Source organism: Nyctereutes procyonoides, unplaced genomic scaffold (assembly GCF_905146905.1).
Source record: "Nyctereutes procyonoides isolate TBG_1078 unplaced genomic scaffold, NYPRO_anot_genome, whole genome shotgun sequence".
In the NCBI taxonomy this organism is placed as follows: Eukaryota; Metazoa; Chordata; class Mammalia; order Carnivora; family Canidae; genus Nyctereutes; species Nyctereutes procyonoides.
Genome location: NW_026575020.1, coordinates 46,655,873 through 46,772,462, shown reverse-complemented (window position 1 = coordinate 46,772,462; position 116,590 = coordinate 46,655,873). Strand labels below are relative to the sequence as shown.

Here is a 116,590-nt window from a genome sequence, read left to right as displayed (position 1 = left end):
GGCCCATACTTTTTTGCCTTCCACCCTTTGCCTGTCCTCTGCCAACTAACAAGCCATATACACAAATTCTTATCTTCCAGCCACCAGATGAAAAATCTACACACGTCTACACAGTATCTTACATGTTTAACCTCAGTCCCCACCTCTGATGACAAGCCCACGCTCCTAGTGCTTTTCTGAATTAGAGATTTTTATTGTTTTTACTGAACTATAGCAATAGGCTTGTTAATTACTTTAGTGCAACTATGACTAATGAAAAACGTGTGCCTTCAGTCCCCCTTTTAAGTCATAAATCCAAAATGGTATTCTTTAAAAAAATGATTTTTATTTTAAAAATTTCATAAAGTATTGGAATTAATATATAAGTAAGGCATTTAGAAAGGAGTCTCCTGATTTAGATTATTTACTGGCTCAGTTCTAGCTCTAGTCCTCTCAGAAACTTCACTTATAAAATCTGGCCTTACGGGAAAGGATTTTTACTGTACTGAAAAGAAGCCATATGAAGCCGAGATCTGAAGCGCTCAGCTTCCAATTCCCGGAAGAAAGCATCGTCGTCATTCTGGGTTATCATGTGCTGCAGCTGCTGAATTTCCTTCTCCATCTTCAATCTCAGCTCCCTCTTCACCTTATACAATGTCTAAAAGAGAATTCACATCATCCTGTGATTCACATTTGTCCGGCCCTTGCCTATTTTTGCTCCCCCTCCCTCTTTCAGCTCCTCAAGCTTCTGTAATTTTACGAGCTCTTACAGAGACTTAACAGATAAAATTAACAGGATAAATCCTGTGTATAGGGTTAACCATAGGATAAGTGTTTTGAATTGCAGTACAGTTGTTTTCTACTTCTTAAATACGTAAATTGATTATTTCTCTCCTGTTAATTATTACCTGGGCCTGGGATTTCTCTCTGGCTTTGAGTTCTTGGCGTTCTTGTGATATGGCTTCTGCCAGCAATGAAAACTGTACAGAGAGGAAAACAAATGTTTATCTGTAGCCCAAATTTAGTAATTCTTATATATAATGTTCACAGACTTAAAAATATATATATATATTTTTTAAGATTTTATTTATTTATTCATGAGAGACACAGAGAGAGTGAGACAGAGGGAAAAACAGGCTCCATGCAGGAAGCCTGAGGTGGGACACGCAATCCCAGAACTCCGGGATCACACCCTGAGCCAAAGGCAGACACTCAACTGCTGAACCACCCAGGCGTCCCAAAAACCTTTAATAGAAATAGGGCAATATAACTGTGCTGCTAGCTTACTGTGAATCATCAGGCTAACCTATATAGTGACAGGTTCTGAGTTAATAACAGACTAAGCTGCTGGTGGTCAGGATTAAGCACATTAGAATGTGAACCAGCAACAGTGAGCCTACCTGGTCTTTATAGTAGTTCTCCATTGAATCCAGTTCATTCTGGTGCTGTCTCTTTTGTTCAGCTCGCTTTTCTTTGGCATAGTTTCTTAAGTCTCGTAATCTCTGCTTCTGAATCTGTAAACCTTCTTCAAACAATTTCTTAAATATCTGTTTAGTTAGAAAAATAAAGTTATGCTGAACTTTCATGGAAGAATATAAACATTTTGTCCAACTATACTGATTCTATTTCACAAAGTCTTTAGTATCAGCCTGAGATATAATCCACATACCATAAAATTCACCCCTTTAAGAGGTATAATTCAATAGATTTTTGTATATTCAGAGTTGTGCAACCATCATCATTTCAGAAAGAAACCCCTATACTCATTAGCAGCCACTCTCCCATCCTCCTCATCCCACCTACTGCAACCACTAATATACTAGGTCTGTAAATTTGCCTATTCTGTATATTTCATGTAATCATAAAATATGTGGCCTTTTGTATTTGGTTTCTTTCACTTAGCATGTTTTCAAGTTTCATCTATATTGTAGCAAGTATCAATACTTCATTCCTTCTTATTGCCAGGTAATATTCCACTGTATGGGTATATCACATTTTGTTTATCCATTCATCAGTTGATAGGCCTTTGGGTTTTTTCCTCTTTTTATGTATTATAAATAATGCTGCTATAGATAATTGTACATAGGTTGTGTGGATATATACCTAGCAGTGAAATTACGGAATCATAGGGTAGCGATGGTAACCTTTTGACGAACTGCCAGACTGTGATCTAAAGTGGTTGCATCATTTTGCCAGCCCTGCATGAGGGTTGTAACTTCTCCGTATCTTTGCCAACACCTGTCTTTTATTTCAGCAATTTTAGTGAGTGGTTTCCCACTGTGGTTTTGATTTGTACTTCCTTAATGACCAGTGGCATTCAGCATCCTTTCCTGTATCCTCAAATTCTCTAACGCTTTCAGAAAACAGTTCTCAAGGAGCCACGTATATAGAGGAAGAACCGCGGCCAGAGAAGAAACAAATGGTGCATTTATACATGTGCACAACTAAGGGTGAGGTGGTGGTTATCATCGAACTGGGCCAGAGGAAAACAAATTATTCAAAGGATTTGGATATGCTGATTTTCCTTAGAGCCATGCATTCATCAGTATTACCTTAGTCAAGTAACTCCACCTCACAAAGCCTCAGTAGTATGGTCTAGAAATGAGGATGGTGATAGCAGTGGCCCAATTAACTAATTACCTTAATGTTTTATTCTAGAGATGAAATTTACTGCCAGTTTGGAATCCCAAAAGATTAAGCATTTCAGCCTGATTAGGATGAAACAACAAATACCTTGGAGAAATACTTCACAGTGCATCTGTCCCACACTCCTTTCTCAATTTTATGTGGAATCCAGGTCATCCAGTCACATCTTAAGTCCCTGTCCCTTCTAACAAACTCCCAAACCCCTTGAAGCAGTTGTACTGGGGAACAAGTGCAGGAGGTCAGAGGAATAAGGCCTCACATTCAGATGAGAGCACTGGAGACAGAGTAGACTGAATACCATGCAGACAATAAAATGAGGCACGGACAAGTCAAAACTCTCATAGGATGCATCTTAGGATTTGGATTTTGGATTCAAATTGGGAAGGAATTGCAAGGTAGTCCTGAAAGCTAACAGATAAAATTCATCCATCTGACAGGATTGGATAAAAAGCTGTATTTACCATTTCTTCCCGGGTCCTCATTCTCATCATTTTTGCACGCAACTGAACTCTGTAATCATCGTAGTATTTCCGGGCACGGACAATCTGCTGCCGATTTTCTTTTATCTTTGACTGTGTCAGCTTTTGCCTATGAATGCGGTCCTTGAAGTCTTGCTGGGAAAGGGAAAAAGAGGTAAGAACAAGACAGATTTTGGCATTCTTAGCTGCGCCAGTCACCATCACAAGATCTTCAAGGAGTAGGCCAGGCATGCAGGGCCAGTGGCCTATCACCTGGGCATAGAATCTATAAAACTGTCGGCTAGAAGCCTTCTAGCCTTTGGTAGGTTCATCGCCAGTCCAAAGGGCTGCCCCAACAAGCCCCCACTGCTACAGGTGATCTTGGTGGAATTTGAAGATCTCATCTTCACATGTCCCCGAAGGGGTCACCAAAGCCACACCCAGATGCCAGCTTAACAGGAGTAGAAAAAAAGGCATTCCGACTTTCAAGCAAAGCTTTAGTTCCACCAAGGGTATTTATGTCAAAACGAAGGAAATTAGACAATATCTTAATAAAGTACTGAGGGTGAAATCTGGTCATGTACATAAAGCCCTCAACAAGGTGTTCAGACTGATACTTTTCTTTTCCCTAATAGTTTTCAAATGGCTTCCTCCTCTTTCTCTGGAACTGCTTAGGAATATAGTTCTTACTGCTTATCTCAACCAAGAGTCTTAAAATCTCTTCTAACATCGTCTTTGACTTATGTCCTCTTCATTATACTGAGGAGAAGATGTGCTATGTACAATTCTCAATCCAAATTAGAAGGGATGATGATAAACTAGCTCAGCTCTATACTTATGATCTAAGAAGATCAGAGCAGACAAAAAGCATTAGCTTACAACCACTTGGTACCTTGAAGTTGCTGTGTAAGTAGAGACAGACCTGAATTAAAATCTCAACCCTGCCTCTTGCTGATGACAGTGGGACCAACCATAAGTTAGCCTCTCAAAGAAAACATTTCCCATTATGTTACTCGACCAAATGAAGCTGTATATGTAAGCACCTCTGCCCCTCAACAGTTTTGGTTACAGCTCTAGATGCTTCCATAGGCACTTGTTAAAGGCAAAAGTCTCTGGGACTGTTACCCAGCTATATAAATACAAGTCATTAACACAACTTACAAATTCAAAATTATTAACACAACTTGCTCTTAACATACCAATCTCTTGTTGTGTTCATATTCTTTCTTGACAAGTGCAGTAAGGAGGTCATGCCTTTTTAAGGCTGCTTCTATCTTTAAAAGGGACAGAAAGGAAGGACGTTAATAATGCTATTTAATAGATTCTGAAGGATAAGCTCCTCTCCTGATTTATATTCCTAAGCTTGTAATTGACAGTTAACTTACTTCATCCTGGAGTTTCTTCTTTGATCTATTTTCTCTATATGCATCTTTTCTGAGCTGTTCAATCTGTGTAATTTGCTCTTTCCACATTTTGCTTAGTGTTTGGCCAGAAACATAGAGAAATGGAAACTGCTCCAGCATAAGGGGCAGGAGACTGTGTTCATTCACTTTCACTGTAAGGTCAAAACAAAAAAAACAAAAAAACCTCCTCAATCTGAGACAGTTTCTGATGGCGTTTAATAAGAACTCTCATTCTATCTTCCTGATAGAGCAAAGCTTATCTAAGTGATGCAGTTCTGGTCCTGAAAAGAATAAATCTAAAAGTACATCATTAACTTTTGCACTCCTTCTTTGATCCGAGTACTACCAGTAAGGATGAAAATAACACTCAACAGTTCTGACTGATGACATGCTGTTCTTGTGAAGTCCATCCTAACGACTCAGCTGACTCAGCGACTGAGGTGGACGCTGTGTGTGTGTGGTCAAACACACTTCTCAGCCCCACCAGGAGGCAAACTCTCTCTGATGGGATGTAATTAGAAGGCCAGCAGTGTTTGAAATGGAACCCTGGTATTTCACATGATCTCGTTTTCCTTGTAACTGGACTCTAACACTCACTGGCACCAACTGTCAACATAACAGGAGCTGGACAGGACATCTGCTTGCTTTGGAGCATCCCTTGGGTTCTACCAACTTCCCAGAAACAAAGAAAAGGCAACTAGTGTGAGTGAGCAGATTGAAGCAAAAGCTGGAGTAGCAGGTAGTACCTTATTGTGCCTCTGGTACCAATATACATGCCTCCTGAAGGTATTTAGAGTTTTAAATAAATGTCTTAACAGTTTTATCTCTCTTTATAGAAATCTAGCATATGGCAGTGATAAAAGGGGAACTTTCTCCAGCTCACTGGTGGATGTTAAGTTTTCAGTGCTGTGTCCTTGGAATGTAGCACACACTTTCAAAGTATGCCAGTTTTCCATAAAGTACAATTTTGTGGTTCTTACTTGGAACTGCTTTATTTGGCTTTGGCAAGCCACCTCTTGGACTTGGAGTTGTGGTTTTTCTGGAGTAGGTCTTCCAGGGCTGACTGTGTTTTGGAGTTCCTTTATGAACAGCTTCTCTGTATATTTTTTCCTTAGTAGCAGACAGACATAAGAACAGAAATGAGAGAAATCTAATAATTCTTTAATACATTGTCTTAAATATTACATATTGACAAAAATAGCTAACTAATCCCCAACCAAACACCTTACTTCAAATTTCTAAAATCTGGTTAGTGTTTATCTACTCTAAGTTAAAAGCATCTTTTGGTTTCTGGCACCCCTTGGAATTTGAAAAAGCACTGAATCTTTTTTGAGTTTCAGAGTCACCATAGTCCCACATCCTCAATACAACCACTAATAATGTTTTGATGTACTGGCTTCTTTGACAACTTTTTCCATGCAGATTAAAAAAATTCTTAAATCATGTTTAGTTGTAGCCATACTGTATTTTATATCCTGTTTTGTTCATGAACATTCCAGCACAAGCATTTTTGCTGTTTTCACTTACTTTCTGTAACCATCCTTTTAAAAGGCAATAGACATGTCTGCTTTGGGCTGCTTCTACCCAGGCACAGAACAGATAAGATTTCTCCTCATTCCCCTTTAACCTGTCAGCCTCAACTATCTTTTAAACCTCTGGTCAATTGCTAAACAGAACCCCTTAAAAACCGAGGAAGTCTTGGATAAGAAGGAAAAGTGCTGGTGTCCTTTGGTACCATGTCTTGCCACATTTTAGCAACGTTGCTACTCTATAAAATAAGAGAAACTCCTGCATCATGAGATGAAATACTAAGGAGATAATGATTAAGGCCTGTTGATTCCTTTTTCCTTTTAAAAAGATCATCTCTGTACTTTCCACTGATCTGATCGAATTGCATTTATTACAGTAGAGACTTTTACCCACTGTTTCCTTCTCCTCATTTATTCCTAGAGATCCAATATTCTCCTGAACTTTATTTCTTCTTAGTTCCCTTTCAAATGCTTCGGTTATTGCCTAGAAGCAGAAAAAGCCATATGACATTATAGTTATCAAAAACATATACGAAATGAAAATGTAGGGAAAAAAATTAACCTAAAATTCTGCCATTTGAGTCATTTTTTTTTTAAGGTCCTTTCAGGCCCCACTATCATAAATATACATTATTTAACAGACATGTAATTGGAGCATAAAATTTTACAAAATGCATTTCTTTATTTTCAAGTTTTGTTAATTATTTTGACAGTCCCTTAAATGAAAGTTACATACTGAATTGAAGTTACATGTTATTATAAAACATCTGAATTTCAGTTTTTCACTATCACAAACTATACTGTAGCAAACAATTAGTGTTCTAAATTTATGCTGTGTATCAAAATCCCTATTCCACAGCAGAAAGCCTTCCTTGGTAATCATACATTCTCCATGTTGAATCCTAACCACCTCTGCTCATTTCTGTCTTGGGCACTTTAATCCTATCTGTAACTCAACTGGCCTATCACTTTTAATCCACCTCAAATTCTCATCCTCTCTGAAATATCAACCCATACGGATCTACTTCTAAACCCACTAGAGTACTGGGTTATATTTAACATGGTTAGTTTTCTTAGAATATCCCAAGTTTCATGTTCCCTAAAGGCAGGGGTGGAGGAGGGGGAGGCACATAAAAGCTGTGTCACATAATTTCCTATCATCCACTCAGTTCAAGAATATTAAACGCATTTTAGGGCTTTAATGACCTAAATGCACAGTCACTATAATATTTGGTTGAGGGTAAACTGTATTGCCTGTACCCAATTGTAGTCAAAGATGGAATGTACCTTTGCTTGGAATTGGCGGATATCTGTTTCTTTTGGCTTTCGCTGCCGTTTTTTCTCCATATGGAATTGTGTGTTTTTGTTAACTGGAGAAGGAGAGAGTGAATGAGATCTGTAGGGTGGTGTTCTACGCGTGGGAATTCCTACAACATAGAAGAAACATGTACCATTAGTTCCTATACAGCCAAAAATATTAAGTTGGAAATCAAATGGTTTTTACCTAATCCAAAAAGAATGACTGTGAATGTGCTAAACATGTTCTCTCCTATAACTAATTTGTGTTTATTTCTATGTTTAGTGAGACCAAGTAAACAAATACACACAAATGTATAGAGTCTCAAAAAAGTACTTAGGTTCTATTTTCAACTTTGGGTTGAAAAGAAAGCAACATGTGGAATTAAGTGGAAGGAAGCGGTGGTAGAGAAAGAAAATGTTAAGTATATATATACATCTTACCCTTATAAAGCAGCATGCTTAGAAGAAAAAGTTAATGTAGTTCATCATTTTCTAAGTAGTCCCAATTTTTCCTTATGTAGTTAAGTTAGCCCTAACTCCACAATACTTAAGAAATCTAACAAATCACAAATGTTTTTATGTTACAGTGTTTTTAGTTTTACTTGGGCATCTGCTAGTTGTAGAGGTAGACTCCATGCCTTTTCAGAAAAATGAGAAAGTCTAAGGTTAAGGAAATTAGTTTGACATGTTTATAAATAAACCTTCCAGGGAATTCAAATTTCACTCAGCTTTTTTTTTTTTAACTCTTTTAATTCAAATCTTTCAAATGCAGTTTAAATGTAATAAGATATTAAGGGGGTACCTGACAGGCTCAGTTGGAGGAGCATGCAACTCCTGATTTCAGGGTCATGAATTTGAGCTGCGACTCTTGGTTTTGGCTCAAGTCAGAATCTCAGGATTGTGATATAGGCCTATTGATAGAGGGAGGAGTCTGCTTGAGAGTCTCTCTTCCTCCTCTTGCTTACTCTCTTAAAATAAATAAATCTTAAAAAAAAAGATATTAAGAAAAACTGACCTGCACCATTTACATGATGTTTTTATGACATCTTACCATGTTCATAATGTACTCTTTTCATCAAAGAGCCAATGAAAAGAACATTTTAACTTAAAATGAATTTTCAAAATTGGGTACGGTATGTATGTGTATCTTAAGGGAAACATGTAGGTAACGAGGTGAGGCTTACTTTGAGATTACCTGGGAAAGTTTAAGGGGAGAAAGATGAAATGATCAAGAGAAAAGAGTATTTTTGGAGTAAAAAGCAATTCTACTAGATATAGATCCTCGGGAAACTTTTTTTTTTTTAAAGTAAACGCTACCCTCTACATGAGGCTTGAACTCACAATGCTAAGATCAAGGGTCCTGTGCTCTATAACTAAGCCCCAAGATTCTAGAGAAATTTTTACACGTTACAGGTTTCTACTTTTCATAACTACGATTTTGCAATCTATAGTCCATCCATGCAATGGATTCCATTTATACAAATGGAGTATATTGCATAAACTCAGATTTTCAAAACAATACTAACAGAAAAAAGTTGTAAAATAACAGAGTAAGAAAGAGCTGTTACCAGTATAAAAACAGGAATGAGAAGGTTCCAGTTTAACATGGCAATATAAAGGCACCTGAATGTACCTCCTCCCATAGATGCTCTGAATCTACAGCTACATATTGAATAATTCCCTCAGAAGGGAATCTGGAAACTAGCTGAATGACTCCTATACCTCAGGTGAATGAGAAAAAACCTACATTGAAAGGGGCCTTGGCACACCCTCATCTCCTGGGAGCCATTAAGAACAAACAAGGTAGTTAGGATAATCACAAAGGTTTGAGACACCCAAGAGCTAGGAACATGCTTTAATGTTAAGACTGATCTCCTACATAAGACTCCTTCAAGACTGGGAGAGGCAACTGTTTTACCTGGTGCACAGAGACCAACACAGACAGGAAAATGAAGAAAAAAGAAGAGTATGTTCTTAAAAAAAAAAAAAATGAGATAACCTCAAATAAATCTTAGTGAAACAGAAAGAAGGGCTTTAGACCTGATGGAGACTTAAAAACAGTGGTCATAAAGATGCTCACCAAGATCAGGAAAACAACGTGTGTACAAAGTGAGAATTTCAACAAAGAGAAAATAAACAAAAGTACCAGACAGAAGTTATATAATTTAAAAACATACTAACTAAATTGAAAAATTCAATACAGGGGTTCAGCAGCAGACTAGCTAAAGCAGAAGAAAGGATTAGCAAACTTAATGACAGGACAGTGGAACTTACCCAAACAGAGGAGCAGAAAGAAAAATGAATAAAAAAGATTGAAGATAGCTTAAGGGATTTGTGGGACACAATCAAGTAAGACCAATATTCACACTATAGGGGTCCCAGTAGAAAGAGAAAAAGAGAAAGCCAATTCAAAGTAATGGCTGGAAACTCCCCTAACCTGGACAAAGGAAAGAGACATCCAAACCCAGGAAGCCCAGAAACTTTCAAATAAGATAAATCCAAAGACCTCATACTAAGACACATTATAACTAAACTGCCAAATTTAATTTGAGAGAATCTTTAAAGCAACAAGAGAAAACTTGTTATATACAAGGGAACCTCCATACCACTCCTGAGATTTTCCAGAAGAAGCTTTGCAGGCCTGAAGGGAGTAATATCTATTCAAAGTGCTGAAAGAGGGCAGCCCTGGTGGCTCAGCGGCTCAGCGGTTCAGCGCCGCCTTCAGCCCAGGGCCTGATCCTGGAGTCCCGGGATCTAGTCCCACGTTGGGCTCCCTGAATGGAGCCTGCTTCTTTCTCCCTCTGCCTGTGTCTCTGCCTCCCTCTCTCTCTCTCTGTATCTCTCATACATACATACATACAAATCTTTTTTTTAAAAAAGTGCTGAAAGAGAAAAACTGCCAACCAAAACTTACTCAGCAAAATTGTCCTTTGGAACTGGAGAAATAGTTTTCCACACAAGCAAAAGTTGAAGCAGTTCATTAACACTAGAACAGCCTTACAAGAAATTTTAAAGAGGCTCCTTTAAATAAAAGGGTGGTATTTAGTAATAGGAAAGCATATGAAAATATAAATCTCACTGGTAAAGGTAAATATATAGTTAAATTCAGAAAAGTCTAATGTAACAGTGGTGGGTAAATCACATATAAATCTAGCATGAAGGTTAAAAGACAAAAGTAGCAAAAATAACTACAATAATTTGTTAATGAATACACAAAAATATGTAAATTATGACATCAAGAACAAAGTATGGGAGCAGGAAAAGTAAAAACACAGAACTTTAGTATGTGTTCTAATTTAAGTTGTTATCAACTTAAAATTGAGTACTACAAGATGTCTTATATAGGCTTTAGGTAACCATAATATGAAAACCTATAATAGATACACTACAGATAAAGAAGTCTAGAGCAAAATCATCAAATCACAAAGAGAGCAAAAGAACAGAAATACAAAACAGCCATAGAACAAAATGGCAACACTAAGTCGACACCTAGCAATAAATACTTCTAATGTAAATGGACTAAATTTTCCAATCAAAAGACACAGCGTGGCTGAATGGATAACAAAGCAAAACAGACACAGCTACATGCTGACTATACAGGACTCACTTAAGCCTTAAGGACACACACAAAGTGAAAGAAGATATTTCACACAAATGGAAACCAAAAGAAAGCTGTAGTAGCTATGCTTCTATCAGATAAAACAGACTTCAAGACAGACTGTAACAAAAGACAAAATCATTATATAACAATAAGGGGATGAATTCATAGAGAGTATAAACATTTCTAAGTATTTATGCACCAAACACAGGAGCATGTAAATATGTAAAGTGAATATTAACAAACCTAAAATACAAAGGAGAAATAGCAATACAACATTTAACAGACATTTATAGACATTTACAGAACACTCCATCCCAAAGTACCAGAATATACATTCTTCTCAAGCATACAGAAACATTCTACAGGACCAAGCATATGCTAGGCCACCAAACAAGTCATAATAAAGTTAAGATTGAAATCATATCAAGCATCTTTTCTGACACTTGATATGTTATGAAATTAGAAAGCAATTACAAGAAAACTGGAAAATTCACAAATATATGGAGATTAAACAATATGCTATGGAACAACTAGCAGGTCAAAGAAGAAATCAAATGAGAAATTTAAAAAATCTTCAGATGGAAATATATCAAAACTATGTGATGTCTTAGTTAAGCATCCAACTCTTGATTTCAGCTCAGGTCATGATCTCAGGATCTCGGGATCAAGCCCCGCCTAGAGCTCTGTGCTGGCTGTGAAGCCTACATGGGATTCTCCCTCTCCCACTGCCCCTCCCCCCATCCACCACTGCACAAGCTTGCTCTCTAAAATAAACAAAACCCGTTTAAAACAAACAAAAACCACCTATGGGATATAGCAAGAGCAGTTCTAAGATGGAAGCTCAAAGTGATAAATGAATATATGAGAAAACAAAAAAGATACATGACACCTAAATAAAAAACAGTTAAGTGGGATTATATCAAAGTGAAAAGCTTCTGGAATGAGAAAAAAATATTTGCAAATTAGAGATCTGACAAAGGGTTAATATCCAAACTATATAAAGAACTGCAACTTGATAGCAAAGAAACAAACAAATTTAAAAATGGGCATGGAAACTGAACATTTTTCCAAAGAAGTTCTACAAATGGCCAAACAGGAACATGAGAAAGTGCTCAATATCACTAATCATTACAGAAATGCAAATTAAAACTATAATGAAATATCATTTTGTGTCTGTTAGAATGGCTACCATCAAAAGACAACAAGTATTGGAGAGGATACGGAATAAAGGGAACCCTTGTGCACTGTTGGAGGAAATGTAAATTGGTACAACCACCACAGAAAACACTATGGAAGTTCCTCAAAAAATTAAAAACAGAATTTACCATATGATGCAGCAATTTCATCTGTTGGAATATATCCACAGAAAACAAAAAACTGTGGAACAGATTATCTGCTACCCCATGTTCATAGCAATATCTACAGTAGCCAAGACATGGAAATGTAAAGTGTCCAATGATGGATGAATTATTTAGCCCTAAAAAGTAAGAAAATCTTGTCATTTATGAAAACATGGATGGACCCTGAATTACTGTATGACCTCACTTATATGTAGATCTACAAGGAAAAAAAGAAACCACTTACATGTGGAATCTTTAAAAAAGGTGTGTGTGGGGGTGCAAACTCATAGGAAAAAAGATCAGATTTCTGGTTAACAGAGGCAAGAGGCGGGGGGAGGAATTTGATTAAAGTGGTCAAAAGGTATAAACTTTCAGTTATGAGATAAATTAGTACTGGTAATATAACGTACAACACAATAACAAGTTAGGTCCACTGTATGGTATATATGAAAGTTATAGAGTTCTCAACACAAAGGCAAAAAAACCCTTTTTTTTTTCTTGATCTATAGGAGATGATGGGTGTCAACTAATTGTCATAATCATTTCACAAGATATGTCAATCCAGTCATCGTACAGTACATATACACAGTGCTGTATGTCAACATATCTCAATAAAATTGGGAGAAAAAAAAGAGAAAAAAGATCTCAAACCACCTAATCTTATTCCTTGAGGGAACCAGGAAAAAAAGAACAAAAGGCCAAAATTAGGAGAGAGAGGGGATCCCTGGGTGGTGCAGCGGTTTAGCGCCTGCCTTTGGCCCGGGGCGCGATCCTGGAGACCCGGGATCGAGTCCCACGTCGGGCTCCCGGTGCATGGAGCCTGCTTCTCCCTCTGCCTGTGTCTCTGCCTCTCTCTCTCTGTGTGACTATCATAATTTAAAAAATTAAAAAATAAATTTAAAAAAAAAAAAGGAGAGAGAATCTTAAGCATTGTGGGTATGGGGCTTGATCTCAAAACCCTGAGATCATGACCTGAGCCAAAACCAAGAGTCAGATATTTAACCAACTGAGCCACTTAAGCTCTCCTGAATCCAATCGTATAGTAAAAGGATCACACACCATAATGAAGTGAGATTACAGGAATGTAAAGATGCCCATTTTTTAATTGGAATTTTTTTTTTGCTATTGCGTTGTAGGAATTCTTTATATATTTTGGATATTAATTCTATATCAGATATCTGATTTGTGAGTATTTTCTCCCATTTGGTACACAGCCTTTTCATTAAATCAAAATTAAAAATACCACATGACCCAGCAATTATACCCAGAAGTAAAGAAATCACTACCTCAAAAAGATACATGTACCCTCCATGTTGACTGCAGCATTATTTACAATAGCAAAGATACAGAAACAACTTAAGTGCCCACCTATGTATAGATAAATGGATAAAGAAAAAAACATAAAAGAATATGATTCAGCCATAGAGGAAAAAAAAAAAAAAAAAGGAAATCCTGCCATCTGTAACAACATGGATGGGCCTTGAGGGCATTATGCTAAGTGAAATAATTCAGACAGAGAAAGACAAATAATGTACGACCTCATATATGTGCGGAATCTAAAAACAAACTAAAAAATACAGAGAACACATTGGTGGTTGCCAGAGGTGGGTGTGAAGGTGGTCAAAAGGTACAAACTTCCAGTTATAAGATAAGTAAGTTCTGAGAATATAACATCCAATATGGTGACTTTAGCTACCTGAAAGTTGCAAAAAATCCCATTTTACAAGTTTTAAGAAAAAAAATGTGGACCTATGTGAAGTGATAAATGTTAACTTAAACTTACTGTGATAATCATTTTGCAATATATACCAAATCATTATACTGTACACCTTCAATGAACACAATGTTTTATGTCAATTCTATCTTAATAAAAAATAAATAAAAACAAGGATATGAAGATACAAACTTTGAGAGTTGTTTCTTTGAAGGAGGGGAAAAATGGACTGTGGCGAGGAAAGAGGAGACTTCAACTCTTATTTTTAAACGCAAAAAGTGTAAAGTATGTATAATTATTAGCATATGCTTTTAGATGGTGAAGATGCAGGTATTATTATTTTTGATCCTTCTATATATCTTTGAAATATTTAAAATGAGAAATCCAGTCATAGCAATGGAAGTCCTAAGGGTCCCTGGAACATCCTTATCCTGGCTTCTCTGGGGAGGTACCTGGTCTTCGCTTCTTTGACCCACACTCCATGATGCTGTCACTGTGCTGAGACAGTGTCTCATCCTTCCCACTCTCCATCTCTTCATTTCCAATATCATCTTCTTTATAGTCAGTCTTTTCTTTAATTGGATCACCCAGGGCACTTTTTAACATCTATTGAGAAAATACAACACCTTTCATTGATTTTAGCAGAATGCACGTTGGAAACAGCAGACAGAATCTTCAGAAAGCTTCTTCTTCTAATTAGGCACTAAGAACATTTGGATGCTTATGTATGTTTAGTTTCTGAAGGGTGTGTATCACTGCTATTGGAATATTCAGTTTCAATAGACTTTAGAGTAAATCACATAAGGACTTAATACATTTATTTAATGATACCCCTCAACTGTTAATACTGGATTCTGGGAGTTGAAATCAAGAGATCAAATTCATACCAAATCTGTCTTAGATGTATCTAAAAATAAAAGTTTTAATGTAATCAAGTAGAATGATTATTTTCATCAGAATTCAATAAAAATCAGGATAAACCTGTACCAAATTTGGTTATACCATGAAAGGCCAAGAGATGACTTCTCATCTTGTGTCCTACCTGCCTGATATACGGAACATTTTCACAGTAAATAAGACACAACTAATTTTAGTACATTAGCTTACTTAGCTTTTATCTTTAATTGGAAGATCACTTAAATACTCACCAACTATGGCAGTCTCGATATAGATATAAAAAACAAGACTTGCCCAATCTAGTTCAGAGAGCCGTTGAGAGAGTTTCTCAGAAACTGCATATAACTCTTGTTCTGTTAACCTCTTTCCTGGCCTCTGGGAGAAGGTTGAATCCCAGGATGAGACTGTAGGTCTGCTGTCATATCTGTAATAAAATGACCACATGACATTTAAGTAGCCAAATGTGCTGTGTAATGCATGCTATAACAAAGATTTCATACTGGCCTTCATAGCTCAGTTTGGAGAATATACTCCTTTCTTCAAATCCCTTTGCAAACAGACTGAAAACACTGCAATAAGTAAGGTTACCTTTTTCCTTTGGGAAGCTTCCTTGTCCGAGGGCCTTGGATCTGAGCTGAACAAATTTCCTGTTTGCTATCTTTAGGCGACTTAGAGGTTAGGACAACTCTATTATCTGATTCCTATTAAAACCAAAAGAGAATTGATTTGAAAAAGCTACAAAGATGGCACATAAAAACATTTTGGATGGGAGGAAAGGGGAGAACCTGTGGGACAAAGTTCAGTCCTTTTATTCACCATGTTTTACTTTTTTTTAAGTTTTTAATTTATTTAAGTCATCTCTAGACCCAATGTGGGCTCAAACTCATGCCCCCAAGATCAAGAGTCACAGGCTCTTCTGAGCCAGCTGAGCACCCGTTTGACTTTTTAAAAAACACATCTGTCAGGGTACCTGGGTGGCTCAGTCGGTTAAGAGTCTAGTCTGACTCTTGATTTTTGCTCAGATCATGATGATCTCAGGGTCATGAGATTGAGCCCTGCATCAAGCTCCACATTGGGCATGGAGTCTGCTTATCACGCTTTCTCCTTCTCCCTCTGTCCCCACACATGCTCTCTCTCCCTTTATGTCAAATAAATAAATAAAATCTTACCGAAAAAAGAGTCAATAGAAACTGTCTGTAATTGAAATACTTAAATAAAGATAATGCCTTCCAAAATATGAATATATACTCTCAATGTTTTTAACAATTGATTTCTTTTTTAAAGGTTTATTTCTTTCAGAGAGAGCAAGCAAGCATGTGCGTGTGCTTGCAAGTACAGAGGAGAGGGGGAGGGAAAGGAGAGGGAGAGAAGTCCCCAAGCAGACTCCCCACTGAGTGTAGAGCCCCATGTAGGGCTTGATCCCAGGACTCCAAGATGACCTGAGATGAACTCAAGAGTTGGACACCCAACTGAGTAAGCCACCCAGGTGCCTCATTAAACAATTTATTTCTTAATCTCAGAGTTAATCTTATGAAGAAACATTTGACATTTAAGAATCTCTTCAATTTCACTTATCTTTTTCTTCTACCAAAGTAAAATTAAACACTTTTTAGTAAAAACAACAATACAATTGCATTTTTAAAAACTTTTTATTGAAGTGTCCTGCTCAAGAATTATTTCAAAATGAGCATTCACACTTAAATGCCACTCAGGTTAGGAAATAGAGTATTATCAACAACTCAGAAGCCCTTCTACCATCCTCCCCTAATACTCCTCCAAATGTAACCATTATCTTATGATCCCTTTTATCTATCCACCCACTCTATCTGAACAGGTGTACAGAATGTTTAGAAAAATGATGGCCACCTAATGCTAATGATGCTTATTTCATCCTTGCACTTTTTATGCACTGTTTGAATTTTTAATAATGAGAATGTATCATTGTTTAAAAATTCACCTTTTGCATATATCCCTAGCTGTTCATTTCTAGGCAGATAGGGACAGGATAACTTTACAAAAAGGTTTTTTTTTTTTTTTTTCCCCAAAGAGTGGAAGCAAATAGGCCAAGGTATTAACAGCAGTTCACACTGGATAATAGGAATATGGGTGTATGGTTCTTCATACTTTCTTATAAAAGTTTAAGTGATTTAACTAAGGACACAGAATATGGGTTCTGAAACCAGAATACTGAGTTTAAATCCTGACTCTACAGTTGCTGTGTACCTGAACTTAGATATTTAATCTCTTTTTAACAGCTTTACCATGGGAAATAAAAATCATACCTGTTCCATAGCTGTTGTGAGGAGTATATTATTCAATACCTGCAAAAACCTAGAACTATGCATGACACAAAATAAACACCTAATACTATTTTCCTTTTTACACATTTATCCCTACTGTCTTAAAATAAGAACATGTAGGTATATGCAGAGGTAAGGCTTGAGAAATACAGTGCTCATTAGCGGAGTATCCTTGATTACTATTCTAGTAGACCTCTTTAAATTTATGGACTTCTACCTACTCAAAAGCAAGCTTTTCCACTTACCACAGAAAATGCTGTGTTCTCTCCAGTAGAATTCATGGCAGGGGAGATGTGACTTGAACGCAAGTATTCTTTTCCTATGGGACAGGGTGCTCTAGGCTCTGAAGGGTGGTAGGGTGGATGCAAAGGAATAGCTGATCGAATAGGCTCCCCGAGCTTCCTAGCATTTGGAATCACATCCACAGAAGGAATTTCCACTAGTTATCAAAAATAAAGTGGACATTAAGGTGAAACTCTAAAAAATATATCATTTATTATGTATACATACCTATAGATACTACAAACCTAAATGACTGGAGGATAGCTACATAAAAATGATGGTTTATCCACAGGTTATAAAACTAGGTAGCCATAACAATGATTTATATAATACTAAGTAAAATCCCAGAGAGAACAGTAAGAAATGAGAGTATTTTTCAAATGACTATATTTTATCATTCCCTAATAATTTGAAGACCATCAACTGATAATACTAGTATGTATATTAGAGATTCTAATTATACTAAAGTCTTTAAGAGAAGAATATGGATGCAAAACATATGACCAAAAGCCATTTTATGAAATCAGAGCTCATAATTCATTACCAAACATTTACAAATATGATCATGTAAAACCAAAAAGAATCACAGCAAGTATAGAGCAACAAAAGTAAAAAGGCTAATAGCAACAGAAACTATCTCAGGAACTATTGTCTCTAACTCATAGCAATAGTCTAACAACGCATTACTACTCACTGTCTTCAGTAAAGGATGTCCTGCTCTTGGACAAAAATCTAGATGAGGGAGGGTGCATTTCTTCACGTGACATGGTTAAGGCTTTTTTGGACTGCATTTCACTGGGGCCATCGGCACCTAGAGAAGAAAGTATTACGTGTAGAATTTTTTTTTTATTTGCTGAATATTATACTAAAAACCAAGAATTTTTTTACCCAGAGGCTAAAAATCCCAGGAATGACATGATCATTGAACTATGTTGGTCTGATTGCCCAAACTTCCCATTACTATTAATAATGATCAGAGAGGAAGCTCTAGTTCTATAGTCCAGAACCAATTATACAAATTTTTTCCACTTATTCAAATTAAAAGCAAAGTTTTACATCATATTACTTTGCTTTAGAAAAAGAAGTGCCACAGAAATAGATACACAGATCAAAATAACAGAATAGAGAGCCCAGAAAAAAAAACTAGTTTATATGGTCAATTAATTAATCTCCAACAAAGAGGTAAGAATATAAGGAAAAACTGGTCCCTTCAATAAATGGTGGTAGGAAAAGTGGACAGCTACATTGCAAAAGAATGAAACTGGAGTACCTGACACCATACACAAAAATTACCTAAAAATGGATTAAATAACTAAATGTGAGACATGAAACCATAAAACTTTTAGAAGAAAACACAGGCAGTAATCTACGACATTAGCCTTAGCAACATTTTTCTGGTATGTCTCCTCAGGCAAGGGAAACAAAAGCAAAAATAAACTATTAGGACTACAAGAATCTTCTTCTGCACAGAGAAGGAAACTATCAACAAAATAATTTGGTGAGTCATTTGGATCTTGTGCCATAGTTTGCCAACCTCTGACCTAAAGAAACCACCATTTTAATTTCTTTCCTTACAGATATGCCAATGTGCATCTTATGTGATCTTATTTATAACGTGTAATCAAACTAAGTAATTTTTAATTGAGGTACAGTTGACACACAATATTATACTTGTTTCAAGTGTACAACATAGTAATTTGGCAACTCTGTATGTTATGCTATGCTCATCATAAGCATAGCTACCATCTGTCATTGTATGTTGTTTTAATACTGTTGACTATATTTCTTATACCTTTCATTCCTGTGACTTACTCATTCCATAACTGGAAGGCTATATACCTCCCACTCTACTTTGCCCATTTTACCTATTCCCCCCACTTTCTCCTGTATGGAAACCATCAGTTCTCTGTATCTATTTCTTTTTTACCTATTCCCCCCACCTTCTCCAGTATGGAAACCATCAGTTCTCTGGTCTACTTCTTTTTGTTTTCATTTGCTTTATTTTTTGGATTCCATATTTAAGTGGCCTTTCTCTTAGCTAGGAATCTTGGCTGATACCATAATAAAAAAGCTTACAGATCAAATTGTTTTGTCTAATTTTTAAATGCTTATTATTTTAAATCAGCTTTATAAGATTACATAGAAAGCTACAGTAAATTTTTCTGAAATTGAGGGATATCCACTTTGCTCCCTTAGAAATCTACAGTACACAAACTTCCCACAAACAGAATGGACTTAAGAACCCCCTCTCCAAATGACTATTTACTTTTCTCCAATTTAATGAAAAACTTCACCATAAATGTATTCCTTACTTGGAAGGTCTGAGAATGCACCCCGAAAACCCACTGTTACCAAATGGTCAACTGATAATCACTACAAACAGAAAAATTCACGTTGCACAGACCCCAAACTCCACGCAATTTATTCCAAGATACTTGTGTATTTCAACATTTCTGACGCTGATTTGATGTCTTCTTAAAACCAGCAAATACATCTTTTTGTGCTTTCTTTTTCTATAATCCAGTGCACTATGGCCATTTTCATATCAAAATGTTTAAAATATGTGAATCTCCCTGTATAACTTCCTAATTACATGAAGAGCATCTAAGATCTAATGTTCAAAATTCATAATATGGCCCATCCACAATTTCTCTACTACCCAAACTGAATTTGTCATCAGTTTGACTCGAGGCTAATTCAGTTTTACCTGGCTTATTTTTTCTTGGATGATCAAGTAACTCATATGCTCTTCATTTTTTATGAAATTTCTCTTAAAATCTCATGCTTAGTTACCATATGGAAGTTCTGTCAGACTGAAAGAGATACACTCAAATCTTACCTTATAATTTCGAGATTGTTTTAGGACATATTGCTAAATATGTCCTAAAACTTGTCTACTGTAAGCGTTAATAAAATTCACTAAATATCTATATAATAAATGTATGTAACATTTCATTAAGAAAAGGGGGTGGCCCTGGGTAGAAAAAATGGATGAAGATGGTCAAATGGCACAAATTTCCAGTTAAATAAGTCATGGGACTATAAATATACAAAGAGGATAGATCTTAAAAGTTATCACAAGGAAAAAAAAATTTCAACTATAAATGGTGACAAACATTAACTAGACTTCTGCGATGATCATTTCACAATATATGTAAACATAAAATCCTCAGGTTGTACATCTCAAACTAACAATGTTACATGTCAATTATCTCAACAGCCCAGGAATCAAAGCCTAAATTAGATGCCCGTAAATGTATATGATGACAGTTAATCTGTAGACTTAAATCCAAATATAAAAGGAAGTTACCATAGTCCTTTATGACATTAAACCCAAAGACCTTAGCCTAGCTTTTCTCTTAATCTTTTTTCTTTTGCCTTAATTGTATTATAATCTGAATAGTTAAAATCTGAAAACAATTCACTTTTTACAGAAGCAACCTTTCTACATGGCAATTGCTATCACAGGACACCATCTCTAAAATCACCATTTCTTCCACCTTCTGTTAATCCTACTCTCTTTCCTTCAAGAAACAGTATTACCTACACTTGACTTTGGTCATCACATTACTTTGCTCCTCCCAGTAGCAAGTACATGTCTTTGGTCTACTGTCTAACCTGCCAGACTTAGGTTCTTTGAACACTGGAATTCAGTGTCTATTCTTTGCAATCAAAGTATTAATGCTGAGAGAGTGATTTCAGAGATGGTTTTGTGGAATTCTCTGATTTCACACATTAAGAAACTGAGGCTCAGGAAAGATAAGGGCCCTGACAAAGTCACACAGGTAGTAGCAGAGTCTGGATAAGAACTTGGTCACTGGATTCCCAATTTAATACACTTAATTCCTCTCTAGCATTCCTGTTCTTCCATTAAAAAACCCCCACAACTTATTGCGGGCCTGGTGTTTTGCAAAGCTTTGGAATACTAAGATGAATATGAATAATTTTACTATATATTTCACTTATTTGTCTTATTGGCTGCCTCCACAAGTAGAATGTAAGCTCTACAAGGGAAGGAATTTGTGTCTATTGTGTTTACCACTGTAACACCACTGCTTGGCACAGGGAAAACATTAAACATGTGCTGAATGAGTACGGTGGCTACTGTCCCTGAAACTCATGACATACTCAAAATTTCTATGCAATGTGAGAATGCTATTACCAAAATAAGGTGAGAGGGCCACACTGTAGAAATACAGAGCCTTAGAGCCTGAGGCACATGGGGGAGGCTGGGCTTTGTAGTGTAAATTTGCCAGGAATAGAAAGGAGGGAAGAATACCCCAGCAGAAGAAACAATAGGATGCCAGAAAAGAGCATGGCAACCAAGGTAGGGAGGACAGGGAGTGAGATGTTGGAGGACAGCAAGATGGGATGCTCAAAATGGGTCTGAAAGATACTTAGGCTTACTGTATATAAGCAGGAGACTATTAGAAATGTGGCCTGACACCTGGCAGAAAAATTGCCACTGGATGATATACAGGCTTCTTGGTTGAAACCACGAAAAGAGTAAGTCACCCAGTTAAGGAAGCTACACTTAGGGAGTAACCTGAGTGTAAGTGGATGATTAAGTTGCATCCAGAATTCTCTTCCCAGAGTATCAAGTCCCATATATTACAAGACAAACTTGCATCTACCTGCTTGCATTGTGCCTGTGACTCCTCCTTGACTGATTTCAGGTTAACTGCTCATATTTAGGATAATGGTGGTATACTCTTACAAATTCAATTCTAATGTCAAGTTATAGCTTTCTATGTTCTTCTCAACTATAAAACATTCCTAAGTATATTTTTATAGTTAGATGTTGAATAACTAACTGGTATCTAACTACTTACCGTTACTTCTTAGAGAAAAAGTGTGTGCGGTATCTCCAAGTCGAATTATTTCACCGGTGGATTCTGTTTCATCTCCATCCCAAGAGGGGCCCAAAGCCTCTGATGACAAGGAGCACCTGAAAGAGTTCCCTTACTTATTTAGGACCTGGCCTAACCACAGAGGGCCCCTACCAAGAAAGACCCCAAGAGTTGCTTCAAACAGCCTACCTATGGGTAATGAGACTAATAGCAATATGCAGAAAAAGGGCAAGACACTCCACTCCCTTCTGTTGCTTTTCACTTGCTGCTTATCTGTTTTGACTGATGTATGTATGGTGGAAATAACTGTGTGGAAAGTGTCAGGGATTAAATGCATTGGAAAATACACAAAGAACAATAAACACTGGATACTCTAGGGATGTAGGAGTAGAGTCTGGTATTAATTTTGCATTAATATTCTTGTGTTGTTTTACTTTTGCACTTTAAAAAAAAAAATCTAATAAAAAAAAATAAAGTCAAGAAAGTCATCATATGGTGCTCTCTCTTAAAACATGTTTTCCATGATGTACTATACCTGAATAGGAATGCACTGCCTGGGTTTTTCAAATCATGACAAACTCCATAAAAAAATGGAGAATCAGACATTTAAAACAAACCCATAGCATCATATTCAACCTCTAGTTAGAACTACCATCAAATGTAGGATGTTTAAAAAACAACAACAACAAAAAAAAAACAGGAATAGCCACCTCCACCTTAGAGGAGTGGTTTAGCCAATTATAAAGCACACATATGAATGGTCTGCTATACAGTAATTAAAAATTACTACAAAGAGTTTAACAACTTGAAGGCTACTGATGTGTAAAATTTTAAAATGCAGAAAACAAAATTACATAAATATGACTAAATCTAAAAAAACCCCAAAAGAATAAAAAAGACTAACGTATAACAAAACATCAAATAAGTACTTATTTAGTCAAAATGATAGAGCTCATTTTTTTCTACTGGTTTCTATTCTCTGTACTTTCAAGTTTTCTGTAAGGAATACAAACTATTTTGATAACCAAGGGAAAAAATTTAAAAGTAGGTGCTTAATACTGAAAATTAAATTATTACATATAGCTCAAGGCTCTTAAACCTCCCTCAGGGGGTTTAAAATATGAGAAAATATTAAAGTTTTCACACTAGTTTTTGCTTCCATTCTGGTATACTGTGTGCCATTTCAATTCTTGGTAGAAGAAAATAGCATAATCTGCTTCAATTAAATTCATAGACATTGAGCACTACCTCCCAAAAGAAACCTTTTTCCATGATGACTTGGATTCCTTAGCACTTTCTGGCTCTTCCAAAGGTTCTCTTAGATGGGATTCTTTAAAACTCTGTCCAGTTTCACCTGTTTAGAATAAACACAATACCAAAAAACCCCAAAATTAATAATGCTATTTTGATACAGGGGTAGGTAGAAGGAAGAATAGTAAGGCACCTCATCCTCTCCTGGTAAACTGGGCTCTTGTGAACTTGAAAGTAGAAAGAACCAAATCATCACTTATGATGAGCACGTATTGGGTAACAAACAAAAACAAAACTGTTGCTTGAAAAGCAGTGTCTACTTGTATTAGCAATGTTTTATTTTTTAAGCTAAGTGGTAGGTCCTTTTCTGTTGTTTAGAACCTCCCTACCTGTAAAGGATGTCTGAGGCAAGAGGATGAGGCTGTGGTTTCAGCCTCACATGACTGTGTCAGCCTACCTCAAGTTCCAAGACCATCACTCTCCTAGCCTACCTAAGAATCAGACTACATCAAGGCTTGGATGGAATTTTCCTTCAGATGATCACATTCTACCCCACATATCAGAGGAATATAGTTTCACTAGTGACAGCACCTCGCTAGCAAAGTGACTTCAGGAGGTATGGGTGAACCTTCTATGATTCGTATTTATACCTCTGGATATTCCCATTCCCATTTCTAGAGATTCCCTGTTCAAACATCCACCTTCATTTTTTTTCTATTTCTGTATTCAACAAACATTTTAATAACATGAGTTAACATTCACTGTGCGTTTACTCTCAGCTAGGCTTGGTGCTAAGCTGTTTATGCATACCTAATTTGACCTTCACTACAGCCATGAAAGAATTTCAGATGAGAAAACTGAGGCTTCAAGAGCTTCAAACAATGAGGGGCAGAACGCAGCACTGACTCAAGTTCTGCTTTCAAATCTCTTGTCCTTCAGTTTAACTAAATGACAATGCTAGCTCAGGTACCAGGAAAGAGCTGCAATACATACCTGATGTGTCTAACGATAATAAATATTTACTTCCCGTTATTAACTGGCATTTTGAAGAATCTGCTCAGCTCTAGGTAATTTTGCCATAGCAACTTGGAGAATCAGACTTTAGAATATACTGTCCACCTCAGGTACTACCACACAGGGAGATCCCATCTGTGCAACTCCCTTATAGCAGCCCTAAACTCACCACATTCTACTGACCTCCCCTCGAAAGATCCCTCCTTACCCCCTACCTCAGCATTTCACTATTACCAGACTCACATATAAGTACTTCTCAGTTCTGTGTTCCTCTCTCCATCCCCACAGCCCTATCCATGGCCAAACCACTATGGTCCCTGCAATAGTAAAAACTGCTGCTGTCAGTGTAAAATTTCAAATTAATCAATCTCCACCTAATGGTAATTTTCTACCTCTTAATCTTGCTGCTAAAATGACTAAAGAGCTACAGAGCATCAAAATACCTACTGGTAGCCTTGAATTAGGTTTCACATGTCTCACTCTCCCTTAATTCTATAATGTTTTTATTGTACAATAGTCCCCACTTATCCAAGGAGGATATTCCAAGGCTCACAAAGAATGCCTGAAACCACAGATAGTACCGAACACTATACACTTTTTCCTGTACATACATACCTACGATAAAGTTTAGCTTCTAAGGTATATTAAGATCAAAAACAGCTAATAATAAAATAAAGCTGTTATAATAAATTGGCACAGAAGTTATCAAAATGTGGTCTGTCAAAATATCTTATTGTCTTATACTCACCCTTCTCATGATGATGTGGGAAGATAAAATACCTATGTGATGAGATGAAGTGAGGTAAATGAAATGGGCTACTGCAACACAGCATTAGGTTATTATGACCTTCTGACAAAACGTCAGAAGGATCATCTGCTTCTGGATAGAAGCTGACTGTGAGTAACTCGAACTACAGAAAGTAAAACTGCACATCTGGGGGGACTACTGTATGTATTTACAGCTGTCTTCCTGACTTGAGTATAGGCTTCCTTGAGAGCAATAAACATGGCATGCAATTTTGAAATCCTCCCAATTTTGATTCTATTTTCAGCATATATTTAACATATATTAAACACTCAAAATACTTCACATTCCAAACACTCAAGTTTTTATTTTTTATTTATTTTTTTTCTTTAAAGATTTCACTTATTTATTCATTAGAGACAGACAGAGACACAGGCAGAGGGAGAAGCAGGCTCCATGCAGGGAACCCAATGTGAGACTCGATCCCTCTACAGGATCACTCCCTGAGCTGGAAGGCAGACGCTCAACCACTGAGCCACCCAGGCATCCCACCACTCAAGTTTTTAAAATAAAAAATACCTTGTGTGGCAATTTTTCCTTCCAGGTCATACTTACATATTTTTAAATCCTTTCAACAACAATGATAAAAGGTAGAAAACTATCACTAAAGAGTTTAGAGTTAATTTCAAATGTTATAATCACAGCATACATTTCACCATCAACAGGGAGAGAAATAGGAAGAGTAAACCTACCGAAATTTTTCTCTTCATTCATATTAGAATTTGTTACTGCTGCTGAAAATTTGTTGGATAACCTTAAAATAGTAAAACCATTCTTATAAAAAAATTAAAAAAAAATTCTTATACGGGCCATATACTACTCCAATCATAACACGCAGCACTATTTATTTACTCAACCCATCTCAAATCTCTAAGACAGGTTTTTCTTCTTTGCAATAACACTGCAATGAAGACTTTTAAGCACCTTCCTTTTATATTACCTTCCTTAGGATAAATCCCTAGAAATGAGATAAACTGAGTCAAAGATTATAAATAGCTCTTAAATACTGCTGATCCACTTAAATAACCATAAACCTTTCATAAAATATGGCGATATTATATTTATAATTATGAAAAACCATAAAATAAAACTTCTACACAATGAATTGTTACAATTTGGGAAACTGGGTTACTCAAAGACAAAAATAAAATGTTCAAGCTGTCACAAACCTAAATGTAGGTTGAAGATAAAAAACACACCAATTCTTCCTGCTAATGTTTTAGCAATATCCAAATTATAACAAAAATGGCAGTTCTGACAGAGGAAAATTATAGAGTAAGTAATTTCATGCAATAATAGGACAACAGACAAATTTTAGCCAGAATTTAGCTATTCTAGATTAGCTTTTTTTTTTTTTTGATTAGCTTTAAAATAATTTATAAGCAACATCCAAGTTGACAAAGGACATGGTAACAGTCTAGGATAGTTTTCAACCACTTAGAACAGTAAGAATTGTGATTTAATTTATGATTAAATTTACCAGGAATATGCATTAGTGATTCTAATTCCCATGAACAAAAACAGGCAAAAAGGGACATGATATAAAATATAAACCAAATTTTTTAACAAAATCAAATTTCTATTTTCAAACTTACTTTTCTCAAGAGATGTCTCACTGATATTTTCTGTAAGATACTCCAGCAATCCATCAAATATTTCTAGCAGATTCTTAATAGATTCACTATCTCCTTTCACTATATTTTCTCCTAAACACAAAATAAAGAGTTAAAAATATTAACCAAGAAATTGAGAGCCTCATAATTTTGAAATGAAGATATCACCATGTAAATACTGTTCAAGATAAAAGAATTATAAACTACCTCAGAAAAAACAATATTATAAATACTAAAAACATGAATTTTCTGATGCCTGATTATGTCTGAATAATCAAAGGAAGCAGCCTTGAATATAATGTTTGATAATTAATTGGCACATTCGATCCTTTATCAAGAAACAAAGTAAATGGACTTAAGGAAACACACCCTAGGTAAAATTTATACCAAAATATAAAGCATCTAAAGCAGAACTTTATTAGGCTACTGAAAAAAATGGCAGTGGAGAACACAGTGGGATACTACTTCTAGACGGTGGCTTGTTCTAAAGATAATAGCAGTAGCATAATAAAACAAAAACTAAGGCGCCTGAGTGGCTCAGTCAGTTAAGGGTCTGCCTTTGGCTCAGTCATGATCCTGGGGTTTGAGCCCTGTGTCAGGCTCCCTGTTCAAGGAGGAGTCTGTTTCTCCTTCTGCCCCTTACTCTCCTCGTGCTCTCTTACTTGCTCTTTCTCTCAAATAAATAAAATCTTAAAAAAACAAAAAACAAAAAACTTGTTACTTTCATCAGGAGTTCTTCATTTTTTTCTGTTAACTCCTATTCATTTTGTTTGGATCACGCCATTTTCTTAATTAAAAACTGTCCATGAGGGGGATCGCTGGGTGGCTCAGCGGTTTAGCACCTGCCTTTGGCCCAGGGCACGATCCTGGAGTCCCAGGATTGAGTCCCGCGTCAGGTTCCCGGCATGGAGCCTGCTTCTCCCTCTGCCTGTGTCTCTGCGCCTCTCTCTCTATCATGAATAAATAAATAAATATTAAAAAAAAAAAAACAACTGTCCATGAATACAAACTTTCAATTTGTATAACTTCCAATTATAAAATAAATCAGATATAAAAAAATAAGGCATAAGGAATGTCAGTAATATTGTAATAAGCATTGAATGGTGACAGATGATAACTACACTAATCACAGTGAGCACCGTACAATATACAGAACTGTGGAATCACTATGTTGTGCACCTGAAACCAATATAACTTTGTATTTCAACTATACTTCAGTAAAATTTTCTTTAAAAAACTGTCCATGTATATACCCCCCCCTTTTTTAAAGATTTTATTTATTTACTCATGAGACACACACACAGAGAGAAGCAGACTCCATGCAGGGAGCCTGACGTGGGTAGGACTCTATCCTGGAACTCCAGGATCAAGCCCTGGGCCAAACAGAGGCGCTCAACCGCTGAGCTACCCTACCCAGGCATTCCTATAAAACCCTTTTTAGTCTCACCTTACCCCCAACTTCTCCAGTCCAATTTCCCACCACATCCACTTTATACAATCCCTAGCACAATACCTGGCCCATAATAAATTTTCTTTCAAGGTTTTATTTAAGTATTTGAGAGAGAGAGAGAAAGCATGAACAGTGGGGAGGGGCAGAGGGAGAGAGACAAGCAGACTTCCCACTGAGCAGAGAGCCCCCTGGGGGCTGCCTGATTCGGGGTTGATCCCAGGACCAAGACCTGAGCCGAACACAGAGACTTCAACCAACTGAGCCACCCAAGTGCACCCCATAATAAGTTTTTAATAAATGCTAAATTGAAATATTGACAAGAAATGGGTTAGTAAAAGCCTGGAAACTTGGCACGCTTACTGTCACGTAAAATGGACTCTAATCAACATCAGTTATGGACAGAATTTAACTCAAGACACCTACACCTGGGTTGTCCTCTGGGAGATCATGCTTGTATTCTTGTAAGTTCAAATCGGTAAGGGAGAGGCAAGATGGAAATATGATATTTGACAGAATCTAGCCATTCACAACTTCATTCATGATGCAAAACAAGCCTAAACCAAAAATGTGATGTTCTACACTACTAGTACAGATGGACAACATTTGTCAATTTTTTTCTGTTTAAAGCAAACAGAAATCTTGTTCTTAAGCCTTATGTTTTTCTGGCTTAACAAGATACACAAGTATACCCCAAGGGCATACTCAGAACTTCTCAGTTGCCAGGATGGGGAGCATCCTCTGCCAACCCAGCAACTAAGACCGCCCGCCAGAATGCAGTGCTTCATGATTGCTTTAAACAGAAAACAAGAACTAAAAAGCTGCTTTGCAGTATACCAGAAGAGGTAAGCAGTTTTGCAGCTTTTCATGGGGTTGGTGTGAGTTGTCAGGAGTAGCTCTTCATTAAAAAGTTGTATACGTAGATACAACCTTGCTATAGATTTAAAAAGCACAAATGCCAAAACTTGCCGTATTCGAGTGATAAAGCAATTCTAAGTTGAAGAACAGGGAGTTCCTGGGATCACCTTTAAAATGAATTATCTCCAAACTAATTTACCACATTTACTCACCCAGAACTCCACTCAAAAACTTAAGACAATTTTCAGTAAAATTTGTCATCAATAAAAAAAAAAAAAAAAAAAAAAAATTGTCATCAATATTAAATTGAGAGACACAAATGACTTATCCTGATTAATATTTTTCTGTCTTAACTGCCAAAGAACAAACCAATAGTGTAGTGTAAGCCTTCTCTTAGTGATGCAAATGTAGTTTCAAGTGCACAGATTCCCTGTCTTCCTTACTTGAAATTAATTTACTGGAATAATCCTCATTTTCTTGCTATCTAAAATATAGGGATTTATAAATATATTTGGTAAGTTGGCTTTAGGATACAAGCATGAGGGATCCCTGGGTGGCGCAGCGGTTTGGCGCCTGCCTTTGGCCCAGGGCGCGATCCTGGAGATCCGGGATCGAATCCCACGTCGGGCTCCCGGTGCATGGAGCCTGCTTCTCCCTCTGCCTGTGTCTCTGCCTCTCTCTCTCTCTCTCTGTGACTATCATAAATAAATAAAAAAAAAATTTAAAAAAATAGAATACAAGCACGATATAGTTTATTTTGGGAAAAAGGTGCACAATTTCACTTTATTAATTTTGAATAGACAATATATTCATGAGGTTTAAAATTCATCAAGGGTGGGGCACCTGGGTGGCTCAGTCAGTTAAGCATCTGACTCTTGATTTTGGCCCAGGTCATGATCTCAGGGTTTTGAGATTGAGCCCTACACCCACAATGCTTAAGATTCTCTCCTCTCTCTGCCTCTTCCTCACATTTGCACACACACATTCTCTCTCAAAAATGAAATAAAATAAAATTCGAAAGTGCAAAAGGCATATAATGAAATCTTATCCCATCTTCATCCTGCAGCCCTGAAGTTCCTCTTATTGGAGGCAATCAGCATTACAGGTTTCTTGCACATGCTTTGAAAGAGTCCTTCTGCAAGCAATCAACTATCTATTTATTCTCCTCACCTTCGTTTTCTACAAGTAGCACCACACTGCATATTATTATCAAGTGCACATTTTTCTGACATTATATATATTGGAGACTGTTGCACTAACATGGAACATTGTACATAATGAGCATTATCAAAAATCTACAGTGGCAAATACCCTGTAGGGAGTTATCATAATTTTTTGTTTTGTTTTTGCTATCATAATTTATTTATTTTTCTTTATTTTTCTTTTTTTTTAATAATTTATTTAACCTGTCCCTATTCAGTAGACATTTAGATGTTGCTAATTTTTAGCTGTCACAAACAAGCAGCATGTTAGCTTTAAAATAACTAAATAACAGGGCACCTGGATGGCTCAGTTGCTTGAGCATCTGACTCTGGATCTCAGGGTCATGAGTTCAAGCCAAACATTAGGTGTGGAGCCTACTTAAAAAAACAACAAAACAAAAAACATACTTCAAACTACCAGCTAGGATACTTATATCTCAGACCCAAGTCCATCAAAAACTCAATGTCTGACTTGCTAAAAAAGCTCTCAAGGATGGCTGCCCTAATTCTACTGGTCAATTGTCTTGGCTCAGTGTTGTCATTTGGTTTATTTCAAAAGCTTACTCATCTGGTTACCTATACAATCTATAGGATTCTACCTAACAAATTATTTTAGTAAAATACAAAATTATCTGATGGTTAAGTATATACCAACCTGTTATGTGAGACAAGCTGACTTGCAGGTAATCCAAGGCCAGTGAATCAATTACCGCTTGTACATTGTGAGCTTCATCCTCTTGACTCCTAGGAATAGCTATGAGGTCTGTAGGGAAGAAAAAAAAAAAAAAAAGCTACATAATTTTTCATCCGGGGGTCCAAATTATAATGGTCTCTGACCAGGCTTCTGAGTCGAGTTAACTGCTACAAAAGCAAGCTCTACCCAAACAGAACAGGCTATAAAGTACGGATAAAGCTAACAGAGCCTGAATCCTACAGAGCATCTTTATTGGCTGAATACTTAACAAATATATGTACCATAAGCACTATACCATAGAAAAAGAGACCCCTAAATTCAAGGGGATGCTAATACTCTAATAACAGAGCGTCTTTATTGGCTGAATACTTAACATATATATGTACCATAAGCACTATACCATAGAAAAAGAGACCCCTAAATTCAAGGGGATGCTAATACTCTAATAAGGGAAACAATACATAAAGTGAGACTCTAACCCATAATCATGGGGAGCTTTCCATGACAGGAAAAAAACCCACAAAAGGTACAAAAGGAGAGTTCTTGTAAGTCTTGTCAAAGCAGCCTAGTAGGAATTATTGATATAATGATTTAAAAGGTCAGTATAGACCAGAGTGAGGAAAGATTTTAACATCAACTTTGAGAGTTTCTCCTCTGGTATTGAGAGAGATGAATTTTGGGGGGAAGGATGAAAGAAGTATTTTAAAAGACTGCTCTGATAACTATATGCCCTTGCAGTCAAAATAAGGTTAAGACTAGCAACAAAGATACCAGCTAGAGGCCATCTCCATTATTCCAAGTGATGAGGGCACTAACTCATGGTAACAATGGGAAAAGAAGAGAGACTACACAGTTTTAGTACTTAATGGTTATGAGCTACATAAACAAACAGAGATAGTTGAGGAATCTTAAAGACTCTGAGCTACTCAACCAGGGATGCAGTACAAACATCAACTTATATTTGTAATATTGGTTAAGTAACAGGACCCAAAAGTTTTCCAAGTTCCACTCAATTTTAGGTACATTTACAGAAAAGGTGTGACTTTCTGTAGGTAAGGTATTAGGCATAATTAAACAGTAATGACCAAGACCACTCAACCCGATTTGACCAAGGTTGTTACTATGTGTGGGTCTCAGGAAGGTATTAAGGTAACAAATGTAACAGTTAGAAATAAGATATAAACAAAGAAAAAAATTTAAGATTTTATAAATACTATAGGATCTAACTGAAAGCACTCAAAACTCCTGGCCTAAGATATAGTCACTATTACTCCCGCTTCTTAGTACCCTTACCTGGTACCTTTTCTCCCAAAATAGATTGGTAAAGAGCAATAAAAACATTAGAATCACAATCTTCTAGTTCTCGTATCCTCAGGTGTATATGACATTTCAAAAGAAGGTTATTGGCAATGGTTATCCACTCTGTCAGGAAAGGAAAAGATCAGCCTTAAATAACACTAGAAACAGTCAATCCCCACAAAGATAGACACCAAATGATGTAGAAGATAAAATATCTGATTATAGAAGTTCAAAGACCCTCTGAGGCATGATTTTTGAAAACATATTTAATTTCTTGGGATGACTTCCAGAGTGCTGGAATTTCAATGTAGTCAAACCTATGATGCAAATCCAATTTTTACTGTTGCAAACTAAAATCTTGTTATTTTACCTTTTCTTATTTTTACAAGCCATACATAGCTGTTTTTAACATACTTAAAAGTAAACAGGAATAGATGTCATAAAGGAGACAGTTTGTTAACGATTGTCTGAGATTAGCAGAAACTAATTAATGGATGCTGCTTCAAATTCCCAATAGCATTAGTCATGTTTCTACCCAATTATTTTGTGCAAGTGAGAATTTCTCTGGTGCCCCAATAGGTGGTGATTAATTCAGGCTGTTAAAAAACTGAAGTAATGACCCCAACACTGCAACATTTGTTTTAGTTCTTTAAAAAAATTACATTTAATGGAGGCGCCTGGGTGGCTCGGTCGGTTTAAGCCTTTGCCTTCAGCTCAGGTCATGATCCCGGCAGGATGGAGCCCCCAAGTCTGGCTCCCTGCTCACCAGGGAGTCTGCTTTTCCCCTTGCTCATGCTCTCACTCAAATAAATAAATAAAATCTTTAAAAAAAAAATAAAGTCAATGAATAAGAAGTAAAACACAGGCAATACACAAAGACATCCCTAAATTCAGAACTAGCACATTACCAACACTGTTGGAAGTTTCCTGTGTGCCACCGCACCCCACCCCCAGATACGGTCGGAATTAGCAAGATTATTTCACGACTTTCTCCAACAAAGGTAATTTCTAAAGCCTGACCTATTTGCTCCCTGATATAATTTATGGTGGTTAAGGAGAAGTCCTCCGACTCCGTATTTGACGAATTGAGCGCGTTCAAGGCACGTTATCTCCCTGTCCCCGTGCCCACTTCTCACAGCGGACCAAACCACGAGCTGGTTTGAACGCTGTCCTGAGGAAAGGATGAAAAGCGTCCCGGACAACCCAACCCACTCGGTTTTCAAAAGCGGTTGCTAGACAATGCCGGTAACTCCAGAGGGCACTGAAGAGAGAAATCCGCCACTATCCTCCTGCGGCAGGAGCATCCGCAGATCCTTAGAGTGCCGTTCCCCTCAAAACTTCAATGCACATGGGGGTCACGGCCTCAGTCCCCACAATCCAAGAGGCAGAGAGCGCGCTGACAGTGGCTGGATTCCCCAGAGAAACGCGAGTCCCGGGAAGCAGCTTTCTGACTGCCCTTTTTGCAGCCAGGTTGCGGGCGTGCTGCGGGCCTCGCCACGGGGTTCTTCTCTCCACACCCCAAGATCTCGCTAGATGGCCTCTGGGAGGAGGACCCAGAGCGGGGCCAAGAAACCCACGGAACCGCCGACTACGACTGGGTGTCTGTCACCAGCCCCGCCGGCAGCCCAGACCCAGGGAGTCCAGCCGGAGGATTCGAGATAAAAGGCCTAGGAGCGTCCGGCGGACGTAAAGGGTTTCAGTCCACACACACCCGGGCTCCGGGCCGAGACTCACCAGCCTCTGAGCCGGCCATGTCACGGAGGCAGGTCGCTGCCGGACTTCCAGCTGGGCGCGAGGTGGACGGCGTCCGGGAAGGGCCGCACAGCGCAGACGCAACGCCGAGGTGGGGGGAGAACGAAACGAAAGGGCAGGGGGTGAAAGAGGGAGGGACGTTAAAACGGCTTCTTGCTGCTGATTGGTCATCACGGGAGGACTTCCTTTCGCAGCACGCGCCCAGGCGGCGGTTTGTGGGCTCTAGGTACCATCCTCCGCGGGCAAGATCCCGCTGAGGGATTCTCAGGTGGGTGGGTTTGACAGGCCGGGTCACCCAGCGGCCCTGGCCGGTCTCCCGGGGGCATTAGTGCGGCACTTCCGGTGAGCTATTTCGTTTCGTATTCCTCCGCCGACGCCAAGTGGAGAAGTAGTGCGGCCCGCTTACCCGATGGGCGGGAGCAGTCACGTGACAATGTCAGGCTCCGCCTTCCCGTCTCACTTGGTTAGGGGCGTGAAGGCTCTTTGGAGACGTAAACATCTCCAAGTGGGCTGAGTGGGTTGGTCTGTGCTGGCCATTTTGTCGGCAGGGCTAGACCTGGAAAAGGGCGGGGTGGCTTCCTTGAGGTGTGGAAAGACGAGAAAAAGGTGAAGAACAAAGAGTAGGCTAAGGCGTCTCAGTGCGGGTGGGCCCAGCCGTGAAAGGGGCCCCAAACCGGCGACTCTGAGGGAAGCGGGGGGTGGGGGTGGGGCGAGAACATGGCGGATCCCGGAACGCCGGCGGGCGTTGCGCCCTCTGCGCAGGGGCGGGGTGATTAGGTCATAGAGCGGCTCCCAGCATTCTCTGCGGCGGAGGAGGCGGTCCAGGCTATAAAACCGGCTGCCGGGACGCGGCCGGCACCTCATTCATTTCCACCGGTCTCTTGTCGAGCAGCTCCGGCCCCTGTCATCGCCGCCCCGCTGCCGCTGCCGCCCCCGCAAGGCTTTGCCATCGCCAAAGCCACCTGCAGCGACTCGTCGCACCCGATTCTCTTTACTTCGTTCCCCGCCAACCGCAACCATTGACGCCATGTCGGGTTATTCGAGTGACCGAGACCGCGGCCGGGATCGAGGGTGAGTGTGGGAACGGACTTGTCAGGCCCGGCAGTGGGGGATGGGAGGCCGATGAAGGAGGCGGCGGGCGGGGGCGACGGACAGTCGGCTTTTTCCGCCTATATTTAGCCTTTACGAATCGAAGGCTTGCGCCATTTTGATATTTGTCCGGAACTGACAGAGGGATGTTTCCCTGTTAACGGTCCTCAAGCTCGCCTTTTGTTGGTGGGGGGGATGGGGGAGGCGCCGAAGCCCCCACCCCCGCCCCCGGCGACTGAGCAGCTGTTGGGGAGAATTCGGGGGAGTGTATTTCAATGGTTGGAAAGCGCGACGCTTTCAGGAGAACGAAGTCGCCGCTGTTCGGTGCATCTTTTCGGGAAGTGTTGTAGGGGCCCCGGGAGTTCTGTGGTAGTCGAAGGGGTCGCCTCACGAGCCATTGATGGCGCGGGAGCAGGAGGGCGGCCGGCACCGCGGGAATCGGCCATGTGGCTGAGCCGCGGGTACAAAATGCCGGCGTCGGACATGGCGGCGGCGCCTTTGTTACCCCGCCCGGCGGAGGAGCTCAAAATGGCAGCGTCGAGAAAATGTGGCGCAGAGAGAAATGCGAGACAAAGGGGGAAGCGCCGCCCCAGCGGGAACGCCGCCCGGTCCGGGACTCCTCCCCCGGTAGTTGCCAGCTCCTCCTCCTCTTTTTCTTTGCGTTATATAATTTTGCTATCTTGATGTGGAGCCCTCCGGGGGGATCCCCCCAATTCGATGGGCTTGCATAAATGTCTCGGAGACCACCGTCCTTGTTCTGTTCTCGTGGGTGCTGTCCCATTATTCCTTAAAACCAAAGCTGCTTGGCTTGGAAAGAGCTGATAATAACATTGCTGTTAAGCACCTCCCTTGTATTGTCTCTCTCCCAGACATTTAATGCCTAAGCTCACGGGAAAGACTAGGAGCCACAAGCTGTTGTCTATCCTTGTAATCTGAACTTGGGGCGTTTGGGCAGCCAATTTCCGACCTGATAAATCCCGGGCTGTTGATTTGGCTTCAGTACTCTGTATTTGGGACAACGGAAAGTGAGAGAGATGGTGCTAATTGTGGCTTTTGAGAGCATGACCCATCACTAAGGACAGTGCTAAGTCTTAAACCTCAAAGTATCTGTACTGTGTGTCAAGGGACAATAAATAGTCTGTATGTAAACGTCTTCGTAGGTAGTTGAAAATATAACTTGCTTGTTTTAATTTCAGGTTTGGTGCACCTCGATTTGGGGGAAGTAGGGCAGGGCCCCTATCTGGAAAGAAGTTTGGAAACCCTGGGGAGAAACTAGTCAAAAAGAAGTGGAATCTTGATGAGCTGCCCAAATTTGAGAAGAATTTTTATCAAGAACACCCTGATTTGGCTAGGCGCACAGCAGTGAGTAATTTCACAGGGCTTCCTTGGGCTGTAACTCAACAGTGACTTTTAGTAAACAGAAATTTGAACAGAGGCCTTGGAAATAACTGAACTTAGGGAAACTCATATTTTCTGATAGTCGAGGAAGAGGATGTGCTTTGGCAAGTGGTATCTTTGAATTTTTCTATTTAGAGTGGTTAAATATAACTACAATCGTTGGATCTTGTGCTCTGTAGGTTTTCTATATGTGGTTATAGATTTTAAATGGCCCGTTAAAGTTGCTAATCCTTGATAAACTTAAGGCCTCTGTCTGCATATTAGTGAAGGTTGTTATGGTACTTAGTAGGTTATTACAATTTGTTTTATAGCAAGAGGTGGAGACATACAGAAGGAGTAAGGAAATTACGGTTAGAGGTCACAACTGCCCAAAGCCAGTTCTGAATTTTTATGAAGCAAACTTCCCTGGTAAGTGCTAGTTTAGAGCACTCACCCCCCCCCCTTTATTAATTTCACCCTTTTTCTTAGCTTCACTAAATTTACTGAATTACTGTTGCTAATTACAGCAAATGTAATGGATGTGATTGCAAGACAGAATTTTACTGAACCCACTGCAATTCAAGCTCAGGGATGGCCCGTTGCTCTAAGTGGATTGGATATGGTTGGAGTAGCACAGACTGGATCCGGGAAAACATTGTCTGTAAGTGTGAGAGAATTTTTGGAGTTTTAATATGTGATTATGTTAGAGAAAATGGATTAGTGATATAAGGAAATTAGAAGCTTTTTAATTTAACTTTTGTTTTGTTCCCCCACCCCAAATAGTATTTGCTGCCTGCTATCGTCCATATCAATCATCAGCCATTCCTAGAGAGAGGTGATGGGCCTATTGTAAGTATATATGTGTGTATTTTTTCTTAATTTTTGTGTGAGTACAATAAAGAGAGTTACAGAATATATAGCAAAACCAATTCTGGTGGTTTCACATAGAGACATCAGTTGTGTTATGTAATTTAACTGGAGACAAAGTTGCCTTGATCATCCTGGAATATTGGATAGCAAAATCCATTACCTGCTGAAGTAATGGCAGCCCCAGTGGCGCAGCGGTTTAGCGCAGCCTGCAGCCCAGGGCAAGATCCTGGAGACCCTGGATCGAGTCCCATGTCAGGCTCCCTGCATGGAGCCTGCTTCTCCCTCCGCCTCTCTCTTTCTGTGTCTCTATGGATAAATAAATAAAAATCTTAAAAAAAAAAAAAAAAAGAGATACCTGTTGAAGTAATGCCAGTAAATGCCCGTAAGTTTAAACTAGGATCCAGGACTCTGCAAAAACCTATTCCACTTTGTTTCTTTTAGTGCTTGGTGCTGGCACCAACTCGGGAACTGGCCCAACAGGTACAGCAAGTCGCTGCTGAATACTGTAGAGCATGTCGATTGAAGTCCACTTGCATCTATGGTGGTGCTCCCAAGGGACCACAGATTCGTGATTTGGAGAGAGGCACGTAACAAAAAATCCTTTTTCTTGTTTTTGTTGGTGTTAGAAATTCTAGATGTTACGGTTATATTTATATTTATATTTTTAACTGAAGGTGTGGAAATCTGTATTGCAACACCTGGAAGACTGATTGATTTTTTAGAGTGTGGGAAAACCAATCTGAGAAGAACCACCTACCTTGTCCTTGATGAAGCAGATAGAATGCTTGATATGGGCTTTGAACCCCAAATAAGGAAGATTGTGGATCAGATAAGAGTAAGTACCCCTAAAAATGTTTTATTTTGAAACATGGCTCTAAACTTATTTAGAATGCAATGCTTTTTTAAAATCCAACATTCTTTAGCCTGATAGGCAAACCCTAATGTGGAGTGCAACTTGGCCAAAAGAAGTAAGACAGCTTGCTGAAGATTTCCTGAAAGACTACATTCATATAAACATTGGTGCACTGGAACTGAGTGCAAATCACAACATTCTTCAGATTGTGGATGTATGTCATGACGTAGAAAAAGATGAAAAGTAAGTTTTTTATAGAACTAAAAGTTCAGTGTACAAATTTAGAAGTTAAGAAACTTACATAGGGTAGAATGTGAACGTGTTCTTTTAAAATCCTGTCAATCTTAGCAATGTTTCCTTCATTCACAAAATTGGTTATCTGGTAACATTTCTTTTAGGAGAGGAACCTGTTTTGTGGTTTAAGGACCAAAGGTAGAATTGCTTGATAAGTGTTCAAGCAGGTGTTTTTTTATTCACAGCCATGTAAATTGAAGATAGTTCTTGAGTGACCATAAATGTGTGGCTATAATCACGGACTTCTTTTAAAATTCACTGTTTTTTTCCCTGCAAGACTTATTCGTCTAATGGAAGAGATCATGAGTGAGAAGGAGAATAAAACCATTGTTTTTGTTGAAACCAAAAGAAGATGTGATGAGCTTACTAGAAAAATGAGGAGAGACGGGTATGTGAGTTTTTTCCATTAAAGCAAGTATATGAGAGCTGAATTTAAGGGAAGGGGCAAGTGGATTTGAATGTCATAGATAAGTTTACCTGGTGTAAATAAAACTGCATGGGTTAGGTGAAGTTAAAGAAATTAGTGACTAGATAGGCAGTAAAGTAAAACCTATCAGGCTTTAAATGCAAAGCCTACTGACAAAATTTTTCTTGAATGTAGGTGGCCCGCCATGGGTATCCATGGTGACAAGAGTCAACAGGAACGTGACTGGGTTCTAAATGGTAAGTCAGATGAAAATTTTTTTCACTCAGAACCTGGAGTTCTCAGATTATTGATGATCATTTCTTTTTCACAGAATTCAAACATGGAAAAGCTCCTATTCTGATTGCTACAGATGTGGCCTCCAGAGGGCTAGGTTAGTAAAAACTCGAATTCGTGGCTTGGTTTCCCAGAAGATCTCCATATAATTTTTTTAAAGAAAGTTTATTGCTTTCTTTAACCTCTGCATTTTTTCTAAGTTTTTTTCATATAAAGGTGCAGTCTTTGTGGCAAGGCCTAGGCATGACAATCGGAGGACTCGAGGGGGATGGAGGACTAGTGATCGGCTGGCTGCTTCCAGTCGATTAGAGAGGTGAAAAGCTGAAAGTGTGCCAGTAATCTTCAAAAGGCAGAACATACCACCTCTGCCCCGTAAACTGTTCTCTCCGGGGGAAAAAAATGGAAGTTATCCTCACAGTTCACTGCCGTGGTATTTCTTCTGTCCCATGCTTTGCATGACTGCCATGGTACAGCATTGTTTCAAACTGTTTACTGTGATCTGTGGGTCTTTGAGTTTCAGTGAGTTTGCTGAAATGTTGAAGAAATATTTCCAAACTTCAATGTTCAATGAAATTTTTGTTCAAGTTTGAAATGGAGAGAGCAGCTTTAAAAGGTACTAAGCCTTTTACAAATTGGTGAGTACTGGCACATGAGATCTAGAGCAGGAGCAACTTCTCACACTTATTAGTCAGTGGGAAAAGAAAGCAGTGCTTTGAAAGTTCCTCCCTCACCTACACAGTAGTCGTCATGTCGAGACCTGCCAGAGAGAGACACATTCTCAAGTGAATCCTGGCTTCTTGGAAGCGCTTGCCTAGACGAGACACAGTGCATAAAAACAACTTTTGGGGGACAGGTATGTTTTTCTTGCAGCTGCGGTTGTAAGGTCTTGGCAAGACAAGCAGTGTGGCCAGAATTTTGAACTTCTGATGAGTGTGTAATGTAAAGGACCATGTACATTTTTGTTTAAAGGTCCTCAAAATGAGCACATGAAGAGGTTGCTGTGAACCTTTAAGTGGCCCTACTGCGCAGAAGCATTCAGATGTCACTTGATGATCTGTAAGGGGACTTGCTGGTTTGGGAGTATGTTAGAGAATACACGTCCTTTTGATAGGTTCTCTGTCATTGGGTGGGCAATGAGACAGGTAGATGGTGTGTGCTTTTTTTTTTTTTCCTTCCAACCTCAATGGTATTCCTACAGGGAATGGATAACCATTTTAACTGTATTTTTTGCAGCCCGTACCTTCTTGGGAATACAATTGTCTAACTTTTTATTTTTGGTCTGGCTGTTGTGGTGTGCAAAACTCCGTACATTGCTATTTTGCCACACTGCAACACCTTACAGATGTGGAAGATGTGAAATTTGTCATCAATTATGACTACCCTAACTCCTCAGAGGATTATATTCATCGAATTGGAAGAACTGCTCGCAGTACCAAAACAGGCACAGCATACACTTTCTTTACACCTAATAACATAAAGCAAGTGAGCGACCTTATCTCTGTGCTTCGTGAAGCTAATCAAGCAATTAATCCCAAGTTGCTTCAGTTGGTCGAAGACAGAGGTTCAGGTAAGACTAACCTTCATTAAGAAATGTTGGTGATTTGGGGTCACATGATTGTCTGCAAATCCATTAAATGGGATTGGCGGGTGAGTAAAATCTTCATATGAAACTGAGAAAACACTTTAAACTTTGAATAGAGCTTCTTCCTAATTTCTTCTGTACTAGTAATGATTTGTGCTGTGGAAATAATCAGCTTGCAATTCTTTTTTTTTTGACAGGTCGTTCCAGGGGTAGAGGAGGCATGAAGGATGACCGTCGGGACAGATACTCTGCGGGCAAAAGGGGTGGTTTTAATACCTTTAGAGACAGGGAAAATTATGACAGAGGTTACTCTAGTCTGCTTAAGAGAGATTTTGGGGCAAAAACTCAGAATGGTGTTTACAGTGCTGCAAATTACACCAATGGGAGCTTTGGAAGTAATTTTGTGTCTGCTGGTATACAGACCAGTTTTAGGACTGGTAATCCAACAGGGACTTACCAGAATGGTTATGATAGCACTCAGCAATATGGAAGTAATGTTCCCAATATGCACAATGGTATGAACCAACAGGCATATGCATATCCTGCTACTGCAGCTGCGCCTATGATTGGTTATCCAATGCCAACAGGATATTCTCAATAAGACTTTAGAAGTATATGTAAATGTCTGTTTTTCATAATTGCTCTTTATATTGTGTGTTATCAGACAAGATAGTTATTTAAGAAACATGGGAAATGCAGAAATGACTGCAGTGCAGCAGTAATTATGGTGCACTTTTTCGCTATTTAAGTTGGATATTTCTCTACATTCCTGAAACAATTTTTAGGTTTTTTTTGTACTAGAAAATGCAGGCAGTGTTTTCACAAAAGTAAATGTACAGTGATTTGAAATACAATAAATGAAGGCAACGCATGGCCTTCCAATAAAAAATATTTGAAGACTGAATTAAGTGGAAATTGTACTTTATTTTACATCTATAATGTCATGTAAAACTTTGCTTAGATGGTCTGGTTTGTTTTTTTTTTTTTTTTTTTTTTTAAAACCATAAAAACTAAATTGACTGCTCCTTTCTATGATTTAGGTTTGGGAAGTGGGGAGAACAGAAGGCCCTTCTTAAAAATGATCTATTTATATTGCAAGAATTAAATGAGATTAAGTAAATTTACAATTGTAGGCTAAGTTGTATTAAGGCTTTCTGCCAGTACCTCATCAGGTGAGTCATTTTAATAGCCTATTTATTAGCAGAATGGGGAAGTGAGATTAAAATAGGACATAATCAACTGTATAGCCCCACCCTCAAACTGCTTAGTGTGAGAACAACGTGGATGACTATTTCTTTGCAAAATTTTATTTGAAAAGCTCCAAATAACTTGATTTTTCAGAATAGTTTATAGTCTTGCTCTTGGCTCTAATGTGAATTAGCAAAATGGTGAACAAAGCTAAGACTTTAAATTTATATAGATTGTAGTCTTCAGGCTCTTGGGACATTTAACTGTAGTTGACACTGGGAATCATGAATGTCTTTACCATAATTCAGGGAACTCTAGAGGAGTTTAAAAACTGGAGGGTCTATTCATATTCAAACAAAACCCCGTGAAAGTAAATGAATGATGAACCAAGAGGAAGCAACATAACCAAAAGCACAGTGACTTGTACAAGTCGTCTTAGGTCAACATGGGTTTTTATTGCTAGAAAGGTCAGGGGACGATGGATTATTTTAGATTTAACTTTGGCTCACCGATCTTTCTAACACTTCATTTCAATAATGACTAGAAATAGGTCTGAATGTCTTCCCAGAGAGTCTGGTATATATGTTCCTTTTTGTCAGGAGAGGAGAGGTCTTTATGAGACTTCATTTAAATTCTGATTACTAAACAGGCTTTAATTGGTGTCAATGCCTTATCTCTAAAATGTAAAATCTTACTAGAGTTTGCTTGGGGTTGGGGGACAGGGGAAGTGGTATTTTTAGGACTAATACATTGAAAACTGATTCAGCCTCTAGTGACTGAAAAGTTTTCAATAGCATGGTTAGTCAAATTCATGACTTATAAGAAGTTTTTGGGGTAGGTTGGAGTATTTATTACATATTTTACTGTTTAATGTCTAACGGCCTTTTAATTTGTAAACACTTATTGAAATGATTGTGGGGCTGTGGAAAACATTTACCTATTTACCTTTGAAGTAAGTTTTAAGACAGTCCACTTTTTAGCATGTGTGTTGTGTCCAGCCTGTGGTTGTCTGAACTAATAAATGTGATTTTTCTCCCCATTCTCGCTTTTATTTATTTGTGTATAGGCCTCTTCCCTGGTGTGTTTCCTGATTGGAAAACACGATGATAGAGTCCAGCTTTTAATAGAATTTAAGTAGAGCTTTAAATAGAAATTTTTAACAAAATTGTTTCCCAGCAATACTGAATTTTTAAAAAAAGTTTCTGCACGTGTGCTTTTTCTGAGCCTGTCTTGTAACATACACGTGTAATGATAAATTTTAACTATGTCTGCTAGGCTGCATCTTCCTTTCTTTAACTGCCCTTTGTTACTTTAGTAGAATCCAGTAGCTTGTTTTCTCATCTGTGATAATCTTTAATGGTTACCCTAACTACACTTTAAGGGAAGCTAGAAGTAAGAATCCTGGGCTTTGGGAGCAACCGTTTTCTCTTGTGGGCTGTGCCACTTTTGGGCTATTTGGGCAATTCCTGAGGGCTCCAAGTGTGGGAAGGCAAAGAGATCGTAAGTGTGCCTGTTGAGGTAATCCTGGATCTGTCTTAATCACGTTCTGAATGTTTTAAAGGACTTGTAGAAAGGTTCTCTGGTAGAAGAGCTTGTCTTTAGAGCTGTCAGTCGGCCTCCACGTTCACCTGGAGGGCTGGGTTCCTCTATTCCGGGCGGGGGGTCGGGGGGTGGGTGCAGGCAGCACTGACCGGACTACCCCGCCACTACGGAAAGCCCATCCCCGTTTGCGGCCACACCTCCATCGGCGCTCCTGTGAGCCGACACCACAGCTGCAGCGTTTACAGAGAACTAAGGCCTGGGTCTCTAAACCATCATGAAGGGTGGAGATCGCCGAAGTGTGAAGCAAAAGTGACTCCTAGTACACAGCGTGATGATGAAAAGTAGGGGAGAATGACCTCTGCGGGTGCTAAAGACGGGAGGGGCCGGGCTTAAGGGAGGCAAGAAACGGTAGGGGGTCTGCGTCGGCCCCAGCGACTCGGCCGGCCCCCGGCGGCTTCAGCCGGAGCGCCGTGACGCGCTTCCGTGGGTGTGGCCGGCTGCGCTCACGCTCACTTCCGTCGCGCCTGCGCCGTTGGCCGCCGGCCTCACGTTTGCGGCGGTTTGCCGGGATGAACCAGCTAAGAGGAGGCCGCTGTTGAAGCCCGCGGACGATGCGTTCTGGTGCGGCGGTCAGGGCCTGCCGGAAAGTCTGCAGGTGCCTGTTGTCTGGGTTTGGGGGTCGAGTGGGCGGAGGGCCGCCCGAGCTGTCGGTGGAAGGGAGCCGCTCCCTCGGAGCGCCCCTGAGGTCGCACGCAGAGCCGCCCGGGGGGAGCGAGCCGCCCGAAGCCCCCGAGTCCGGTGAGGGGAGCCAGGAGCTGGTAGAGATCTGTCGGAGAAGGCATTTCTTCAGCGGCAGCAAGCGGCAGCTTAGCCAACATTCTCTTCTGAACGGGTGCCACTCCGGCTTGGGCCCCTTGGGCCTGGAGTTGCGGAAGAACTTGGCAGCAGAATGGTGGTCCTCGGTGGTGGTGGTCAGGGAGCAGGTCTTCCCGGTGGATGCCCTCCATCACGAGCTTGGCCCTACGCTGCCCGGGGACAGTGCCTTCAGGTTAGTTTCAGCAGAAACTCTACGCGAAATCTTGCAAGACAAAGAGCTGAGTAAGGAACAGCTAGTAGCATTTCTTGAGAACTTATTAAAAACTTCTGGGAAACTACGGGAGAACCTTCTTCACGGTATGCTACAAAATTCATGCTTTTCATGCTTCAAAATTGATGGGGTGGAAAGGCAGTCTTGGAGATTTCGCGATTTGCAACTGGCCCTCTATTCACGTGGAAAGGCAATTATCGGGTCTCCTCTTTGAAGTAGTTGTGTATATTGATAGTGTTTCTCCCGGGGAGAAAACTGGCCTATGGAATAGCTACAGTTTCTTAAACTATCTGGCTGAAAGACCAGGTGATGGTCTCAATTTTATGGGGCAACCCTAGAGTTCAATTGAGCAGCCCTAGAATTAGCGGTAAATTAAGTCCCTTGAATCATTTGTTCGTCATTACCAAAGTGTTTGTAAATACTTCCACAGTTATTCTTTAATTTTACACACAACAGACTTATCAAGAGCTCGTTTTTCTAGAGCAAAATAAATCAGCCTTTCCCAGTTTTTTCCTACAGAAAACCGATTTACACTCTGTTTGAAGAGCCCTTTGAGTGGTATTTGAGTTGACTAAAATAATAGGACTAATCAAGCTTTGTAACTGATTCTTGAGTAAATACACAGAAATTTGTGGGGTACCATTTGCCTCTAAAGTTTATTTTGTAATCTCTGCCCTCAGCGTGGGCCTGGAACTCACAACCCTGAGATCAAGAGCTGCTTGCTGTACCTGACTGAGCCAGCCAGGCGCCCCCACCATTTATTTGCCTTTAGTCAAATAGAACATGATTGCAGAGATTTGGCGCGAGGGGGGTGGGCGGCGGTGGAGATTCAAGTTCTTTACAAGACAGACTTGCTGCCACAGCATCTCATCTTTGCAAAATGCTATCCTTACTATATTTTAACTAAGTGGCACTACCAAGTAATTTATCCAATGTCCATGGTTCTCTGAAAATTAGTACCCACATTATAGCTTTTTAAAGACTTCCTTAATAAGATACAGCAAACTAAAGCAAACTGGTGAATATTTGTGAGTTTTGATTTGTACTACTTCAATTATTCCATAATGTCTGTATTTTGGGCAAGTTAAGTCACTGCTTGTTACCATGTCTAAAGCAAATCAATCTTTTCCCTATTAGGAAGATGAAATTTAGCTTGCTTAGATATCCATTCATCAAAACATCTATTGATAACACCAGACGTTTTCTTTCCTTTCAGAAATGTTAAAACCACTTATTTTGCAGAATTCTTTAGTTGACTATAGTGTTTTTAGCTTAGAGTTACCCAATTTGCCACTTTTTCCTATTCCCAGACTCCTTGCTCTTTTTATTTCATGCCTGAACTACTTTGGTAGCCTCTACTTATGAATAGTTGTTTAAAAATCTTAGTCATTATATTTCCAGATATTGTTATTGCTCCATTCTCTCCTGTCCTTCTGTGACAAATTACATGTTAGACCTTTCACTCATCTTGTCAACTTTTTTTTAAATTTTTTAACTTTTTTAATTTTTATTTATTATTTTTTGTCATCAACTTTCCTGAACACAATCACATTTTTCCTAAAGTCTGCATCTAATAACTCAGATATTTCTGTTTCTACTGTTTGTTTTTCTCTGGACCTTTGGTCCTTTGGACTTTTCTCCTGATAGTCTGTGTAATTTGTGTATAAATTGTAGAGGTAAATTGAGCTTCTAGGTGATGTTTCCTTCTTTCTGGGAGGAATTACTTTGCTTTTAGCAGGCAGCCAGAGTGGGAGCATATCTTTTTTTAAAAATATATTTATTTTTTTGAGAACGCACACACAAACGGGGAGGGGCAGAAGGAAAAAGACAAGCAAACTCCCTGATGATCTGGGAGCCAGATTCAGGATTTGATCCCAGGACTCTGAGATTGTGACCTGAGCTGAAGTCAGACACTTAACCGACTGAGCCACCCAGGTGCCCCATAGAGTGTGAGCATATTTTATTAATACAATCTGGGATTAAATTTATTGGAGATTAGTCTTCAGTGTTTTCATCGCTTCTACAAGTGTAGCCCTTGAGTGTCCCTAGTGAAAGACTGGGGTGTTTACCAGAGCCACCCCTCCTTGAGGAGCTAGGAACTACAGTTTTTGTACTTCCCAGTCCCCTAAGATGTCAGGAAGCTTTGCTCAGCATTTTCAACTTCTCAGCTCTGGTACTTGAGAATTAGAAAAACACTAAATGTTGGGTTCACCTCTCTGCTCCTCCCTTCTCTCCATGTTTTGGACCTTCAAGTCCTCACTGCCTTGATAGCTTAGTCTCTAAGCAGGTGTTTTTTTTTTTTTTTGTTTTTTTTTTTTAAGTTTCTTGACCAGCTTTTCTTATCTTTCTGATCTATACTTATTACCAGAAGTGGAAATCTCAAGTAACTTAAACACAGTGCTGTCATTTAGTGGGATATAATTCAAGTTCATAAAGAACTAAGATTTAAATTTAAGATTAAAGAACTTAGATTTATTCCAAATAGAAATGTTGGAATTATAATTCTGAAGCTATTTCCTATGTTATAGGATAAAGCAAATAGATGAATAATGTTATTAGGAACCAAGATTTTTCACTGTAAGAAAAAAAGAGATATAAAAATAAGATAAGGATAAACTTTGTAATGTTAAATTTCAATCAGCAATATCAGTATGACCTCATATTTTAAAAAATATTATTTCTTAACTTTCTTCATTGAAAGGGCCTAGAAGTAATGACACTCAATAGAAGTGAACACACTTAGTACACAGTTTTTGATTTCTAAAATGAACCAGTGCTTGGAGAAATGTCTCATCCCAGGTCTGGGGCATGGAAGTACAAGGTGAGTTTGGGACATTTTATGGTGCTAGAAAGCAAAGAATTACTTGAAGACTAGCTGGGTCATGTCAAAAGGACGCAGATGCTGGCTTGAAGAAGACTCCCACTGGCTAAATTTGAGACAGACTGAATATTAAATATTAATGGTAATGGATCTTAACACATTAAAAAAAATTATAGTGTCAAAAAAATAATTAGTTGAGCTTCTGGTAGGGGAAGGAGGTGGAGAAAGTTTATATTTTTACAGAAGCTACATAATAAATGTAGAAGGAACACAGAAAAATCACCGTTTTATGATTTTGTAATGTCCAGTATAATAATTGATTCAAGCAGGAACATCAGTGGATTCTAAAATGTTTGATGGAAGATTGTTGAGCAGGATATTGTTGGGGAATGGATATTTGCTACCTAACCAGGTAATCAAATTTGATTTCATTAATATGGGATAATTTGATATTAGATTCTTCCTGTTAAAATACAAGAAGACATGTACATCAACTATGTAGCATTTATTTCTGCTAAAAATGATTTACCCAAATCAATGAAACAATCAGCTAAATCTTGACTATGACTGGTCTGGACTCAAAAGTCCATTTCAGGGACGCCTGGGTGGCTCATCGGTTGAGCATCTGCCTTTGGCTCAGGGCATGATCTGGGTTGGGGGATTGAGTCCTGCATCAGGCTCCCTGCGAGGAGCCTGCTTCTCCATCTGTCTGTCTCTCTACCTCTCTCTGTGTCTCTCATGAGTAAATAAATAAATAAAATCTTCTTAGGGCATGATCTGGGTTGGGGGATTGAGTCCTGCATCAGGCTCCCTGCGAGGAGCCTGCTTCTCCATCTGTCTGTCTCTCTACTTATCTCTGTGTCTCTCATGAGTAAATAAATAAATAAAATCTTTTTAAAAAGCCAACATTTCATTAAAAACAAAGTTAGAAAAGGAAGGAGTAAGGGAAAATGTTCCAGGTTAAAAGAGATTAAAAAGGCCCAATCAAAATGCAGAGCAGGAGGCTTAATTAGGGAAAAAGAGAATAGCAATAAACGGCATTTTGAGTGACAATTGGAGAAAATAGAATATTGACCATATGGTAGATGAAATTATGGTATTATGATTAGTTTTATGGTGTAATAATGATATACAGAGAATAACTTTAGACATACTGAAATGTTTTGGGATAAACAAGAAAATGTGGCAGAGTGTTGACAATTGGTGAATCTAGCTGAAGAGTTTATTGTGTTTATTTACACTGTTGTACTATCAACTTTCTCATAGATTTGAAAAATTAAGAAGTTGGAGGAAGGGCAGCCTGGGTGGCTCAGCGGTTTAGTGCTGCCTTCAGCCCAGGGCATGATCCTGGAGACCTGGGATCAAGTCCCATGTTGAGCTCCCTTCATGGAGCCTGCTTCTCCCTCTGCATGTGTCTCTGCCTGCCTCTCTCTTTCTCTCTCTCTCTCTCTCTCTCTCTCTGTCTCTTATAAATAAATAAATAAAATCTTAAAAAAAAAAGAAGTTGGGGGGAAACTCAGTAGTAATCAATATCTGCCTTAATAGTTCCATGCTACTTGTACTGCTGTGTTAGTGTTATTATTAATTTGTTTATAAACTGACCCTTATGACTTGGGTATATAGAATAGATTTATACAATAACAAATTTATCTTTTGACAGGTGCTTTGGAGCACTATGTTAGTTGCCTGGATCTGGTAAACAAGAGGCTACCTTACGGCCTTGCTCAGATTGGAGTATGTTTTCATCCTGTTTCTGATACTAAGCAGACACCTGATGGTGTTAAAAGGTACAAAAATTGGCAGATAACTTGATCTTGTATTTAAGTAATCAAGAACCAGTCACTTTCACTTTGGGATAGGTTATATAATCTTCAAGTAAGTAACAGTCTGATCTTTCTGATATCCAAAGAATCGGTGAGAAGACTGAGGCTTCACTGGTTTGGTTTACTTCAGCAAGAACTGCAGGCCAGTGGCTTGATTTCTGGTTACGTCATCGACTCCTGTGGTGGAGAAAGGTACCTTTAATTTAATAATTAATAGGTAAAATGTCTTAGTGTGACAGAGATAATACTTTCTATAATAAAATGAAATTTTATTTGATGTCATTATTTTTTTGTAAGAGGCAGTTCTAACAAATCAGTTAACACACATAAAAGCCTCTTTGTAATAATTTTCATTGTTTCATATAAAAAGTTACTTTAGTAAAGATAATCTGTTGATGTCACTCTGCTCAGAAGCTTTTGTTGATAAGCCTTTGCATTTGAGATACCCTCACCTGGCATTCCTGGCTGGTGTGGAGTTTGACCCTTGCACACCCTTACAGCTTCAGCTTTTGCTCCCTGCCTCCACGAACTCTGTATATTCATCAAAATGGTTCTGTGATTTATCATCAAGTGTTAGTACATGCTGAAGAGGAAAGAGTAGGCATTTGTGGCTCACCATTGTCTTACCTTTCTCCAATTCTTAAAATCCCCAAATGCCCACTTCAACTAAGTGGAATAATTACAAATAATCACACTCTTCACAGAGGACAATAATGATGAGTATACACTTTCCTCTCTGTCCATTTAGTTTATGGTCACCTTCCACTCTTATTAACTGACCACAAAAAGGCTAAATCACACCAACAGTTTTTCTCTGTAGGTCTTTCAGACTAAAAACAGTATTTTTAGCAATGTATTCACTCATATTTAACTGAACTTCATAATTTTTATTTGGGACCTAACCGGTTTCATTGAGTTGCCGCATAAAAAGTCTTTGGCAACTTTTTAACTTTTATTTTAATAAACTAATAAACTTTCTTTTCCAGTTTGCTGTGAGTCCATCTAACTTCAGCAGCAGCGATTGTCAGGATGAAGAGGGACGAAAAGGAAACCAGCTTTACTACAATTTCCCCTGGGGAAAGGAGCCAATAGAGACCCTATGGAATCTAGGAGACCATGAACTTTTACACATGTATCCTGGAAATGAGTCTCAATTACACGTATGTTTTGCCTTGAGCTCCTGCATATCCTTTACCCAGATTCTCTGATCATTTATGAAACCATTTGAGAACAAGTTGCAAACACGGAGCCCCATGACCTCCCCATGACCTCTTAAAAGTGCAGTATGTATTTTTGAGGTGCAAGGACACTCACCTACATAACCACAACACAGCCGTCAAAATCGAGAATGTACTAATAATCCATTATTATCATCTAATCATGTAATTCTTTAGATGTGACCAATTATCCTAATAAGGCCCTTTGATAGGTCCAGTATCCAATTTAGGATTTCATGCAGTTGTCATGTCTCTTTAGTCTCCTTCAACTGAACAATTCCTTTAATCTTGGTCTTTCATGACTTTGGCATTTTTTTAATAAAATTTTATTTGTAACTAATCTCTACACCCAATATGAAGCTCAGACTTATAACCCTGAATTCAAGAGTCACATGCTCTACAGACTGACCCAGCCAGACATCCTATATGACCTTGACATTTTTAAAGGATAGAGGCTTTTGTAGTTACTTTGTAGAGTGTCCCTCAGTTTGAGTTTCTGCCGTATTTCCTTGTGATTTATGTATTTTTTCCCAAGAATACCACAGAAAGGTGCTGTTGTCTTCTCAGTGCATCATATCACAAGGCATATGATACTAAATTTGTTACTGGTGATGTTAACTTTTATCTTCTGGTTATGATAGTGCTGCCAGGTTTCTCCAACATAAAGCTGACAGTTTTGTACTTATTAATTAGTGAGTAATTAATAAGTCTCTTGTGGGCAGATACATTTTGACCTACCAGTTGCAGCATACATTGCTGATTCTTGTGCAAATCAGTGATTATTATGAGAGTTGCCAAATGATGTCATTTTTTAAATTATTATTAATTTTATTTTATTTTTTTAAGATGTATTTATTTATTCATGGAGACAGAGAAAGAAAGGCAGAGACATAGGCAGAGGGAGAAGCAGGCTCTTTGCAGGAGCCCAATGCGGGACTCGATCCTGGATCCTGGATCCTGGATCCTGGGATCGCGACCTGAGCTGAAGGCAGCCACCCAACCGCTGAGCCCCAGGCAGGTGTCCCACTTCATTATTTCTTTTGGATTTATTTATCAACAAATAAATATGGAATACTATGGGGTCAAGTTTTTTCCTCCTCTCTTTCTGTGTGCCCACAGATTCCTGTTTTTCTCAAAAGGTTATAATCTGTTACTAGCATTCTTTATTTTGATGCTAAAATTGTCCTGGACTTGGCCAGTGTCCTTTTGACATATCCTTCATTGTCTGAGTACTTCCTTACTTTTTGTAGCAACAAACTGTCCCAGGATCATCTTGTTTCTTGGCCCAGCTGTGGAATCAGCCATTTCTCTAAGGAACCTTAGTTGTTATTGGAGGAAAATGTATTTAAGATCTTAGATTTGAGGGGGATCCCTGGGTGGCTCAGCGGTTTAGCGCCAGCCTTCAACCCAGGATGTGATCCTGGAGTCCCAGGTTCCAATCCCCACATCAGGCTCCCTGCTTGGAGCCTGCTTCTCTCTCTGCACGTGTGTGTGTGTGTGTGTGTGTGTGTGTGTGTGTGTGTGTGTGTGTGTGTGTGTGTTTCCCATGAATAAATAAATAAAATCTTTAAAAAAAAAAAATCTTAGATTTTGGGACACCTGGGTGGCTCAGTGGTTGAGCATCTGCCTTTCACTTAGACCATGATCCTGGGGTCCTGGGATCAAGTTCCTCATCAGACTCCTCGCAGGGAGCCTACTTCTCCCCCTGCCTGTGTCTCTGCCTCTCTTTCTCTCTCTCTCTCTCTCTCTCTCTCTCTCTCTCTCTGTCTCTCATGAATAAATAAATTAAAAAAAAAAATCTTGAGATTTTGCTACTAGGTGTTCTTGTACATGGGTATCACTGCTTCTGAGCCCTAACTGTGGACACAGCTAGGAAATCTTTGGAGGCAATTATGTTACATATATGTTTACATACTGACTTCTGTATTTGTGTTTATATTTACCTATTATTAAAAACTAGGAGTTCATACCATTCTTCAAGTTCTAGTCTACTGCCACAGGGTTTATTCTAGCTTTTTATCTTTCCAAATTTACAATTCTTTCCTGTGACAGTGAGAAACCTGGCTCCCAGTATCCTCAGTGTATGTAACCAAACTCCCTACCATTCTTACACAAAGATCAGCCCTGATACACCCTTTGTCCCACCCACCAGACACTCTGGATAAGTGTTTGAACCAGGGGGAGGAAGGAAGAAAGACTAATTAGAGAACTTGACTTGGACATTCTGCTGCCCCCTCTCTTTATAGCCCCCCTCACTAGGTGCTCTGACCAGATCATAGAGAAGGGGGAATGTTAGAAAGCCTGGTCTTGAACCTCAGTATCCCCTTTACCAGTCCCACTGACCAAAAGTTTGGCTTTGGATCCACCCAGGTTGGATGTACTAGCCAGCTAACCAAAAACTCAGGCCTGACTAAAGGGAAGAAGTGCTTCATTTACTTCCTAAATAGAGTTTTCAAAAATTTAAATAGGTGATATAATTTTTTTAGAGGAGGAAGCTTGCCTTTTCATCCCACAGAGTACTGTGTAAATGGCTGTAATGTTTCTCAGGGTACCCCGTGGATGCAAAGTTTTAGAAACCATGTGGATGTATAGAATTGTGGCTGAGTCCTCTTTACTGACCCATTCTTGAGCAATTCCAGATTTGAATGTTTAGAGTTTCTGACTGGCCACAGGTGGAGTTTTATGTGCTACTTTGTGACTAATAGAGCCTTAGTGAAAAAAGGCACTTGAAACTTGAAAATGTAATAATGAAAACATAGTAGTTCTCACATAATTAGATTAATTTTAAATATAAATAAGACCATGAAAAATTTTAAAGTTATTTATGACTATTTTCCCATAACCCCAACACCATCACATTTCATTTTGGGTTATTCAGCTCATATGAAACTTGGTTATCTAGTCATTTTAGTTAAATAATCATCATAGTTAAAAGCCAATCAATCTTGTGACTAAGAATTTATTTTTTAAGCTCATTTATTTATTTTTAGTACTCTCTGCACCCAGTGTGGAGCTTGAACTCAGGATGCAGCAATGAAGAATCCCACACTCTTCTCACTGAGTCAGCCAGGCACCCTAATCTTATGAGTAGGAATTTAAAGATGATCTCTTTGTCCTGACTGTTATTAGTCTCTTATTTTGTTCATTATTGTGCTAACTTTCACTATCTCAATGAAAAGCTTTATTTTGCAGTTTTACTCCATTTAGTTGTTGCTTTTCCATTTCCATAGTTCTCAAAATTGTTCATTAGTTGACCAGGTTATAAAATAATAGAATTTCTGCCATTTAGTATACTTTTTTGAAAGGCTTCTTAGGCTGTTTTGTATTAGTTTTTAGTAAGTTTTACAGTTAATATCTAAATATATTCTTTATTTTTAGAGAATGGTGAAGCAGATCTGTAAAGTCTAAAGAACAGAGTTAGGATAGAAAGAAATTCATTCTGGATGGTATGAGAAATCAGATATTCTAGCTAAGAGGATTTGCCATTGGATACCTCGGCATCCTTGGATATCCAACATTCAAAGAATTAGAAAACAGTAGGGACACCTGGCTGGCTCAGTCTGTAGAGCATGCAACTCTTGATCTCAGAGTTGTGAGTTCAAGCCCCATGTTGGGTGTAGCTATTACTTAAAAATAAAATCTTAAAAATAAAAAACAAACGCCTGAATGGCTCAGTGGTTGAGCACCTGCCTTCAGCTAGGGTCATGATCCTGGGGTCCTGGAATTGAGTCCCACATCAGGCTCCATGCAGGGAGCCTGCTTCTCCCTCTGCCTGTGTCTCTGCCTCTCTCTCTCTCTCTCTCTCTCTCTCTCTGTGACTATCATAAATAAATTTTAAAAAAAAAAAGTAAAGTCTTCTTAATATTTCAATATTATTCAGGGTTTTTTTTTTTTTTTTATTCAGATGGCACCACAGAAGCTTGCAGTGCCTCAGTGTTATATTAAATATCAGTTCTATAGGGAAGCCTGGGTGGCTCAGGAGTTTAGCGCCTGCCTTCAGCCCAGGGCATGATCCCGGAGTCCTGGGATCAAGTCCCACATCAGGCTTCCTGCATAGAGCCTGCTTCTCCCTCTGCCTGTGTCTCTGTCTCTTTCTCTGTGTCTCTCATGAATTAAAAAAAAAAAAAAATCAGTTCTATAAATGTGTGAAAGACATCAAGTAATAAAGTTAGATAGAATCCCAGATTTCAGGAAATGTACTGCCTTTTTTAAAATTTAAAATTAGTTAATTAACTTACAGTGTATTATTAGTTTCAGAGGTAGAGTTTAGTGATTCATCAATTACACATAACACCCAGTGCTCATTACATCAAGTGCCATCCTTAATGCCCATCACCCAGTTACCGCCCCCCCATCCACCTCTCCTCCAGCAACCCTCAGTTTGTTTCTTATAGTTAAGAATCTCTCATGGTTTGTCTCCCTCTCTGATAGTGTCTTGTTTTAGGTGTACTGCCTTTTGAGGACAAATTTACATTAATCTATAGTACTATAGGTCATTAAAATGGGTTTAAAATGCCAATACATCTGTATTAATGAAGACTGTGGCTAATTAGTAGAAGCTGAGGATTAACATTTTTTTTAAGTATTAGAGAATTACAGATGGCAGTGATAATGGTAAAAGAAAAATGAAAGTAGAACTGTTTATATGCAAAACCTGTTAAATTTTTAGAATTGACATTGAAAAAAAATTCAACATGATTCTTCAGTTTAAAAGTCTCTATCAATCCCTGATTTATATCACGCATTATGGTATATTTTATATTCTTAATTATAACCTTAAAGTAAATACTCCAGATCTTTTTTTTTTTTTTTTTTTAGATTTTATTTATTTATTCATGAGAAACACAGAGAAGAGGCAGATACATAGGCAGAGGGAGGAGAAGCAGGCTACATGCAGGGAGCCCAACGCAGGACTCAATCTCAGAATTCCGGGATCCTGCCCTGAGCCGAAGGTAGACACTCCACCACTGAGCTACCCAGGCATCCCTCCAAACCAGATTTTTAATAGATGTTTGCTTATTATAAAAACTACATTTCCAGAGACTATACTCTAAATTCCTATCCCTAAGCATACTAATTTTTTTCTCTAAGGGCCCTGGCAAACTTTATATAATATTATCATCTTTATTATAATACTTCCAGTGCCCACCTAGGGAGCATTAGAAAAATAGTGATACTGAGGTCCCACTCCTGTCCAGGTAGTTCAGAATCTCTGAGAGTGGGGCCTAGGCATGAAACCTTTATGTTTTGGGATCCCTGGGTGGCGCAGCGGTTTGGCACTTGCCTTTGGCCCAGGGCGCGATCCTGGAGACCCGGGATTGAATCCCACATCAGGCTCCCGGTGCATGGAACCTGCTTCTCCCTCTGCCTATGTCTCTGCCTCTCTCTCTCTCTCACTGTGTGACTATCATAAATAAATAAAAATTTAAAAAAAAATAAAAAAAAAAGATTTAAAAAAAAAAAGAAACCTTTATGTTTTAAAATTCAAGGCAATTCTAATACTTCGCCAATTGAGACTCACTGATCTAATCCCTGATCTCCCTGAGAGCAGCGAACATGTCAAACCATCTTTGTGAGTACAGTGCCTAGCATAGGCTTGGCCTGGAGTGGATGCTTTGTAAAGTGAATTAGTAAGTTTGTGTTCTGATTCTGTAAATCTATAGTGAGATAGCTCTCCTAAATGATTATTTTTTTCTGCTTTTCTGTAAAGGGCCGAGATGGACGGAAAAATGTAGTTCCATATGTTTTATCTATTAATGGCAATCTAGACCGAGGTGTGCTGGCTTACCTCTATGATTCTTTCCAGCTAACAGAGAACTCCTTTACAAGAAAGAAGAATCTTCATAGAAAGGTGCTTTTAATATTTCAGAGATAAACTTGGGAAACTAAAAATATATGTTTTTCCTTCATATGTTAGTGTGCTCGGTTTTTAATACAAACTGTGAATAATAAATTTCTTTTAATGCAAGTTATTTTACCATTTTTCAGTTTTAGAATCTGGCCGCAGGAGTAATAAGCATGTTCTCACAGAATAGAACAAGGCATTCCTATTGGGTAATCCCAGAGGCATTTCTGTTTGATCCTGTGAGACAGGTAGAGAGAGAACAATCTCTGATTCTTAGCCCCTGAGCCTTTTTCCCTTGGTGGCTTCCATTTGTATTAGAGTGTTAAATGGGAATATGTCAGACTAGAAGACTTGTGGTATTGACCTCTCTGCTTCTAGTCTGACCCCAAGTGGCTATTCATTAGATCACAGGAGCTATCTATGGGCCTGGGTCAACATTTTTATGGGCTCAAAATCAAGAGGGAAGAGGGATTGAAACTATAGCAAAGAAAGTAAATGACTAATGGAGCAAGATTTTGGAAGAAACATGAGGGGTCAAGACAGAATCAGGAACACCAGTGGAGGGATTGGTCTTGAAAAGGAGTTATTTGAAAAACCAGGGAGGAGAGAAATGATGCTATAGATAATAAATAGGCTACCAGGGCTGGTTAGCCTTTGAAGGAAGTTTTCCTCATTCCCTCTATTTTCTTAGAAAATTAGAAGGCAAGATTATTAGCATAAAACATGGAGAAGTAGGGGTTTAAGTGGCAAGAATTTATAGTATTAATATTTCCTTTAAATGTGAAAGACAGCTGCCCCAGATCAAAAGTTTCAACATGTTTGAGTACTCAACTGGGATTGGAAACCTTGAGTTTGTAATACAACTTTAAATAACTGAATGATTTATTACACTGTGTTCATTTAGCCTGATATTCCTATAAAGAAAGTCACATTATAGAATTGTTCTAAGGCTTGGGATTTATAGGATATATAGCAAATTAGGGATCTTTTCTTTCTCTTATACCCTGTACCCAAACCATCAGCAAAAACCATTTGATTCTGTCTTCAAAATATATCCTGAATTCGACCATTTCTTACCACTTCTCCTCCCTCCCCACTAGCACTGAGTGGCCCTTTTAAAAGGTACATGTTACTTTAACCCCACTGCTCAGAACATTCCACTAAGCTCCTCAGTTCATTTAGAGGAAAAGGCAAAGCCCCTAAAGTGTTTTTTACAAAACCCTTCTGACCTCCTCCTCCACCTGCACAGACCCCTTGCTGTTTCTAGAACATGCCAGTGTCTTCCAGCTCAGAACTTTGTCATTTGTTCTCCCCTTTGCCTGAAATGCTCTTTTTCCAGGATCCACAACCACCTTTATAAAGACTTCACGCAAATGTCACCTCAGAGAGGTGACCCACCTTATTTAAAATTGCAAACAGCCTTCTCCAACCCAGCCCTTGCCAGCACTTCCTATCTTCTCCTCCCCCCACTTCTTTTTTAGTACTTCCCACATTCAAATATATTATTTACTTGTTTATTATCTATTATCCCTACCATTTTTCCCTAGTACCTACAACTGTTTTTAGCACCAAGGAGCCATTCAAATGTTTGTTGAGTGGATGGATGAAAAAGAAGTGGTAGGTTTTGGTAAGAGAAAGTTTAAATGATAAGCCCCATAGTTGGGGCTGGGTGGGGAAGGCAGTAATACCAGAAAGGGACATTTTGATTGAGGGAAAATGGAGTTGTCAGAAAACAAGAAAATATCAACTGAACTTATCTCTCCAGAACATTTAAGTGGAGAAATCAATGAGCAGCTTGATATAGCCAGCTGAATACATCATTACATGATTTTTTATGACCTCAGCTAGCTTCCATTTTCACACAAAATCTTACTATTTTAGAATCTCCGTGTTTGTTAAAGTACTTGTGTTAGATTTAAACAAAATGTGCTGTCCTTTTTTCCCTCTTTAAATTGCTTTAGGTACTTAAACTTCACCCTTGTTTAGCCCCTGTTAAGGTTGCTTTGGATGTGGGAAGAGGCCCAACAGTGGAACTAAGACAGGTGGGTAAATGAGTTTTAGTGTCATGATTTTAATTATAACCATTATTTCAAATAAATGAGTAGCTTGCCATTTAAATTTTTATTTTGATTCATTTGCTTTTTTAAAAATTTAAATAGCTGTGGATAAATACTATGGCTTATTATAGATAATTTGCAATATATAAAAGAAGCTGCATACAGTTCAGTGAGTTTTGCTATTAAAGTTAGGCTTAGTCATAGTTGCATTTTTCAAATGACTATGCATAGTTTTGGTAATTGAATATTTGTACAGATGTCTAGTGAATTATTTCTTGCCCACTTACATGTTTAATTAACACCTTTGATACTTACTGGTATAAGCACAGGTTCCAGATCTATACCTTATTTTGGTTCTTCTAATCTGTCTGGTCTAATTAAAAGCCAGGAGAGTGGTTTTAGTTTCTTTCCAGAAACCCCTTCAGCAGTCATGCTGGGTACAGGTGACTCAGACCCACCCAGTACCTGAGTGAGGACACTAGCAAAATTCTCCCAGCTTCCTTCCTTGGGCTCCTGTGGAGAGGTCTTGGAAGGTGCGGATAGTGCACTCAGTGGGAGGGAAGGTAGTGATTTAATTTCCACTTTTCCCCCCTGGGGTTCTGGCCGCCTCCCCAAGATCCTTGTAGGTTTTTCTCTGACAGAATCTGTTTTGATTTTGTTGATGTTTTGAATGGCAATGATGGTGATAATTCTTGTATTTGTTATAAAATTTTCTCTTAGGGAAGATTTGCATTTAGTATTCAGCTTTGAGGTGCTGGATTTCTTCATTTTCAGTGGAAGTATGCAATTTACAAGTGTACAGTGTATGAATTGTAAACAATATTACCACATTGGTAAAAGAATTTATGCCCCATTTTAAGGACTGAAAAAAGTGGTTTGTGGTTTCACAAAAACAGGGTAATCATTCTAGCTACTTTTACTTCCTTCATATTTGAATTGTGTATATTTTTTCCTCAGGTTTGTCAAGGATTATTTAATGAATTACTAGAAAATGGTATTTCTGTGTGGCCTGGTTATATGGAAACTGTGCAAGCCTCATTGGAACAACTTTATTCAAAGTAAGAATTGTCTTTCTTGTCACTAAGATATGTGATCAGAGTTTTTGATCATGTGATGTTTCTTTAGGAGTAACAGAAATTTCTTCTAAATACTCTTCTAAGTATATATGTATATATATATAATATATATATATATATATATATGTAAAATACAGTCTAAAATTATTCCTAACTTTCCCGTTTATAGAACCATATGCCTCTAGTTAATTGCTTCAGTAGGGAACAATATTCATTAGTATATCTAAGTACATATTATATGCAACTTCAAGACTTAATGTCATGTGGTATATGTACCTGAGTTTCTCATTTTATCAGGGATACAATTGGTATATTGGATGTGTTTATGGAATCAGGATTGAGGGAAAACGAGTGGAGTGCCTTTTGCTGGTGCTTGGTTCATTCTAAGGCTGAATGGAAGATAATTCCATCCCCGACAAAGAACCGAGCAGTAGTTTCAATGATGAGCACTTCTGTTCATCTAGTGCTCCATACTGCTACCTGGATTTATCATCCTCAACTCCTTCTTCTTCACCTCCAGTTGATAACTAAATTCAGCCCTGTCTCCTAAATAGTATCAGATCTATCTTTCTCCATCCTCGCTGCACTACCCATGTTAAAGTCACCAGTGTCTTTTGGCTGGATTGTTTTGTTTTGTTTTTTTAAGATTTATATATTTATTTATTCATGAGAGACACACAGAGAGAGGCAGAGACATAGACAGAGGGAGAAGCAGGCTCTCCCCATGGGGAGCCCAATGTGGGACTCGATCCTGAAACCCCTGATCATGCCCTGAGCCGAAGGCAGATGCTCAACCACTGAGCCACCCAGGCATCCCTTTTGGTTGTATTCTTGGAATAATCTCCTGATTGCTCTGTCTTCAGTCTTGCCCCCTGCTATTTCATTAACTTCCATTTTATAAGTAATTGATTATTCCCTCCTTTGGGCTTATTTTGTTATCTTTAGTAACATTATATTACTAAACACAATGTTGTGTTTAATATCTGTCTTTTGGGTGAAAAGTTGGGAAGCTTTATGTTTTTCTCTTCTCTAGTAACTTGTTAAAATACACCTTTCAGATGATATAAGAGGAAAAATAGGTTTCTATAGATAAAGCAATTAATGGTTTCATTGTATATAAAACAAAGGGATGGTGGTGCTTGAACTCTCCAGTCCTCTTAGTTCTAAAATCTTATCTTTTGAGTCATTAAAGGATAATTGAGTGAACATTATCAAGTTACAGTTGTTTTTTGAATGGTAAAGACTTTGTGGTCCCAGCGTATCTTTAATGAAATATTTATTAAGCACACTTACTATGGTTTTTTTTTTAAGAGGATTTTTTAAAACATTTTTTATTTACTTATTTGAGAAAGAGAGAGGGTCCACATACACACGCAAAGAGGGAGAGGAAGAAAATCCCAGACTCCACACTGAGTGTTGAGCACATCATAGGCTCGATCACGTGATCCTGAGATCATGACCTGAGCCAAAACCAAGAATCTGAGGTTCATCCCTAATTTCACCCCAAATAATGTGTTGAGGTACCAGTGTTTATTTCTTGGATTTTATTTTCTTTTATGACTTTTTATGTACTACAATAAGAGAGAAACTTTCTGAAGTTTATTTTGAATATGGTTCAAAAACTTTAAAAACGTGTTTTTTGGTCCAGCTCTCAAGCCCTGCTTTTGAGTTTTCTGACTCTGGAAAGTGGCTGGATTCTAAAGTAATTAAAGCTGGTAATATGGTGAATTTATAATTGTGCTCATGTATTTTGTTTAACTACTTTTTTCCTTAGATATGATGAAATGAGTATCCTGTTCACAGTTTTGATTACTGAAGCTACTTTGGAGAATGGGTTAATACATCTGAGAAATAGAGATACCACAATGAAGGAAATGATGCATATATCCAAAGTAAAAGACTTTTTAATCAAGTACATATCATCAGCTAAGAATGTATAGCTTTAAATATTTCTGTAATAAATATTCTCCTTTCCTAAATTGACTGTCTTATGTTAAATTTGTTCTTAGCCCCTTTACTCTTATGGACATTTTTGGTGCTTTTAATTCAGTTTTTATTACTTATATTTCTTAATGGATTCCATTCTATCAGAAATATATTCAGCCATAAGAAACAAAAATTCCACCATACTGGATTAAGCAAATTGTATTTTGTTTTTCTCATTATAAGAAGTCTAGGGGTAGACTGCCCAGAGCTGGTATAATTGTTTCCTCTAAAGTTAGGGACCCAGGCTCTTGATGCCTGTCTGTTCTACCATCTTTAGTGTGTTGGCTTTGATTTTTATGCTTGCTGCTTTGTGGTCACAAGGTGGCTGCTGTATTTCTAGACTTGTCCACATTCTAGTTAGGAAGAAAGTCAAAGAGCTAACCAGCCAAAATTCTTCCCCTTTTTATTTGTTTTATTTTGCTTTATTTTATTTTTAAAAAGATTTTATTTAGTTATTCATGAGAGACACAAAGAGGCAGAGACACAGGCAGAGGGAGAAGCAGGCTCCATGCAGGGAGCTTGATGTGGGACTCGATCCCAGGACTCCAGGATCACACCCTGGGCCGAAGGCAGGTACTAAACTGCTGAGCCACCCAGGGATCCCTACTTCCCCTTTTTAATTGGGAAAGTAAAAACTTTCCGAGACATCCCAATCAGAAGGCTCGTTTATATTTCATTGGTCAGAACTGGGTCACCTAGTCATCCCAAGGCCAGTCACTGCCTGAGGGAATGAGAATATGATTTATTTGGATCAAACACAACTTAAGCTTTAGGGTTTTGGTAGTCTCTTATCCTCTCTGAAATGGGTTTTATTATCAGGAAAGAAGGAATCTTTATAGAATCTGCCATACGTATGGGGCACCTGGGTGGCTCAGTTGGTTAAGAATCTGCTTTTGACTCAGGTCATGATCCCAGGATCCTGGGATCCCAGGGTCCTGGGATCAAGTCCCTGCTAAGCGGGGAGACTGCTTCTCCCTCTGCCTGCTGTCCCCCTGCTTGTGCTCTCTCTCTGTGTCAAATAAATAAAATATTTTTTAAAAATCTGCCACATGTATACTGTCAAATACTGAAGGTTAACCTAAAACTAAACTTTAAAAAATTAGGACATTTATTGAACAGCAAGAAAAAATAAATGTTAGGTGGCATAATCTAATACTATAGTCTATTTTGTATCTGGTTCTAATAGATATATCTGAAGGAAATCCTTGAACTTTTATGTCCTGGTTATGCTTGTGTTAATTATACTGTCATTACCTGACAAAAATTCCAAACATACGAAGAATAGTATAATTAACTCTTTAAGTGCTATCACCGAGCACCGGTAACTATCACCTGTGAACATCTTGCCTCATCCTTCCATCAGTTTGAGGCAGATTGCAGCTCTCATTTCATGTGTAAGTATTTCAGTTAAGTGTCTTTTGTTAACCTTTATCATTCCTAAAAATTAACACTTGGTGATATTAAGGAATTATTGCCAATTTCCTTGGATGTGTGATAATGGCATTATGGCCTTTAAAAAAAAAATCTGATAGACATATACTTAAATATTTTTGAGTGAAATTACATGATATCTGAGACTTGCCTTAAAATTCTCTAGTTTAAAAGTGGTGGAATAGGGGAACCTGGTGGCTCAGTAGTTGAGCATCTGCTTTTGGCCCAGGTTGTGATCCCGGGGTCCTGTGACAGTCCCTCATCAGGCTCTCTGCGGTAGCCTGCTTCTCCCTCTGCCTATGTCTCTCCCTCTCTGTGTGTCTCATGAATAAATAAATAAAATCTTTAAAAAAATAAAATAAAAGTGGTAAAATATAGATTAAAAAACAATAGTATTTCTGAGTTGTTGAAGCTGGGTGATGGGTACATGATGGTTCATTGTATTTTGTGCGTGTTTGAAATTTTTCATGATAAAAAGTTTTTAAAAATCAATTATTTAATAATCATATCTTTTCAGTTGTCTCATAATTTCTTAAAATTGAAGTTGATTGTTAGGTCTTTTAGTCTCAAGCTCGCTCTCTTTTTTTTAAGAAATTGGGCTGTTTATTACAGTTTTTGTCACTCTTTGGATTTTGCTTATTGCATCCCCATGATGGTTTAACCTGTTTCTCTATATATATAATTTCCTATGGATTTGGAGGTTGAATCCAAAGCCTTGATCAGTTTCAAGTTTAATTCTGGGAGACAAGATTTTTCTTAGGTTGTTGTATTCTCCCATCAGGTGGAGTAATGCCTGGTGGTTTTTCTTTGGGGATGCTAGCAATCATTGATCAGTGCTTAGGTCAGTCAGTTCGTTAGAGCTGACAAAACAGTGATATTCTGATTCTTCATTAACTAGAATACTTCTGTGAAGAAAAACATCTATTACTTGCATAGAGGTATGTGAGAGAGGTAGGATAAATGCAGATTTGAAGTTGTTCTCTTTGATGTTCAAATTGTCCTATCTTTGGCCAGTGGGAGCCTCTTAGAGTTGGCTTGGAGTCCTTTTGACAACTTCAGTCGTCTTTGATAGCTTCCTTTGTATCTAATGTCTTACACAGAGATATATATTTCAGAGTTTCTCTAAGAAGCCCTGGTTCCTTTTAATGGAAAACAGTATTTGGAAGCTGTATCTGGGTACTGGGGCTGCTCATTGTTAGAAGGTGATCTTTGTTTCTAGGCCTTTTCAGTGGTCAGTACTAGCAAATACGTAAGTGTGTTTGTGTATTTCCCCCTGAATTAAAAAAGTCATGAATTCACACCAATACTTTATATTCAAATTCAAGACTGCAGTGTGTGTGTGTGTTAATCAGCTTTGTCGAGATAAAATTTATTTCAATATATTTACTTATTTTAAATGTATAAATGATGAGTTTTTACAAATGTGTAACCACCACAGTGACAATAGAGAACATTTCTTGTCACCCAAAAAATGTCCCCTCCTGCCTTTTTAGGACTGCAAGTTTTTTACTGAATCTCTTTTATCATGTATCTGTATTTCTTCTCATTCCAAAATCCCAGTTCTCAAGAATACTGAGGGTGATGATAAAATTAGAAAGCCATGCCCCACAACTGCTCATTTGCTTGATCTCATCTTCATTATGGCAGTCTCAGAATTGCCATACCAATATGACCACTGTATGTCTACTTAAAAGTTTAAATTTCAGAGGTACCTGGGTGGCTCAGTTAAGCAGCCTGCTCTTCATTTCAGGTCAGGTCATGATCTCAGGGTGGCGAGATTGATCCCCACATCCAGCTCTGCACTCAGCAGGGAATCTGCTTGTCCCTCTCCTACCACTGACATATGTTTTTCTGCTACCACTTTTCTCTGCTACCACTCACATATGTTCTCTCACTTTCAAATAAAATCTTTTTAAAAATTTAAATTTCATTTTTGGAGTTTGGGGCTCAATACTTAGTTTTAAAGCATTTTTCTCTTTTTTTAAAAAGTGAACTCATTTTTTAAAAATATTTATTTATTTGAGAGAAAGAGTGAGCAAGAGTAGGGTGGGGGCAGAGGCAGAAGCAGACTCCCTGCTGAGCAGGGACTCCCAACGTGGGGCTTGATCCCAGGACTCCGGGATCATGACCCGAACAAAAGGCAGACTCTCAACCAACTGAGCCACCCAGGTGCCCTTTAAAGCATTTTTCTAAAGAAAACCCTGGTCCTGCCCACGGCTACCTTTATTTAGGTACCTTGTCCTCTTAGAAGCCTCAGCCTTCATGGAAGGATTGTATTCCTGGTCTGACTGCGGATTGTATCCGCAGTAACTGCTAAGGCATCTGCAGTACTTAGCAATTTGGAATGTTGACACTGCAGGTGATGTCAGTGATACTTATGGAGGTTTATCCAGATTAGATGTATCTAGCTGGAGTTCTACATCGGAATCTCCTCTAGCGCTTGTTTTTGTTTTTTGTTTTTAAAGATTATTTATTTGAGAAAGGGCATACAAGCCGGAGAGGAGCAGAATCCTCTCCCTGGGAGGAGCAGAATCCTCCGGAGGGAGGGAGAGAGAATCTCAGGCAGACTCCCTTCTGAGTGCAGAGCACAACACAGGGCTCAATCTTAGCCCCCTGAGATCAAGAGCTAAGCCAAAATCAAGTTGGTTGTTCAAATGACTGAGCCACCCAGGCACCCCAATCCTGTGGAACTTTTTAAATATACTTGAGCCCTATTTACTGGTAACAGTCTCTGAGAGTGGGGCTCACACAAGTATATTTTTGAAACTTACAGGTGATTTCTGATATTCACCCAGGAATAATCGCCATTAAATTTATCAGAGAGCTGCATGCCTGGGTGGTATGGTTTTGATAGATTTTCCCTCCAATCCAGTTTTTATTTTTATTTTTTTTCAATCCAGTTGTTCTTAATAAAGTTCCTTACCAAATACCCTTCTTAGGTATTAAATGACTCCAATATATATTGAAAGATGTCATTAGAAATAGTTCTATGAAACTCATTGTTGATTTAGCCATAAGAGTGTTCTTTTTTTTTTTAAGTTTATTTATTTGAGAGAGAGATGTGGGCATGTGCACAAGTGGGAGAGGGCAGAGAAAGAAGGAAAGAGAATACCAAGCAGACTCAGCACTGAGTGCAGAGCCTGCTGCAAGGCTTGATCTCACAAGCCTGAGATGATGAGCTGAAACCAAGAGTCGGAGGCTTAACTTACTGAGCTACCCGGGTGTCCCTGCTGTGTAAGAGTGTTCTTGAAGGCTTTTTTTTTTTTTTTTTTTTTTTGAAGGCTTTTGTTTGCTGTTATAGCACATCTTCCTGTAAGGAAGCATGGGAGAGTTTTCTCTCAGATAGTGTACTTCTCCTGGCCTGTTATTATATGTGTTATCTATTTGTTCATTTTATTCATTCAAAAAGGCTTTTTGAGCACCTAACTCACAGGGACTGTAGGTACTGGGGATGTAGTGGTGAACAAGAGAGAAGAGGCCTTTCTAGTAGACAGGTGGGGACAGCCACTAAGCAGGTAGGCAGGACAATAACAGGTAATTCAGATAGTGTTGTAGGTAATAGAATTATGTGCTAGATCATGTACCTTGCATAAGTGGTCAAGGAAGCTCAGAGTATGTGACCTTCAAACAGGCTGAATGATGCAAAGGACCCAGATGCGTGAAGATCTGGGGTAGCACATCCTGGGGTGAGGGACTAGCGAGTGCCAAGATCATTAGGATGGAAAAGGTGTGGAGTGATCGAGGAGCAGAAAAGAGGCCAGAGGATGCTGGAGTAGGTGAGCAGAGGTGAGATGAGTAGTAGATGGGATCAGACAGGGTCAGGACCCACATCACGTGGAGCCATGGCAGCCATAGCAAGTCTTCTGGAAGCCACTGAGGCAGGAGGGGATGGTTTAAGTAAATAAAGGACATACTGTTATTTTTAAAGGATCACTGTGGGAATGGAATGCAGAAGAGAAGCAGAGAGACCTGTTAAGGAACACTGACAGGTGATGGTGGCCAGGACAAGCAGATGGCAGTACCCTTCTTAGGCCTGCAAGAGGAACCCCTGTACTGGGCCCTGTCTTCGAGCATTCTGCTCTGGCCCTTCATCTGCGTCCTTCCCAATGGGATGTTTGAGGCGCCAAGGAGGCATGCTTGGAGATCATTGTAGTCCTTAGGTAGCTAATTTTTATAACCTGCAAATCAGTTACAACCTCTGGTAGATAGTATTGGGGAAGGGTCAAGGGCATAGTCCATGTCCCTCGAGGGTGGGAAGGAGAGAGAAGGAAACTGAACTTCAGGTATCACAGAACTACTGTTGATCATTCCTCTGGTTAGGTCTCTCCTTTATATCCTTCCTGAGAAGCATCACTGAGAAAAGGCAGTTAGAAGGGACAGCTGGTCATCCCAACAAGGCTTTTGTGCTGCTCCGGTATTAACCCTGCAGGTACCATCTTTTCCCAATTTTCTCTTGGATTATTGGTGGGGTTTTTTTCCCCAATAATTTATAATAGCTTATGGAACTTCAAACTTTATCTGAGATGGTGGGTTCAAAATATTTGCCCTAGTTACACTCTTGGCTTAGCTTATGATTTTTAAATGTAATTTTTAAATGAGTCATAATTAAAGAATCCTTTATGTCTTCTGAATTGTGAGTCATACCTAGAAAAGTCTTCCCCTCTTAAAGATTATTTTTAAATTCCTCCTGTTTTCTTCTGGCACTTCTATGGCTTCATTTTTGGGGATTTTAATATTTGATCCATCTGACTTTATTTTGTTGTAGAGAATGAAGTAGGGGGTCCAAATTTTTATTGTAATTCTCAAGTTTTTACAGTATGTTGAATGATCCATCTTTTCCCCACTGACATAAAATGCCATATTTTTTCATATACTGAATTCCCATGTGTGTTTAGATTTATATCTAGACTTTCTATTCCATTCCACTGTTCTACTTGTTCAGTAATATGTATGCCAATATCACACTTTAAACATCATGGTAGCTTTATAATGTTTCTAAACCTCACACACACCTCTCTCCCTCTCCCCCTGCTTTCTGTCATTTATGTTTTCTATATGCTTCTTGAATCCTATACTCTTTATCTGTGTTCACTTTTCTTTTTTCTTTTCTTGAAGATTTTATTTATTTATACGTGAGAGACACAGGCAGAGGGAGAAGCAGACTCCCTGCAGGGAGCCCGATGCAGGACTCAATCCCAGGACTCGAGGATCACATCCTGAGCCAAAGGCAGACACTCAACCACTTAGCCACCCAGGCATCCCTGTGTTCAGTTTTCTTGTTCAAGTGCATTGTGTAGTTCTTTCAGTGAAAACATGATGGAAAAACCTCCTTCTCAGTCTTTGTCTTAAAACATCTTTATTTCGGGATCCCTGGGTGGCGCAGCGGTTTAGCGCCTGCCTTTGGCCCAGGGCGCGATCCTGGAGACCCGGGATCGAATCCCACGTCGGGCTCCCGGTGCATGGAGCCTGCTTCTCCCTCTGCCTATGTCTCTGCCTCTCTCTCTCTCTCTCTCTCTCTCTCTCTCTCTCTCTCTGTGACTATCATAAATAAAAAAAAATTAAAAAAAAAGATTAAAAAAAAATCTTTATTTCACCCTCAATCTTGATTGAAATTTGGCTAATGTGGAAGATATATTGAGTAGCTCTCTCTCAAACTCATCATAACCCTTCTACTTGGTGGGGTCGGAGACCTAAAAACATTACCATTCCCTTACTGCCAGGGTAGGTATGGTGGTGAATATCTTCCAGTTGGATGCATGTGCATGGGACTTAGAAAGTACAACAGAGATAGTGATTGTCATGAGAAGCAAGTAACTAAGGTGGTAGAGTTCCACACTCCGTGTCTGACCTCCAGTTTCTGAGCCTGAGGCTATGGTGACAGAGGCAACAACGGTAACAGTAACGGCAGTAGCTTACTGGTCTCCAGATTGTAAGAAAATCTACAGATAAATTATTAAAGTTGAAGAGAGTTTAGTGAAGTTGCTAAGGGATACACAATCAAGCTCAATAATATTGATTGTGTCTCTATATATCAGCAACATAAAATAAAAACACAACTTATCATAGCATCAAAATATCAAGTACCTAGGAATAAATCTAACAGAAGATATATAAGATGTTTATGCAGGAAATGATAACACACTCGAGAGAATTAAGACATACACAGTGAGATATTTGTAATTTGGAAGACCCATTATTCTAAAAATGTTAATAGTTCCCCCCCCATTGATCTATAAATTTAATGCAATATCAATCAAAGTCCCTATAATATTCAGCGTTTTTTTTTCCTTTAAAAAAATGAAAAGCTGAGTCTTTTTTTGTTTTAAAGCTGACTCTAAAACTTAATTGGAAATGCAAAAAGGTCAAGAATAGCCAAGATATTCTTAAAAAGAACAAGTTGGGAAAATTTCCTTTTCCAGTTATCAAAACTTATTTAAAAGAGTATGGTTGGGGATCCCTGGGTGGCTCAGCAGTTTGGCGACTGCCTTCAGCCCAGGGCATGATCCTGGAGTCCTGGGATCAAGTCCCACTTCGGGCTCCCTGCAGGGAGCCTGCTTCTCCCTCTGCCTATGCCTCTGCCTCTCTCTCTCTCTCTCTGTGTGTGTGTGTGTGTGTGTCTCGTGAATAAATAAATAAAATCTTAAAAAAAATTTTTAAAAAATAAATCCAAATGATCTATAAATAGAAAAATGTGTTCAACCTTGCTAGTCTCAGGGAAATGCAAATTAAAACCACAATGAGGACAGCCCAGGTGGCTCAGTGGTTTGGCGCCTGCCTTCGGCCCAGGGTTTGATCCTGGAGACCTGGGACCAAGTCCCACGTCGGGCTCCCTGCATGGAGCCTGCTTCTCCCTCTGCCTGTGTCTCTACCTCTCTCTGTGTGTGTCTCATGAATAAATAAATAAAATCTTTTTAAAAAATAAAATCACAATGAGATATCATGATATGCCCACAAGAATTGTTAAATTAAAATGACAGTGCTAGTGTTGGTAAAGATGTAGGGGAATGGAAGCTCTCATACTGCTCAAGGGAATGAAAGGGGGATAGGAGGACCACTTAGGAAAATATCATGGCATCATCTACTTAGATTGAGGATAAACCCCATGACCCATTGTATTCCTACACATATTCAACATAATTGCATGCACTTGGGAAGCAGCAGACATGTTCTTTGATGAAGAGTGGTCATAGCCACATTATTTGTAATAGCCCCAAACTGGCAACAGCCCAAATATCTGTCAGCCATAAAATAGATAAATTATGGTATATTCAAACAATGGAATGCTATTTAGTAATGGAATACATAATTACAACTACATGCAGCAACGTGGATAAATCTCACAAATAAAATGTTGAGCAAAAAAAGCCCAACACAAGAATAAATGCTATATGATTCCATTTATATTAAACTCAAAAACAGGCAAAAATACAGTGTTCATATGCATACTTGGTGGTTCAGGAATGCAATAAACAAAAGCAAAGAATTAATTCCCATAAATGAGTAGTGAAGGTAGGGAAGGGAGGGTTTTGAGTAGGAAGAGGCATGCAGAGGGCCTCCCGGGTGGCTGGCAGTGTTCACTTGGTCTAACTTATTACACAGCACATATCTATTTTTACACATTTTCACATAACGTGTGCTCTATTTCACAACAAAAAACAAAGAAAATATGGATTTGGAAAAGAACCAAAGTGAAGCTTAAACAGACATGAAAAAAAATGTAGCTATTGAAATGAAAACTCAGTAAATCTTTTCCTCCTCTTCCCTTCCTGAACAATTCCGTCCAAAAGCCTGACCCTCTGTGTAGGGGATAAAGTAGAATGGGAAGCCACAGGAAGTCGCAGCTGGGTGAGGAGGGAGCCTAGGTACACAAGGCACTTAACAGCACCTGGACCCTGGTACATGCTCCACATGTGTCAGTTATTATTGTCGTTACAAAGGAATTCTTGGGAGATGGAGTACCTGCCACCTCTGTATCTTGTGTCACATCCCCTGAGCCTCACCTCTGATTCCAGCTGCCTCTGAGACTTCACTCACTTTGTGTTGACAACTTCTTGCTTCAAGTGTACAACACATGCCACTCATTTTCTGTCCTGGTGCTTTGCAGTAAGATGCCAGTGGAAGCCCATGTGGAATGTCCATATACACAGCCTAGAAGTGGGGGAGGCATCACCTTCTGGGACAACCCTCAGTCAATTAGGGGTGGAAGCCAATGGAGAGGTCCTCAAGGACAGTTTGGAGAGACATTTTCTCATTGCTCCGAAGGTTCCAAGTGGGATCAAGCCCCACTTGCCCATAGAAGGGCCCAACTCAACAGTATACCCTGGTACTGGCTCTTCCTTCAGTCCCTTACACTTGTTCCCGCAGGTCACTTCTCAGATAAATTATTTGCACTGAAGGCCTTATGTCAGGCTTTGCTTTCAGGGCTAGCCCAGGATAAGACAGGGTATCAGAAGACCTTAGAAAGCAGCCCTGGGAAATGGAATTACTGCTTGGATGGATAGCAACAGGCGATGTTCTAAGGGGGTAGTGAGGAGGGTGGTGATAACCATTACAGCCATAGCTTCACAATTACTTTACGATTACTAAGACCTTCCCCTACAGTGGGGAAGGAGGCTGAGTATGCAGTGGCTTTAGCACTTGAAAGGCATGGGGCAATGGTAATTATATGGATTGTGGAGTTGGTTGGCTTCTACTAACTGCTTTAAAAGCTTTGCAAGGAGAAAATGAAAGGCTATTGATTCAGGGCATGCTGTGAAACTTAGAGGCATTTCTGGACTTTAAAACTTCAGAAGGTCTTAACTGGATCAAATCCAATTACCATTATGGTCTGGAGCTTGCTAGCTCCTCCCCAACCCTGTGTTGACTTTTCCTCTTGTTTCACTGCCCTGCCCCCCAACTCCTGCTGTCTGAGGTCACTTGCCATATAGGCTACCTGCATCTAAGTCCTTGTTTCAGGCTCTGCTTCAGGAGGGAACTCAAGACAGAAGAAGCAGCCAATGGTGACCAAGTTACCAACTTTATGGCCTCAAAGACTTAAAGATTTTTAAGGGGAGCAGCCAATTCCTATGCCTCAATGTAAGTATCATACCTCAAATAGCCTTTTTTTAATTATTATGTACCTGGCCCTGTTCCAAGACCTTTACATTGATTACCTGAGTTAATTCTCATGGCAGCCCTATAATGCAGTTATTATTTACCCCCTTTCTCTGCCCCCTAAAAGAAAAAAAAACTGAAGCACTTAACTTATCCAGAGTCACACAATTAAGACATAACTGAGCCTAAATTATGCTCAGTCTGTCTGACTCTGGAACCCTTACTTCTTTAGCCTCTATGACACACTGATTCCCTCCCCAAAAAAATGTCAACGGAGGGTGCCTAGGTGGCTCAGTCAGTTAAGCATCTGCCTTCAGCTCAGATGATCATGATCCCGGGGTCCTGAAATCAAGCCCTGCATTGTACTCACTGCTCAGTGGGGAGAGCTTCTCCCTCTGCCCCATGCCCCTGCTGGTGCTGTCTCTCAATTTTTTTAAAAAAGATTTATTTATTCATGAGAGACACAGAGAGAATGGCAGAGACATAGACAGAGGGAGAAGCAGGCTCCTCACAGGAAGCCCGATACGGGACTTGATCCCTGCACCCGGGATCATGCCCTGAGCTGAAAGCAGACACTCAATTGCTGAGCCACCCAGGCATCCCTCTCTCTCAAATTTTTAAAAGTCTTTAAAAAAATGTCAGCAGAGAAAGGGCAGAAATTATGCTCATGAATGCTGCTTTATGGCAACAAAATCCTCAAATTAATCTGGACCTGTGTGCGTTGTATCCCTTCCCACCCTAAAGAGGCATTCCCATGGCCAGTGCTTCTGCTGATCTTTGCTAGGATTTCACTCCCAGTTCAACCACTACTAAGCTATGAGTGACCTTGTAAAATTACTTACCCCATCTGAATCTAAGTTTCCTTACCTGTAGAAACAAATATTGCCCTTGTAGGATATTATATAGTTAGTGTCTAATCGGTAGCTATGATTTTTCTAGTTAGAGATCCACCGTTGGGAACAATTAAGACCGGTTCAGGCAACCCCCAGAAGAAAAGCAGAGCAGAAAAGTTTTGGCCAAGTTGTTTTGTTTGTCTAGAGCCCTTCAAATGCCTCTTTGCTTTTATTGGACTTTACTAATAACTCCTAGGATGAGAGATTTAAACTAGATACGATTTGAGCTCTGAGGTGGTCTGAATGGTGGCTCCCCAAAAAGGAAAGTCCAGGGCAGCCCAGGTGGCTCAGCGGTTTAGCGCTGCCTGTGGCCCAGGGTGTGATCCTCTGTCTGAGGATCAAGTCCCACGTCGGGCTCCCTGCATGGAGCCTGCTTCTCCCTCTGCCTGTGTCTCTGCCAATCTCTCTCTCTGTCTCTCATGAATAAATAAATAAAATCTTTAAAAAAAAAAAAAAAGGCGGGGGGGAATCCCTAGGTGGCTCAGCGGTTTAGCACCTGCCTTTGGCCCAGGATGATCCTGAAGTCCCGGGATCGAGTCCCACGTTGGGCTCCCAGCATGGAGCCTGCTTCTCCCTCTACCTGTGTCTGCCTCTGTCTCTCTCTATCTATGTCTATCATGAATAAATAAATACAATCTTTAAAAACTAATCAATTAATTAATTGATTAATTAATTAAAAAAAGCTAAGTCCATGTCCTAACTCTTACAAACTGTGAATGTCACCTTATTTGAATAAAGATCTTTGCAGGGGCACCTGGGTTGCTCAGTTGGTTAAATGGCTGAATCTTGATTTCCACTCAAGTCATGATCTCAGAGTCCAGCCCTGTGTCAGCCTTGTGCTCAGTAGGGAGTCTGCTTGAGGATTCTTTCTCTTGCTCTTCCTCTGCCCCTCCCCCAGCTCTCTCTCTCAAATACATAAATAAAATATTTATTTATTTATTTATTTATTATTTATTTATTTATTTATTTATGATAGTCACACAAAGAGAGAGAGAGGAAGAGACACAGGCAGAGGGAGAAGCAGGCTCCATGCACCGGGAGCCCGACGTGGGATTCAATCCCGGGTCTCCAGGATCGCGTCCTGGGCCAAAGGCAGGCGCCAAACCACTGCGCCACCCAGGGATCCCTAAATAAAATCTTTAAAAAGAACAAAAGGTCTTTGTAGATATAAGTAAGGATCTCAAGATGAGGTAGGTCATCCTATGGGGGGAAGAAGGATCATAAATCCAATAACCAGCGTCCTTATAAAAGAAAGGCAAAGAGGGGTGCCTGGGTGGCTCAGTCAGTTGGATGTTTGCCTTTGGCTCAGGTCATGATCTCAGGGTCCTGGGACTGAGCCCTGCATCAGGCTCCCTGCTCCCTCTGTGCTCTTTCCATTCCCCCAAATAAATTTTTAAAATCTTAAAAACAAAAAAATAAAAGAAAAGGAAGAGGGGGGGATCCCTGGGTAGCTTCAGCGGTTTGGCACCTGCCTTCAGCCCAGGGCGTGATCCTGGAGTCCCAGGATCGGGTCCCACGTTGGGCTCCCTGCATGGAGCCTGCTTCTCCCTCTGCCTGTGTCTCTGCCTCTCTCTCTCTCTGTCTCTCATGAATAAATAAATAAAATCTTAAAAAAAAAAAAAAAAAGAAAAGGAAGAGGAGGCCATATGAGGACAGAGGCAGAGATTGGAGAGATGTTGCCATAAGCCAAGGAACACCAGGAAACGTAAGAAATTGAAAGAGACAAGCAAGGATTCTCCCCTAATGTCTTCAGAGGGACCACAGCTCTGCTGACATCTTGATTTTGGATTTCTGGGCCCCAGAACTATGACAAAATAAATCTCTGTTGTTTTAAGCCACCAGTTTGTGGTGATTTGTTCAGATAGGCAAAGTCATCTATTCTCCTTTCTTCCACAGAACACTGTCCTCTCTACAGAACGCTGATAGGAAATGTAGCACATAAAGGCATGCCTTTGACATTAGCTAAGTATTGAAGACTGAGAACATCCATGAAAATCAATGTAAATATTTTTGCAGCCTTCCAAAATCTGAGAGCAAATTGAAATGGTAATGTATAATAAATGTGTACTCAGTGAGTAATCTCACTTTACTCTTATGGTAACTACAGGGACTCTTCAGACACATTTTCAAGGTTACCAATTTTTGTTTTAGAATTTAGGCATGATTTTTTCTTCTGAACCTTCAGTGGGCATGGTGGTGGGGACACTGGAAAGATGATCACTATACTGCTTCTAGGATGCACTTATCAAGAGCACAGTGGTCTAGCAATTACTCTTTAAATGATATGGCAATGGGGAGAATGGTCCATACCTAAAAATAGCAGAAGCATTTAAAAACTGTCACCAGTCAGGATCCCACCTGACAAAACTGTTGTCTGATGACAGGATTGGATGTACACAAATAAACCAAAGGAATAGTGCTAATCATGAAAAATAATAATTCATTTTAGGTCACCAGTGAGGTATTTTTAAGTATTGATCACATTTGCTTCATGTTAATCAGCTTTATAAAAAGGATCTAACACTGAGATGTAGCTTATATCACAACTTAGATTTCACAAGATGAGATCAGAATAAAGATAGCCAGTTTTATGATCGTTACAGGCTTCTGAAATATAAAAGAGAAAATAATTCAGTAAAATTAGAACATATATCCATAGAGGCTCTAAAAGCACCCTCTCCTCCCAAAAAGCCCCTCATTTTAGTAGCGGGGTGGTCTTACAGAACCATGTATTAAGTGTTTTTTCCTGTACTATAAAAATAACTTATTCTTGAAAATGGTTTAAAGTACCCCTGCATCCTTCCTTCTCTTTGGATTTTTTATATGATACTCTCAGTGTCACATTCTTCCCTCCTCCTTACCCACCCATCTCTTGATGAGATTTGTTAGGAGCTGTGGTATTGGTTGCTATTGGTTTCCTGGGGGTGTGCATGACGTCCCCATCTACCCCATCCTTGGGCTTCTAAAGCCCCAGAGTATGGTGGCCTTACAAAGACTGTGGTCTCATTTTGATACTATCTCTTTCCCAAACTGTGGCTCACCATGAACTCTTGGTGCCACCTCCTGGAACATGGGAGTAGCATAATGGATCTCCTGGGGGTGTCTGATTCCTGGGGTGAAAGATAACAGAGTTATTGGTCCTATAATCTGAATCTCTGATCACTTGGGGGTAGTGGTTTAGCCAGCCACCCTCAAAATGATGTGCAACCTCTGGACTTAGCAGGGAACACTTACCTTCTTGGGCTGTGGGAACACACTGCCGTGGTTCCAAGCCTGGCACAGGTTCCTGACCTGTAAAATGGGAACAACATAAATTAGGACTTAGTGGTGTTTGCATAGACAAGGCAGGCAAATTGCTTAGCACCATGGAACAGGGCCAGCCCTCAGGCAGTGTTGGGCTTGTTCTTATTGTTACCAAGACCTTGAGTCTATTTACCATAAAGCAGTGTATGATGCCTGCATGAAGAGGGCAGAGGCTCTGGAATACAGTGTGGACCATTCCAAACTGACATTAAAAAAAATATCCAAGGTATGTTGTTAAATGAAAAAAAATCAAGGCATAGAATGATCTGCTAACCCTTTGTTTAGTTGCTAGCATCCACATAGAGTATCTATGGGAGATATTTTAAAAACTGGTTGTTGCCCCTGTAAAGTGGGATTGACGTCAGGTGGTGGGGGAAAGACATTGTATTCTGTTCCTTTTCATTTTTTTTAACCCATGTATCTGTACAACCTTAAATAAAAAAGACAAAAACCTGAAACCAACCAACCAAACCAATCAAAATACCCAATAAAGTTCTCTTACCTGCTTGATTTGCACAGATATTTGCATATATTCCAACTTCCATGGCCGTATTTCCATTGTCTCTGGGTACCTTATCTCTCATAGCTTTTCCTACATTAATTGATGCATAATTATTAAATTAAACCAATTCAGTCACATTTTTCTCATTTCCTCTGCTAAGGAGCAGAATCCCCCAAAGACGTGAAACAAAGAATCACTTGCTCCAATAGCCTACACTGCTGTCTATTGAAGGAAAACCATGGACTCAGAAAGGAATCCATAGTACCCACTCCTCCAAGCCAGAAGCCCATCTGATTTATTTTCTTGGGTCTGCAAGGAACATCCCCTTATCAGATTACACTTGAGGTGGCCAGAGACACATTTTCTTTCCTTCACTGAAAAGAACAGCCTGTAAAAAGCTTTGTAATATCTGCAAGACATCATAAATTACCCAGCTGAGTTCTATTTAGCCCTGGCCAGTAATCAAGAATACTAATTCTGCTTTTGCAAGACTTTTTGTAGGAAGGGAAGATAGGTTTTAAAAATGTATAAGGTGTATACATTTTGACATCTATTTTCAAGTTTTATATCAACTGAGTTTCTGACTTCAGGCACAGGAGGCTAACAAGTATCACTTGGTTCTCACCCTAGTTGTGACAGTATCTCCCCATTCTACAGGTCAGAATGCTGAGGCTCAGGTAAGTGAAGGAGCCTGCCTGATGCCCCTCAGCTCACTGCTGGGTGCTGGTGCTTAGACACACTGTTCTTTGTGCGTATCTTGATATTCCTCTATTACTTGCATGCCAAATGAAAAGGCCATTTTTTTAAGATTGATTGATTGATTGATGATAGAAAGAGAGAGAGGCAGAGACACAGGAGGAGGGAGAAGCAGGCTCCATGCCGGGAGCGCGACGTGGGACTTGATCCTGGGACTCCAGGATTGCGACCTGGGCCAAAGGCAGGCACTAAACTGCTGAGCCACCCAGGGATCCCCCGAAAAGGCCATTTTGAAATTTTAAGTAGAAGTGGTCATAAGAGGTGAATATAGCGAGAAACAGTGACTGGGGCTTGATGCAGGACTGAAGGTGAGGCATAGAGCAATGAAACTCTTGTTGAGCTTCCTCAGAGTGGCAGAGCTAGGATGCTGACAAATAAAAGGCAAAGCTCTTGTCTTTGCGCAGCTGGCAGTCAGAACCCACTACCTTATTTGCAGGGCCCAGTGCACAGCAAGAATGCAGGGCCTCTTGTTAAAAAATTATGACGATCTCTGCACCCATGTTCGTAGCAGCAGTATTCACAGCAGCCAAAAGGTGGAAGCAACCCAAGGACCCATTGACAGATGAATGGATAAACTTAGTGTATATATTTATCTGTATCTACATATCTGTCGTTAACGGAATATTCTTCAGCTTGAGAAATGATGGAGATTTTGACACATGCACAACATGGATGAATCTCCAGGACATTTCTGCTGAGTGAGATGAGCCAGTCACAAAAAGAGAGATACCATATGAGCCCATTATACGAGGTCCCCAGAGTAGCCAAATTCATAGAGACAGAAAGGAGAGTGGTGGTTGCCAGGGGCTGGGAGGGTGGGGGGCTCAATGGGGGGAGCTTAATGGGGACAGAGTTTCAGTTTTGCAAGATGAGAAAAGTTCCGTGCGTGGATGATGGCGATGACAATGCACTTAATGTCATGAAATTGTATACTTAACAATGGTTAAGATGGCAAATTTTATTGGTATGTATATTTTAAAATTTTAAAAATAATTTAGGGCAGTCCGAATGGCTCAGTGGTTTAGCGCCGCCTTCAGCCCAGGGCCTGATCCTGAGACCTGGAATCGAATCCCGTGTCGGCTCCCTGCATGGAGCCTGCTTCTCCCTCTGCCTGTGTCTCTGCCTCTCACTCTCTCTGTCTCTCATGAATAAATAAATAAACAAAATATTAAAAAATAATAAATAAATAATTTTAAAAAGAGTTTAAAAAAAAAGGATTCAGAATTTCAAGACAGTGACAACAGAGAATGAAACCTAGTATAGGGCTCTTCTTAGTGAGGGCCCCCTGTGTGACCATACAGGTCACATACCTCCAAGTGCTCTAAACAAGAAGGGCTTCCACCAGAGAAGTGAGAACCAGCCTAGGCGCGAGCTGTGCAGGAAGTCTGCTTCATTTACCTTCCCCCTTTGCATCATTTCCTTCGTTCTTTGTTTTCCTTGTATCCAATGTTGTATTTCCTTTTCCCTTCCTCTTCATCTTCTCTCCTGCTTTCTGTACCCAACATCATGGCAAATAATGAGAAAGCCACTAAAGAACTTACTTGCTTTGTACTTTGGTAGTATCCAAAATGCCAGAATTGGGATTATTATGATTAGCACCAGCAATAACCCCGGAAGTAGTAGCTGCAGGCAGAAAGGACAGCTATATCCACCTAGAAGAAGACGGCATTCACTGGTCACCACACAGCTTTCTTTTCCAATGACACTGAGCTATGGAATGTTCTGGAAAAGGTAGTCACCACTGTCTTTGAAGCTAATGTACTGTGCACCCCGGTCCCCAGACTCCTATAGGCAGCTGCAACTCTTGAGAGTTAAATTGTGAGTCAGTGAAGTTCTGGAAGTCATGACCAAGTACATCTTCCACAAGGAGTCATACAAGGAAGAGAAAAACAGCAGAGTATTTGACAGACTGATTCCTGGTGGCATCGTTAAGGTCATAAGGCTCAGAATAGTCACTTATTTATTGGGCAAAGCCCTGAGTCATTTTGGCATGGTTTATGTCGCCTAAATAGCCACCATTCATTATTAACTGCACACCAGTCACTGTGTTAAGCACTTTCCATGCATTGCCTAATTTATCTCATTGATACTACTCTCATTTTACAAATGAGTAAAGTAAGACTCAGAGGGGTTAAATGACTTTCCTGCAGTCACACGGCTAGTAAATGGAAGGGCTGTGATTGTAGGCAAAAGCTTGATTCTGGGGCCTGAGTCCAACAGGCTGCCTCATTTGTTAGAACTTACTGATCACCAGAGCGTGGGCTCTATTCTTCAGAAGATAAGGGTGGGTGAAGTGTCCAATACCCAAGCATGCCTACTGCTTTAGCTAACCTCTTTTTTGTTCTATCCTTCTACCTCAACAAGTGTCCTTTCGTAAGGCCCTTCGTATGCAGCTTAGAGGTCTCACGTGCACATGGACCCTTTAGGCTGTATGTACAAATGTTGTCCATGCCCCCCCGCCCACAAACAGCCCCTTTACTTGGGTCCAGGGATGCTCACTTCCTTTCTGTAGTACAACCTTGGGAGGATAAGCTGGGAATGAGAATTGCATAGGCCCTGGAAGGGGGTTCTGATCTGATTGGGTGGGAAATTCAGGTCCAGGTACCCAGCATATGGTTTAGGAAAGTGGGACAAGGTCCAGGTGGGGACATGAGAATATGCTGGACTCCTAAGCCTATGGGAAGATGCATGGCCAAGAAGCACCAGAGCAATGCCCTCTAAAACACGGGACTAGGACAGGAGCCCTTCTCACCCCAAGGGTGGTCCTGGCAGTCTACACTCACCAACCCTTAGCAGTGGGCAGTAAACAGTCAAGCAGGCAAGCAGAGGTGTTAGAAGTCAACGGAAAAGCAAAAGAGAATCAAAACCCGGCAACTCTGAGAGAAATGCAAATTCTGATATGATTGCTTAGAACCTGGCCAGTGGAAGATCAAGCAGGAAGCACGGTCAAGTGGGGAAGTCTCCGTACAAGATACCCTTCTGACCTAGTTTCTAGGCTTGTCTTCTTCCTTTTCATGGCAGAAAGAAACCCCCAATCAGAGTTGGTATAGAACCTCCCAAAAGAAAGGGATTTGGATGCAGATGGCCAGCAAGAAAAGAGGGATGGGAGGAATAGCTGCAGTTTCTGGAAGCATCTCCAGACCCTGTGGAAAGAGCTCCCATAGCCCTTACCTGTTTGGGGATTGATGAGGATTGGCTGACTGTATCTTGTGTGATCAGGCAACTCATTTTTAGCTTTGCACCTATACTCCTCCATTTCTCCAGCACTGTTCTTGGTTATGTTGAATTCAGCAGGCTCCCTTACATACTTGGGAATAGCTGGTGATATGGCAATATTTTTCTCAAAGAAAGTATAAGTGATGGGCAGAGAGCCATTGAAGGAGATACAACGTAGTGTTATATGTCGGTCTGTTTCTATTTTAACAACATTAACGTTCAGCACTGGTGTGATCACTGGGTCTAGAAAAATGAAAGTGTGTGTTAAAGGGATAAGCAGATTGGATTCACTCACGCAGTCCACAAAATGGATTGAACCCCTGTTCTGTTCCTGACTGTGGACCCAAAGATGAATGACACCCCTTCTTGAAAAGTCAAGAAGCTGGCATCCCGGTGAGAAAGACTGATGATACGTGGTTAGCTCCACTCAGTGTGGCACAAGCCAGGTGCTGAGAATGCCAGAGGGTGGAGGCTGTCTCTCTGCTTTGAGGAATCAGAGCACAAACTTGTCTTTCATCAGAAGTCTCAATCTGTTGCTGAGAATGAGTATAGTTTTTTCAAAGATCTAGTTCCAAGTATGAAGTTGAGAGGTGCTTTCATTCCTAATCTTTATAAGGCTACAGTGGGTTTTTTAAATCAAATCTAAAAATATCATCTCTTCTAACCATATTTTTATTTATAGAATTCATCTCTACAGTTATCTTTTACTTCTTCCCACAAGCAGGAAGTAACCCTGGTAAATAGGTTCAAGGGAACTTTTCAAAAGGAAGTCTGTGGGTCTGCTAGACTCTGTCAAATCATATCCTATTTTGTGGGAGAACCCAGCTATATTATTTACTTTATAATTCATTAATAGGGACGCCTGGGTGGCTCAGTTGGTTAAACCTCTGCCTTCGGCTCATATCATGATCCTGGGGTTCTGGGATCGAGGCCCATGTTGGGCTCCCTGTTCAATGGGGACTCTGCTTCTCCCTCTCCCTCTGCCCGCCCCCCACTTCTGTGCTTTCTCTCTCTCACTCATTCTTTCTCAAATAAAAAAAATATAATTCATTAATAAACAGTATTATAGGAAAGGAAGGATAATTGTTGAGTATCCATCATGTACCAGGCTTGCTATTCACATTACCTCATTTCACATCACAATTGTACTACAAGGAAGGTAGTACCATGCCCATTCCACCAGTGAATGAACTGTGATTCAGAGGTTAAGAAATTAGTCCAAGGTCACTCAGCTAGTAAACAGCAGATCCAGTTGGCTTGGGCCAACTCCCAAGCAGATTTTTTTCTTTAAACAATATCAGGTTGGCACAGAAATAATGAAATACAGGGACCAAAGTATAAGTAAAATCAAAGAAAATAATTTAGAATCTCCTTACTCCATCCCTCCCTTGAGCAGGAATCCCTGGGGCAGCATCCTTGAGAGAGCAGCACCTGGCAACAGTGGCCTCAGAGAACAACTTTGGGAATAGTGATGGTGGCCTTGGAACGCAACTTGGGGAAGAGCACCAACAGCACCAATAATTCATTCTTCCTATGGAACTGAAGTCTACATCCTGTAATTTTCAGGAAGGAGCAGTTGAAACATACTTGAGGAAACATGGACTCTTCTCTGAGATGACATGATCCAAACTAGACCAAGGATTGATATCTCAACTGACTGGAAAAATATAAACTTTCCTGAGAGTTTGTAAAAGGACTGGCCAAGGGCATCATAGCATCATAGTGATTGGAGTAAGAGAGTTGCTACTCTTCACTAAACCAGTTATATTTTTACAAATTTCAAGGAATCCGTGAAGACTCATTCAGCTGTCACATTTCCCAGAAGACCTTTCCTAAATCCTCTAGGCTGAAGTACTTCCTCTTCTGCCTCCCATCCTTTTATTATCTGATCCACTTGGATGTCTATGGTCCTCTCAAATGTAACCTGTTTGAAACTGAACTCTAGCTAATCTGCTAATTACTGAAAAATCAATAGGTAGATAAACATATACTAAAATCCAATTGTTTAAAAAATGTTTTTATTCATATATTCATTCATTCATCCATCCATCCATTCACTTATTTAACTATGGTAAGAAGAGTTAACATGAGATCTACTTTCTTAAATTTTTAAGTGCTCAATACAGTGTTATTAACTATGTACAGCAAAATGTTGTACCGCAAGATCTGGAGAACTTGCTCATCTTGCATACCCAAAACTTTATACCCATTAAACAATTCTCATTTTCCCCAACTCCTCGTTCTTCCAGTTTTCCCCATCTCAGTAAATGCACCACTTCCCATCGGCTGATCATATTAGATATCTGAAAGTCATTCTTGATTCCTTCTTCACCTTCACTAACCTGTGAACCCAAATCAAATCTAATCATCTAACAAGTCCTACTGTTTCTTCCTCCAAAATACACTTTGAATCCACTTACATCTCCATTGTCCATCCTCACCATTGTTTGTCTCCTGGATGACTGCAAAAGCCTCTCAACCAATCCCCAACTTCTACTCTTGCCCTGCCTCACCTAGAATGGAATAACTTTGATGATGATAAACTGGGTGCCAGGCCCTGACTTGTTCCCTTCCCTCTCCCTTCTCACCTGAGGTCACACTCCCCTCATCTGATTTTCAGCCATACCATTTTTAGGTCCTTCCCAATCAGCCAAGATCTTTCCCAAGTTGGAACCCCTGCACAGGTTATTGTCCTTTGACTAGAGCCCTCTTTCCCTGTTTCTTCACATGGCTAATTCCTTCTCATTCTTCAGGACTCTAGTTAAATGTCATCCCTTTGTAAAGCCATCCCTAACTACCCTATCTAAGTAGATTGCTTCACCATCCTCTGCTTCTCTCCATCACTGTGCCATTTTCCTTTTCCTTCAAACAATCAGCATGGTTTGTGATTATGAATTTGTTTGGGTACTTGGGTTTTGTATCTCCCCAACTAGACTGGAAGCTCCACCAGGGCAGAAATTAATGTATATCCCAGAGCTTGGCACATTTGAGATATCATTAAATATTTGATGAGTGAATCAATGATCAATGAATTTGGGTTCATGGTTTATATCCCTATTGAGTTGGGGACAAGAACATGTCTTAAGGCATCATTGAAACCCCAGCAACGCCCAACAAATTACTTGCATCTGGGTAAGCACTCAATAGATATCTACTAATCTGATCTAAATGAAAACAGTTTTATAATCCATCAAAACAGTTCGGGCAACCCAGGTGGCTCAGTGGTTTAGCGCCGCCTTCAGTCCAGGGCCTGATCCTAGAGACCCAGAATCGAGTTCCATGTCAGGCTCCTGCATGGAGCCTGCTTCTCCCTCTGTCTGTGTCTCTGCCTCTCACTCTCTCTGTGTCTCTCATGAATAAATAAATAAAATCTTAAAAAAAAAAAAAAAAACAGTTCTACAGGACAGTGCGATTACTGTAACAAATTGCAGGAAATGTGTGCATTTACTTGTAAGGCAGGATGTGGGACGATTTTATACATATCTGTGGGACAGAAGCTCAGGAAATGAAGACTTGAGGTTTATTAATCAGCTCATTTGAAGCTTCAGCCATCAAGTTCATAAGTCATCTAAAATAAGCCCTGTAAGGGTTTATTCCTTGCGGAAGTGTAGGCCCCTGTTATTCAAATGCAGGAAACCCACACCAGTGGTGGGATTTGCCATCCTTTCTCATGCTGAATCTCAGTGATTTGAAGGGCATTCGGATGCTTTCCCTGCAAAGTGAGTGCCTACTCTCCTCACCCCATTCTGCACACAATAGACTGAGACTCAATCAGAGTTAAAACCAATGTTAGCATTGTACTGCCTATCTTCTCAATTCATATTTTAACAATTGAGGACTGGTGATATATCAAAGGTGTAGTGAAAGGGAATATCCAAAGTTTCACAGGAAGCTGATGGTACACAGGTTCCCCAATGCTCATCCCATTTCTCTTTCTGCAATACCGCTGCCCAGTCCAGTCTGGTGGCCTACACTGACCACCAGAGAATATTATCAGCTGGGGGACTGCCCTCACATTATGCACAACATCCCAAGACCATGTTTACAGGTGTTTTCTCCCCTCTTCGCACTTCTTTTACAATATGGCTTCTATTCAGTTTGTGTTCAAAACTGTCCTATCATGGTTGGTTTTAACTTGGATCTCCTAAAGCCGTGTGCAGAAATTTGCATTTGTAATCTCATGAATGTTTCTCAGGGAAAGTACCCATCACTATCATTGATTATTAAGATGGTTATAACCTAATAAGCTAAAAAGCATTGAGCTAGAGCAGTGATGTCCAATAGAGCTTTCTGTAATGATGGAAATGTTCTGTCTGCATTGTCTAATATGGCTGGCTGTATTGAATACTTGAAACGTGACTAATAAGACTAAGAAGTGAGCTTTTTATTTCATTTAATTTTAATTAATTTGGATTTAAATGTAAATAACCACATGTGGCTAGTGGTCTAGCCACTAGTGCTTGAGAACACAGACCTAAAGATCACTCAAGGATTTGATCAGTAAGTCAGAGCTCCTATGTTTAGAAGCCTCCAGGTACAAGTCACACATATTAGCTGGAAACCCTCTCTCCTTCTCCCAGGAATCCATTATCAAGGTCACCTTTATAAATGAGACCATTAATGCTAGGTTGTGAGAGGCTTGGGGTGGAAAGATGGGAAAGAAAAATATAGCAGTTATAAGATGTGCTGGCTGATGCGGTACCCGATGGATGGTCACTGCAAAGGGGAGAAAGTGGGAAAGACCTGGGGCTTTGAAGGCCCTTGCCACAGTGTCCACTACTGATTCTAAGACTTCCTGAATCTTCAGAGAAAAAGTAATTTTTGCCTACATGATGGGAATCCTAGAGTAAAACATCTAGAAAAGATCTCAACAATTTCCCAAATTGTTCAGATAAGACTTTTTGTCTAAGGCAATCAGGCTATTATTATCTGAAATAGCTAGAAGTCTTTGGAAGAGGTATGAGGGATTGCCAAGATGTCATTCCCCCAATTACAAGCCATTGCATTTGGCCACTCTACCCACTATCCTCCATTCAGCTGAATACAGCATATCTCTGCAAGCCTGGAAGACACAAGCTGAGCAGTTGGTCACATGATCCCAGTTTAAATGAGAGTACTTGCTTCAGTACAACAACCCCAGCTACAGAGGGCTCAGTGAAGATCCTGCCTTGATTTGTAGACCTGTACAAGATCAGCAAATATCTATCCCAATTTCAAACTCACTCCCAGGACCTCACTCTTAGGAGCTCTGTTTGAAAGTGGGCCCCTCTTCTCCTGGTATTATGTTTTCAAAACTGACAGGGGTAGGAAAATAAAACTTATTCAGGAAGGAAAATTGGATCGAACATTTAATGTTTCATGTTAAGTCTGGCAATGCTGACTCTATGTATTATTGTTTAGATAAATCTTCTATTAATCATTTAAAAGTAGTCTTTAGAAGAGAAAGTAAAATAGAATTATTAAGAATAATGATCTCAGTGACATACTTTCCAGGCTCTTGAGTGAGTATTTGCAGGGGAGCAGAGAGACCATTGTAGAACAGGAAAGAATCTGGTAAATCACAGGGATCCCCCAAGAATGAGTGCTCTACTTACCAACAAATATGAAGTTGAACTCACGACTGTACTTGCTAATTGAACAGTTAGAAATTTGGGCTTTGCATTTGTAGGGGCCCAACTCATGGGCTTCTGAGATGCTTAGGTTAAAAATCATGGGTTCACCTTTTCCATTCTGGGTTCTCAGGTGTTTCTCATTCCGAAACAAAAAATAAGTGATCTCTAGTGATTTGTTCTGATTGGAACAAATTAGTGATACATTTTGACCTCTCCTAACTGCTTTTGTTTCTGAGTCCAAACTTGGAGAAAGGAGTTCTGGAAAACAGTAACACAAGAAAAAGTCTTTGTTAATGTCTCTTAATAACTAAATGGTGATCCAGCCACATTTTGTGGGTCATGGTGGTAGAGACACTGGTCTCTACCTTGCCTGTACAGCTAGGCTTACGAGTGTGTGAGGAAGCCTTGGCAAATACCAGAGCTCCTCCCAGTGATGCATGGGGGGCCCTGACAAGCTCTCTCATGCTTGTCACCTCTTCTGCCAGTGAGAGCTTGAAGTGGACACTCTGATTTTTTTTCTTTCTTTTTTAAAATTTAAATTCCAGTTAGTTGGGGTACCTGGGTGGCTCAGTTGGTTAAGCGTCTGCCTCTGGCTCAGGTCATGATCCTATGGTCCTGGGATCAAGCCACACATCAGGCTCCCTGCTCAGGGGGGAACCTGCTTCTCTTTCTCCCCACCCTCTCTCATACACATGCACTTGCTCTCTCAAATAAATAAGTAAAATTTTTTTTTAATTCCAGTTAATTGACACATTACTTTCAGATGTACAATTTAGTGAAGTGCGCTCTTTTAACACTTGCTATTCTGACTTAGAAATATTAATTGATGGTTCATATCTCTAAAAGATAAGGACTTTTTTGACGTAAACATAACAATACTATTATCACACTAAAAATTAATAACACTTTTAAAATATCATCAAACATCTAGTTAGTGTTCAAATTTCCCTAATTGTCTGCTGTTGTCATTGTTTTGGATTCAAATGACCCACTGTAATTAGTTGATATATTTCTTACGTCTGTTTTTTTAAGATTTTATTTATTTATTCATGAGAGGTACACAGAGAGAGGCAGAGACACAGGCAGAGGGAGAGGCAGGCTCCATGCAGGGAACCCGATGTGGGACTCAATCCCGGGACTCCAGGATCATGCCCTGCACCAAAGGCAGTCGGTTCACAACTGAGCCACCCAGGGGTCCCTTTTATTTTCTTTTTCTTACATCTTTTTAAATCTATAGACATTTCCATTTCTCTTTTCTTTTTCTCCCCCTGCAATTTATTTATTGAAAATGGCAAGCTGTTTGTTCTATAATATTTTCCACAATCTGGATTTTGTTGATCACAATGCCATGGTATCCTTTACCATGTTCCTCTGTCCCCTGCCCAAAGGCTTAATAAAATCCAGATTAGCTTTTATTTAGCAAGAATGCATGGTGGTAGAGTATACTTCCATTAGGAGGTATATAATGTCTGATCATCTCTCTTTTTGTTTCTTAGTTGGCTTTGACAATAATCACTTGGAAGCATTATTTCATTAGAGGTTGCAAAATGGTTTTAGACTAAGTCTATCCTTCTTTTTTCATTTATTATCTGAAATAATTCTATAAAGAGAAGCTTGCCCCATCAACTCTTTGGTTATACTGAGATATGATTTACATAGAAAAGGCAGGATAAATGCTTGGATCACTCCATTTATTGACCAGTTCTGAAAATAATGAGTTGGTGTCTTAGCATCTTGTAACAGTGGGATGTTCTTCTTTCATTATTGTTATTTTTTGTTTAAGAATCATTATAAACTCATAGTTTAAACATATTTAATGTATTTCAATCCATTGCAATTATTATTTTTATTGTCCCATTTTTTGAGCATGGGAAACACCTCTAAACCAACTCCTGAGACCTTTTTTTGCTTTGTTTTTGTTCGTTTTAAGATTTTATTTATTGGGATCCCTGGGTGGCACAGCGGTTTGGCGCCTGCCTTTGGCCCAGGGCGCGATCCTGGAGACCCGGGATCGAATCCCACGTCGGGCTCCCGGTGCATGGAGCCTGCTTCTCCCTCTGCCTGTGTCTCTGCCTCTCTCTCTCTCTCTCTGTGACTATCATAAATAAATAAATTTTTTTTAAAAAAAGATTTTATTTATTTATTTGAGAGAGAGAGCATGAGCAAGCAGGGGGAGAAGCAAAGGGTTTGTTTGTTTTTAAGTAGGCTCTACGCTCAATGTGGTGCTCAACTCACCACCCCTGAGATCAAGAGTCCTATGCTCTACCAACTGAGCCAACCAGACACCCCTCCTGAGCCCTTTTGACACTACCCAGTAGTCTTTGAGTGCTTGTGTATTTGTATTTTATTATTTTAAAATGCCAAGGGAAAAAATAACACTCATCAGAAAAACTAATGTAAAAAGAATAAAATTAGTAAAGAATTAAGAGAATATTAGAAAATAGGGATGCCTGGATGGCTCAGTGGTTGAGTATCTGCCTTTGGCCCAGGGCATGATTCCGGGATCCTGAATAGAGTCCCACATCAGGCTCCTTGCAGGGAGCCTGCTTCTCCCTCTGCCTGTGTCTCTGCCTCTTTCTGTGTGTCTCTCATGAGTAAATAAATAAAATCTTTAAAAAAAAAAAAGTTATTATATCATCTGAGGAGAAAAGTTCTTCCAAGTAAGGCACACAAATTAAAAGGCACAACGAAAACATTGAAAAACTGACTAAAATATAAAGTTTCCCTATGGCAAAATTAAGACAAGTGACAGCCTAAAAAGAAATACTTAACACATAAATGAAAGTGAAGGATTCTTTTTATACATGTAAGTCAATGGCAAATGAATAAGAAAAAGACAAATAAATGGATAAATAATATGAATAGGTAATTCCCAGAAGAATGAATGCAGAGAGCCATTAAATATGTGAGGGCCAAGGGATGGCTTGGGTGGAGAAGGGGCTTAAGCCCCTCAGAAATGCCATGGATACCTCCCTTTCCACTAACATTTTTTCAGTGTTACATAACTCTGCATCAAGACACAGTCTCTCCTCTCTTCCATTTCCTCTCTGTGGAACTGAGTGTTCATGACCAATAAACATGAAAAAGATGCTCAACCTCACAAGTAATGAGACAACTACAAATTACAACGACACTGAGATACTGGTCTTTACTCATCAGATTGGGACTTTTTTTTTTTACTTTCTTTTTATTTTTTTTTTTTATGATAGTCATGGAGGGGGGGGGGGCAGAGACACAGGCTGAGGGAGAAGCAGGCTCCATGCACCGGGAGCCCGATGTGGGATTCGATCCCGCGTCTCCAGGATCGCGCCCTGGGCCAAAGGCAGGGGCCAAACCGCTGCGCCACCCAGGGATCCCAGATTGGGACATATTTACAAATGGATTGTCTCTGCTGTTGGAGAGGCGTGGGAAACACTTGCCTATGTGAGTAGTCATGGTGACGGGTTCAGAGTGTTGGGAGGGCAACCTAGCAATTCAGATGTACATGGCCTTTGACCTGGCAATTTCACCTCTAGGATTTTAATCTCCAGAGATGCTCTCATCCTCTCATGAGTCCGCAAAGGATGTTTTGTACGATGATGTTTATTGCAGTGTTGTTTACATTACAAAGAAAAAAAATGGAACAATCAGTAAGGGGGATGGTTACATCAACTATGGCTGAGTCATATTACCAAGCACCATGAAAAAGGAGCCAAGTCTACATCTACCGCTTACAAGGATGTCTGTGATTATTGTTATCTACAAAAAGGACAAGTCATGAAGGGTTTGTTTACTATGGTACTGAACAGAGAATGAATGACTGTTAATAGTGGTTGCTTCTGGAAGTGGAAGAGAATTGTAGAGTATCACAGCACTTTCATATTTCGTATAGTAACAACAACCTGGCCTAGCATTTATTGACGGCTCACCATACACCAAACACTGTATTGAGGGACATGGCTTGTCTCACTCAGTCCTGACAAGAACCCTCCCCTAGGTGCTTTTATTTTCCCAACATCACAAAGGAAAGAGATTAAGTGGTTGCATCATACACCCAGGCTTCCTGCTGGAAAATGGTAGAACCAGGGTTAGGACCATGACCCTGGCTGGTCTAGCTCTATGATGATAAACTGCCTCTCAGTATATATTTTTATTTTGTTGCTTGAATTATTTTACAATGATTACGTGTTGATTTTCTACATTAAAAGAACAACAACAACAGGGGCACCTGGCTGGTTCAGTTGGTTAACCTGACAACTCTTGATTTTGGCTCAGGCATGATCTCCAGGTTCTGGAATGGAGCCCCACATCTGGCTCTGTGCTCCAGTGGGGAGTCTACCTGAGATTTTTTCTCTCTCTCTCCTTCTGCCCCTCTCCCTGTTCACACACACAGTCTCTCTAAAATACATAAATAAATCTTTAAAAAAACAACCTAGAAAGAAAGAAAAATATTTCTTTGTAAAAACAATCTCAATATTTATCTCCAAATCTCAGGAAAGAGGCTTCAACTCCCTGCTTCACATCTCATCATTTTAAACTGTAGGTTTTTGAGAAGACTTGACTCTGGTTGCTCATCTAAAAGCATAGAAAGACTTATTCATGAACAGTCGTGTTGAAAGTTGACCATCCCCACTGTGTCAGTGAAAATGGTTTCTGTAAAAGAGAGAAGGAAGTAAATGAAACTTACTGTTTATTCCTCTTGTCTCACAATCCAGAGCAGCTTTTTGAAGTGAAAGAGAGAAAAGGAACGCGAGAAAACTCCTTTTCCACATCACGTTGGTTTGGAGATGCAAGCTTCAAAATGGTAAATAAGCCTTACTTGTGGGAGAAGAAAAGAAGCCCCAAAAGAACAGTTTATTCAAATGACTCCACATTCTGTCAGAAGAAATCAGAGAGGGGGGCAAAGGAGGCGTGGTGGCCCCAGGGTGGTGAGTCATTTAGGGACTTCCTCTTTTTTGGCCAAGTTAAAGAAATTAGAGTTGCTGGGACAAGCTTAAAACAATACGACTGGGTGGTTTGACCAACCTGTGTTCCCTCAATGAGTTCTTTTTTTTTTTTTTTTAATTTTTATTTATTTATGATAGTCACACACACAGAGAGAGAGGCAGAGACACAGGCAGAGGGAGAAGCAGGCTCCATGCACCGGAAGCCCGACGTGGGATTCGATCCCGGATCTCCAGGATCGCGCCCTGGGCCAAAGGCAGGCGCCAAACCACTGCGCCACCCAGGGATCCCCCCTCAATGAGTTCTTATACAAAGAGAGAGAGATGTGATAGGTTGCCCTAACTCTGGCTCTCTGGGAAGCTGGACAGTGGGAAGAAGAAGGAAAAATTTGACTGTGATATTGTCTTTGTGAATCAGATGTCTCTGATCATCTCTCTCTGGATTCGGCCTATATCAAAAAGAATTTAGTGGAAGTTTGGTTTAGTCTTGGGAAGCAAATACTGACTGTCTGGAGTAGATATACACAAGGCATCAGAAATGCCTGTTACATGCTGATTCCTAGGCCCCACTCCACACTTACTAGAGATAAAACCAGGGGCTCTGAATTATAAGAAGGGCCTAGCAGTATCAGAGTCTCTACATCACAGTCCAGAGGGGCTTGTGATTCACTTCTACTCAGTCTAGAATTCCCCTGGCTCTGTGATATGTATGCAGAAGTAAAGCCACATATTCCGGTGTCACCAGTCTGAAGTGGAGAATGGGAAGTGTTGAGGGGCTTTCCAAGAGGAGGGAGCTATGACCTAGCCAGGTCACTTTGGTAATGATTTCTGTTGGCCTACCCTATAGGTCTTGCACTTTTCTGTGAACAGCTATCCTCTCGGTGGAGAAGCCAATTCCCTGCCCAGGTACATATTCTTCTGGGACATTGTCCAAACTTCTGTATTCACTCACAGAATTGCTCCTTGCTTGGGCTCTCTAGATCTCATCCTCTGGAGGTCAGTCATTCTAGGTCCCATACCTGGCCACCGCTAGGGGACTGAGCAAAGCCACGGTCTGCCACTCAGCCACCACTGTCTAGAGGCAAATCACTGGGTAACTATTAGTGCCTAGAAGGCCTTTCTTCCCTTCTGACATTAAAGGTTACTGTTTCAGCACCTACTCTTCTAAAAAGCAACCTAAAAAAAAAAAAAAAAAAAAGCACAACCCTCAGTGACTGTCAGTGATTTTTCACATGGGAATATGATATTGGTGATAATTTCTCTCACTAAAGAGTGGGAGGGAAAGAACCTCACAAGTTGAATCTCTGGTGGAGTGATCCTTAATATCAGAATTTTTGCCAGAGGAAATTGGAAGTTTTGTAGGCATTGCTGCTTTGCCACTTTCTCACCAACATCTTCTGCATCCTTGCCTGGGTAGGGCGGCGGGGCTAGCCCTGGGGAACTTTAATGCCCAGAAGGAACAAGGTGGGGGGTGATTAAGGGGGAACTTTCAGAAAAGCTGATGTGTCTGGGGCATTTTCCCCATGTGAAATTCAGCTGGGTCAGGAAATTTGCAGACCACAGCTTGGACACAAAGAGAGCAGAAAAAACCAGAGCAGAGGAAGTGCTACTTACAGCTGCCAGCAAACACTGGTTGCTGGGAGGGCTTTAGCGAGACACCAGAAAAGGAAAGTAATTTGTCTCAACGTTACAGAATAAATCAAGAGTGAAGTCTCAAATGGAAAAAGAAAGAAGTTTATCCATGGACCTGTTACGTTTACTAAGAGTAAAGTTAGTTATATTCCTTTCTGTTGCCTAAGAGCTTTACACTGATAATCTCATTTAATCCTTATAAAATCTCTATGAGGTATGCAGAGGTATTAAAAATATTTAACAACCAAAAGACAAAACAAAACAAAACCCACACAAAAACAAAAACAAACAAAAAAAAAACAACCAGCAGAATAATGTAAATACATAACTCAATTAACAGATCAAAAATTTTAAACTATATCCCACCACCACCCCTGTTTTATCTCTAAGTAAACTAAGCCATACACGTTTGCATGCAAATTGTTAATCAAATCATTCCCATAATTTCCAAAATTTTGAACTGAACTTTTCCAACAAATTCCTTGAAATAGATGGCCATTGGATAACGTGTAGTCTCAAATAAATAGAGAATTTCTCTTCACATCAAGAATATTGTTCATGGTGTTAAATCTTCAACCCCTGGTAAGCAATAATAATTTTAAGTTTTAAAATATCCTAGCCCTAATCTTGATTTTTGTAATTTTTTTAAATCCAATATTTCTATTATCTTATATTTCTAAATCACAAAAGTCATTTAATCCATTGGTGTAATATTTATCCTTCCGTAGAACTTTACAGATACCATTTGGTAAAGTAATGGGATTCAATAAATGTAAGTGACTTTAGAATTCATTTATTTTCACTTCTGCCCCCAGACAGCAAGTGCATTTTCATATAATAATTATTTTTAAAATACTGCACTTTTTCTCTTGGAATTGATTCTTTATTTTGTTTTGTTATGAGTGGTGGCCATGTTTCTTCATTCTTCTAGTATCTTCTCCTTGTCTTTCATCAAATTCATCTTGTAAATCTAAAAGTAATATCTCTGTTAGAATATCATTAGGACTGAAGCTCCTCACAATGTCTCATTTTCCAAAGATTTTGCCATCTCCATTAAAATGAACATGCAAGGGACATGCGGTGTCCCTTGGGCGGCTCAGTGGTTGAGCATCTGCCTTCAGCTCAAGACATGATCCCGGAGTCCCAGGATCAAGTCCCCACATCGGGCTCCTTCCTTCTCCTTCTGCTTAAAGCTCTGCCTTCTCTCTGTGTCTCTCATGAATAAATAAATAAAATATTTTAAAAAATTAATAAAATGAACATGCAAGACTCCATAATTTCAAAACTGTCTCTGATGCTATAGCGCTACCAGCCTCCATGGGGGCCAGGAGTCTTCCAAGTCTTCATGATGTTCATTCCCAATTATTGAGATGATGTTTGTTTGATGAAAAGTGGTAAAAAACAAAGTTCATCAGGCACACAAGTTAAGTGATCAATGTGATTCAGATCTTTAATGACATCACCCAGAAATGACTCGGAAGAGTTATACACCACTCACCTGCCCTGGGTCAGGTTTCTGAGCAACAGAGCGTGAGGTAGGATTCATGTGTATGTGAATTGAGAGAGGGACAGATGGAAGTAGGGTAGGACAAGGGCTGCCACAGGGAGGGATGGGGTATGAGTTGTATCACTGGGTTTGATCCTTCTTTTGACAAGAGAGCTGGATTTTTACACCCCTGGCTCATAGGCATAGAACCAGCCAGGTGTCTGTCTAGACAGTCTGTCCTCTAGAGATAATGAGCCACTCTACCCAGTCTGGGTAGGGGAGCTGGGCCTGCCCAACAGCCCATACCTACCACCAAACTAAAGAGTCAAGAGACACCAGACACATTCTAAAATCTTGGCCAGATTTGCCAGGTTTCCTCTGTATCCTGCTCTAATACTCCTATGTTGTACAAAGTCCAGTAAAGTTTTCATGAAACAACCTTGAAATCGTATTTCTTAAGCACTGACAATAAAATCTGGATATAGAATTGTGGTTCCTTCCCCTTTAAGAGATGAACAAAACCAACAAACTACTTTCAAAATCTTGAATTTTACATTTTAAGTAATCTAAAAATATAGATCATGGAAATAGTTGGAGCTTTGGGAAAAATAACAGAAATTTTATTGCCTTAATTTAGAAATTTTCCAAAATTCATTTTCTTATTTCTTTTTTTTTTCATTTTCTTATTTCAATAGTTACATTTTACAAGCAGGGCCATTGATAATGGGTCACAGTGATACACCCATGTTTTTTATTCTTTGCTGAAATGTTATTAATTTTATGTCTAAAAATAATTACTTAAAACTACACATTAAATTGTGTTAAAAATTCTGATAGCATTTTGTGAATATCCTCACTTGCTTTATAGATACAATTTTGATTTGAAAATTTTCAGAATTTTGGGATGCCTGAGTGGCTGAGCAGTTGAGCGTCTGCCTTTGGCTCAGGGCGTGATCCCGGGGTTCTGGGATCAAGTTCCGTACCAGGCTTCCTGCATGAAGCCTGCTTCTCCCTCTGCCTGTGTCTGTCTGTCTCTCTCTCTCATGAATAAATAAAAATCTTTTTTTTAAAAAAGAAAATTTCCAGAATTTTTATTATTTCAAATATCTGTGTGAGACAGATTTAAGGTATTCTTTTCATTATTTTGCTCACTGAGCGTGTGGAATTTATTAAAGCAGTGAACTTTGTCAGCATATGATTACCATTCTGATTAAATATATTTAGTATTTTCAGCTTTTCTTTTTTTAAATAATAAATTTATTTTTTATTGGTGTTCAATTTGCCAACATACAGAATAACACCCAGTGCTCATCCCGTCAAGTGCCCACCTCAGTGCCCACCACCCAGTCACCCCCACCCCCCGCCCTCCTCCCCTTCCACCACCCCTAGTTCATTTCCCAGAGTTAGGAGTCTTTATGTTCTGTCTCCCTTTCTGATATTTCCTACCCATTTCTTCTCCCTTCCCTTCTATTCCCTTTCACTATTTTTTATATTCCCCAAATGAATGAGAACATATGTTTGTCCTTCTCCGATTGACTTACTTCACTCAGCATAATTCCCTCCAGTTCCATCCACGTTGAAGCAAATGGTGGGTATTTGTCGTTTCTAATGGCTGAGTAATATTCCATTGTATACATAAACCACATCTTCTTTATCCATTCATCTTTCGATGGACACCGAGGTTTCTTCCACAGTTTGTCTATTGTGGACATTGCTGCTAGAAACATCGGGATGCAGGTGTCCCGGCGTTTCATTGTATCTGTATCTTTGGGGTAAATCCCCAGCAGTGCAATTGCTGGGTCGTAGGGCAGATCTATTTTTAACTCTTTGAGGAACCTCCACACAGTTTTCCAGAGTGGCTGCACCAGTTCACATTCCCACCAACAGTGTAAGAGGGTTTATTTTCAGCTTTTCACACTGTAACTTCTGAGCCTCATTTATTCACAACCTCTGAGTGCTATTCATATTTTTGTTATGATAATCTAATTATCTTTCATTGCAGAAATAGAAATAATTTACTTTATTTTGTGCTTTTCTTGTATGGTATAAAAAGACATTGGGAGCGCTTCTGATTTGGGCCCCTATAGCAGATATTCTGGACAATAATTCATTCTTTATTTCATTTCTTATTTGTTTTCATGAATTGTATTTGTTTGAATAGTGTTCCTCAGATTTCATATCCATCCAGAACCTTAGAAAATGGGCTTATTTGGAAGTGAGGTCTTTGCAGATGTAATAAGTTAAGAATCAATCATCCTGGTGTCTCTATAAGAAGGAGGCTTTATATTCCTTGTAGAGGCAGGGTCAGGAAGACACTCTAGTAATTTTGCCTGTTGTCCAGTTCTCCAGTATCCAGGGCTCTGCTGAGGAGGCAGCTTCATCTCTGGGCCCTGGAGTGATGTCAGCTGACCCCCTAGCCCCTCTGAGGGAAGGGACTGCTGAGGATTCTGGGGAGATAGGGTCCATTCACAAGGCCAGCTGCTAACCTTGCCCTCCTTCTGAGTCTTCTTGGGACTCGCTCCATCTATTCACAGCTATGTATAAGTGAGCTTTGGCATCCATGCCTGGACTGGGCTGGTGACCTCTCCCACTTGTGGGGTTCACCACTCAGGAGCTGCATCATGTGACTGAATACACCAGGGTCTGTCCTCCATCTCTTGAGTTTGCTGCACATTTAGAGTCTGTTGAGAACCAACGGGAAGGATCTAGCATGCCAACAGTCTATCAGATGGGCCAGCTCCCTGCATTTGGATGATAATCCTGTGAGCTGTTCTGTTTTATAGAGGGAAAAACTATTCAGGAACAGACAGAGCTAAGTCTCCAGCTGGTAGAGACAGATCTGGGATACTAATCAGGATGCCTAGCTATACCTAGTTATGGGAGATTGTCATGAGAAGACTAAACTACATCTCCCTCCTCCCCTACCTATGATCACTGGGGAATATAGGCCTACCCTCAACGGAGAACTTACTTTAGCCTGTATTAAAATATTTATATTCTTGGAAGAAATTTGAAGTGGCTCCTACCATACCAGCTAACATCAGAATCCCTACATCCAGAGCTGTGTCATATAGACCTAGAATTTTCCCTCTAGATCTGTAAGTGTGCAAAGATAGGCACAGGGCATCCCTGGCAGTTTTGCTGGTAATCATGAAAAACTGCAAATACTTGTGTGCTCATTGATTAGAAACTAGTTTAAATCACAAGCATTTCTTACAATGCTGTATTTTTTGACATCTTGTTTTTTTTATTAGTTTTTTTGAGATATACATACCATAAAGTTAAAAGTATTATAATTTAATTAGTAATTTGATTAATTAATTTAATTTGTAGGTGGTTTTTAGTATAATCACAAAGCTCTGAAACCATCACCACAATCTAACTTTAGAACATTTTTATTATCCCAAAAAGAATTCCCCTACACGATGAGATTCTTTGGAGACATTTTTTAAAAATGAGGTAATTCTAGGGGCACCTGGGTGGCTCAGTTGGCTGAACATCCATCCAGCTCTTGATTTCAGCTCAGGTCAGGATCTCAAGGTCAAGAGATTGCAAGCCCTGAGCTGGGTTCCCTGCTCTACACAGAGTCTACTTGAGATTCTTTCTCCCTCTGCTCTTCCCCCAAATCTCTAAATAAATAAAGAAACAGATAAATAAAATATTTTTAAAAAATTGTTTCAAATGTAGTTCTAGATAAATGGAAATATTTTCATGATGAGCAAAAGGTGCAAAAAAGCATGTTGCACAAATATATAACAAATTATCATATTTATAGTACTATATATACATATATACATATCTCTGTATTTGTGTTTATATTTATTCAGTTTATTTGTATATGCATAGAATACTATGTATTTGAGGTTTTTTTTAAGAGTTTATTCATTTATTCATGAGAGACATAGAGAGGCAGAGACATAGGCAGAGGGAGAAGCAGGCTCCCTGCAGGGAGCCCGATGTGGGACTCTATCCCACGACCCCGGGATTATGACCTGAGCCAAAGGCAGAGGTTCAACCTCTGAGCCACTCAGGCGTCCCTGGGAGTTTTATTTTAAATACGTTTTTATATACTTCTTAAAATTTTTTATTTAACTAATCTCTGTACACCACGGAGCGGGGGGCTCCAAATCACCACCCAGAGATCAAGGGCCTCATGCTCCTCCAACTGAGCCAGCAAGGCTCCTCTATATACTATTTTTACGTTACGTATTTTATATAATTTTTTACATCAACTATATGTTTTTACTAGAAATAATAATCAAAAGTGAAATAAGGAACGGGGGTGTCCAAAGCTGATACAGAGGGGCCTTAGGAGAAGCTGTTACTGATAAATTTCAAAGTAAAAAGAAATGATTTTTGTGTCTAACCTAATCTTCCATTAGATGGCGCCATTGTCAAATTTCTGTAGTTTCAAATGGGCGGGGATGGACAGGTGGCCCTCGTTGACTTTCTGCCTCTAAGAACTTGTTTTATTACTGCTCGCTTTTCTTTTAAGTCATGGGGGTGAGGGGGCTACCAGTTAAATCTCCCTTCAGAAATGCCCTACGACTTCAAGCCCATGGGGTAAATGAAATGAATGCTTAGTAAAAGAATTTAGTCATTAGAAGAAAAATAGTCAAAGTTACTCTCCCCGAGTCCTGTAAAAATTCACCGTTAGTACACTGATCATCAGAAATGCAAAATGCTGTTTGCTACTTTGGAACTTTCTGTTAATTCTGAGCAGGCTGGGATTCCTACCTTTTTACCATCAACAACCCTTCCATTATTTTTATTTCACCAATCTCATTACTGGGATAATGTTACCCAAATGGCATTAATTAAGTAGTTAATGATTTTTCTCTTTGCTATATATGTGTGTAGGGATTTGATTGATTAAAGTTCCTAATGGACAAGGGACACCCTTGCTAAGTTGATGTAACTCCAGCTAAAAGCAGGAGGAACTTGAATTGGGTGGTAAGAACAAAGGCCCTGAGTTCGGCCCCTGATCAGCCTTGGCATGGTGGGTGAGTTCCTGTAGCTGTGCTGACACAGGGGCGAGCCATAGTGCATGTAAGACCACTTAGCTCACTACCATAAAGGACAGTTACTATTATCTTATTCAATGTGTGCTGCTTCATCATCGTAGGCAGCCACTTGGAATCTTTCTCTGACCCGCCGGCCACTCACCCTGAGAACCCTCAAGCTGGGAACCCCTTGGTCTAGGTTTACCTTTGGGCTAACAGTGAGAATGTCCACAGAGCTTCCCTCTGCCTCTCAAAATGCCCAAATCGCCCTGTTTATAGAGTTGATGAGCTAAACAATAGAATTCCTAGGTCTATAGAAGTACAAATTGTCACTGAAGTAGCCACTGTTTGGGGGGCAGTTTTTGTGAAATCCTCTGGGACTGAAATGGAACCCTGAAAGTAAAGAGTACAGAGTGGAACGTTGAGAAGTCCTTTTCATTCCAGAAAAAAGTCCATTTGTAGATCTCAGAAGGGGTGAATTTAAAGAACAGATTATAATTTTGACGGTTGGTCAGAATTTGGTACTTGTATGGCTTGAAGCCTGACCTACCAGCAGGTGGTTTTGTGTTTACCATGGGGAGTACCACTATGCTAATTCTAAAAAGGTAATATTCTCTCATTGATTACAAAATGCAATTCTATCAGCAAACTCCACAGATACAGGAAAGTGTATGGAAGTGGAGGAAGTTTGTTGGAGGAAGTGAAAAAGTTTCTTCCCCATAGAAGGGACAGAGGAGGAATCTTTCTCTTCGTGATGCTGATGTGTGAGTGTGTGTGTGTGTGTGTGTTGGCAGGTGGATGTGGGCTAGGCATGCAATTCTTAAGACGGTACCTCCTTAAAAAAAAAAAAAAGATGGTACCTCCTTAGAAGCAGGAAAGTGCATACTCATTTTTGTAGCCCCCTGCCCAGCCTGTGTAGGGCATTCAGTGCCTTCCCAGCCCATAAGAATTGATTTCTGGGCAGCAATTAGCAAGAGTTGGGAGTGATTTTGGCATTTGGAGCACCCAGCAAGCAGAGGCCTGGTCCAAACTCCACTTTTTAAAAAAAAAAATATTTAAATATTTAATTTCTTTGAAAGAGAGAGAGGGCATAAGCAGGGGGAGCAGCAGAGAGAAAAGCAGACTCCCTGCTTTGTTGGGGAAGCCCAACATAGGACTCCATCCTAGGACCCCCAGGATCATGACCTGAGCTGAAGGCAGATGCTTAACCAACTGAGACACCCAGGGGCACTCCAAACTCCCTCTTTTGCCTTATGGTGTTTCTGACCTTGAAGTCTGGCCCTCTGCAGCCCCTAAGACCCAGGAAAATGAACCTATGACAACTATTTAAATCTACACTGGTGGAAAAAAAAAAAATCTACACTGGTGACTTCTATGGGTTCCTGGTGGTTTTTATAATTGTATTTTGCCAGGAGTGAGTGTGGAGAGAGAGTGGAGAGGTTGTGCAGAAGGAAAAGTTTTATTTTTCATTAGGCAATAATGTTATTCTAGGCACTGTGTTAAATTTATGATGAAGTATAATTTTCATACTGTATAATTCTGCCATTTAGAAGTGTACATTTCAGTTTCAATGACTTTTAGTTAGGATTGCCAGATAAAATATGGGATGCCTAGTTAAATCTGTATTCCAGATAAACAGCAATTTTTTTTAGTATAAGTATGTCCCATGCAATATGTGGGGCATACTTACACTAAAGATATTATTTGTTACTTGCCTGAAATTTAAATTTAAGATCTTAAGGACTCTTATCTGAGAATCTTTCTGTTGCCAAAATCAGACTATTTTCCCCAAGGAAAACTCCAGTTTTTTTGAAATCTCATTTGTCCTAAGCCTCATTAGTCACTCTTCAACGTGCCATGTTCTCTGGCCTCTTACCTTTGCATATGCTATTCGCTCTACTTGGAATGCTGTTCCCTGATTCTTTGATCAGCTGACTCCCTCCTAGAGATGCCTGACCCTTCCTTTTCCGTGGTTCAGATACCTGGCTTTCTGGGCTCTCCCAGAACTTACTATACATATAGTGGACAACATAATAGTGGTAAAAAAAAAAAAAAAAAGACTCTTCTAGGCCCAGACTAGCTGTGTGACCTTGGGGGATTTACTTAAGTTCTCTGAGCCTCCACTTCCTCAAATTCAAGTTAGGGAGGATAATAGTACATGCCTGATAGTGTTCGTGATGATTAAATGTTAACACAAAATAAAGCACTTTGAAAATGTTGACATACAATTAGTGCTCAGTAAATGTTAGCTGTTAAATAATTAACTTTTTCTTTTTTAAAAAGATTATTTATTTATTCACTAGAGACACACAGAGAGAGGAGCAGGCTCCCTGTGAGGAGCTCGATGTAGGACTTGATCCCAGGATGTCAGGATCATGACCTGAGCCAAAGGCAGACGTTCAGCCACTGAGCCACCCAGGTGCCCCAAGAATTAACTTTCTTAAAGCAAGACGATCTTTCACGCATATCCTCAGATGAAGATGCTATTATGTCAAATGAACTCTGAATTCACATAGGGCTGTTTTCCAGCCACTGTTTATGCACCAGGCACAGTGTTAGGCACCTTGACGTGTAATATTTCAGTCAGGTAACTCCAAGATTGGGCCCAGGTGGCCAAGGACCAGCATATCGCCAGTACTGCAGGCAGTGTCCTTGCATGGCCCCTGCCGATTGCCTGAGAGCCCTTCCCTACCTCCTGCCCTACCCTGGCTACACCTGGAAGGTATCTCCACTCTCAGTGCTGGGCTAAGAGGCCCTCAGCCTTACCAGAGCTGCATTGCCCATACAATCTGCAAACACTGACAGATTCAAATAACACATACACCTGCAACCCACAGGCTGCTCAGATGACAAAAGACAAACCAAACCCCATGCTGGGCAGCCAGCCTCTCCGATGGTTTCACTTGAAAAATGAAACCAAGCTCTTTGTGCCAAGATTTAGGTTTTAAACTAAGTGGCGGAGCAGCTGAGTCCCGTCACTTAAAAACAGCCTCCATTAAATCTGTAGAGCCAGAAAGCAGACCAGTGATTGCCTGGGACTTGGGGAGGGACCAGGGATTGGCTGAAAATGGACAAGAGGAAACTTTGGGGGTTATGGAAACGTTCGACAACCAGATTGTGGTGATAGTTGCACAACTCTACATATTGACAAAACTTAGCAAATGTTTACATGAGCATAATACAAATACAGCTGAAATTCAGCCAAAAGCCAGAAACAGGACACTCCGTTTCAGCTGCTGTTTTAACTTGATGTGTTGTCTCTGGCCCATCTCCCTCCCTCACCAGGCTTGTTCTTTTGTGATAAAAGGGCTGATAGTAATTGTGCTGGGGGCTTGCATAACAGAGCATGGCATCGTGTGGGCCATAATGCAAGGCAATGAAACAGAATAATGGAGGTGGCACATACTGAAGGGCTTTAAAGGTGGCACAGGTGGGAACCTGGGTGGCTCAGTGGTTGAGCATCTGCCTTTGGCTTAGGTCATGATCCCAGGGTCCTGGGATCAAGTCCCGCATTGGGCTCCCTACAGGGAGACTGCTTCTCCCTCTGCCTATGTCTCTGCCTCTTTCTGTGTCTCTCATGAATTAAAAAAAAAAAAAAAAAAAAAAAGGATGGCCCGTGGCCACCCAGGTGTGATGCAGTGCTGGGCCTGCTGACTGGGCCAGCTACCTGTGCCCCATGCAACGCCTGTAAGAAAAGCCCAAACCCCTTCCCTGGAGCTCTCAGTAGCAGAGGGGTTTGGGGTGTGGATTTCCCTCTGGCAGAGACCTCCTCTTTCCTCCTCTACCTGTGTAGTTCTGGAGGCTCAGCTTGGAGAGGCGCCAGGCATCTAACCAACTCTGGCGTTGGGAATGTGTTTGCAGGGAACCGGGGGAAGGGAAAAATCCTCTTGCGGCCCATCCCTCACCGGCTTCCTCGTGATTTATCACTATGGAAACTGAGCTCTTTCCTCTCCGCTGACGGCTGGTTGCGGGCGCACATTGTTGATGCCATGGCTCACAGTTCCGAAGTTCCTTCCTCTTTCCTGTTGCAGAAATGCCACAGTAGCTGTTGTCCAAGAACTGCAGCTCACACCTGAAGAGCTGGATCTTGGGAAAACAATCCCATTCGATTCCCCAGGGGTTGTGGGGGCCTTCTGGGTAAGCGGCGGCCAGAGAACAATGCGGCCTCCGGGGCTGAACTGGGGCCCTGCTTTTCCCCTTCCTTCAGCTTTCCTAGCTGCGTTTTGAAAATGGATTTTCAGGCAGTTGCAGGTAGTATTGTGTTCAGCAGCTGAAAACTTGAACTCCAAGTCCCTTTGTGTGGGCAGAGCCTCTTGCACGGCATGTGCCCACCGCCTGTGGACACCACCCCGGCAAGAGAAATCTATTCTTGGAGGGTGAGACTTGCAGCTGGAGGGCACCTGCAGATAGAGTGGGGGAGACATGCAAATGCCCTGGGGTTGGTATTCAGGGGGCAGGCACACTGTGTCAGCATCAGTCACTTGCTCATTCACAGGAGTTTCAGGAGGTGTCCACTGGGGCCTGGTGAGAGCTGGCTCCGCCGGGGTTGGTCCAGCACTCAGACCACTCTTTAGAAGCCGGTGCCTGGGTCAGAGCACCCTGGGCCTGCCATCACACACACGGTATCAGGTCCTGGAAGTGAGGACACAGGGCAAGCGGTGAGTGGGGAACCCAGAGACAGTGAAGGAGACTCCTTGGGCCAGGAAGTCCTGAGACACTGCCAGGCTCAGCAGGCCCCTGTCTGGCTGCACAGGTAAGTCACAGCCAACCTTAGGGACTGTCTCTGCAAGCCAGCCTAAGGGGTGGCTCTTTGGCCTCATCCTATGGAGGAAATGGGGACTAAGGACAGGTCACAGTACTCCATTGCACTGTTCCAGAGGTGCATATGAGGATAATTTTTCTGGTGCAACTGATCGTGAAATTATCTGGGAGGGAAATGTTCCACTTAGGAGCTAGGGCATTTCAGTGCATCTCTAGAATAATGTTCAGAAATCCTCCTTTACCTCCTTGAACATCTAACATCTTTCTTAGGTCTCAAAATGTTTCTGTCCACTTTCCATCTAGAATGTCCCTCTATCTGGAGCATGTTTGCTCCTTGTCACCCTGGGGGAGGATTTTTACTTTTTTTTTTTTCATTTTTCTAGTAGAAGTATGAAAATTCATGTTCATTTTTGTCAGTGGAATGGCCTGAACTCCTAGATCCCAGGAGAGCCCCAGAGTTAGGGAGAAGCAGATGGCGTTGCCAAATGCCTTCAGAGCAGTTCAGATCACCTCTTCCTCTTGGAACAAGAGAATCTGATCCTCTTTGTGGAAGGCATTCTGGTTCTCCCTGATTCACTCTGTGCCTGTGGGACCAGCAGAAATAGAAGACTTTTCACATAACGGTCAGCTTCCCTGTCACCACCCTGAAGGGTCTCACTCCCCATAGGACCTCAGGAGAGTTGCAGCGTTGCAGGCCACAGGGGCCATCCAATGCAGTAATCCCCCAACATCAACTGTGTTAGAACTGTTAGCAAGAGCTTGAATCCTTCAGTGACAGGGGACTAGTCCATTTTTTAAAAACGGAAATTTTGATTGATGACACTGTAGATTCACATGCATTCATAACAAACAATATAGAGAGATTCCTGTACACTTTGCCTGGTTTCCCCCAACGGTAACATTTTGCAAAACTATGGTGTATTAGCACAACCAGGACATTGGCATTGATACGACCCGTGATCTTATTTACTCTCCCCATTTTTACCTGTACTTTGTGTCTGAGCTTCATCACCTGTGTAGGTTCATGTATCTGCCATCACAGTCCAGATATAGTTCTGGCACAACAGGGATCTCTCTTATTAACCTTTCATAGCTATACCCACTTCCTTCTTGGCGCCCGTCCCCAATCTCTGGAAACTGCTGATCTGTCCTCCATTTATAAAAGTTTGTTACTTTAAAAATGTTAATGGAAGTAGAATCCTGTTTTGGGGAATTGGCTTTTTTCACTCAGCATATTTTCCTAGAGAGTTGTTCAGTTTGTTGCAAATAGTTTGTCCCCTTTTTTTTTTTTTTTAGGAGTTATTTACTTATTTTAGAGAGAGAGAGGGAGCATGTGAGAGCACTTGGCGGGGGGGGGGTGGAGGGAGAGGGAGAGAGACTCCTCAAGCAGACTCCCTGCTGAGCCTGTTTGTACACTGGCCCCTCTCCATCCTTCCTTTCCTCTCACCCAGACACGTGGTAGGAACAGACAAAGAATCTTCTCAGAGCATTCTGGCAGACTGTACCAGAGAAAAATTGATAGATTGGGTCATGATTTTTCTTGAATTCAAGAAACAAGCTTTGTTTTCCAAATTGCTATGTTCTCTCTATGTTGAGAGCTTCTGCAAAAGAAATAACATCTCAGTCTTCTGTTTGAGGAATTGACTGTGAAGCTACGGCAGCAAGAAACCTGTTGTTGGCAGCAGCTCTGATGGCAGCTGTCCTTGATGAGACATCTGCAGTGTGTGGGGGAGCTCTCAGAACAGTCAATGTGGGCATTGAATCAATCTTGTAACACTTAGCAGAGCCAGGACCCCGGGATTATGACCTGAGCTGAAATCCAGAGCTGGCCGCTTAACTAACTGAGCCACCCAGGTGCCTCAAGTTTGTTCCTTTTTATTGCTGAGGAATATTCCATAGTGTGGATGTGCCACAGTTTATCTAACCATTCGCCCACTGAAGGACATCTGGACTGATTCCAGCTCCGTTGGGAAAGCTGGAATTACAAATAAAGCTGCTGTGAACGTCATGTGCAGATTTTTGTGTCAACACATGCTTTTTATTTCTCTGTCTTTTTAAACAGCGGGAATTAAAGCAAATCCTTGAGGTTTGTGAAGGATCCATTTGGAAAGCCACATGTGTCCTCACATTCTCAATATCAGAATTGTTTATACAGGCTCCCAGCTTGGTCCCTAAATCACATGAATCTCATGTCTGTCTAGGAGCACTGCTTCCTGTGCATAGTCTCATACTCCAACTTGGCTGCCTTTTTTATTTGTATGTATCTATTTATTTTAATTTTGTCTAATCAGGTAATGAAGCTATAAAGAAACAGGAAACATTAAGACAGTTGTATAGAACGAATTGAAGAATTACATCCTAGAATAACCTTAGCGAATAAATATTTCATACTTTGTGTTTTTCGCCTTTTTCAGACTTTGACCCCTTTGGTCTTTGTTCAAAGCCAAAGATTTTCCTATTGTGGGACATTTCAAGCAACCCTGAAATGTTTTTCTCCCAGAGGTGTTTGTGCAAGGAGTTCAGGCCTTGGAGTCAGATATCCAATATTCCAACTGGCTTTACCATTCAAACTAGTTGTGGGATCTTGGGCAAGTGTACTAACCTCTCTGAGAGTCTCGTTTTTTCTCCTGTAACACGAGGTTGATACTAGTATCGGATTCACAGGATTCAATGAGACAATCGATGAGAGGCGCTAAATGCTCCATACATTTTAGCAGCTACCCGTCTTCGAATCCATTTGAAATAATGCAGGGCTTCACTGAAGGTTGTTTGAAGGGGACTGTGAGGCGGGAATTTATATCACACTTCCCAGAGAAAATCCCAGTGCTGAGGCCTCTCCCTCAAAATCAAGTCCAGGCCAGTCCTCCCAAAGTCATCGAGTCTCGCTCTGTGTTCCTTACTTCCAGACAGGCCCTGGGATCCGGGCTCCTCTCTTCCTCAGTTCTTTGTGTCTCATCTGGGGCTTTTGTCATTCTGCCACCACCGCTTGCACCGCCCCACCACCTCCAGGGAATGAAGAATGTAAGCTCTTAGGCTACACTTTGTTTTCCTTTTTGTTTTGGTTGCTGTCGTGCTTGCTGTTCCAGGGGTCAGACCAATCTGCTCAAGTTTCCACAATGGGGACACAGATGCATTTTCCTGCTGTCTGGCTGGTCATCTGTGAGCTCCACGAACAACTTCACGGCCCTTCCTAGCATCAAACCGGAACTGTGACACCAGCCCCACAAGCAGCAGAGGCCACTTCAGCATCTTTGCAATGACAACGACTTTCTTCTTTCCTTTTCCTTTGTCTTTAACCCTGGCAATCAGCAGGAACAGTGCTCTGACCCATGGCGTTGGTTTTGATAAATGTTTGCCTTCTTAGTAGCTTATTTTTCATTAAGATGAAGAGGTGTTCAGTAGGCACAATTTCCCCCTAGAGAGAGGAGTGGCCTATGTGGCTGCTAGAGTGTTCAGGAACTGGCATGCATACTTGCCTCTTGCTGAAGGCTGTGTTTGCCCAACATTGGCCCAGGGGAGTCTCCGCAGCCCTCTAGAAACGTCTCCCTCCCTCTCCCTCAGCTGTCTTTAAAAACCTTTAAACACTTGTCCTCAGGGACACCTGGGTGTCTCAGTGGTTGAGCATCTGCCATGGGCTCAGGGTGTGATCCTGGGGTCCTGGGATCAAGTTCCACATTGGGCTCCCCATAGGGAGCCTGCTTCTCCCTCTGCCTGTGTCTCTATCTCTCTCTGTGTGTCTCTCATGAATAGATAAATAAAATCTTTAAAAAAAACTTAAACAAAAACAAAAAAAACTTGTTCTCACTGAATGGTTGCAGGGTTCTAACTAGAATATACCTCCCTCTAATTTCTACCCGGAGGTAGAAAAAAAAGGCCAAGTTTTCTTTCACGTAAAGACAATGCAATTGTTTAAAGATACTTATCAGATGCTCCTCCAAATCTTCTTTCTTGATCTTAACATTCCCACTTCCTTCAAATGCTCCTTTTGGGATGTGGTTTGAAGTTCCTGCCTTAGCATTTTTGTCACTTGTCTACATGTGTCTGGGTATCTCCCAAGTAACTGAGTTTTCATGACAAAATGCAGTGGGGCTATCTCCTCCCCTCCTCTGAACTCCTTACCTCCATTAATGTGGCCAGTGATGATGGTGGCCAGGCCTCTTCCAACTCATCAATCTTTCCCATGCATTGTACTGTTAAGCAACTTCTTCTTCCTCCTGTGTTTGTAAAAGTTCAGCCTTTTCTTTTTACAGTAAAATTAATTTATTTTAGTTATCCAGCATGAAACAAACAAACAAAAATGTTATTCATTTAGAAAGAAAGTAAATTTCAGTTAACATAGCCACATACTGGGACACCTGGGTGCCTCAGTGGTTGGGCGTCTGCTTTCGGCTTAGGTTGTGATCCCAGGGTCCAGGGATCGAGTCCTGCATCAGGTTCCCTGCAGGGAGCCTGCCTATGTCTCTGCCTCTCTTTGTGTGTCTCTCATGAATAAATAAATAAAATCTTTAAAACAAGACAAAAAACACAGTCACATACTTTGGGCAGCAAAAACAGAATATTCATGTGAAGTGGTTTCTGGAAACTAAGATCAGGAGTTTGACTTTCTATTATGTACCATCACTTGGCCCATCGCTCCCTCCCAGGGAGACCCTCTTGACTGCTGAGTCTGTCGGGTGGCCTCTGACCTATCCCTCCCAGTGCTGTGTCATCCAATCAGTGTGCTCTCAAGAGTCTGGTGTGAGCTGGCAATAAAAATGACCAGCAGTGGGAGGAAGACAGGGTGGCAGTCCATTGAAGATGCCCTTTGAGTTGCCCTTGGTCAAATCTCTTTAGATTTAATTGTCCCATACGTCGCTGACACCACACACTCCTCCATGAAGACTCCAGGACAGACCCGGTCAGGTGTCTTGCTGAATTTCAGAAACCCTGTACCTGTAGCATGTTGCTGTTTCAACAATCTAGTAACCCTGACAACAAAAGAAACCAGGTTAACTTGTCATGACTTACTTTGAGAAGATCCTGCTGGTTTCTGGTCATTTCCACTTCCCGCCTGGGAGCTGCAAGTACCCCCTGTCAACACCTGTGAGCGTTCTGCTCTGGTCTGCACCTGTCTTTGGGGTGCTAGGTCCCCCCTCTCAGGCCCTGCACTGAACACTCTTCTCCTCCATTGCCTACTTCATGATGCAGGCTGTATCTAGCCCTTACTGCCTGGCCTGACCCTTCCTGGGCATGACCCTCGCAGGCAGCACTGTCAGGCCTGGCCCAGACTCCCCATTCTCTACCTTTCCCTAAACTCCAACAGCAGCAATCCGGGCCCCTTCCATAATTATGTTTGTTTGTTTCAACAGACTTTACTGAAGTTCTGCACACGGCATGAGCCTTCATAACTCTCTAGGAAAAGATTTTAGGGGATGCTTAGATACAATATGAAGTTTTTACAGGCCTAGTAAATAATCTGCTGGAGTTTTATAGAAGGTACATATCAAAACCCATGTGATCCATGGTTTTGGAATTTCCTATCGCCCCCACCTTTGAAATTTAGGACATTTTTTGGGTTTCAGGCTAGATACCGGAAGGGAATAAGATTTCCCCCACACTTCCAACACTTGGAGGCCCAGTCCAGGAATAGCATCAACCTGCCTGCCCAAAAAAGCGTGGGAGAGAGGAGAAGCCTCCTACGCAGGAGCCATTACTTCCTTTCAAAGCAGGTGATGGAGGGACTGGTTGAGAAGGGAGAGAGAACATCTTATGGTTCATGCTGTTCCCAGACTGCTTCCTCCACAGCTCCTGCAACCAGGCTTCCTATTTAAACTGAGGTGACAACTGGTCATGATAAGTAGTTGACACACACTTCTGCTGGACCTAGGAAAAGGGATGAAGCAATACACACACACACACACACACACACACACACACACACACTGGATTGAGAACTACTCCGGCTGGTAATGTTTTAAAATATTTTAAAGTATTTTTCCTCTCTTAAGTTCCCAGAGCCTATGTGCGGAAGAGGGCAAACCGTAAATCGATAATATGAATAGAAGCCATCAGCCAACATTCCCGGCTCTTACCTTCTGTGTTTTCTGCTACTTCCTCTTAATCTCTAATATTAAAATATTAGGAGAAGGATGGGTTTCTATAGTCCAATGCTCTAGGCTTAAGAAACCAGGTTAGAGGGATCCCTGGGTGGCGCAGCGGTTTGGCGCCTGCCTTTCGTCCGGGGCGCGATCCTGGAGACCCGGGATCGAATCCCACGTCGGGCTCCCGGTGCATGGAGCCTGCTTCTCCCTCTGCCTGTGTCTCTGCCTCTCTCTCTCTCTGTATGACTATTGTAAATAAATAAAAAAAATTAAAAAAAAAAAAAAAGAAACCAGGTTAGAGAAATGACTGCCACCTTTTCCCGGGCCAGGTGAGGCTCTGGCACTCATAGAGGTGGGGGTCTACAGGCACTGATGGGGTGATGTGAGGGACGGGGACATTGTTCCTGCTGGGAAATTCCCCAAAAGAGGGGATTGTGCTCCATTAAAAACGCCTTTAAGTTATGGACAGTGAACTTAAAAGTAATCCTGCACACAGGCAGCTGCCTGCTGAGTCCCACCTGCCGGAAAGGAAAACTACCCAGATTTCTCCCTGGGATTAAGGGGCTCAAAGCTGGAAGCTTGGAGAGACTTGGGTCCAGTTAAGATTTCAGCCTCATTGCGGATAAAATGACTTGTGGGGTCGAGCAGGGAACCTAATCAGTGTTTGCCAGGCTGTTTTCTGAGTACATTCAGCATCGGCTCAACAGCCAACTTAAAAACAAACTTTTGGATCAAAACCATCCGATGATAAGCGGGAAACTGCTTGTACTTTAAACCAAAGTCACTTTTGGTATTTAAAATTCATTTTGCTGATTTCTAGAATAACCATGACTATTTCCCACCCCCTCTCCAAGAGTTGTTCCTGGCAGGGTAATTCTTCCTTGGCCTTATGATAAACCAGTTAAGGTTTCCTCTTATTTTAGCAAAGTTTATTTCGTCTTGGATAGAAAGAACAGAAAAAGGAGAGTGAAGACAAAAAAAGAAAAAATCCGTTATTTATTATTGTTATCTGTTACCACTGCTGCTAGGACAGTATGGACAGTGGCCACCATCTAAAGGATGTATATTTCACTGGTACTTCTGGATGTGATCAAGACACCCTTGCCATCCTCATGAAGAAGCCTCATGTCCTCATGGAGATGTGTGGGATACATGACAGCAGAGGAAGGGAATTTGAAGCTTGTTAAACATTTATATCAAAAGAATTTTGATTAAGATCAGCCCAGGGTAGGGGTGCCTGGGTGGCTCAGTCAGTTAAGTGTTGGACTCTTTTTTTTTTTTAAGATTTTATTTATTTATTCATGAGAGACGCAGAGAGAGAGAGAGAGAGACAGAGACAGAGACATAGGCAGAGGGAGAAGCAGGCTCCCTCAAGGGAGCCTGAGGTGGGACTCGATCCCAGGACCCTGGGATCACGGCCTGAGCTGAAAGCAGACACTCAACCACGGAGCCACCCAGGCGGCCCAAGTGTCCGACTCTTGATTTCGGCTTGAGTAATGATCTCAGGGTCATGAGACCGAGCCCCATGTTGGGCTCCACACTTAGCAGGGAGTCCACTTGAGATTCTCTCTCCCCCTCTCACTCTGCCCCTCCCCACTCCTTGCACTCTCACTCTCTCTCTCTTTAAAATAAATAAATCTTAAAAAAAAAAATCAGCCCAGGGCAAATCTCTAGTAGAGTGCTATAGGGCTCTATCTTCATTTACCAAATATTTTTATTAATGACTTGGATGAGGACACTGGTGACCTTCTGATAAAATCAGCGGATGACTCAAACCTGGAAAGAAGTCAGAGGATAAAATCAATTGTCAAGAAGATGGATAAAGTCACTGGTCGTGGAGGTAGATACTGTTTTCCACCTTAGACTGATGAAGAATATCCAAGGAAGGCCATCTCTCATTTTCTATCTTCTAGGAGGAGCCTCTCAGCATGCCTGGCTCTTTGTTGAAAAATCTGTTGATTAATCAGCCTCCTAACCCCTTGAGGGTAGGGCCAGGCCTTTGTCTTTCCTGGTGTTTAGTGGGGTGCCAGCCAGGGAAGAGAGCAGCCATCGTTCTGCAGGGAGCATCTTTGCTGCATCATCAGATGGGGCTTCCTGGAGGACACTGGCCTCCTGTCCTGAGCCGGACCTGGAGCCGAGCTTTTCGGACACTCCCTCCCATCTGCAGCCCCATGTGGTGCCTGTTTTCCCTTGTGTCCACTCAACCTGAAAAAAATTTTTAAATGGGGAAATGCACTGCTTTTGCCCCAAATGTTCTGGCATTTCTATACGTGACTCCAGTTGAGCATAAGCATTCCTGAAACAGTGGGGTCCTCAGTGATGGCTGGCAGATAGAATATGGGATGCCCAATTTCAGGTGGCCCAGATCATTTTCTGGTAGGTCCTATGCAACACAGGGGACGCACCTATTGGACAAAATGACTTGTTGCTTATGTGAAGTTCAAAGGTAACTGGCTGTCAGGTATTTTTATTTGCTAAATCTGACAGCCCTACCAAGGTAGGCAGAGGTGATTGCCAGGGACCAGGGATGCCTGGCCCAGCCCACTTCCAACCCAAACCACCTCTCAGGAAGGAGGGTGCAGGCCCCCCAAGCCATTACACACACACACACACACACACACACACACACACACACACACACTTCCTCCTTCGCTCCTGTGGACTCCTCAGGCCCTGGTCACCCTCCCTGGCCTTGGGCCTGCCTTCCCTCCAGGGCACACAAGACACTATGTGTCTTGCCACATAGGGTGAGGGACTGACACTGGCTTTCTAACTGCCTCCAAGGAGTCCAGCTCAGCGCTGAGAGTATCCATGGAGAGCGAATCTGCCACCGTGGCCCATGCAGAGCATTGCATGTGATGACGGCTTATATCTCAGCTGTGCTTCCAGCTCTCAAAGTCATTTTAGCAAATATTTTCGTAGGGCTCACCGTGTCACAGGTGTGGTGTTGCCTGCAGGGACACTGAGCCAACAGACCCATGTCTGCCCTTACAGAGCAGACGGCCTAATAGGGGTGACCCTTCTTAAGTCCCACACAGACAAATACAGGATTAACAACAGTGACAGGTGCTTTGAGCATATGCAGCAGGAAGTCGGCTCTGGGCATCCTTGACCTGAGCCTGGAGGGGAGGAGTAGCTAGATGGGGCTGGGGGTCAGGAAGAGCTGTCCAAGGGGAGAGGATAGCTGGCAGGGTCAGACTGCTGAGCACTCTCTGGGGCTGAGGGGAGGCCAGTGCACAGGGCAGCCTTCCCACCCACCTCTCCTCATCTGTTCCTTTTCCTGCCCAAAGTCCCATGCAGGGCCAGTTACATAATTTGTGGATTCAGTGCAAAATGAAAATGCAGTGAGAATGGGGAAAATTAACAAAGCAGGAAACCACAAATGTTGGAGAGGATGTGGAGAAAGGGGAACCCCCCTGCACTGTTGGTGGGAATGTGAACTGGTGCAGCCACTCTGGAAAACTGTGTGGAGGTTCCTCAAAGAGTTAAAAATAAATTTAAAAATAGAGTTAAAAATAGGTCTATTTTTTTGCCCTACGACCCAGGAATTGCACTGCTGTGGATTTACCCCAAAGATACAGAGGCAATGAAATGCCGGGACACCTACGCCCCGATGTTTCTAGCAGCAATGTCCACAATAGCCAAACTGTGGAAGGAGCCTCAGTGTCCATCAAGGGATGAGTGGATAAAGAAGATGTGGTCTATGTATACAGTGGAATATTACTCAGCCATTAGAAACAACAAATACGGGGATCCCTGGGTGGCTCAGTGGTTTAGCGCCTGCCTTTGGCCCAGGGCGTGATCCTGGAGTCCCGGGATCGAGTCCCACGTTGGGCTCCCGGCATGGAGACTGCTTCTCCCTCTGCCTGCGTCTCTGCCTCTCTCTCTCTCTCTCTCTCTGTCTATGATAAATAAATAATTAAATCTTTAAAAAAAAAAAGAATTACCTTTAAAAAAAAAAATAAACAACAAATACCCAGCATTTGCTTCGATATGGATGGAACCGGAGGGTATTATGCTGAGTGAAATAAGTCAATCGGAGAAGGACAAACATAATATGGTCTCATTTATTTGGGGAATATAAAAAATAGTGAAAGGGAATAGAGGGGAAAGGAGAAAAAATGAGTGGGAAATATCAGAAAGGCAGACAGAACATGGAAGACTCCTAACTCTGGGAAACGAACTAGGGGTAGTGGGAGGGGAGGAGGGCGGGGGGTGGGGGTGACTGGGTGACGGGCACTGAGGTGGGCACTTGATGGGATGAGCACTGGGTGTTATTCTGTATGTTGGCAAATTGAACACCAATAAAAAATAAATTTATAAAAAAAAAAAAAGAAAATGCAGTGCCCCTTGACCAAAATTTATTTTAAAATTTAAGATGGTGGGGCGCCTGGGTAGCTCAGTTGGTTAAGCGGCTGACTCTTGATTTCAGCTCAGGTCATGATCTCAGGGTCTTGAGTTGGAGCCTCAAGTCGGGCTCCACACTCAGCATGGAGTCCACTTCAGATTCTCTCCTCCCTCTGTCCCGGCCCAGCTCTCGTGTTCTATAAATAAATTGAAATAAAATAAAAAGAATTTCAAGGACTGTCCAGATTACACACCTGGGAAAGCTGGTCCTGGTCTCATGACTCATGTGTGTGTCAGGTCAGGGGCAGGATCTGAGTTTCTTCTAGCTGGAAGGTACCACTGAAGGCCAGTTACTGGAGCCCTCAGAAGCCAGCCACAGGGCACAGATGCAACTCTGAGAACTGAGTGACACTTGACCTTCGAGCTCCTTTTCCCCATCTTTGACAGGGACCTTGACTCCAAGTGTGGAGGGCTGATGGTAGCCCCCAAAGATATCAGGTCCTAATCTCTGGAACCTAATATGGAAAAAACCTTTGCAGATGTGTTTAGTCAGAGATCTTGAGATGGAGAGGTTATCCTGAATTGTCTGGGCGGGCCCTAAATGCCATCACAAGTGTCCTTAAAATAGAGGCAGAGGGGCGCCTAGGTGGCTCAGTCGGTTAAGCCTGTACCTTTGGCTCAGGTCATGATCCCAGGGTCCCGGGATTGAGCCCCGTGTTAAGGTCCTGGGATTGAGCCCCAAGTTGGGCTACCTGCTCAGCAGGGAGTCTGCTTCTCCCTCTCCCTCTGCCCCATCTCTGCTTGTGCTCGCTCTTTCTCTCTCTCTCAAATAAATAAATACAATCTTTTTAAAAAGAGAGAGAAAGGCAGAGGGAGATTTAACATACAGGGAAGAACGATGAGAAGATGAAACAGAGAAACCTTGGAAGATGCTGGCCTTGAAGTTGGGTGTGATGCGGCCATGGATGCTGGGAGCCCCCAGAAGCCTCTGAAGGATATATGGCCCTGCAGACACCTTGATTTTGGTCTAGGGGTACTGATTTTGTATTTCTGCCCTCCAGAACTGTGAGAGAATAAGTTTCTGTTGTCTTAAGTCACCAAATTGGTGGGGATTTGTTATAGCAGACACAAGAAACTAAGACACCCCTACCTCCTACGATTTTTTAAATAACAGCTTTATGGAGACATATTTCACACACCATACCATCCAACTGCTTAAAGTGTACAATTCAGTGGTCTTCCATCACTGACAGGATTGTGCAACTATCACCACACTACTTTTAGAATACTTTTTCAATGCCTTCTTCTTCTTCTTTTTTTTTTTTAAAGAATTATTTATTTGAGAGACAGTGCACAAGCAGGAGGGTCAGAGGAGGAGGGAGAGAGAGAATCTCAAGCAGATTCCCCTCTAAGCATGGAGTTGGACACGGGGCCTGATCCCACCACCTGGGCTGAAACCAAGAGTCAGATGCTTAACCGACTGCACCACCCAGGTGCCCAAGTGTTAGAGCTTTTTAATCACCCCTACAAAGAAACTCCCTCCCCATTAGCAATCACTCTTATTTCCTCCAACTCCCCTGGTCCTCAGAAACTACTCATCTACTTCTGTCTCTAGAGATTTGACTATTTTGGACATTTCATATAAATAGAATCATATAATATGTGGCCTTTCATGTGTGGCTTCTTTCACTTAGACCATGGCATTTTCAAGGCTCATCCTATTTTGTAGCAAGTTTCATCCATATTTCATTCTTTTTTCTGACAAATAATATTCTACTGTATGGATATACTACATTTTGTTCATCTATTATCAAGTGGTAGACATTTGCATTTCTTCTTTTTTTGGATATTATTAATAATTCTGCTATAAACATTCGCATGTATTTGTGTAAACATGTTTTCATTTCCTTTGG

At 40.5% G+C, this 116,590-nt stretch overlaps 4 protein-coding genes across 10 annotated transcripts; 2 read left to right on the top strand and 2 right to left on the bottom strand.

Annotated features, from left to right (window-relative positions):
* Window positions 1-305: 305 nt before the first annotated feature.
* On the bottom strand, window positions 306-34,550 carry CEP95 (centrosomal protein 95). 2 transcript variants are annotated; one of them, XM_055317736.1, is made up of 20 exons: window positions 34,216-34,550; window positions 32,476-32,604; window positions 31,144-31,251; window positions 26,964-27,074; window positions 23,547-23,652; window positions 22,281-22,396; window positions 18,143-18,259; window positions 17,412-17,605; window positions 15,455-15,567; window positions 15,161-15,290; window positions 14,422-14,575; window positions 7,303-7,442; window positions 6,410-6,499; window positions 5,467-5,596; window positions 4,469-4,638; window positions 4,283-4,357; window positions 3,087-3,239; window positions 1,380-1,526; window positions 888-959; window positions 306-637 (listed from the first exon to the last, which is right to left on the bottom strand). In XM_055317736.1, exons 1-20 carry the CDS (start codon window positions 34,232-34,234, stop codon window positions 461-463), a joined length of 2,451 nt encoding a protein of 816 aa, XP_055173711.1. In that variant the 5' UTR covers window positions 34,235-34,550; the 3' UTR covers window positions 306-460. The 2 variants fall into 2 exon arrangements, with proteins under 2 accessions (XP_055173711.1, XP_055173717.1); XM_055317742.1 differs by lacking the exon at window positions 26,964-27,074.
* A 530-nt stretch (window positions 34,551-35,080) lies between these two features.
* Window positions 35,081-41,902, top strand: DDX5 (DEAD-box helicase 5). Its single transcript, XM_055317725.1, has 13 exons — window positions 35,081-35,304; window positions 36,519-36,684; window positions 37,032-37,128; window positions 37,227-37,360; window positions 37,483-37,548; window positions 38,011-38,152; window positions 38,244-38,404; window positions 38,493-38,665; window positions 38,994-39,104; window positions 39,318-39,379; window positions 39,454-39,513; window positions 40,759-40,983; window positions 41,196-41,902. The coding sequence occupies exons 1-13, from the start codon at window positions 35,261-35,263 to the stop codon at window positions 41,597-41,599; spliced, it is 1,845 nt and encodes a 614-aa protein (XP_055173700.1). The 5' UTR covers window positions 35,081-35,260; the 3' UTR covers window positions 41,600-41,902.
* Window positions 41,903-43,913: 2,011 nt separating this feature from the next.
* POLG2 (DNA polymerase gamma 2, accessory subunit) lies at window positions 43,914-83,875 on the top strand. Of its 3 annotated transcripts, none has more exons than XR_008663499.1 (10): window positions 43,914-44,901; window positions 49,297-49,423; window positions 49,546-49,651; window positions 50,446-50,619; window positions 56,387-56,527; window positions 58,483-58,563; window positions 59,536-59,636; window positions 72,027-72,146; window positions 74,954-75,103; window positions 82,231-83,875. XR_008663499.1 is itself a non-coding variant. In XM_055318191.1 (10 exons), the coding sequence occupies exons 1-9, from the start codon at window positions 44,340-44,342 to the stop codon at window positions 72,106-72,108; spliced, it is 1,512 nt and encodes a 503-aa protein (XP_055174166.1). In that variant the 5' UTR covers window positions 43,916-44,339; the 3' UTR covers window positions 72,109-72,146; window positions 74,954-75,535. The 3 variants fall into 3 exon arrangements, 2 of the variants coding, with proteins under 2 accessions (XP_055174166.1, XP_055174169.1); XM_055318191.1 differs by lacking the exon at window positions 82,231-83,875 and adding an exon at window positions 61,429-61,566 and having other exon boundaries at window positions 43,916-44,901; window positions 74,954-75,535; XM_055318194.1 differs by lacking the exons at window positions 72,027-72,146; window positions 74,954-75,103; window positions 82,231-83,875 and adding an exon at window positions 61,429-61,633 and having other exon boundaries at window positions 43,916-44,901.
* Window positions 75,475-91,311, bottom strand: MILR1 (mast cell immunoglobulin like receptor 1). Of its 4 annotated transcripts, XM_055318215.1 has the most exons (8): window positions 91,113-91,311; window positions 86,429-86,704; window positions 80,790-81,077; window positions 79,160-79,270; window positions 76,863-76,952; window positions 76,292-76,348; window positions 76,099-76,167; window positions 75,475-75,664 (listed from the first exon to the last, which is right to left on the bottom strand). In XM_055318215.1, the coding sequence occupies exons 1-8, from the start codon at window positions 91,195-91,197 to the stop codon at window positions 75,612-75,614; spliced, it is 1,029 nt and encodes a 342-aa protein (XP_055174190.1). In that variant the 5' UTR covers window positions 91,198-91,311; the 3' UTR covers window positions 75,475-75,611. The 4 variants fall into 4 exon arrangements, with proteins under 4 accessions (XP_055174190.1, XP_055174181.1, XP_055174179.1 ...); XM_055318206.1 differs by having other exon boundaries at window positions 76,099-76,348; XM_055318204.1 differs by having other exon boundaries at window positions 75,475-76,348.
* Between the last annotated feature and the right edge of the window lie 25,279 nt (window positions 91,312-116,590).

Bases quoted from the DNA above. Each gene is read 5' to 3' on its own strand.
- DDX5 (XM_055317725.1), top strand. From the start codon at position 35,261: ATGTCGGGTTATTCGAGTGACCGAGACCGCGGCCGGGATCGAGG. The intron at 35,305-36,518 runs GTGAGTGTGGGA...TTTTAATTTCAG, and splicing joins GACCGCGGCCGGGATCGAGG to GTTTGGTGCACCTCGATTTG. The intron at 39,514-40,758 runs GTTAGTAAAAAC...AACACCTTACAG, and splicing joins TGTGGCCTCCAGAGGGCTAG to ATGTGGAAGATGTGAAATTT.
- CEP95 (XM_055317736.1), bottom strand. The intron at 23,653-26,963 runs GTAAGTTTGAAA...TATTCTAAACAG, and splicing joins TGAGACATCTCTTGAGAAAA to GTGAAACTGGACAGAGTTTT. The intron at 15,291-15,454 runs GTAACCTTACTT...ATTTTATTACAG, and splicing joins AAGCTTCCCAAAGGAAAAAG to ATATGACAGCAGACCTACAG.
- POLG2 (XM_055318191.1), top strand. From the start codon at position 44,340: ATGCGTTCTGGTGCGGCGGTCAGGGCCTGCCGGAAAGTCTGCAGGTGC. The intron at 44,902-49,296 runs GTATGCTACAAA...ATCTTTTGACAG, and splicing joins ACGGGAGAACCTTCTTCACG to GTGCTTTGGAGCACTATGTT. The intron at 61,567-72,026 runs GTACATATCATC...TCCTTGTTTCAG, and splicing joins GTAAAAGACTTTTTAATCAA to GCTCTGCTTCAGGAGGGAAC.
- MILR1 (XM_055318204.1), bottom strand. From the start codon at position 91,197: ATGTGGAAAAGGAGTTTTCTCGCGTTCCTTTTCTCTCTTTCACTTCAA. The intron at 86,705-91,112 runs GTAAGTTTCATT...ACTGTTTTCCAG, and splicing joins TGAGACAAGAGGAATAAACA to AACTCCTTTCTCCAAGTTTG. The intron at 81,078-86,428 runs GTAAGTAGAGCA...TCATTTTTCTAG, and splicing joins GTTCAACTTCATATTTGTTG to ACCCAGTGATCACACCAGTG.